The sequence below is a fragment of the Oncorhynchus mykiss genome, chromosome 23 (assembly GCF_057628025.1).
Source record: "Oncorhynchus mykiss isolate SJ-2025 chromosome 23, ASM5762802v1, whole genome shotgun sequence".
Taxonomy (NCBI): Eukaryota; Metazoa; Chordata; class Actinopteri; order Salmoniformes; family Salmonidae; genus Oncorhynchus; species Oncorhynchus mykiss.
The window spans coordinates 7,541,727-7,685,905 of record NC_143044.1 but is presented as its reverse complement, the minus strand read 5'-3'; the positions used below and the strand labels follow the sequence as shown (position 1 = coordinate 7,685,905).

The 144,179-nt window shown below is 43.9% G+C and overlaps 2 protein-coding genes, 1 non-coding gene and 2 pseudogenes across 11 annotated transcripts; 4 read left to right on the top strand and 1 right to left on the bottom strand.

Moving 5' to 3' along the window:
- The first annotated feature begins 10,219 nt into the window (after positions 1–10,219).
- On the top strand, positions 10,220–10,274 carry LOC149972490 (U7 small nuclear RNA). Its single transcript, XR_016491243.1, has one exon. It is a non-coding gene; the product is annotated as a U7 small nuclear RNA (small nuclear RNA).
- Positions 10,275–44,350: 34,076 nt separating this feature from the next.
- On the top strand, positions 44,351–54,989 carry LOC110503085 (transient receptor potential cation channel subfamily V member 5-like; annotated as a pseudogene).
- A 330-nt stretch (positions 54,990–55,319) lies between these two features.
- On the top strand, positions 55,320–97,864 carry LOC110502348 (E3 ubiquitin-protein ligase UBR2). Of its 8 annotated transcripts, none has more exons than XM_036959853.2 (46): positions 55,320–55,498; positions 70,029–70,288; positions 70,726–70,804; positions 71,418–71,528; positions 74,802–74,932; positions 75,075–75,213; positions 75,298–75,360; positions 75,496–75,616; positions 75,806–75,913; positions 76,090–76,178; positions 77,313–77,411; positions 78,812–78,975; positions 79,074–79,173; positions 80,378–80,506; positions 80,647–80,830; positions 80,935–80,996; positions 83,214–83,324; positions 83,467–83,532; positions 83,646–83,768; positions 83,857–83,920; positions 84,112–84,236; positions 84,705–84,757; positions 84,955–85,106; positions 85,826–85,980; positions 86,084–86,186; positions 86,413–86,522; positions 87,170–87,253; positions 87,353–87,534; positions 87,643–87,842; positions 88,071–88,164; positions 88,711–88,869; positions 91,276–91,367; positions 91,585–91,654; positions 91,759–91,907; positions 92,415–92,470; positions 92,567–92,663; positions 92,811–92,878; positions 93,095–93,230; positions 93,455–93,551; positions 93,735–93,865; positions 93,997–94,105; positions 94,442–94,498; positions 94,743–94,820; positions 95,176–95,346; positions 95,425–95,526; positions 95,749–97,864. In XM_036959853.2, exons 1-46 carry the CDS (start codon positions 55,415–55,417, stop codon positions 95,888–95,890), a joined length of 5,259 nt encoding a protein of 1,752 aa, XP_036815748.2. In that variant the 5' UTR covers positions 55,320–55,414; the 3' UTR covers positions 95,891–97,864. The 8 variants fall into 8 exon arrangements, with proteins under 8 accessions (XP_036815748.2, XP_036815747.2, XP_090072806.1 ...); XM_036959852.2 differs by having other exon boundaries at positions 87,353–87,537; positions 95,749–96,488; XM_090216680.1 differs by having other exon boundaries at positions 83,440–83,532; positions 95,749–96,488.
- A 3,011-nt stretch (positions 97,865–100,875) lies between these two features.
- LOC110502347 (peripherin-2) lies at positions 100,876–106,863 on the bottom strand. The gene is made up of 3 exons (XM_021580296.3): positions 105,518–106,863; positions 103,614–103,860; positions 100,876–102,305 (listed from the first exon to the last, which is right to left on the bottom strand). The coding sequence occupies exons 1-3, from the start codon at positions 106,096–106,098 to the stop codon at positions 102,099–102,101; spliced, it is 1,035 nt and encodes a 344-aa protein (XP_021435971.3). The 5' UTR covers positions 106,099–106,863; the 3' UTR covers positions 100,876–102,098.
- A 3,908-nt stretch (positions 106,864–110,771) lies between these two features.
- LOC149972489 (uncharacterized) lies at positions 110,772–129,470 on the top strand (annotated as a pseudogene). The gene is made up of 3 exons (XR_016491239.1): positions 110,772–110,896; positions 127,960–128,241; positions 128,550–129,470. The product of XR_016491239.1 is annotated as an uncharacterized LOC149972489 (transcript).
- The last annotated feature ends 14,709 nt before the right edge of the window (positions 129,471–144,179 follow it).

Sequence of the window (144,179 nt, the reverse complement as noted above, 5' to 3'; positions counted from 1 at the left end):
TAAACAAGTTGAGGAGTAAACCTATGCTTAACAAATAACATAAGTTGCATGGGCTCACTCTGTGTGCAATACTAGTGTTTAACATGATTTTTGAATGACTATCTCATCTCTGTACCCCACACATACAATTATCTGTAAGGTCCCTCAGTCGAGCAGTGAATTTCAAACACAGATTCAACCACAAAGACCAAAGAGATTTTCCAATGACTCGCAAAGAAGTGCACATATTGGTAGATGGGTACAGTGGCTTGCGAAAGTATTCACCCCCCTTGGCATTTTTTTCTATTTTGTTGCCTTACAACCTGGAATTAAAATAGCTTTAAAAAAATTTAAAAAATGAGTTACACAACATGCAGATGCTAAATATTTTTTGTGAAACAATCAATAAATTAGACAAAAAAACAGAACTTGAACATGCATAACTATTCACCCCCCCAAAGTCAGTACTTTGTAGGGCCACCTTTTGCAGCAGTTACAGCTGCAAGTCTCTTGGGGTATGTCTCTATAAGCTTGGTACATCTAGCCACTGGGGTTTTTGCCCATTCTTCAAGGCAAAACTGCTCCAGCTCCTTCAAGTTGGATGGGTTCCGCTGGTGTACAGCAATCTTTATGTCATACCACAGATTCTCAATTGGATTGAGGTCTGGGCTTTGCCATTTAAATGTTTCCTCTTAAACCACTCAAGTGTTGCTTTAGCAGTATGCTTAGGGTCATTGTCCTGCTGGAAGGTGAACCTCCATCCCAGTCTCAAATCTCTGGAAGACTGAAACAGGTTTCCCTCAAGAATTTCCCTGTATTTAGCGCCTCCATCATTCCTTCAATTTTGACCAGTTTCCCAGTCCCTGCCGATGAAAAACATCCCCATAACATGATGCTGTCACCACCATGCATCACTGTGGGGATGTTTTTCTCGGGGTGATGGGAGGTGTTGGGTTTGCGTCAGTGTTTTGCTTAATGGTCAAAAAGCTCTATTTTTGTCTCATCTGACCAGAGTACCTCCTGTTTGGGGAGTCTCCCACATGCCTTTTGCCAAACACCAAATGTGTTTTTTTTCTTTTTTTTCTTTAAGCAATGGCTTTTTTTCTGGCCACTCTTCCATAAAAAGCCCAACTCTATGGAGTGTAAGGCTTTAAGTGGCCCTTTGGACAGAAACTCCAATCTCCGCTGTGGAGCTTTGCAGCTCCTTCGGGGTTATCTTTGGTCTCTTTGTTGCCTCTCTGATTAATGCCCTCCTTGCCTGGTCTGTGAGTTTTGGTGGGCGGCCCTCTCTTGGCAGGTTTGTTGTGGTTCCATATTCTGTCCTTTTTTTTATAATGGATTTAATAGAGCTCTGTGAGATGTTCAAAGTTTCTGATATTTTTTTATAACTCAACACCACACATTTGTCCCTGACCTTTTTGGAGAGCTCCTTGGTCTTTATGGTGCCGCTTGCTTAGTGGTGTTGCAAGTAATTTTTTCAAATTTTACTTCACAAATTTGGACTATTTGTGTATGTTCATTACATGAAATCCAAATAAAAATCCATTTAAATTACAAGTTGTAATGCAACAAAATAGGAAAAACACCAAAGGGGATTAATATTTTTGCAAGGCTCTGTAAAAAACAAACAGATATTGAATATTCCTTTGAGCATGGTGAAGTTATTAATTACACTTTGGTTGGTGTATCAATACACCTAGTCACCACAAAGTTTTGTCTTTTAGTGAGCATTTCTGCATTGCCAAGATAATCCATCCACCTGGCAGGTGTGACATATCAAGAAGCTGGTTAAACAGCATGATCATTACACAGGTGCACCTTGCTCTGGGGACAATAAAAGGTCACTCTAAAATGTGCAATGTTGTCACACTACACAATGCCCAAGATGTCTCAAGTTTTGAAGGACTGTGCAATTGGCATGCTGACTGAAGGAATGCCCAACAGAGCTGTTGCCAGAGAATGGAATGTTCATTTCTATACCATACGCCACCTCCAACATCCTTTTAGAGAATTTGGAAGTACATTCAACCGGCCTCACAACCGCAGACCACATGTAACCACGCCAGCCCAGGACCTCCACATCTGGTTTCTTTACCTGCGGGATCATCTGCATACAGCCTCTCTCTGCGCTACAGGTGATGTTCCCCCCAAACTCTGTATGCCAACCCTGTTCCTGCAGCTACCCAGAAACCAAGTAAAACCTGTTCAGGAACATCAATAGCAACATGTTTTCACAAACAAAACATATTTCAATAAACGTTGACAGCCCCTCTCTCTACGAGCTCGAGAATGGGATGGAGAGAGAGGAGAGAGATGGAAACATTCAGTGGTGAGATATTCTGTAGCTAAGGTAATGTGTCAGCCTATTAATTACGAAAATATTTAAAAAATCCCTATTAGTAGGCTATTCAAAATCAAATACAAATTCGCTGTAATTGTAGGCTAACTCTGTAAGCCGCCCTGCGCAATCAATGAACCAACAGTATCGCCTAGGCCTATATGTTTTCTCCCAGACTCATGGATAGAAAGTTTGGAGCGTAGCATAAGGTAACTAGTCCATCCAGTATGGATAATAATACAGTCCACACTCAAAGGCAATTACTATAATTTAGTATAGGCTAGACCAGGGGTGGGCAACTCCAGTCCTCGAGGGTCTGACTCCAATAATCCCCTAATCATGATCTTCAGTTTAGAATGCAATTTGATTAATCAGCTCTGTTTGCTAGGGATTGTGAAAAAGTGACACCAATCAGGCCCCGAGGACTGGAGTTTCCCACCCCTGAGCTAGACCAATTATGTACCAAAGACATCTTAAATCAGTTTATTTCTGCCGTGCGTAATATGCGGCAATCATTATTTTAATTCTGGGTTTATTTTCTGGCTTGGGCTCATATAAACTGTGTACAAAATGTCTTTCCATGACATAGACTGAATCTAGGTGAAAGCTATGATCCCTTATTTATGTCACTTGTTAAATCCACTTCAATCAGTGTAGATGAAGGGGATGAGACAGGTTAAAGAAGGATTTGTATGCCTTGAGACATGGCTTGAGTATGTGTGCCATTCAGAGGGGGAATGGGCAAGTCAAAATATCTAAGTGCCTTTGAACGGGGTATAGTAGTAGGTGGTTTCCCATGTGTGTCAAGAAGGGTCCACCACCTAAAGGACATCCAGTCAACTTGACACAACTGTGGGAAGCATTGGAGTCAACATTGGCCAGCATCCCTGTGGAACGCTTTCAATACCTTTTAAAGTCCATGCCTGACAAATTGAGGATGTTCTGAGAGCAAAAATGGGGGTGTAACTCAATATTAGGAAGGTGTTAATGTTTTGTACACTCTGTACATGTCTATGCATAAGCGTTATGCATCCAACGCTGAAACAGCGTAAAAAGCATATGGGTGATTTGAATCATTCATCATAGAACGCGCTGTCCATTTTGTTGCGTCAGGCTTCGAAACATCCACCACAACCATGTTTTCCACTCAGTTTCAACCTGTTGTTGAACTTCTTTCTTCAAAATTGATCAATCACAGTGAGGTGAGTTTTAAAAAAAAAGGACAATACTGTTTTGATGAGTGTTGGACATGATTTTCAATTGCATTGATGTCAGAGTGGTTAAAGCGACAACAGAGCCCTGAGTACCAGGCCATTAGCAATCTGATGGTCATTGCGAGTTGGGTACTACCAATGCATGTCCAGAGTGCATAAGAGGAGATTACCATGATCAATGGTCACATACATATTGTGACGGATCAGCTGGTCCTAAACGCCCTAACACAGGCAGGAGGCATGAAATGAGCAGACCGGAGGCAGTGGTTGTGGTTCCTTTTCTTTTGTAATGTCACTAAACAGGTTCTTTCGCCCGGCAAAATAATTCCAGTAAAAGGTAGCGTCCAAACTATACAAACTAAGCAGCTGACCAAAAGGCCGTGGCCAAAAAGGGAACACAAAACAACAAACAGCTCCCATTGTCTTTAGACTATCGTCTACACATCATATTCCCAGGGGGAACGCTTCCCTCTAGCTATAGCCTGCCTTGTTTAACATAGAGCCAAGGTGCATCAGCTGACGCCGCTTTCACTTGGGTAAGAACGTCCCCACGTCTGCTCCCATTCCACATCGAGCTCATCTCCTGGCACACCTATATAGAGGGAGACACCAAGCCAATCAGTGGGCCCAGGTGTGTACTAATTGGTTTTACACTGAGTAACCTATCTCCTGAGGAGGGTGCTGTAGTGTCGTCTTCCTCCCGCTGGTCACAATCTTGAACCCTCACAGTATGTATAGAATAGGGCTGTCACCAACTAAAGAAAAATCTTGGTCGACCAAGAGTCGTCTGTTCTCTTGACCAATCGATTGGTCAACATTTTTAAATGTGTACTTTTCCATATATAGACACATCCTATGTGTTTTAATCAAATCAACTATAATCACTGAGCATGTCTGATGCTTTAAGCACACTGTTTGATTAAATCATTAAGACACACAAATGATTAGAGGGAGTCCTATTAGCAATTGATTTGATTGTGCCGCTGTGTTAAAAAAAAGACAGTGAGTGACTGTGTGACATTGCACCCGTTGCCTCTCTCTCCTCCCAGCTGCAGCAACCACCACAGAACATCAAAGTGATTATTGTGCTGTCCGTGTTGCTGAAGCTTCAACATAATTACAGCCATTTCTGATAAAAAAAAGTTCTGTTACTGAAGTCTCTCATTTGTTTAGGAAAAACATTCCCTATGCATCGCATGCACGTGACCAATAGGGCCTGACCTATAACAAAACGCAATAAATTGGTTATTGAAATATAGGCCTAAGTACGTTACAGTATTAAGACTAAACAGGATGTGCTCTTAGGCCTACAGCTCAATGGTGGTTATATAAGGCTATAAGCCTACTAATGGTAATGACATTTCTTATTATTATACTAATAATAATAACAATAAGAAGGAGATCAAGAAAAAGGAGCCTTATTATTATAAATATATTCATTCTGACCATTTGGAACAGTGTAAACAACGCTAAATCAATAATAAATCATATCAGAGACACTATTCTAACGGGAAATAATTGTGAAGCCTTTATTACAGCAAAATTTAAAACAGACATTTGTGAAATTGTTTGCTGAGGCATGGCGTGGGAGCCTGCCGAGCCAACCGACGCAAGGAAACCTCTCGAGCCAGCTAAGGCGCGGAAGCCCGACGATCCAGCTAAGGCGCGGAAGCCCGACGATCCAGCTGAGGCGCGGAAGCCCGACGATCCAGCTGAGGCGCGGAAGCCCGACGATCCAGCTGAGGCGTGGAAGCCCGACGATCCAGCTAAGGCACCCCTGGTTACATCGGCAACGGCACACGACATCACCAACAAAAACAAAAACTCCCAATTGCTTCAAATTGTGGTGTCAGCATTCTGTAAGGACAGACGCTTGGAGATGAGAAGCAAGTACAGGGACTGAACATTTAATTATTAAGCAGACATGAAACAAGACAGGTCAGCATCTGCACATGATAAACATAATGACATTAATGCTGACACGGGGAACAAACTGAGGAACAAACAGATATAGAGGGGGAAACCAACAACGTGAAGGAGTCCAGGTGAGTCCAATGGAGCGCTGATGCGCGTAATGGTGACAGGTGTGTGTAATGATGGGTGGCCTGGTGCCCTCAAGCACCAGAGAGGGGGAGTGGGAGCAGGCGTGTTGGAGATATCCGTGAATGGATATCCGTGAATTTTAAAAACAAGAAAATGGTGCTGTCTGGTTTGCTTAATATAAAGAATTTGAAATGATTTATACTTTTGATACTTAAGTGTATTTTTGCATTTATATTTACTTTTAATATTTAAGTATATTTAAAACCAAATACTTTTAGACTTTTACTCAAGTAGTATTTTACTGGGCAACTTTCACTTTTACTTGAGTATTTTTCTGTCACACCCTGATCTGTTTCACCTGTCTTTATGCTTGTCTTCACCCCCCTCCAGGTGTCGCCCATCTTCCCCATCATCCCCAGTGTATTATTACCTGTGTTCTCTGTTTGTCTGTTGCCAGTTCGTTTTATTCGTCAAGCCTACCAGTGATTTTCCCCTTGCTCTTCTCTGAGTTTAGTTTCTGTTTTCTAATTTTGACGGTTTTGACCATTCTGCCTGACCTGAGCCTACCTTGTCACACCACTCTGGATTATTGACCACTGGCTGCCCTGACCCCGAGACTGCCTGCCATTCTCTACCTTTTGGACTCTGATCTGGATTACTGACCTCTGCCTGCCCTTGACCTGTCGTTTTGCCTACCCCCTGTTCTAGTAATAAACTTTTGTTACTTCTAGATTGTCTGCATCTGGTTCTTCCTTTATTATTTTTCCGTAACCCTACTACCCCTCCCCTAACTGGAGTAAACTAATGGACAACAACAATTAGGCTTCTACTTTCAGCTTATGCATATAATATACATTTTACGTTAGTTATCTTTTGTTTGTTCTTAGTCCCATCCTTCAACTACCCTCAATCCAATTTTGATTTTCCACATATTTTCAACTGTGCTGTGATGTTTCATTAACATTTCTGAACCTATATACATTTTATGGATCCAGTATATCTTCCATTGTTTATCTTTGTTTTTCTCACCTTTCAGCTCCCTTCAACCCCTCCCATCTATCGCTGAACGCCATCCAGTTTTGATTTAAATTTGTCATATATTTTTCAACTGTGCTGTGATGTTTTACAAAAGTTCTGAACCTTTCTGTTATCATAGTTTCTACAGATTGTAAATTAAAGAAACATTTTTGCTGAGAGTATTATAAATGTATTTATCGATTGACAGACTTTTCAAATCACCCAGCAGTGCAATTAGCAGAGTTTGTGGCAGGTAAATGATGAAATTCTTCAGCCATTCCTGAGCCTGTGACCAAAAACAAGATGCATATGGACAGTACCAAAACAAATGATCTAATGATTGTCTCTTTGCATCAAAATCTGCAGAGCTGGGACGGTTGTATCCCCCATATACAGTTGAAGTCTGAAGTTTACATACATACTTGTTTTTCAACCACTCCACAAATGTCTTGTTAACAAACTATAGTTTTGGCAAGTCGGTTAGGACATGTACCTTGTGCATGACACAGGTCATTTTTCCAACAATTGTTTACAGGCAGATTATTTCACTTATAATTCACTGTATCACAATTCCAGTGGGTCAGAAGTTTACATACACTGTACCTTTAAACAGCTTGGAAAATTCCAGAAAATGATGTCATGGCTTTAGAAGCTTCTGACAGGCTAATTGACATAATTTGAGTCAATTGGAGGTGTACCTGTGGATTTATTTCAAGGCCCACCTTCAAACTCAGTGCCCTTTTGCTTGACATCATGGGAAACTCAAAAGAAATCAGTCAGGAAGTTAAAGCTTGGTCGCAAATGGGTCTTCCAAATGGACAATGACCCCAAACATACTTCCAAAGTTGTGGAAAATGGCTTAAGGACAACAAAGTCAAGGTATTGGAGTGGCCATCACAAAGCCCTGACCTCAATCCTATAGAAAATATGTTGGCAGAACTGATAAAGTGTGTGCGAGCATGGAGGCCTACAAACCTGACTCAGTTACACCAGCTCTGTCAGGAGGAATGGCCCGAAATTCTCCCAAGTTATTGTGGGAAGCTTGTGGAAGGCTACCCAAAACGTTTGACCTAATTTAAAGGCAATGCTACCAAATACTAATTGAGTGTATGTAAACATCTGACCCACTGGGAATGTGATGAAAGAAATAAAAGCTTCTGACATTTCACATTCTTAAAATAAAGTGGTGATGCTAACTGACATAAGACAGGGATTTTTTACTAGGATTAAATGTCAGGAATTGTGAAAAACTGAGTTGAAACGTATTTGGCTAAGGTGTATGTCACCTCTTCCCCTCTCCGGGGATCGACGTTTCCTGTCTACTAACCACCTGTCCTGGCAACCCATCTATTCGCAAACCTGTGTCTCATCATCAGTCACACCTGGACTTCATTACTCCCTGATTACGTTCCATTTGTCGAATCGCTGACTGATTAAATGAGATGACAGGCAATTTTGTCAAATTGATTACCTAACGCTTCATTGATTACGTGATTGAATTAAACATGCAACAATTAACTCATCAATAACCTGGGACACCACAGAACAGTGTTTATAGAGCTGCTGTCTTCCAAATAAATTCTTAAAGATCTGAAGATCTTTTATATCAATAGCAGTCAATTATTAATCATCACCTTATTCAGTCTCATTCTGATTGTCGTAAAGTACTTGGTTATCTGCACGAACCCTGGCTAACAAGTTGAATCAGCAATACACAAATTGGCTTAATTATTTATTTACTAAATACCCAAATAATCACACAGAATTACATATATATACCCAACAGGATAAATTATACATTGATTTCTAATCATGCCATAAAAAGTCCCTAGTGGACTAACCCAACACCATAGCTGGTTACACAAAGGGTGGGGGAAGAAAGAGCGGGAGGTGGAGAGACAAAGGAATGGGTCTCTATCGGACCTTGAGAAACTATGCTCACGTAAATACAAAATTGTATGCGCTCTAATAACCGCCCATTCGGAAAAGGAAAATGCAAGATATATATTTACTCTGAGCTACGCTTCTATAGATAGGTTGAAGTTGGAAGACTGGTTTGCCCAGCAGAGATTGCCATTGTCCTTTAAGAATGTTTCTGGTTGTAGTGTTGTAGACAGATACATTGAGGTGCCTTGTCGTTCTTAGGAGATTGTCTGTCATTTCCTAGGCCACGTAAGTTTACAGCTACAGCTGATAAGTCGACGTCTAGGATGTATCACTTCTTCTTTAGTGAATAATAGTTCAAAGTTCATACCAAGTTGCCATAATTAGCTTGTGCTGTATTCTGGCCGGTCTAGTCGAAATTCACCATTCCAGCGTGGTGATCGTCACCTCCACGTTGAAATTCACAACTAAATGTTAATGATCGTTACAGGGGCTTTTGTACTGGGAAGGAGAACCTTCTAACCAATGTCTGTGCTCCCGTGGGTGGGGTTACTGATTGAGCATAATTTTACTCATTTAGAAGCTAAAATCACATTTTATCTTCTCACAAATAGTTTCATGTTTAATCACATACGTTTTGCATCATTTTGATGTAAATCTGATCATTAGATTGTGTAGACTTTCAAAGATACAATTCTGTCGTCCTATCATCAGTAACAATCTACCAAAACAATGACTGATCTGACATCATATTCTTTAAGTACCAACGGACCCTTCCCTTACTGAAATATTGTCTGATGTTACCATCCTGTAGTCTTTCTCTGTGGTAACAAAAGGGCTTTCCAAAAGTCCATTCTGTAGAGTGGAGAGAGTTTAGGTCATAAAGCAGTGGTTGTTGGGGGGGGGGGGGGGTCTATGACCCTCACCCAACAGGGCAAAGTCATGACACCTTTATATAGCACTCTTTTGTTATCAGTTATCAGGTAGTGTTGGCTGTGGATGAGGTCCTCTGCGTTCTTCAACGTATTGACATTACCCGAGGGGTGTCACCTTCAACAAGCGGAGGATTCTCTACCACAAGTTGACCCAGCACCTCAGCCCATCCAACAGACCGCCCAAGTAAGCAATGCCCCTTTGTCCCTCCCGGACAATGTTGACGGGTCTCCATCCAAATACCCTGGCTTCCTACTCTGGTGCTCACTCTATTTCACTCCATCAGATGGGAGCCCCCACCACAAGAGGTCCAAGGTTCGACCATCGACCAGAGGGCAGAGAGGGGGGAGAGAGCCTACTACGGATGGCCAGACCACGGTGGAGTATACTCACCTTTTGGACAGTGGCAGCATCCAGAGGATTGAATGAGCCAGTGCTCTGCACCCTATTCAGAAGAGTATTGTGCGAAGAGGTCCAGATGGTTGGCGTGCCGAGATGACAAAGTCATTGCGATGGCCATCCGTTTGGATAATCTTCTTCGTGAGCGTCGGCACCCCCATCGCCTCTCTCCCTCCTTCATTGACCGCTCTGAGAGCCTGAACCCATGGAGGTAGGGGCCACACGCCTCATCTGTCCATTGATTTCACCCCCATTTTGGTGGTTGTGGACAGATTCCCTCTCCGGCGCTCGACGTCGCCCGGTCTACTTACCACCGGTCCTGGCAACCCATCTTTACTCCCACCTGTGTCTCATCATCAGTCCCCTGCTTCCTGACTCCCTGCGTCAACATTACACTTACTTACAGGTTATGGACAATTTGCTCTTTTAGTATTTGTTCAGTAGGTTTCCTCAAGGACAAAGCCCTAACAATATAATTAAAAAAAAGAGATTTAAACAAAAGATAATAAAACAAAAACGCTATTAGTAAATACAGTATACAGTATTACAGTAATGTCTATAAAAACACTACAATAAATACTACAGTATACTAGTCGTACTGCAAAAATACTACATTAAATACTACAGTATTCACTAGTATTTATGCGCAAAAACAATGGATAAAATGCATCTCATAACATTTGAACAAGAAAATAGCTGTTCAATCATTCAGCCTACATTGCAGCCAATGTGTGGTGTTCAATGTAGGCCTACATTCTATGAGACTTTTATTACATGTCCTAGTGTGGAAATGCTGGTTTAGTTCCACCCTTCCGAACACTGACGTATGGCTCCTTATGAATATTGATTAATCGGACGTGCACAGCTCCACCTTCCTCCGGGTGCACGGCCCATACGGTCTCTGGCACAGCCCACACCTCACGAATTGTACAGACCAAAAAGCCAGGGTCACGTTGCTAAATCGCTAACTTACGTAGCACAGCTAGCTAAGACAAGGCAGAGGACCGTCCACTCTCTTCTGCAACAGAATTTAATTATCTAGGATGAATACAGAGTTTAGCATTAAGACCACACTTCTCCACGCATACACAGACATTTTCAACCTCTCCTTGTCCTAGTCTATAATCTCAAACTGACCACCATCACTCCTGTCCCCAATTTTTTAAATTTAATCTTCATTTTACCAGGAAAGTTGACTGAGAACACATTCTCATTTACAGCAACAACCTAGGGAATAGTTACAAGGGAGAGGAAGGAATGAGCCAATTGGAAGCTAGTGATGATTAGGTGTCCAGATTTAGCTAGGACACCAGGATTAACAACCCTAATAAGTGCCATGGCATCTTTAGTGACCACAGAGAGTCAGGTCACCCGTTTAACATCCCAGCCGAAAGACAGCACCCTATATTGGGATATTGGGATATTTTCTTCAGACCAGAGGAAAGAGTGCCTTCTACTGGCCCTCTAACACCCCTTCCAGTATCTGGTCCCCCAACCAGGGACCAACCAGGACCAACCTTGCTTAACTTCAGAGGTAAGCCAGAAGAGGGATGCAGGGTGATATGCTGCTGGTGTAACTCTAACACGGAACCCAAACCGCCTGCGCCATCATGCGCTATCGTGCATACATTTATTTTGTCCCCCTACACCAAAAGCGATCACGACACGCAGGTTAAAATATCAAAACAAACTCTGAACCAATGACATTTAATTTGGCGACAGGTCGAAAAGCATTAAACATGTATGGCAATTTAGCTAGTTAGCTTGCACTTGCTAGCTAATTTGTCCTATTTAGCTAGCTTGCTGTAGCTAACTAATTTGTCCTGGAATATAAACATTGAGTTGTTATTTTACCTGAAATGCACAAGGACCTCTACTCCCACAATTAATCCACACATAAAATGGCCAAACGAATCGTTTCTAGTCATCTCTCCTCCTTCCAGGCTTTTCCCAGGCTTTTTTCTTTGAACTTACATGGTGATCGGCATCTAAACTTTCATAGTATTACCACGACAACCAGCAACAAAGTTCGTCTTTCAATCACCCACATGGGTATAACCAATGAGGAGATAGCACGTGGGTACCTGCTTCTATAAACCAATGAGGAGATGGGAGAGGCAGGACTTTCAGCGCGATCTGCGTCAGAAATAGGAATGACTTCTATTTTAGCCCTTGGCATCGCAGACGCTTGCGCATGCAACGTGTCCAGTCTGGTCATCATGTCAGGCTACCTGCCACAATGATTAACATCTCTAATCATGAAGTGCTTTGAAAAGCACACATCCCTCCATCGTCCCAGACACCCTGGACCCACTCCAGTTTGCAAACCGACACAACAGATCTATAGACGATGCAATCTCAATTGAACTCCACACTGCCCTCTCCCACCTGGACAAGAGGAATGCGTATGTGAGAATGCTGTTCATCGACTACAGCTCAGCGTTAAACACCATAGTGCCCTCCAAGCTTGTCACCATGCTCGGGACTGAACACCTTCCTTTGCAACTGGATCCTTTACTTCCTGACAGGCCAACCCCAGGTGATGAGAGTAGGCAACAACACGTCCGCCACGCTGACCCTCAACACGGGGGCCCCCAGGGATGTGTGCTCATCTACCTCCTGAAGTTGGGCTAATGTATTAGTCTTTTCAATTTTTTAAACGTTTATTTGCCAAATTTGTGCACAACATTTGAGAGAAATAAGCTTTTTGTGCCTATAGAACATTTCTGGGATTTTTTATTTCAGCTCATGAAACATGGGAACAACACTTTACATGTTGCATTTATATTTTTGTTCAGTATATTTCATCCACAATATTGTTGCTTTCTCAGCCGCTGTCCTTGGTCTGCATCACACAGCCCGGGAGTCCTCAGTCCTGTAAGACACTTGAAACCCATAAGTAGGTTGTTGAATAGTCATTATGTCGGTCATGGATCCATTCCATACAATACCATTTTGCTGTTTTTAGTTTAGCTCAGAGAACTAAGACTCAGGGAGGGATTCTCTCTCTGTATATAGTCAAGACAGTGCTGTCGGATCCTACCCACTTTGTACCTCTACACCCGGGCCAAGCCACCCAAGATTATCCAGCCTTGTTGTGTCCTGAATCTCCGCTCTACTTCACCTAGGTGGTTTAGGGATTTTAGCAGGGCTGGACAATCATGGATGGTGATCTGATTTGCATTTTTTGGGGAGAGAGAGAATCCTCTCTCAGTTTTCTGGGCGTGTGTGAGTTATGATATTATTCACAGTGACATAGGCCTACCTTCACAATAAGCTACTCAAATGAATGTGTACACAGCATTTTTCTGGACAAACTTCAGTGAGGCTGAATTGTTGTTGTCTGTTGACTCCTGAAACAAGACACAATGCTGGAGTTAGTGAATAGTCACATTGTCTGTCTCTCATGGATCAATGTATAGCCTACATTCTATGAACTTGACAATGAAATACAATTACATACTCAAGCGTTCTCTATGGAGAGGAAGGTGTCTGCCTGGCCATGGTTTCACTTCTGTGGCCAGAGGGGGGCTGTGATGGGTAGGCAACTACAATATTAGTTCTCACATTTGTTACCTGTTGTATAGGACAGAATGTCACTGCTAAACACAGAAGTGAACATTTTAGGGAAGAACTAATTTCACTAGCTATAGACACCCAATTTCTCATCTTTGAAAGCATGCTAGCTAGCTAGCTAATTAAAACATTATGCTTTGTCCTTTGAACTTTACCTGAACTATAGTTTGCACGTTTTGATATTACTTTGCAGCATTTTGTATCACACTGACAAGCAAGCACACACTCGCTTTGACAGCTAAGTTTATTACTGTAGAGACACCTTGCAATTTTGGAGACAGCTTCGTGTTTGGTAACATAAAAGGTGGTACCGTAGCGTTAGCTAGGACTGGGAAAGCAGGGATTTACTCATTGACCTATATATTAACTTACCTACTTCATATGGATGTACTTCAGTGCACAGTTACCTATACTATAGATAGCTAGCCAGCCAGCCAAACTTGTATATCTGTATATGCCCAACAAGTCTACAGGAACGACGATGTATCTAGCTGTGTTGACATTTCACCTATCCAAGCCTTTATCAACTTTTGATGTCACTAGCTAGCTATCCAGCGAATGTTAGCTAGGTGATGTTAGCCATGAAGCTAGCCCCTGATATGTGTGCCTTAACAGGCTGCCAAGTGAATGACAGTAGCTAATCAGAATAATATTCGCTCTTTTCCTACTCGCCGTTTCAATTTCACCCCACCCAACAGCTCCAGATTGAACTAAGTGCATTACAGATAGCAGTAAGCCATAGCACCAGGTTGTAAATGGGAAGTAATGAGCCCGCACATGTACATGTTCAGTAGGTGGTTCCAAATAAAACAAAACGATCCAACGCAAGACACGTATAGTCAGATATAAATGTACGCCATTTTTTATCATAAAACACACGGTATAGACGCGGACCCGGTTCAAGCCCAAATATATTGACTCAAACAATGACTTATTGACTTAAAAAGTGCAACATCACAGGTCATTGTCTTTCAGCTGAAAAAAAGATGTTCATTGGTGTATGTGTTTAACCTTGTTATCCACTTGTTCTTCAGACAAGGAGGTGACTGAAAATGTTGTTGTAATGTGTTTGATGCAAGAAACCCCTTTAAAATATTACTAGTATTATTACAGAGAATCAGACAAAAATGTATGCTTTTTGGAGCCTTTCTCAAAACACAGAACTGCTCCTTTAAGCCACAAAAAAAGCTATTTAGGTGACTCGTTTTTCAAAGATGTCTAAAAATGTTCACATTTTGTGCTCTTGTAGGAAGCAATCCCTCCCCCATTGCTGACCAGAAATGAGCTATAACTGAACTAATAACGCAATAACTAGCAACGAATATGTACAAATGTGCACACGTGACTACATACAGCTCTCGTTTTGATCTCAAAACAAACGCATCTACTCGCAACCGCTAGTGCCTGTCGGTAGCGATAGAATCCTACTCCGATGCGCTGTGCAAAACCTCTCGCATATTTAGTTATGTTTCAGTATGTAGCATTGAAAGTGGCTAGTATTAAGTCTATCACAATTCCCACAATTCCCACGGTAGAGGGAAATGTTGGTAGCGTTAATTAACGGGGAAAACTTGAGTGAAGTCTCATGCTGGTATTTATTCTGCACAGCAGTCCCTGGGAGCTGCACGTGTGCTTAGAGGGAACATTGCTGTGCTGTACTAAAAATCATTTTAGAGTTCAGAATGTCTCAAGAGAAATTGATTGGTATTACTCTCTCCTGATTTTAGAGTGAAGAACTGATGACAGATCAATAGACTTATATTCACAAAAACATCCACATTGCACTGCATCAGTATTGATACAGTTATAATATGTTACAACACAAAGAGAATCCCCAGTGCATCAGTAGATGATAGAACAACCACAACCCAGTAGGGCTGATGCCACTGCAAACCCATCATTGCCTAAAAAAAAACGTTATGAAACATGATATGTACTGTAACAGACCAGGAACAAGGAAACTAACATTCTTCCCTGAAGCTCTTTTATATCAAATCAAATCAAATCAAATCAAATTTTATTTGTCACATACACATGGTTAGCAGATGTTAATGCGAGTGTAGCGAAATGCTTGTGCTTCTAGTTCCGACAATGCAGTAATAACAAGTAATCTAACTAACAATTCCAAAACTACTGTCTTGTACACAGTGTAAGGGGATAAAGAATATGTACATAAGGATATATGAATGAGTGATGGTACAGAGCAGCATAGGCAAGGTACAGTAGATGGTATCGGGTACAGTATGTACAAATGAGATGAGTATGTAAACAAAGTGGCATAGTATAGTATAAAGTGGCTAGTGATACATGTATTACATAAGGATACCGTCGATGATATAGAGTACAGTATATACGTATGCATATGAGATGAATAATGTAGGGTAAGTAACATTTATATAAGGTAGCATTGTTTAAAGTGGCTAGTGATATATTTACATCATTTCCCATCAATTCCCATTATTAAAGTGGCTGGAGTTGAGTCAGTGTCAGTGTGTTGGCAGCAGCCACTCAATGTTAGTGGTGGCTGTTTAACAGTCTGATGGCCTTGAGATAGAAGCTGTTTTTCAGTCTCTCGGTCCCAGCTTTGATGCACCTGTACTGACCTCGCCTTCTGGATGATAGCGGGGTGAACAGGCAGTGGCTCGGGTGGTTGATGTCCTTGATGATCTTTATGGCCTTCCTGTGACATCGGGTGGTGTAGGTGTCCTGGAGGGCAGGTAGTTTGCCCCCGGTGATGCGTTGTGCAGACCTCACTACCCTCTGGAGAGCCTTACGGTTGAGGGCGGTGCAGTTGCCATACCAGGCGGTGATACAGCCCGCCAGGATGCTCTCGATTGTGCATCTGTAGAAGTTTGTGAGTGCTTTTGGTGACAAGCCGAATTTCTTCAGCCTCCTGAGGTTGAAGAGGCGCTGCTGCGCCTTCTTCACGATGCTGTCTGTGTGAGTGGACCAATTCAGTTTGTCTGTGATGTGTATGCCGAGGAACTTAAAACTTGCTACCCTCTCCACTACTGTTCCATCGATGTGGATAGGGGGGTGTTCCCTCTGCTGTTTCCTGAAGTCCACAATCATCTCCTTAGTTTTGTTGACGTTGAGTGTGAGGTTGTTTTCCTGACACCACACTCCGAGGGCCCTCACCTCCTCCCTGTAGGCCGTCTCATCGTTGTTGGTAATCAAGCCTACCACTGTTGTGTCGTCCGCAAACTTGATGATTGAGTTGGAGGCGTGCGTGGCCACGCAGTCGTGGGTGAACAGGGAGTACAGGAGAGGGCTCAGAACGCAACCTTGTGGGGCCCCAGTGTTGAGGATCAGCGGGGAGGAGATGTTGTTGCCTACCCTCACCACCTGGGGGCGGCCCGTCAGGAAGTCCAGTACCCAGTTGCACAGGGCGGGGTCGAGACCCAGGGTCTCGAGCTTGATGACGAGCTTGGAGGGTACTATGGTGTTGAATGCCGAGCTGTAGTCGATGAACAGCATTCTCACATAGGTATTCCTCTTGTCCAGATGGGTTAGGGCAGTGTGCAGTGTGGTTGAGATTGCATCGTCTGTGGACCTATTTGGGCGGTAAGCAAATTGGAGTGGGTCTAGGGTGTCAGGTAGGGTGGAGGTGATATGGTCCTTGACTAGTCTCTCAAAGCACTTCATGATGACGGATGTGAGTGCTACGGGGCGGTAGTCATTTAGCTCAGTTACCTTAGCTTTCTTGGGAACAGGAACAATGGTGGCCCTCTTGAAGCATGTGGGAACAGCAGACTGGTATAGGGATTGATTGAATATGTCCGTAAACACACCGGCCAGCTGGTCTGCGCATGCTCTGAGGGCGCGGCTGGGGATGCCATCTGGGCCTGCAGCCTTGCGAGGGTTAACACGTTTAAATGTCTTACTCACCTCGGCTGCAGTGAAGGAGAGACCGCATGTTTTCGTTGCAGGCCGTGTCAGTGGCACTGTATTGTCCTCAAAGCGGGCAAAAAAGTTATTTAGTCTGCCTGGGAGCAAGACATCCTGGTCCGTGACTGGGCTGGGTTTCTTCCTGTAGTCCGTGATTGACTGTAGACCCTGCCACATGCCTCTTGTGTCTGAGCCGTTGAATTGAGATTCTACTTTGTCTCTGTACTGGCGCTTAGCTTGTTTGATAGCCTTGCGGAGGGAATAGCTGCACTGTTTGTATTCGGTCATGTTACCAGACACCTTGCCCTGATTAAAAGCAGTGGTTCGCGCTTTCAGTTTCACACGAATGCTGCCATCAATCCACGGTTTCTGGTTAGGGAATGTTTTAATCGTTGCTATGGGAACGACATCTTCAACGCACGTTCTAATGAACTCGCACACCGAATCAGCGTATTCGTCAATGTTGTTATCTGACGCAATACGAAACATCTCCCAGTCCACGTGATGGAAGCAGTCTTGGAGTGTGGAGTCAGCTTGGTCGGACCAGCGTTGGACAGACCTCAGCGTGGGAGCCTCTTGTTTTAGTTTCTGTCTGTAGGCAGGGATCAACAAAATGGAGTCGTGGTCAGCTTTTCCGAAAGGGGGGCGGGGCAGGGCCTTATATGCGTCGCGGAAGTTAGAGTAACAATGGTCCAAGGTCTTTCCTCCCCTGGTTGCGCAATCGATATGCTGATAAAATTTGGGGAGTCTTGTTTTCAGATTAGCCTTGTTAAAATCCCCAGCTACAATGAATGCAGCCTCCGGATAAATTGTTTCCAGTTTGCAGAGAGTTAAATAAAGTTCGTTCAGAGCCATCGATGTGTCTGCTTGGGGGGGGATATATACGGCTGTGATTATAATCGAAGAGAATTCTCTTGGTAGATAATGCGGTCTACATTTGATTGTGAGGAATTCTAAATCAGGTGAACAGAAGGATTTGAGTTCCTGTATGTTTCTTTCATCGCACCATGTCACGTTAGTCATAAGGCATACGCCCCCGCCCCTCTTTTTACCAGAAAGATGTTTTTTCCTGTCTGCGCGATGCGTGGAGAAACCTGTTGGCTGCACCACTTCGGATAGCGTCTCTCCAGTAAGCCACGTTTCCGTGAAGCAAAGAACGTTACAGTCTCTGATGTCCCTCTGGAATGCTACCCTTGCTCGGATTTCATCAACCTTGTTGTCAAGAGACTGGACATTGGCAAGAAGAATGCTAGGGAGTGGTGCGCGCTGTGCCCGTCTCCGGAGTCTGACCAGAAGACCGCCTCGTTTCCCTCTCTTTCGGAGTCGTTTTTTTGGGTCACTGCATAGGATCCACTCCGTTGTCCTGTTTGTAAGGCAGAACACAGGATCCGCGTCGCGAAAAACATATTCTTGGTCGTACTGATGGTGAGTTGATGCTGATCTTATATTCAGTAGTTCTTCTCGACTGTATGTAATGAAACCTAAGATGACCTGGGGTACTAATGTAAGAAATAACACGTAAAAAAACAAAAAACTGCATAGTTTCCTAGGAACGCGAAGCGAGGCGGCGGCGCCGACAGTTAATGCAGCTTTAGTATTCTGATCATAGAGTTCTGATCATGGAATTCCAAACTCGTTATGCGTCGACACCTACATTTAAATGTGTTCCCGTGCTATATTCTAATGCCAGTATGCATTCTTGTCACGGGATACTAGGAGTGGTGGGTTGGAATCAGGCGCAGAGAGCAGGGTTCAGTATATCTTGATTTTATTCTCAGGCCAAAAAACGGTCACGCCAACATACAGGGCGCTTAGAACAGACCAGCCCAAAACCAGGACCAAACAGTCCGGAGAATACACACATGAAAACCACAATCCAACAGAGTAACAAAAAACAATCCCGCACAAAACAAGGGCGGGACAACCTACTACATATAGGGAAGCTAATTAAACTAAAATACACACAGGTGAAACTAATAAGACAAAACCAACAGACAAACGAAAAAGGGATCGGTAGCGGCTAGTAGGACGGTGACGATGACCGCAGAGCACCGCCCGAACAGGCAGGGGAGCCAACTTCGGCGGAAGTCGTGACAGTACCCTCTCCCCTGACGCGCAGCTCCTGTAGCGCGCCGCCACCGGCCTCGAGGACGACCCGGAGGACGAGGCGCCGGGCGATCCGGGTGGAGGCGGTGGAAATCTCTCAGGAGAGAAGGGTCCAAAATGTCCCCCACCGGAACCCAGCATCTCTCCTCCAGACCGTACCCCTCCCAGTCCACGAGGTACTGTAGGCCCCCCACCCTGCGTCTCAAATCCAGAATGCCACGAACAGTGTACGCCGGGGACCCCTCGATGTCCAGAGGGGGCGGAGGGACCTCAGGCACCTCACCTTCTTGCAGGGGACCAGCCACCACCGGCCTGAGGAGAGACACATGAAACGAGGGGTTAATACGGTAATACCTAGGAAGTTGTAACCTGTAACACACCTCGTTTATTCTCCTCAGGACTTTGAACGGCCCCACACACTGCGGCACCAGCTTCCGACAGGGCAGGCGGAGGGGCAGGTTTCGGGTCGAGAGCCAGACCCTGTCCCCCGGTGCAAACACGGGGGCCTCACTGCGGTGCTGGTCAGCGCTCCTCTTCTGCCGTTCTCCCGCTAACCTTAGCGAGTAGTGTCCTTGGAGCGCTGTACCCATTCCTCAACCGCAGGAGCCTCGGTCTGGCTCTGATGCCATGGGGCCAGGACCAGCTGGTAACATAACACACACTCAAAAGGGGACAAGTTAGTTGAGGAGTGGCGTAGGGAGTTCTGAGCGAGTTCAGCCCAAGGAACATACCGTGCCCACTCACCAGGCCGGTCCCGGCAATAGGACTGCAGAAACCTGCCCACATCCTGGTTTACGCGCTCCACCTGCCCATTACTCTCGGGGTGAAAACCTGAGGTTAAGCTGACCGAGACCCCCAGTCTCTCCATAAACGCCCTCCACACTCTGGACGTGAATTGGGGACCCCGATCAGAAACGATGTCCTCAGGCACCCCATAGTGCCGGAAGACATGGGTAAACAAGGCCTCCGCAGTCTGCAGGGCCGTAGGGAGACCGGGCAACGGGATGAAACGACAGGACTTAGAAAACCGATCCACAACGACCAGGATCGTAGTACTTCCCTGGGACGGGGGAAGGTCGGTAAGAAAGTCCACCGATAAGTGTGTCCACGGCCGTTGTGGAACGGGGAGGGGTTGTAACTTCCCTCTAGGCAGGTGCCGAGGAGCCTTGCTCTGAGCGCACACTGAGCAGGAGGAGACATAAAATCTCACGTCCTTAGCCAGCGTGGGCCACCAGTATCTCCCTCTAAGACTCCACACTGTCCTCTCGATGCCAGGATGACCCGAGGAGGGGAGAGTATGAGCCCACCGGATCAGTTTATCCCGGACCGTTAGGGGGGGCCGGCTCTAACCGTGAGGCCCTCTCTATCTTCGCGTCCACCTCCCATACCACCGGTGCCACGAGACATGAAGGTGGAATGATGGGAGTTGGCTCAACGGACCGCTCCTCGGTATCATAGAGGCGGAACAGCTCGTCGGCTTTGGTGTTTTGGGAGCCTGGCCGGTATGAGATGGTAAACCGAAACCTGGTGAAAAACATGGCCCATCTAGCCTGACGTGGATTTAGTCGCCTCGCTGCCCGGATATACTCGAGATTACGATGGTCAGTCCAGATGAGAAAAGGGTGTTTCGCCCCCTCAAGCCAATGTCTCAACACCTTCAGAGCCTTGACTACAGCTAACAACTCTCGGTCCCCCACGTCATAGTTTCGCTCCGCTGGACCGAGCTTGCTCGAAAAGAAGGCACAAGGGCGGAGCTTGGGTGGCACGCCCGAGCGCTGGGACAGCACGGCCCCGACCCCCGCCTCGGACGCGTCCACCTCCACTATGAACGCTAAAGAGGGGTCCGGATGCGCCAACACGGGCGCATTGGTGAACAGCTCCTTCAAACGACTGAAAGCTCTGCCCGCCTCTGCTGACCAATTCAAGCGCACCGGTCCTCCCTTCAGCAGTGAGGTGATGGGAGCAGCCACCTGACCAAAACCCCGGATAAACCTCCGGTAGTAATGGGCAAACCCTAAAAACCGCTGCACTTCTTTCATCGTGGTCGGAGTCTGCCAATTACGCACGCTGTAATGCGGTCATCCTCCATCACCACCCCGGAGGTGGAAATACGATAACCCAGGAAGGAAACGGACTGTTTGAAAAACTCACATTTCTCCGCCTTGCAATACAGGTCATGCTCCAGCAGTCGCCCAAGTACCTTAGGCACCAGAGACACATGTGCTGCGCGTGTGGCAGAATAGATCAAGATGTCATCGATGTACACTACCACTCCCTGCCCGAGCAGGTCTCGGAGAATCTCATCTACGAAGGATTGGAAGACGGCTGGAGCATTCTTCAACCCATATGGCATATGACACGGTACTCATAATGACCAGATGTAGTGCTAAATGCGGTTTTCCACGCATCTCCTCCCCGGATACGTACCAGATTATACGCACTCCTCAGGTCCAGTTTTGTGAAGAAGCACGCCCCGTGAAATGATTCCACCGCCGTAGCGATGAGAGGTAGTGGGTAACTAAACCCCACTGTGATGGAATTTAGACCTCTATAATCAATGCACGGACGCAGACCTCCATCCTTCTTCTTCACAAAAAAGAAGCTTGAGGAGACGGGTGATGCCGAGGGCCGAATGTACCCCTGTCCCAGCGATTCAGCAACATATGTTTCCATCGCTACTGTCTCCTCCTGGGACAATGGATACACGTGACTCCTAGGAAGTGCAGCGTTCTCCAGAAGGTTTATCGCGCAGTCCTCTCGACGATGGGGTGGTAATTGGGTCGCCCTCTTTTTACTGAAGGCGATAGCCAAATCGGCATATTCAGAGGGAATGCGCACGTTGGAAACCTGGTCTGGACTCTCCACCGTAATCGCACCAACGGCAACTCCTATACACCTGCCTGAACACTGCTCTGACCACACCTTAAGAGCCCCCTGTCGCCAGGAAATTACCGGGTTGTGTTGAGCTAGCCAGGGAATTCCCAACACCACTGGAAATGCAGGTGAATCTATAAGGAACAGACTAATCTGCTCCTTATGATCACCCTCCGTTACCATGTCCAGCGGCACCGTAACCTCCCTAACTACTCCTGACCCTAATGGTCAGCTATCTAAGGAGTGCACGGGGAAAGGTAGGTCTAACAACACCAGGGGAATCCCTAGCCTTAACGCGAGCCCACGATCCATGAAATTCCCAGCTGCGCCTGAATCGACTAGCGCCTTATGCTGTAGAGAGGGAAAAAACCCAGGGAAAGAAGTTAACACATACATATGACCGACAGGGGTGATCGAGTAGTGCTCCGCCTGCCCTCCCGACTCCCAGACGAGTTCCTCCAGCACCGGTCGGCCGTGTGCCCTCGCCGACCACAACTGGTGCAGGAGAACACTCCTCCTCCGGTCCCCCTCGAAGCCGCCCCTCCTAACTCCATCGGGATAGGGGCAGGAGGGCTGGGAAGTGGAAACGACAGGACCTGATCCGAACGCCCGCGGGCAGCCAGCAGGTTGTCGAGACGGATAGCCAAGTCAATGAGTTCATCCAGTGTGAGGGTGGTGTCCCGACATGCTAGCTGCCTGCGGACGTCCTCCCTGAGACTGCATCGGAAATGATCTATCAGGGCCCTGTCGTTCCACCCTGCGGCCAAGGTCCTAAACTCCAGGGCAAAGTCCTGCACGCTCCTCGTCTCCTGACGCAGGTGGAACAGCCATTCACCCACCGCCCGACCCTCTGGTGGATGGTCAAACACAGCTCGGAATCAGCGGGTGAACTCTGTTGGCCCACTCGAGGGCTCGCCCAGTCAAACAGGAGACGAGGGCGCTCACACTCTCCTCTCCGGAGGGAGCAGGACGCACGGTAGCCAGGTACAGTTCCAGTTGGAGAAGGAAACCCTGGCACCCAGCCGCCGTTCCATCATACTCCCGTGGGAGCGTCAGCCGAAGAGCCCCGGAGCCAGATGTGGTAGCAGGAACAGGAGGTGCTGAAGGAGGGGGTGCTGGAGATGAGGTGGGAAGGCCACTCCTCTCCCATCAATCCATCCTCTCCATCATTTGGTCCATGGCCGAACCAATCCTATGAAGAACGCTGGTATGATGGAAACCCTCTCCTCCATCGATGGGAGAGGAGATGCGGCTGCTCCTGCTGATTCCATGTATTTTTTTGGTGCGGGATTCTGTCACGGGATATTAGGAGTGGTGGGTTGGAATCAGGCGCAGAGAGCAGGGTTCAGTATATCGTGATTTTATTCTCCGGCCAAAAAACGGTCATGCCAACATACAGGGCGCATAGAACAGAACAGACCAGCCCAAAACCAGGACCAAACAGTCCGGAGAATACACACATGAAAACCACAATCCAACAGAGTAACAAAAAACAATCCCGCACAAAACAAGGGCGGGACAACCTACTACATATAGGGAAGCTAATTAAACTAAAATACACACAGGTGAAAATAATAAGACAAAACCAACAGACAAACGAAAAAGGGATCGGTAGCGGCTAGTAGGACGGTGACGATGTCCGCCGACCACCGCCCGAACAGGCAGGGGAGCCAACTTCGGCGGAAGTCGTGACAATTCTACAAAAGGTGGAATAGGCCAAATATGATAGTAATACAACATCAAATGTTGGCAGTAGCTAAATACTGTAGCTAACTAGCCAGCTAACCTCTGTAGCTAACCAGCAAGCTAGCAAGCAACGCTAAAGGGATTGCAAATGGATTAGCATAATTCTAGCCCAAGAAATGTATTTTGTTTTCTAAATATTAGCTAGATGGCTAGCATTTATGAGGCCAGCAAACACGTTTCTCACATGCTAGAAATGTATTCCTCCAACGTTTTAATGGAAAGGTGCCTCTCGGTCCCAAAACACAAGTTTTCTGGAGACTTGTGGGAGGAGTGCTGATGAAGTCGCCCACTGTATGCGCTTTTGTTAGCCTGATTAAGTCCAGACTGAGGAGCATTCTGCACTCAGTGCATCCCTGACCACCTCCTGAAGTTGTCAACCAGACCTGAACACAATCCGACCACAAAGCAACTTTTGTGTGTCCCATCTTTTCAATGCAATCTTTGTTCTTTGTATTCTGATTGTAGATACAATGGCGCCCGAGGGTATGGCTGCCTTTATACAGGCTCCTAACCAACTGTGCTATTTTGTTATATAAAAAAAAGTAACTTATTTTGTCCATAAAGTTGCTTCTACCGTCTCTTATGACCGAAACGAGCTTCTGGGCATCAGAACAGTGATTACTCACCTCGAACTGGACAAAGATGTTTTCTTTAATGAGTCCTATGCGAAGGATATACTGCTTTCCTGAGACCAGACCCAAATCCCTGTTATTCACGTGAAGAAAAGGCGGAGAAACAGAGGGAGAATTTCTGGGTGCCTTGTGAAGATTTGGAGGCGAGTGAGTAAATCACCACATCTATCAGTTCTTATTGGTCAACATGCAATCACTGGAAAACAAACTCGATCTACGGTGGAGACTATCCTCCCAATGGAACATTAGAAAACGTAATATCTTAGGTTTAACAGAGTCGTGGCTGAACGACACGGATAATATAGAGCTGGGTTGGGTTTTCTGTGCATCGGCAGGACAGAGGTCTTGAGGTATTGCTCACCTGTGGTAGAGTACCTCATGGTAAGCTGTAGCCCACACTATCTTCCAAGAGAGTTTTCATCTATTTTAATGGTAGCCGTCTATTTACCACCACAAACAGATGCTGGCACTGAGACCGCACTCAACGAGCTGTATAAGGCCATAAGCAAACAAGAAAATGCTCTTTAATGCAGGTTAACTTAAATCCGTTTTACCTCATTTTTACCAGCATGTCACATGTGCAACCAGAGGGAAAAAAAACTCTAGACCACCTTTACTCCACACACAGAGACACATACAAAGCTCTCCCTCGCCCTCCATTTGGCAAACCTGACCATAATTCTATCCTCCTGATTCTCGCTTACAAGCAAAAACTAAAGCAGGAAGTATTAGTGACTCGCTCAATACGGAAGTGGTCAGATGACGCGGATGATACTCTACAGAGCTGTTTTGCTAGCACAGACTGGAATATGTTCTGTGGTTCATCCAATGGCATTGAGGTGTATACCACCTCAGTCCCCACAGTGACCGTACGTTCACATCCCAACCATATAGCCATAGATTACAGGCAACATCCCCACCAAGCTAAAGGCTAGAGCTGCTGCTTTCAAGGAACGGGACACTAATCCGGACGTTTATAAGAAATCCCCCTATGCCCTCAGACGAACCATCAAAAAGGCGAAGGGTCAATACAGGGCTAAAATTTTATCCTACTACACAGGCTCGTCGGTTGTGGCAGGGCTTGAAAATTATTACGGACTACAAAAGGAAACCCAGCCACGAGCTGCTCGGTGATGCTAGCTGACCAGAGGAGCTAAATGCCTTTTATGTTTTCTTCGAGGCAAGCAACACTGAAGCATGCATGAGAGCACCTGCTGCTCCGGATGACTGTGTGATCACGTTCTCCGTATCTGATGTGAGCAAGACCTTTAAACAGGTCAACGTACACAAGGCCGTGGGGACAGACGGATTACAAGGCCGTGTACTCAGAGCATGTGCGGACCAACTGGCAAGTGTCTTCACTGACATTTTCAACCTCTCCCTGACCGAGTCTGTAATACCTACATGTTTCAAGCAGACCACCGTAGTCCCTGTGCCCAAGAATGTGAAGGTAACCTGCCTAAATGACTACCGCCCTGTCGCACTCTTGTCGGTAGCCATGAAGTGCTTTGAAAGGCTGGTCATGGCTCACATCAACACCATCATCCCGGAAACCCTAGACCAACTCCAATTCGCACACTGCCCCAACAGATCCACAGATGAATCAATCTCAATCGCACTCCACACTGCCCTTTCCCACCTGGACAAAAGGAACACCTATGTGAGAATGCTGTTCATTGACCACAGCTCAGCGTTCAACATCATTGTGCCCATAAAGCTCATCACTAAGCTAAGGACCCTGGGACGAAACACCTCCCTCTGCAACTGGATCCTGATCTTCCTGACGGCCGCCCCCAAGTGGTAAGGGTAGGTAACACATCTGCCACTCTTATCCTCAACACCGGGGCCCCTCAGGGGTGCGTGTTAAGTCCCCTCCTGTACTCCCTGTTCACCCACGACTACGTGGCCAAGCACAACTCCAACACCATCATTAAGTTTGCTGATGACACAACAGTGGTAGACCTGATCACCGACAATGATGAGACAGCCTATAGGGAGGAGGTCAGAGACCTGGCAGTGTGGTGCCAGGACAACAACCTCTCCCTCAATGTGAGCAAGAAAAGGAGGGACGAACAGGCCCCCATTAACATCGACCGGGTCTGTAGTGGAGCAGGTCGAGAGTTTCAAGTTCCTTAGTGTCCACATCACCATCAAACTATCATGGTCCAAACACACCAAGATAGTCGTGAAGAGGGCACGACAACAAGATTTTGCATGAGTCAGATCCCAGATCCTCAAAAAGTTCTACAGCTGCACCATCGAGAGCATCTTGACCGGTTGCATCACTGCCTCGTATGGCAACTGCTTGGCATCCGACTGTAAGGCGCTACAGAGGGTAGTGCATGTGGCCCAATACCTCACTGGGGCCAAACTTCCTGCCATCCAGGACCTATATATTAGGCGGTGTCAGCAGAAGGCCTCACATTTTTTTCAAAAACTCCAGTCACCCAAGTCATAGACTGTTCTCTCTGTGGTACCTGAGTGCCAGGTTTAGGTCCAAAAGGCTCCTTAACAGCTTCTACCCCCAAGCTATAAGATTGCTGAACTATTAAATAATCAAATGGCCACCCAGACTATTTACATTGAACCCCCCCCCCCCCCCCCCCCCCCTTTGTTTTTACACTGCTGCTACTTGCTGTTTATCTATGCATAGTAACTTTACCCCTTCCTGCATGTACAAATTACCTCGACTAACCTGGGGGTAACGTTACCGAGTCAATGTGCGGGGGGGCACATTGACTCGGTAACGTTACCCCCTGTATACAGCGTCGTTATTGTTATGTAATTTTATTGTGTTACTTTTTCGTTTATTATTTACTTTTGTTTATTTAATAAATATTTGATCAATTCTATTTCCTGAACTGCGTTGTTGGTTTAGGGCTTGTAAGTAAGCATTTACACCGGTTGCCTTCGGCGCATGTGACAAATAAAATTGGATTTGATTTTAGAAGTCGCATATAAGTGTCAAGTGTAGACATGACCTCGGTTAGACGGAATGTGTGGGCAGGGTTTTTTACTTTGAGATTATACAATGCATTGCAACTGGTTACAATGGCTTTATTCAGAACTACATCAGAGCCAAGTGATACTCTTGCTCTTATCAAAGTGTCATTCTTTTATATTACAAATGACAATTTATGCTTTACTGGTTATCATCATGTACAGATGATAACCAACCATTCCAGCCCCTCCACATCCTCTGACCCCGTCTTTTCCTTTTAGCCGTACAAACTCAATACGGACGTCTTAAGGCCATTTTTCACACTGTTATGAAGGGATCAATGAACTATTGAGCACAACGGTTAAACAACAGTCATTAAGGAAGCGCTGAGTGAATTGATTTGACACTGAGAGAAACGGATCTCCTTCTTAACTGGTTGTCCTTTCGGTTGAACAGCAGAGTGGACTCCACAGAGAGGTGGACCACCTTGCGAAACGGCAAAACACACATCCAGGTGTAGAATCCTCATTTGACCTGTGACCTCATGATCTTTAGTTACTCTTGTGTCTTTTGTTCTGAGCGAAGCTACATGAGAGAATCCCTCGCCATTTCTCTGTGTCTGTCTACCCCAACTCTATTTATTTTCCTTTCTCTCTGTCTTCCCCTCTTCCTCCTATTATCTGTCTGACTTTGTCTGTCAATCTCTTTCTCTCTACCCCCCTCTGTCACTCGATTGATACCTCTGCAAGTTTACCAAGGGATGCGCCTCTGTTGACACATCACCATGACAACATCATGTCACTCTGTTGCTGTCTCCATCTGTATCTTTAATTACATTTAGACAAAAGTCAGTGTCTGTTTTTTTTTCTTCTTCCTCCTTTTCATATTCCCCCGTCGGAACCTTCCCTCCCAGCTCGGGCTAGACGTGATTAGCGTTCGTCGGATGGATTTGCATAAGCACAGTGAGACAGTGGCGGCAGAGATGTGGTGTAGGAGACCCCAGGAGAGATTAGCGACATTAGCATGCTGGAGCCTACAGGGCCCTTCCTACAACTAACTGTGTCTGTGCAGGAGGCTCCACTGATCAGCTTCTTAGAGAGAAACATGGACAGTTGAAGGTTGGACAGATACAATTTACATGCCATATTATGACTAATAGGATCTCTGTAATTGTACACATGTTTCCTATGGGCCTAGTACATACTCTGTCCTAGGGTCCCCAGACCTGGGCTAGGGTAAGTCTAATTAAATCCAATTTTAAAAGTCCTTTTAGTGCAGCATCTTGGTTAGTGTGGATCTGGCCTGGAATCTGAGCTTACAAGAGCTGCTTGTTTGCCAAGGGGCTTTTCTTGTCTATGATGTTGTTGGCTGGGGGGTTTTCTATGCTTTTGACAGGACAAGGAAGCCAAGGCATTCATCTCACTGTCCGTACCATTCTATACATCTCATCACAGATATGAGAGTCCCAGAGAATCAACTACTGCAGAACTGATATCAGCTACTGCAGCACTGATATCAACTACTGCAGCACTGATATCAACTACTGAAGCACTGATATCAACTACTGCAGCACTGATATCAACTACTGCAGCACTGATATAAACTACTGCACCACTGATATCAACTACTGCAGCACTGATATCAACTACTGCAGCACTGATATCAACTCCTGAAGCACTGATATCAACTACTGAAGCACTGATATCAACTACTGCAGCACTGATATCAACTACTGCAGCACTGATATCAACTACTGCAGCGCTGATATCAACTACTGTAGCACTGATATCAACTACTGCAGCGCTGATATCAACTACTGCAGCACTGATATCAACTACTGCAGCACTGATATCAACTACTGCAGCACTGATATCAACTACTGCAGCACTGATATCAACTACTGCAGCACTGATATCAACTACTGCAGCACTGATATCAACTACTGTAGCACTGATATCAACTACTGCAGAACTGATATCAACTACTGCAGCACTGATATCAACTACTGCAGCGCTGATATCCACTACTGTAGCACTGATATCAACTACTGTAGCACTGATATCAACTACTGAAGCACTGATATCAACTACTGCAGAACTGATATCAACTACTGCAGAACTGATATCAACTACTGCAGCACTGATATCAACTACTGCAGCGCTGATATCAACTACTGCAGAACTGATATCAACTACTGAAGCACTGATATCAACTACTGCAGCACTGATATCAACTACTGCAGCACTGATATCAACTACTGCAGAGCTGATATCAACTACTGCAGCACTGATATCAACTACTGCAGAACTGATATCAACTACTGCAGCACTGATATCAACTACTGCAGCACTGATATCAACTACTGCAGCGCTGATATCAACTACTGCAGCACTGATATCAACTACTGCAGAGCTGATATCAACTACTGCAGAGCTGATTTCAACTACTGAAGCACTGATATCAACTACTGCAGCACTGATATCAACTACTGCAGCACTGATATCAACTACTGAAGCACTGATATCAACTACTGCAGAGCTGATATCAACTACTGCAGAACTGATATCAACTACTGCAGAACTTATATCAACTACTGTAGCACTGATATCAACTACTGTAGCATTGATATCAACTACTGTAGCACTGATATCAACTATTGCAACACTGATATCAACTACTGCAGCACTGATGTCAACTACTGCAGAACTTATATCAACTACTGCAGAGCTGATATCAACTACTGCAGAACTTATATCAACTACTGCAGCACTGATATCAACTACTGTAGCACTGATATCAACTACTGCAGAGCTGATACTCATTCCTGGGGTCAGGAATGAAATGAGTTCACTGTGCTGAAGGAAATCAACATTGAGAGAATGGAGTAGCCATCACAGCTACACACACACAAACACACACAAACATAGACACTCTCACACACATAGACACACACATTTGGTCTCATGATACAGAAATGCCTTCTCTCTCTCTCTCTCTCTCTCTCTCTCTCACACACACACACGACGACTCTGTGTCACAGTCCATCAGCAGCAATGCCCAGCCTTGGCTGAGATGAAACGTAATTGCCCTGGCCTGCTTTGAGACTTTGAGACCACCACACAGCTGGAAAGGGCCTTCGCCATAAATAGGCAGCAGTATTTTGCTGACAGTGTGCAGATACATCACAGAGAGAGGAGCAGGACAGACTACCGCTATCATCAGGGGATATGTGCAGGAGTCTGGCTCAGAAACAACACAGGGCTGAAAGTTTGGCCCAGAGCTTGCTTCGTTTACACCTGTGGCAATGGACACCTTTCTGTCACCTTTTTCCCATTTACTGAATCCAGAGATGCTGTCTATAACCATCTCTCTGTCCCTCCGCAGCATTACTGTTTTTCTCCATGAACAGTCTTTCTGCCAGTGTAACAGCACTCTGTCCCACCGCATAGCGCTCCCTCTGTGTTTGTATAGGGTTGCTGTGCAGTTTGTGTGTGTAGAGGTGGGCTGTGTATGGGGGGGGGGGGGGGGGGTGGAACAAGGATGATGATAGGAGGAGTGTGTGAACAGACGCAAATGAGAGTAATCATCATTTCCACTGGGATAATTGCTGTCTGCAGGGGCGGAGCTTAGCTTTCACTCCCATGGGTGGGAGGCATAGCCAGGGGCCCCCTTTTGTGCGTAAAATTGTGCCCAGTATGGGCAATCTCTACTTGATTTTCCAAGTTGAACATGTACAGAGAATATTGTTTTTAATATAATTTTCCAATGATTTAAGCAAGTTTTCTCTACCATTCATGTCTTAAAGTAATGATGTACTGTCGTTTCTCTTTGCTTATTTGAGTTGTTCTTGCCATAATATGGACATGGTCTTTTACCAAATAGGGCTATCTTCTGTATACCACCCCTACCTTGTCACAACACAGCTGATTGGCTCAAACGCATGAAGAAGGAAAGAAATTATACAAATGAACCTTTAACAAGGCACAGCTGTTAATTTAAATCTGTTCCAGGTGACTACCTCATGAAGCTGGTTGAGAGAATGCCAAGAGTGTGCAAAGCTGTCGTCAAGGCAGCTGCTTTGAAGAATCTCAAATATAAAATATATTTTGATTTGTTAACACTTTTTTACTACATGATTCCATATGTGTTATTTCATAGTTTTGATGCCTTTGTTATTCTTCTATTATGTAGAAAATATTCAAAATAAAGAAAAACCCTTGAATGAGTAGGTGTGTCCAAATTTTTGACTGGTACTGTGTATATATGTATGTATGTGAGATGGGATGTATAGACATTATGGACAGTATGTGGATAGAATATATAGTATATCTGAAGAATACGTGGATAGAATAGTATGTGTACAGCAATAGTTGAATAGGGCTCCCTTAGAGTTGATTAAGTATTCAGATTTAGAATTCAAAGCCATGCCAATGACTCATGCAATAGAAGCATTGTTTCATTGCTTCATTAGTTCATTATGGAAAACGTGCTAATGCTATGTTGGAGTTAATTGAAATAATGTTGAAGAAAGTGTGTTTGCCTGCAACATTAGGCTATAAAGGTACAAATTGAACAGGATTCATCTAGGATTCATGAAAAGGATTTTCTAAAAATATTTCAGCACTGTCTCCCTCTGGACAGCTCCCAAGACATGGGCAAATCAGAATGCCACTTTCCTAACCTTCATGTGGGCACCGTTTCCTGTCCTCCGTAATTTCTTATTCAACAAAAAGAAGAGCATGGCAAAAGAGGCGCTTCAAGTTTTAATCAACTTCAGACAGCTGAAAGACTGCTCTGTCTGCGCGCTGCTGATGTTTAGGCTAATAGTAGAGTTAGCCTAAAGACAAAATTAAATTGACAGTAGTCTAATGGTTGAGAAAATGAATTGATTGTTAAATTGCAGGCCTATATGAAGAAAATGATGAACAGCGCAGGTAGGAATTGACACAGAGGCAAGGAAGCGACGCCAAAAAGAATCACACGTTTCTCTTCCATAGAAAGAAATATTTTGATATCTTTATAGTATCAGAAAAAGCTGATTCTGTGTTTTCCAATTATAATTTATATATTTTTTTAACTAGGCAAGTCAGTATTTACAATCACAGTCTACCGGAGAACAGTGGGTTAACTGCCTTGTTCAGGGGCAGAACGACAGATTTTTACCTTGTCAGCTCAGGGATTCAATCCAGCAACCTTTCGGTTACTGGCCCAACGCTCTAACCACTAGGCTTACCTGCTGCTCCAAATCACCTATCCTTGACAAACAGCTCTTAAAAATGACCCCTTGAGCTCTATAATTTAGCCTAATATAACCTAGAACTTTTTGCCAGAATTATCACAAGTCCTTGCGTTCCCTGCACCTGCACTCTCAACACTCAAAGCACAGTAATACTGTATATTTAAACAAAAGAATATGCCATTCTGTTCTTTTGAAATGCATTTTCTTAAATTCATAATTCTTTAAGACCTACCTTTAAAACTCCTTTATAATGAATTATCTTTGTAATGGTGTTTGTTTAATGGATTTGAACACTTCAATTGTGGTGTTTTAGTGGTTTTTCATTTGTTCATATAGCCTACAGTTCCATAAACGAATGAAATCGTGTTCTTTAACATACATTTTCCTTTTTTTTATTCTAATGTTACTTAACACCTTCATCAACACAACTGAATTATTATTTTGGGGTTTGCATAATGAAATGTATTTATTAGACTGTTTGAATGTTGACATCCAAAAGACTCATCATTGGCTCTGTCGACGCCAGGCTTTTCTAGTGTTAAATTAATGCAGATATAAATGACTTATCAATGCCAAAATACCTATTTTCAAAACTAAATATAGCAATCAACAACAACAAATTCATAATATCATTTATTCTGCTTGTGACTATTTTTTTGCAATATGACAAACGTTCTTGGGGGCCCCTCTCATTGGCAGCCATGGTGAAGCTCCACCCCTGGCTGTGTGGTTCCCAGGAGAATATTTTGGTCCAAATCACACAATTTATCTGTGAAGGGGACCACATAATTATACCCAGCTTGTTAAAAGAGGACAGAGGACCCCACACACCTGGTTGGTCACACAGACATACACACACCTCTGTCACAGTCCATTTGCTGCGTGTGATTATCCTTTGTAGATTTCAAGGTGATCCAGTCAGATAAAATGGAGGACCTTTATGACACAGTATCCCATTGATGTTCCATAATACTGCTTCTCGTGGGAATTTCTGGGCTGTGATGAGGGTCCTTTTCTCTCACAGTTGGAGTTATACACTGCGCCTTTTCCCAATGAGTGTGTGGGTGTCTGCGTTGTGTGTGGCACAAATGACAGTATTTGTTTTGCTCATTGACGATGATCAATCTCTCTCTCTCCCCCTTTTTTTCTACCGCTCAATACACTTTATTCACCCCCAATACCAGGGGCGTTCAAATCTTACCCAAATCTTACCGTACGAGGTCCATAGCTGATGTTTCTTTCTGTTCTACTTGATAGACCTGGTGTCCCAGGTCTAAATCAGTCCTTGATTAGAGGGGAAGGATGGGGGGAAAAAAGGAGTGGAACTGGCTTCGAGGTCCAGATTTGAAATCAGCCTTGTTTGCATAGCGATGATGAAAAGAATATCTCACCAATAAAAATGACCATAAAAATGACTGTTTTTCTATTTTCTGCCATTCACTCCTGACACTCTTCAGGCAAACACACTTTCTTCAACATTATTTCAATTAACTCCAACATAGCATTAGCACGTTTTCCATAATGAACTAATGAAGCAATGCTTCTATTGCATGAGTCATTGGCATGGCTTTGAATTCTAAATCTGAATTCTTAATCAACTCTAAGGGTGCCCTGTGGCTCCATCACTCAGTAAAATGCTACATTTTGTAAGCTTAAAGGGATACTTCTGGATTTTTGCAATGAAGCTCTTTATACTTCCCGAGAGACAAATTAACACATGGATAGCATTTTTATGTCTCTGCATCCAGTATGGAGGAATTTAGAGGTAGGTTCACGAGACCTACCGAAATGACTCTCAGTCTATGACATCTACTAGCATGCTAGCAGTTACCATAGAATTCCAGTCATTGTGCTTACACTAGTTAGCAATTGTGCTAACACTAGTTGCACTTTTCTTCAAAATGCATGCAGACATACAAATGGTATCCACAGGTTAATTTGTCTCTTGGGAAGTAGATAAAGGGCTTCATTTAAAAATTCTTGAATTATCCCTTTAAGTTGTGTGAACTGGATGGTTAAAAGCCCCTCCCAGAGCTGGCCGTTTATGCAGATATGTGATTGAGGCATGCATTAATGAAGGCAATTAGCCTTTGTCACAGAAATAATTAGCATGAATATGTGTCTGGTCATAATGCTGTGTGTGTGTCTGTGGTTGTGTGTCTGAACTGTATAATGTGTATGTGCTTGTGCATGAATGCACCTCTCTTTTGCTCTTTCTTTCTTCCTTCCTCTCATTCTCGCTCTCTCTCTCTCTCTCTCTCTCTCTTTCTCTCTCTCTCTCTTCTTATATCTTTCTCTCATTTAAATACTTAATAAAGACATGAAATGCCATATTGCCAAAGCGGAAATCCATAAATAACTAATGAAGTAACTACGGAATCTCTCTCTGTGTCAGCAGAAGCGGTACCAGCGGTATGCAGCGGAGGAGTGCCTACTCCAGATGGGAGGAGGGTTGTGTCCAGATGGGAGGAGTGATGTGTCTAGATGGGAGGAGTGTTGTGTCCAGATGGGAGGAGTGTTGTGTCTAGATGGGAGGAGTGTTGTGTCCAGATGGGAGGAGTGTTGTGTCCAGATGGGAGGAGTGTTGTGTCTAGATGGGAGGAGTGTTGTGTCTAGATGGGAGGAGTGTTGTGTCCAGCCCTCTGTGGAGCAGGCCTGCTGCCTGAGGACGACAGAAGGATGATCCAGTGTCTGATCAGCAACGGTTTGGGATGCAGGGAGCGGCACACACACGCGCAAGCACACAACACATGAAAAGACACTGGATCTATTGTTCACTGCCCTTCATTTAGATTGGATACCTTGACCCTTGGCCCCTCCTCATCTCTTCTCGGATTGGTGTTTCCATCAGCAACGCCCTCCCTGCCCTCCATCACGCAAATGCAATCATAGTACAATTAAGATGTAATTATGACACAATTTGCATGATGTTCTGTAATTAGCCAGTCGATTAAAGATTAGGATGTAGTTCACCATTCATTAGGGCTGGCTGATTGCATGTTTGCAAACATCAACATCATCATTACATTTCTCTCACACACTTTTTCCTTTCTCTGTCTCTCTCTGGCTTCACTAATGGAAACAAGGTTATTTTATTGGAGCCACAGGAGTCTCCTTGCCTTCAAAGAGATATACGTCACTCAAGACTGCTGTTTTAAAAAGAGAGAAAGAGATAGAAAGAAGGAGTTTGTGCCTGTGTGTGTGTGTGTGTGTGTGTGTGTGTGTGTGTGTGTGTGTGTGTGTGTGTGTGTGTGTGTGTGTGTTTGTGATGGCACAGTCCATCCAGAAGTCTGGGGGAAGCAGATAAACCCTTTATAGGTAGGTGGCAGGCTGCTACTATAAGAGGGGAGTCCTGTCACTTTAACACTCCCAGTGATGCAGTCCTCTTTCGGGGAGGGGGGGGGGGGGGGGGGGGTTGATGTGCTCAAGACAGTAGGATATTGGTGAGCTGGCTTCTCTCACAGACTCCACATACATCAATCAATTTCGCCCCCCTCCCTGTCCATTTTATGTCCTCCCTGCTAGTGTTTGTGAGCTGGCTTTAGGAGCCCCCTGCTGCAGCTCTGGCAGGAAGTACAACTCAGATAGGCTCTGGCAGAAAGTACAACTCAGATAGGCTCTGGCAAGAAGTACAACTCAGATAGGCTCTGGCAGGAAGTACAGATCAGATAGGCTCTGGCAGGAAGTACAACTCAGATAGGCTCTGGCAGGAAGTACAACTCAGATAGGCTCTGGCAGGAAGTACAACTCAGATAGGCTCTGGCAGGAAGTACAACTCAGATAGGCTCTGGCAGGAAGTACAGCTCAGATAGGCTCTGGCAGGAAGTACAGCTCAGATAGGCTCTGGCAGGAAGTACAACTCAGATAGGCTCTGGCGGACCAGGCTGCATCCGTAAGCGCCAATAGAAACTGTGGTCAGGGGAGGTGACCTGTAAACATGGAATAGGACTGGTTGTCTCTCTGGTCGTGCAGGTCCTCGTCTCGTCCACCAGCCGGCTCTCGGTTGCAATTAGCCGGGGGACAGGCCCTAGCACAGAATCTGAACTCAGTCAGGGGAGGTCTTTAGGGTTGGATAGGGTGAACTGCAGGGTGTGTGTGGGTGATCATGTACTGTGTGTTTGTATGTGTGTGTGTGTGTGTGTCTGTTTCTGTTCGAGAGATAACCATGCAATATTCCCTTGAGTCTTTTGTGTGTCGGTGTCATTTTCGTTAGCAGATGTACAGCAAGAGAGCGTCTTTATGTCTTGTGTCTGAAGTGACATGACTGTCTGAGAGTCAGAGGCTTTCTTCTTATGAGAGAGAGAGGGGGATGAAGAGGGAGATGTAGAGAGAGGAAGGGTGTCAGGGAGGGCAGAAGGGGGACGTCTTTGGCACTTCATCAGTAAGCTCTCTCACAGAGCTCTTCTTTTAGCTTCACTAGAATGCACTCATTTAGATGAGTTCGCGCTGCTGCTGTCACACTTAGTTCAAACCTTCATGCTTCTGTACTGAGACAGACTCTGCAGTGTACTGAACCTATAAAACTATGTCTGTCTGTCTGTCTGTCTGTCTGTCTGTCTGTCTGTCTGTCTGGACAGGTGGGTGGGTGTTCCAATCACCAAAGGCTAAACACCCAGCTGGCCAATGGTCGGGTGCGTGAGGGCCTGTTAGTGTTTCTATGTGTTAATGTGACCATGTATTTTTTTGTGTCAGTGTATGTGTGTATGTTTGCCCTCTGAGGGTGCTGTCTGGGGTACTGTGATCCGTTGTGTTGCTCGGTGGAGGGAGGCGAGGGGAAATGGGTTTATCAGCCACCGGAGCCCTTCTGTATCCCTTGCTACACCCACTCATGTGTCTTCCACACTCCATTGGGCAGCTCTGTCTCTGTACCAGCCGTGCAACCCACCCATTGGCCAGCCCTCAACCCCTCAACGCAACCCTCAAACCTCACCCCCACCCCCACCCTCACCCTCCACCCAACCAAACTTAGCTAGAAAAATACTTTTTTTTTTTTTTTTGCTGACCAAGTGACCTGATCAGGAAAAACGGAACCCTGGTCATAGGCTTTTGTAGATAGGCTCTAGCCGTCAAACAGTTTTCAATTTGAGTTTGTTATAGTGATATGACGCTTCTGCTGAAGTGAGACTTAAGACGGCAGGGTAGCCTAGTGGTGGCAGGGTAGCCTAGTGGTTAGAGCGTTGGGCTAGTAACCGAAAGGTTGCAAGTTTGAATCCCCAAGCTGACAAGTTAACCCACTGTTCCTAGGCCGTCATTGAAAATAAGAATTTGTTCTTAACTGACTTGCCTAGTTAAATAAAGGTAAAAAGACAAGCTACTGTGAATGTTGCAGTAGGGCATTAAAAAGTACTTCACAGACAATCAGGTCAATGTGCTACAGTTCAGTATAGTGTTGAGTCCTGAGAGTCCCACATTTGGGCAGAGCTGCACATCGCTGTCTGTCTTTGACAAGCTTGGGGGTTTGATGAAGTGACTGTTCAGAGTTTTCTGCCGAAGACGGTGATGGAGGCTCATCTGAGGGAAGACTGGGAAAGAAAGGGGGAGGGGGAGGAAGAAAGAGCCTGTCAGAAGCGCCCCTCGTCTCATCACAGGCGGCGCCATGCAGGAGTTTGGAAACGAAGTGGCTTTTGTCACCCAGACCCTGAGAGGAGAGCTGCTATCTGTCACACTTAAAAACAGCTGATAATATAAGGAAAAAACAACAACAAAAGCAAAATCACTGTTGCGCTCCAAAAGATGCAGTCGAGCTAAAAATACAAAGCATCTTCTAGACTTTCACATGCAGGTTGGGTTGCTGCTAGTGGGGGAGGATAGAGAGATAGCACCACCCAGTGTCTATCTTAGGAACTTGTATACAACCTGTGGGAGAAGATTCAGCCGGTCATTATGCCTTGAAACCAGGGGTGCATCTCAATAGGCAAAGATGGCTTCCTCTCCACGACTCATTTCCCTCATCTGCAGTGAAGTGATGGAACTTGACTGATGAATGCAAATGAATGGCTGACATCCATTGGAAAGGAAAGGGAGCCACTATAGACTTTTAAGATGGATCCCAGTTCAGGTTTTCAGTGCGAATAAATTGATAATATTATTCAGGCAAGGTGTTGTGTGTCTCCTTGCAGTTTGTGTTCTGCTGTGACTGTAAGGAGTGGTTCCATGAGGGGGAATGTGGTGTGAGGTCAGCACCTGTCACAGGAGGAGCTCTGCAGGTAACTGAGCCAATCAGCTATGTGCTGCTCACTGATGCACTGCTGTCTCTGCTGCCCCCCTACTGTGACATAACCAGCATTAGTATCTCAACACTGATGAGGGAACACTCTGAAACACACTCGTCATGGCTTGTATTACAAGTGTGGCCCTGGGTCTGAACTCCGCCCTGTGCAACTGTATCCTGGACTTCCACTCCGCACACCTCCACTCCGCTGATCCTCAACACTAGGGCCCCACAGGGGTGTGTGCTCAGCCCCCTCCTGTACTCCCTGTTCACCCAGAACTGCGTGGCCAAGCACGCCTCCAACTCAATCATCAAGTTTGCAGACGACACAACAGTAGTGGGCTTGATTACCAACAATGACGAGACAGCCTACAGGGAGGAGTTGAGGGCTCTGGGAGTGTAGTGCCAGGAAAATAACAGCTTTTCAGGCTCAGTGGGAGCATGCCTCCCAGGAGACTATAGATGAGACTATAGAAGCCCATGTCCACATTGCAAGGTCCCTGTGGAGAAGAGTGGTAAAGGCACTTTGTTTCTCCATCACTCCATCTCTCTCCATCCATTCTCTGATCCTTGTTCCAATACATACACATTAGGTTATATATCTACATTTTTTTCTCATTCTCACTATATAATAGATTTCTCTTTCTTGCCTGTCTGTAATGTTGTGTTTCTATACTGTGGTCCCAGGGGTCTGTATGCACATGGTGTGCCCCCCTGCCCAGTGTAAGTTTGAGTGGTGCTGGATCTGTCTTGTGGAGTGGAACATGGAGTGTATGGGCAACCGCTGGTTTGGTTGACTCTATGACCTCAGGAAGGCATGCTGCCACTCAGGAATCCGTACCAAGGATTAGAATGCAAAATCAATCATGTGTTTTTTAAAGACTCAGTAAGGTTTTTCCCTGACCTATCACAAACTCTCAAGCAGTGACCTCATTGCCTTCAGTCACATTGTCGGAAGACAGAACTTTTATCCAACTTTAACTGGACAACACGTTCTTTTTTTATTCTTGTCAAAGGGTGTCTCTGCGGTCATTGCACTGTACATCACAACCTTGTTATAAGAACGCAATTATTTCTGTGTTTATATAATAGATGCCATTTAGCAAACGCTTTTATCCAAATTGACATACAGTCATGTGTGCATACATTTCACGTACCAGTGGTCCCGGGATTTGAACCCACTATCCTGGTGTTGCAAATACCATGCTCTATCATCTGAGTTACAGATGACCGCTCTTTCAGTCTTATTGTTACTCAATGGCCTGTAGTCATTGAGGCACCTGTCAATCACATTGTTATGGCGACCACGTCCTGTCAATCAATGACAGCTCTGAGCTGTCGCTGCATGTGGCCAAGTCATGGTGTTGTCATTTTGGAGGCTTTTTCTGAGATAAAAATAGATATGAAAACACCATTGGAATCCTACAGTGCCTTGCGAAAGTATTCGGCCCCCTTGAACTTTGCGACCTTTTGCCACATTTCAGGCTTCAAACATAAAGATATAAAACTGTATTTTTTTGTGAAGAATCAACAACAAGTGGGACACAATCATGAAGTGGAACGACATTTATTGGATATTTCAAACTTTTTTAACAAATCAAAAACAGAAAAATTGGGCGTGCAAAATTATTCAGCCCCTTTACTTTCAGTGCAGCAAACTCTCTCCAGAAGTTCAGTGAGGATCTCTGAATGATCCAATGTTGACCTAAATGACTAATGATGATAAATACAATCCACCTGTGTGTAATCAAGTCTCCGTATAAATGCACCTTCACTGTGATAGTCTCAGAGGTCCGTTAAAAGCGCAGAGAGCATCATGAAGAACAAGGAACACACCAGGCAGGTCCGAGATACTGTTGTGAAGAAGTTTAAAGCCGGATTTGGATACAAAAAGATTTCCCAAGCTTTAAAGATCCCAAGGAGCACTGTGCAAGCGATAATATTGAAGTGGAAGGAGTATCAGACCATTGCAAATCTACCAAGACCTGGCCGTCCCTCTAAACTTTCAGCTCATACAAGGAGAAGACTGATCAGAGATGCAGCCAAGAGGCCCATGATCACTCTGGATGAACTGCAGAGATCTACAGCTGAGGTGGGAGACTCTGTCCATAGGACAACAATCAGTCGTATATTGCACAAATCTGGCCTTTATGGAAGAGTGGCAAGAAGAAAGCCATTTCTTAAAGATATCCATAAAAAGTGTTGTTTAAAGTTTGCCACAAGCCACCTGGGAGACACACCAAACATGTGGAAGAAGGTGCTCTGGTCAGATGAAACCAAAATTGAACTTTTTGGCAACAATGCAAAACGTTATGTTTGGCGTAAAAGCAACACAGCTGAACACACCATCCCCACTGTCAAACATGGTGGTGGCAGCATCATGGTTTGGGCCTGCTTTTCTTCAGCAGGGACAGGGAAGATGGTTAAAATTGATGGGAAGATGGATGGAGCCAAATACAGGACCATTCTGGAAGAAAACCTGATGGAGTCTGCAAAAGACCTGAGACTGGGGCGGAGATTTATCTTCCAACAAGACAATGATCCAAAACATAAAGCAAAATCTACAATGGAATGGTTCAAAAATAAACATATCCAGGTGTTAGAATGGCCAAGTCAAAGTCCAGACCTGAATCCAATCGAGAATCTGTGGAAAGAACTGAAAACTGCTGTTCACAAATGCTCTCCATCCAACCTCACTGAGCTCGAGCTGTTTTGCAAGGAGGAATGGGAAAAAATGTCAGTCTCTCGATGTGCAAAACTGATAGAGACATACCCCAAGTGACTTACAGCTGTAATCGCAGCAAAAGGTGGTGCTACAAAGTATTAACTTAAGGGGGCTGAATAATTTAGCACGCCCAATTTGTCAGTTTTTGATTTGTTAAAAAAGTTTGAAATATCCAATAAATGTCGTTCCACTTCATGATTGTGTCCCACTTGTTGTTGATTCTTCACAAAAAAATACAGTTTTATATCTTTATGTTTGAAGACTGAAATGTGGCAAAAGGTCGCAAAGTTCAAGGGGGCCGAATACTTTCGCAAGGCACTGTATGTCTAGGCATGAAACTGGTTGTTTGTCAACAGCGGGGCCACATGTGTGTCAAATCAAATCAAAGTTTATTTGTCACGTGCCCAGAATACAACATTTGATTTGACACATATGTGGGCCCCGCTCTTGACAAACAACCAGTTTCATGCCGGTACAGAGTCAATGTGCGGGGGCGGCGGTGTCAAGGTAATTGAGGTAATATGTACATGTAGGTATAGTTAAAGTGACTATGCATAGATGATTACTTGCATACTTGGTGATTATATGTACCTTAACAAGCCAAAATGCATCTGCACTGAGCACACATCAGCTGATAAGAAGCCATAAACATGCACACAGTTTCTTCAACACCTTAAAAAACATCTTATGGCTGCAGGGGAAGTATTGAGTGGCTTGGATGAAAGGTGCCCAGAGGAGCCCAGAGTAAACGGCCTGCTCCTCAGTCCTAGTTGCTAATATATGCATAGTATTATTAATATTGGATAGAAAACAATCTGAAGTTTCTAAAACTGTTTGAATGATGTCTGTGAGTATAACAGAACTCACATGGCAGGCAAAAACCTGAGAAGAAATCCAAACAGGAAGTGAGAAATCTGAGGTTGGTTGATTTTCAACCCAGCCCCTATTGAATTCATAGTGGGATATGGATGAAGTTGCACTTCCTAGGGCTTCCACTAGATGTCAACCGTAGTTAGAAACTTGAATGAGTCTTCTACTGTGTTGTGGGGCTGAATGGGAGCTAAATGAGCCAGGTGTCTGGCAGAGAGCTAAGGGCTGGTCACGCGCAATTCACATGATAGCGACCTGCGTTCCATGGCTTCTCTACAGACAAAGGAATTCTCAGGTTGGAAGTTTATTGAAGATTTATGGTAACAACACCCTAAAGATTGATTCTATACTTAGTTTGACAAGTTTCTTCGACTTGTAATATAACTTTTTGAAGTTTTCGTCTGACGTTCAGATGGACCTGCATGAGCGTTTGGATTTGTATACCTAAGCCCTAACAAAAGTAGTTGGACATAACTAATGGACATTATCGAACAAATCAAGCATTTATTGTGGAACTAGGATTCCTGGGAGTGCATTCTGATGAAGATCATCAAAGGTAAGGGAATATTTATAATGTGATTTCTGATTTCTGTTGACTCCAACATGGCGGATAATTTTATTTATTTTCTGAGCACCGTCTCAGATTATTGCATGGTTTGCTTTTTCCGTAAAGTTTTTTTAAAATCTGACACGGTGGTTGCATTTAGGAGAGGCATATCTATAATTCCATGTGTATAACTTGTATTTTCATCTACAGTTATGATGAGTATTTCTGTTGAATTGATGTGGCTATGCAAAATCACTGGATGTTTTTGGAACTAGTGAACGTACCTCGCCAATGTAAACTTAGATTTTTTAAATATAAATATGAACTTTATCAAACAAAACATACATGTATTGTGTAACATGAAGTCCTATGAGTGTCATCTGATGAAGATCATCAAAGGTTAGCGATTAACTTTATCTCTATTTGTGCTTTTTGTGACTCCTCTCTTTGGCTGGAAAAATGGTTGGGGTTTTCTGTGAGTTGGTGGTCACCTAACATAATCGTTTGTGGTGCTATCGCTGTAAAGCCTATTTGAAATCGGACACTGTGGTGGGATTAACAACAAGATTACCTTTAAAATGGTATAAAATACATGTTTGTTTGAGGAATTTTAATTATGAGATTATGTTGTTTTGAATTTGGCGCCATGCACTTTCACTGGCTGTTGTCATAACATCCCGTTAACGGGATTGCAGCCCTGAGAAGTTTTTAACAGTTAATACAAACTCCAATGCTGTTAAACACTAGAAGACAAGACCATTGCTTTGTCAGTGTAATTGCCTGTCAACTTTATGACATAAAGGCTGTTTAGGCTGTTGCAAAACATGCACGTGGGTCAGACATGGGTCAGAATGTACCATATTGTTCAAGTACAGTACTACAGACAGGGAACACTTCTCACTAGTAAACAAACAGCTTGAATGAGAAACAGTGAATAGGCCTGTAGAAGACTTTCCTTTGACCTAACAACAAACAATCCACTCCTTTTCCCTGTGGATCACAAGGCTTTAGCAGGTTCAGAATCTATCGGAATCTACCAACTGCCTGTGTTTTGAGTGAAAGCCTTTGTTTGGAAATAGTCGCTCATTGCAGAGGTACTGTACCTACGCTGGCAGGCTGGTCGTTGTCATATTAATGCTGTGTGGTTCGTTGTTTGCAGAGAGGCCTTGAGGCCTGGAACACAGCAGAATGAGGAAGATGAACCAGGTTAGTGCCCCTGGCCATGACAACCCGGCCATGGAAATGAAGATGACTGATGGAATGGTCAACCAGGTGAGGAGAAAATAGCACTTTGAAGTTCAATCAATCAGCCTCTCAATGTTGTTATTTGCAGTGGTGTAAAGTGCTTAAGTAAAAATAGGTTAAAGTACTACATTTTTGGGGTATCTGTACTTTACTATTTATATTTTTGGCAACTTTTACTTTTACTTCACTACATTCCTAAAGAAATGAATGTACTTTTTACTCCATACATTTTCCCTGACACCCAAAAGTACTCATTACATTTTGAATGCTTAGCAGGAAAGGAAAATGGTCCAATTCACACACTTATCAAAATATCATCCCTGCTCATTCCTACTGCCTCTGATCTGGCGGGCTCACTAAACATACCTCCTTGGTGTTGTCTGAAAAATGGTGGTGATTTGCTTAATATAAGGAATGTTTAATTATGTATACTTTTACTTTTGATACTTAAGTATATTTTAGCAATTACATTTACTTTTGATAGTTATATAAGTATATTTCAGACCAAATACTTTTACTCAAGTCGTATGATACTGGATGACGTTCACATTTTCTTTCAAGGTATCTTTACTTTTAGTCAAGTATGACAATTGGGTACTTTTTCCACAACTGGTTATTTGTTGATATTTTTTATTTCTTTCTAGAGTAATCCAAAGCCCTCTTCTCAACACATTTTCAATCGCTACTCAGTTCCAAACTGTATATGATTATAAAGTGGTGTGTTACTATACTTGCTTTTATTGGGTGATACATGTAGGATTGGTCATTTGAGTATGCTATGATGCAGTTCTATGTACCGCAGTTCTATGTACCGCAGTGTGATGTACTGCAGTGTGATGTACTGTATGTGTGTCACTGCATTCTGAACGGCAGCCTGTTGTTGGAATTCAGATCTCTAAGACATCGGTGTCGAGTGCTGTCAGGGCAAATGCCGAGCATCTTATACCTGCAGCCGCCGGAAACGAGCCTGCCTTCAGTGTGTGAGGAGAAAACCCACAGGTACCATTGCAGACGACACACCAAACTCAGATAGGACTTCAAATACTCAACACTCTTTCAGTGGACACTCGACACCGCTGACACACAGAATAACTTAAAATTCAGTTAAACTACTCTAACCCTCATAACCCCTGCACCCAAAATCAAGTCATTTAACCATTCAACTTCCTGAACTGCAGTTCATTCCACTGTATCTCAGCCCTTTACTTCAAAGACGTTTCACTCACTCTCTGGTCTCAGAATGATATCAGACAGTATGATAACCTTTTTGTTTAGAAGGGAATTATTTGAGAGCATGTACAAAGGCCTGGTCTGGGATGAGGACGTCATAAATGGAGGAGAAAGAAGCTTCAACCTCAATAAAAGTCTGCTGAACAATTTCAGAGATCTTGCTTCTAGCAATCAGGGCACTGACGAGGTGAGGGGTGGATGGCATTCCGCCTTTATATTGTAAATTGGGGCTAAAGGTATAGATTAAGATTAGATATGGTCTGATTCGTACAGTCACTCATCCTGTTTGTTCATAGGTGGACCTTCAGTACCTGAATGATGTGATCGTAGATGGAGCCGACCCCAACCCAACAGACAGGTTCGGACAAACTGTCTTGCTTAAGTCTTTACCAGTGATCAAATTACTCAAATACCTTCTGTTGTGTCAGATCGTTCTCAGGGAAGGCCTCCAGACAGTGTGTGTTCAACAGGGCTCTTTCTACCTAGTTGTAGATCTCGAGGTTGTCGAATGTGGGGCTGATGTCCTGCGTCCTGACTCCTACGGGGTCACGCCCCTGCACATTGCTGCAGCTCTTGACTATGTGGAGATGATCCACTTCCCGTTGGAGAGGAAAGGTCAGAGGTCAAACGTGTGTTTGCCACTTGTTTGTGTATGTGCGTGAGTACTTTTAATGTGTATTGTACGGAAGTTCACATATGCATGTCCCGTCCCTTCAGCTGACATTGGTGCTAAGACCAACATGGACCATCAGACGCCTCTCCATTACGCAGCTAAGAGTGGGGGCACTCAGGGTACTGCTGCAGAATGAGGCAGACATCTCCGCACAAGACTACAAAAAGAGAACCCCTCTACAATTGGCTGCCAACCTAGGTACTGCTACCCTTACAGACGAAGGATCTTAATTTGAGCCAGTTTCCTACAGCAGAAAAATAATCGTGCAGCAACAGGAAATGGGAATAACTATGTGGATTATAATGAAGGGACATTTCTGTAGGGGTTGATACGTTTTTCATTTGAAAGTGGAAATGACAACAACAACAAAAATACACTACAAGTTTTCATTTCCTGCCATGTAGAAAAAAGCTCAGCAACAAAAGAGTGATCAAATGAAGATCCTACATCTGTACTTGCCTCTGTGTGCACTGTTGATTCTGTTAATTTCACATTCAAATACATTGTTTTAGAATAGAATAAAACACAACTTTATTGTCCATCCGTAGATGGAAACGTGCCCACGACCTCACATTGCAAATAACTACATTGCACATTACACAGTTATACTGTACCTGATCATACTGCTTTTGTGATGCTCCTGTGTATTCAGACCGGACTGAGGCTGCACGGACGCTAATGGTCCCGGGGTCAGATGCTGGGGTGATGGACTCTGATGGTCATCTCTGCATCACCGCCATGATTGACAAGATGACCTCAGTGGTAAATAAGGGTTGGATGGTCACGGACCCAATAAGTCACAGTATACACCTCCAATTGTATAGTTAAGCCTGACAATGTGCTAGTTGTTGTGAATTAGTAGGTTCTGTAGGTGGTCATCCTACAGCTTTGTTTAGCTCTCTTTGGTCTTGTCAGGCTCATTTGGTGATGAACCAGTTCCATGTGACTGAACGGATGACCAGGCAGCAGTGAGCACAGGGCTCACAAGGTAACCTGTTCAAACAGTAAAAAATAAAAACATCTCATCTTGACTTTGGGGATCTTTTTAATTTATTTAATTTTTTAAACTTTTTGTCATCTCTAATTTCTCTTTTCTTGTCTTCCAGAGAGAGTGGCCAGTGAGCCTAGATCACCAGTATGTCCTCTTTAAGGCTAAACAGACTAATGCAGTGATAATGGATGAAAACTCAAATGGAAGACTACGTGTGCGGCAAATTTGTCAAGTGAGTCAACTAATTTGATGATAATTGCTGTATGAATTTTCTCTGAGACGTTGTTCTCTCTCTCTCTCTCGCCACAGTTGCCGTTCATAGTGCACCAGGGAAAGATGGATCTCATCATGCACCCTGTGGTTCTAAAGCTCATCACTGTCAAGTGGAAACTATAAGGCAGGTCAGTTAATCAGTGAGAGAGAAAGAGAGAGAGAGACAGCGAGAGACAGAGAGAGAGAGAGAGAGAGAGAGAGAGAGAGGGAGAGAGAGAGAGAGGTAGAGACTTTTAGAGAGAGAGAGAGAGAGAGAGAGAGAGAGAAGAGAGAGAGAGAGAGAGAGAGAGAGAGAGAGAGAGAGAGAGAGAGAGAGAGAGAGAGAGAGAGAGAGAGAGAGAGAGAGAGACTTTTGCCAGAAGGGAGTGGCAGGTGTGTCGCTCGTGCCAAATGGGTCTCCCCTCTTGCCCCCCTCCAGTCTCCTGCTCTCACATAAATAAAATACACTAGCGGCCCTGACCATTCATGCAGTTAGACACATAGCTGAAGGGATCTGTTAATCCAGTACTGAATGGTGGCTCAGTATTTCACTCTGAATAGTAAACGAGTGACTCTGTAGATTGGGGGCTTGGATACTCCTACTCCTCAACCTCCTGTTTATCGTCTCCTGGACAACCGTGGCCATCTCTGTGTCTGTCATCCGAGACAAGGAGCCGTATGTTTTCCCTGAGGTGAGAAAGTAAAGGAGAGAGGGAACTTTACTCTTTTTTATAATTTTTTTAAGATTCACTCAATCCTTAGATAAAAAATGGTGAATACAAAGGTCCCAACTATTTTACAGGTCATACAGATGCTAGGACATGCTAGGACATGCTTGGATTGCTCATAAGTCACTGATAAGGTCATTGTGGACTCCATTGTAAAAGCCAATGAGGATCCAAATAAACAAATCGAAATACAAAAAGATATATCTTCCTGCATGATTGGTGGCGTTTGTTTGGGGTGGTGGTGACTCTGGGGCTGACAGTGGTGGAGGTGGGCCGGGAGGTGGCGGAGACGATAGGCTCCAGGAGGAAGCTGAGGAGCTGGTAGCGGTGGTGTGAACGCCGGATCAACGATGACCTGTGCTGCACACACCTCATGTGGCCCAAGGTACAGCATCTTTTATTTTGTTAATTTATTTGATTCTTTTTTTTACACCTTTTCTCCCCAATTTCGTGGTATCCAATTGATAGTTACAGTCTCGTCTCATTGCTGCAACCGCCGTACGGACTCGGAAGAGGCGAAGGTCGAGAGCCGTACGTCCTCCGAAACACAACCCAACCAAGCCGCACTGTTTCTTGACACAATGCACACTTTACCCGTAAGCCAGCCGCACCAATGTGTCGGAGGAAACACCGTACACCTGGCAACCGTGTCAGCGTGCACTGCGCCTGGCCCGCCACAGGAGTCAATAGTGCGCGATGGGACAAGGACATCCCTGCCGGCCAAACCCTCCCCTAACCCGGACAACACTGGGCCAATTGTGCTCCGCCCCATGGATCTCTCAGTCGCGGCCGGCTGCGACAGAGCCTGGACTCGAACGCAGATTCTCTAGTGGCACAGCTAGCACTTCGATGCAGCGCCTTAGACTACTGTTTCACTTGGGAGGCGCACAGCACCTTTTCTCACCCAGTAGACACACACAGACACACCGTCTTACTGAAGTCTCTAGACCTGATCTAGGCTGACACAGTTACCCAAATGAAACTTACTTAAGATCTAAGGAGAGTCCTCCTATTGGTAGTATGCCCTTTGTCAGGCTATAATCCCATTGAGAATGTAATGTGCAACGTTACATATTCTTGCCATTTTTTTGTCTTCCTGCTCCAAAGGAAAAACATTTATTGGAAGAGCAAATCAAGATCATCCGCTGCATGAAGGGAAACTACTTACCAGACCCCTGGTGAACGTGTTTGTCTTATACACAATACATGTCATATGGATATGATTTAACTCTGGCCTAGCTGGCAAGCAGGCGATGATATCGATTTTGGCTGTGTCACAGGAACATCTTTGATTGGCCGGTGTACATTCTGCTGATGGCAGTGTTTGGGATCCATGTGGCAGATATCTTCTTGCTGGCAGGCTGCGAGACAAGAGCCTGCGCCTCTTTGCTGTGGTCATCATTTCCCTCTGGCTCCGGGGGATGAAACGCGTCCACACAGCAACCACTAAATAGATTCCTCTTTTTGGCCCCATTTTTTTTACATGATCTCACGGCCCCTTCGTTTTAGAGCACCAATCTGCTGGTGGAGATGAATGAGTCTTTACTGCCGAACTTCACCATTCGAGACCGTTCCCTGGTCCCCAATGGATCATGGGAAGGGAACAAAACAATGGAAAAACATAGCTAAACAGATCACATGGACCGGGTGTTAGGTTCTCATAGCAATGGGTATTGTTCATGGGGTAGCTCAGGTATAATCGTGACACCTGGTCAGTGTCCTCATGGGTACACCTGATGTTCTCAGGTTCCACGACAACAACACATGAATGGGGCGCCACATTGTCCCCACTGTAGCCATGACAAGAAAGGAACTTGAGCTCAAAGGCCCCAACATGGTCATGGCCCTCCTGTCCAAAATAGAATACTTTTTTGAAACAGCATGTCTGGATATTTTCAAGTATAAAGTAACCAAATATAATACTATAATATAATACACATAATACTGATCTTTGAATCATCCACAACATTACCTTTCATCCTCATTTTATACAGGGTTATGATTCCTTTCATTGTCATGCTGGGGAAGATTGTGGGGGATGTCCTAGCTTTCCTCTTCCTATATGCAGCGATCTTTGTCCCTTATGCACGTGACTTCTGGATTGTATTTCAGAGGTTAACCCAATTTGATCAAACAGATACCCACAAAATTGCATAGCATACGCTACTGTAGCTGTGCTAGTATGATTTAAAAAAATACACATAAAGAAATATATTTACAGTATCTGAGTGTCTGAGTCTGTGTGAACTGTCCTCCCCAGGTCAGGCGACAATACCCAGTATGCAGACTGTGCCACAGCTGCTCTACAGCCTGTACCGCATCACTCTGGTGGATGAGCACGAGTTTAATTCCATGGTGGAAGTGGACTCTATCGTGGCCCACTTCCTCTGTGGCACCTTCCTGGCTCTGTCCTCCATTCTGTGTGTCAACCTGATGATCGCCCTCCTCTCGGATACCTTTCAAAGGTAAGGCCCGCTAAAAGTATATATATTTTCAAAAATTTACCCAGGCAAGTCAGTTAAGAAGAAATTCTTATTTACAATGACGGCCTAGGAACAGTGGGTTAACTGCCTTGTATCATGGGCAGAACGACAGATTCGATCTAGCAACCTTTCGGTTACTGGCCCAACGCTCTAACCACTAGGCTACCTGCCGCCCCAATTTGAAGAGATAGGGCAGTTATTCCCAAACTGGGGTACGCGCAATGCCGTCGTGGGTACGCCAAATAAAAATGTGATTCACATTTTTTTATTTTATTATAATTATAAATTCACATTTTCGAACAGTACATTTATATTTTACAACGTGGCTATACATTTGGGTGAGGTTGGTTTCTCGCCTGAGTAGCCTTGTTTCACTGCCCAAAAGAAAATGAAACCCTCTAGTGTTCAGCAAAATAACAACACAATGTCAAATACAGGTAGCCTAGTCAAATAATTAACATCCAATCACATTAACCGTTACTCTCTCGCGGGAAACCTTCACTCTAGCGCAGACATTTAGAAACGATACATGACAATTAGAAAAATAAGCCACAGGAGTTTTTTGAGCGAGAATAAAGACGACTTTTCGAGTAGTAAGACATGTATAAAAGCAACAGTACCAATTAATAAGAAGGTGCTAGGAGCGTATTATATGGTGAGCTAACGAGTGGCTAGGACAGGCAAGCCCCATACTATTGTGGAGGACTTAACTCTTCCTGCTTCCGCGGATATGGCGACGGACAGTGCTGGGGGAAGAAGCCAAAAAAACGACACAGACAATGCCTTCATCAAACAACACTGTTTCACGACGCATCAGTGACATGACAGGAGATGCTTTGAAACAATTACTGTGTTTTATACAAACCAGTGAATTATATGCGTTACAGCTGGATGAGTCAACAGACGTAGCGGGCCTGGCACAGCTCCTGGTATATGTCCGTTACGTTTATGGGGGGTCAATTAATGAAGGCATCCTCTTCTGCAAACCACTGGAAACCAGGACAATATAAGAGGATATTTTTAAAGTACTGGACAGCTCTGTGACATCAAATGGACTTTGGTGGTCAAGATGTGTTGGTATCTGTACTGATGGAGCAAAAGCCATGACAAGGAGACATAGTGGAGTGGTAACGCGCGTGCAAGCAGTTGTTCCCAACGTCACTTGGGTACACTGCAGCATCCACTGAGAGGCTCTTGCTGCTAAGGGAATGCCTGACAACTTGAAAGACGTTTTGGACACTACAGTGAAAATGGTTACTTTGTTAAAGCAAGGCCCCTGAACTCTCATGTATTTTCTGCATTATGCAATGATATGGGCAGTGACCATGTCACGTTTTAACAGCATACAGAAGTCCGCTGGTTATCAAGGGGCAAAGAATTGACACATTCTTTTAAATTGAGAGATGAGCTTAAAGTTTTCTTCACTGACCATAATTTTCACTTGTCTGACCTCTTGTATGATGACGAGTTGGCCTATCTGGGTGATGTTTTTTCTCACCTGAATGATCTGAATCCATGATTACAAGGACTCTCCTCAACTATATTCAATGTGCGGGACAAAAATTGAGGCTATGATAAAGAAGTTGGAGCTCTTCTTTGTCTGCGTTAACGAGGACAACACACAGGTCTTTCCATTATTGTATGATTTTTGTGTGTGCAAATTAACTCATGCTTACGGACAATGTCAAATGTGATATAGCGAAGCACCTGAGTGAGCTGGGTGCGCAATCACTCAGGGACTTTCCCGAAATGGACGACACAAACAACTGGATTCATATCCCTTTCATGCCCTGCCTCCAGTCCACTTACCGATATCTGAACAAGAGAGCCTCATCGAAATTGCAACAAGCGATTCTGTGAAAATCGAATTTAATCATAAGTCACTGCCAGATTTATGGATAGGGCTGCGTTCAGAGTTTCTTGCCTTGGCAAATCGCGCTGTTAAGACACTGATGCCCTTTGCAACCACGTACCTATGTGAGAGTGGATTCTCGGCCCTCACTAGCATGAAAACTAAATACAGGCACAGACTGTGTGTGGAAAATGATTTAAGACTGAGACTCTCTCTAATACAACCCAACATTGCTATGTTATGTGCATCCTTTCAAGCACACCCTTCTCATTAACCTGTGGTGAGTTATTCACCATTTTTGATGGAAAACAAGGTTTTATGTAATAAGGTTTTTTGTAAGATGGCTAAATTTTGTATGTAAGATGGCTAAATAAAGAGCAAAATGATTGATTATTATTTATTATTATTTGTGCCCTGGTCCTATAAGAGCTCTTTGTCACTTCCCACGAGCCAGGTTGTGACAAAAACTCACACTCATTCTTATGTTTACTAAATGTATTGCATAGTGTGTGTGTGTGTGGCAGGCTTACAATGATGACAAAAAAACAACATTTGAGAGTGCGCTGACCCTGGTGCTAGAGGGGGTACGCAGCTGCAGGTTGAATGTTTGAAGGGGTACGGGACTATAACACGTTTGGGAACCACTGAGCTAGGGGGATCTGTGTGCATATCAGTGTGGGTATAAGCCTTTACAGCTTACACTCGTGTACTCACTCAAGTACTATATATTGTTTGTCTTCATCAGGTATCAGTGTTTGTCCCATTCTCAACAAACCAACATATCACTCAGTATGCATCTGTCACTCTCAGCATCATTATGAGTGAGTGTATCACACTCACTGTGTGCATTAATCTCTTCTGTCAGGGTGTATGACAATGCACTGGCCAATGCAGTGATGCAGCAAGCAGCCATTATCCTGCAGGTGGAGGAATCCATGCCCCGTCTCTGCCGTTTCTATGACGACCACCACATCCACCGCTTCTGTGCCCCGCTTGGGGAGCTTCACGACGATGACATCAGAACTGACCCAAAGCGGCACGCAGGGATGAAGACGATCACCGCTCTGATCAAGGTGACGGAATGGGAAATTCATCTTTAACACCAGCATTTTGAACTGCACTTCTGTATACAGTACAGGGGCTCAGGGTAGGCGCAGCACTGCCTCTCTTTTACCTGAATTTAGGAGTACGACACAACTTTGCTGTATTGTAGAATATTTCCAGGCGTGTGTCAAGATCTCTCTCTTCATGTCTCTCCTAGGGGGAGGCGCTTCTCATCTCCTGTGCAGGGGGAACACCTGCAGACTCTTCAGAGGCTCCAGATGGATGAGACCCAGCAGAGCCAGGACCTCAGTGCCCTGAGGGCAGACATGAAGATCCTGCAGGCCCTGATCCACCAACAGATCCAGTCCCAGACCAGCTCATGTCAGTACTAGGTTGACACTAAGACAGACCAAATAACTAATCTGGTGTAGTCTGACCTGGTCAAAGACTTAACAAAGAGTGAAGTCCATTCAAAACCTGAGAGAGTGCATATATAGATTGAGAGCTAAAATCGGAGTCTTTTCACATGATGATGTAATTCGTACTGACGTTTGTTTAAATAAGAGAAGGCCTACCATATAAATATAAACTATGGAGTTTACTCTTTGACCCAGTCAATCTACACTACATTAGTTATATGTAGGCCTACTATGATAACCTGTCTCTGTACCTGTTTCTTCTGTGTATCTCTGTGCTAGAGTATATGTTTCACAGTCTCCTGTCTTTCCGTAGCTGATAGATTACATTATTGTGTCTCTGTGCAGGCGTGGGCTGTGGTGTGAAGGCAGCAGAAAGCACTGGGTCAGAGACTGTCGAAGCTCCACCATATAGGTGAGGCATCAGTGGTTCATGCATCTTGATTTTCTGTAATGTCTCTTTGTCGTAAGCCTGTAATTACATAGTGCACTCTGCAGATGGCCACAGTGTGTCTAAGAAGTCTGTCTAATTTGACCTGTTTACTTTGAACTCACAAGCGTTGTACTCTCCAGTCCTCCAGGGCCTCAACAGGCTGACTCTTGATGCTGAAGATGACTGTAACCATAGAGACTCTACCAGCACCAGCAACCAGAGATACATGACCAGAAAATAAGGATGAAGCCTTCTAACTAACATCTACATGACTATAACACATGCATTATTTTTTGCTAATGCTATTTAGCCTATTTATTTGACTTAGTTGTCCTAGATCCTTATAACCTGCATTCTCATCTAAATATAAGGCGTTGTGTTTTCAAGAGTGAATCAAGAGCCACCCATTTAGTTGTAATTTTACTGATCTGCTTGGAATATGATGCTGGCTTTAAATGTGAATTAGCAATGACCCACTAATGCCTGGCAGTCTGTCTATACAATCTCAACATTATTACTGTACAGTGTAAATACATCTATTGCACATATGCCCTTTTGCAATGACTTTATGGAGTGTGTCACTACAATTGTTATCAGCCTAATCATTATCATCATCATCAACAACAACAACATCATCACCAACAGCATCATCATCCTCAACATCATCATCATTATTAATATGTTGAATAATTCTGATTTTACAACTACAGCGTGTCTAATGTCCCCAGTGCATCTTTGAAACAAGTAACCTAGGTTGGCTTTCCCCTGACCCTGTTGTGTAAGCGTTGATCCTGCACAGCCTCTCATTTCCCATTAGTCAGCTTAAAAGTTTCCCCACTCTCTCGCTCGCACTACGAAGTAACGGCTGATATCCGTTTCCTTCCGCACTGGGAGAGGGAGTGAAGATGGCGGCGGCCGAATCTGATCGTGAAGTACCTTCTGCTCTGTGTACTGAATTCCTGAATTTCTCTGTCAAAGACACAGCTTCGGTAAGCGACAGTTGTTATATGTGTATATATTTGATGTGATTGTTCTTGTCGAAGGGATTAGAGCGCACCCATTTCATCGCTGATATTTATTTCTGTATTTTTTTTTTCCATCTCGACTTGTTTTTCTCTGATGCGATGATGGCAGTACGGGAACTTGGCTAACGCTTACTAGCTAGCTAACGTTAACTATCCTTCTAGAAAATTGTATTTGAGCTAATATATGGCACTGCATTAACGTAAGCAGGATTGGATGTGATACTATTCCAGATATTTTATATTGAGAGATGTGTCCAGGATTATTTAAAAACATATGTACTTTAGCTATCTACCGGTAACTAGACAGTGTTTTATTTCTTAGATGGCTAACCGCTAACGTTAGCTGTTCACTTGGCAGACACAACAATATTAATTTGCCCGTCTCTGCGTACGAGCTGCTGTTGCTGCTTCTGTTGCTTCTGCTGTTGTTTCTGTTGCCGCTGTTGTTTCTGTTGCTGCTGCTGTTGTTGTTGTTGTTGTTGCTGCTGTTGCTATCAACGCCATAGCGAGCACAGCAGTAGCTATCCTGGCAAACTTGCTAATCAAAACCCCCATAACATGGTTGGGCGATACATTTATATATGGAGGTGACCCCCCCGCTGCTATAACAGCCTCCACTCTTCTGGGATGTAGTTTGACTAGATGTTGGAACATTGCTGCATGGACTTGCTTCCATTCAGCCACGAGCAGTAGTGAGGACGGGCACTGCTTTTTTGTTGACACTATACTCAAAAAAGCAAGTTCTGCAGCCTCTAGTTTTGTCTTATCTTGATTATTGATCAGTCCTGTGGTCAGGAGCTGCGAGGAAAGACTGCAGCTGGCCCAGAACAGAGCGGAACGTCTTGCTCATCATTGTAATCAGAGGGCTGAAATAAATTCTATATGCATGCCAGTCTCTCTTGGCTAAGATTTGAGGAGAGACTGACTGCATCGCTTCTTATTATTTTATAAGAAACATTGTGTTGAACCATTGCATTTCTGTTCAAAATGTTGTATCAAGACTGCCCAAATGTGCCTCATTTGGTTTATTAATACATTTTCAAGTTCATAACTGTGCACTCTCCTCAAACAATAGCATGAAATTCTTTCACTGTAATAGCTACTGTAAATTGGACAGTGTAGTTAGATTAACAAGAATTCAAGCTTTCTGCCCATATCAGATATGTCTATGTCCTGGGAAATGTTCTTGTTACTTACAACTTCGTGCTAATCACAGACTACGTTAGCGCAACTGTCGCGCGGGTGGGACACTGATCCAGTAAAGGTTACATTTTTTTAAATATTTTTTTAATGTAGTTCTTTCCTTGAGCTGTTCTTGTCTTGTCTATTAATGTTCTGTATTATGTCCTGTTTTGTGTGGATCCCAGGAAGAGTAGCTGCTGCTTTTGCAACAGCTAATGGGGCTCCTAATCAAATGCCAAAGATGTTGGGTGATTAGGCCTGGCTTGCAGTCGGCGTCCCAATTAATCCGAAAGGAGTTCAATGGGGTTGAGGTCAGGGCTCTGTGCAGGCCAGTCAAGTTCTTCCACACCGATCTTGACAAACCATGTCTGTATGGACCTTGCTTTGTTCACGGGGGCATTGTCATGGGGCGGAAATAACATGTTACAGTTTTAAAGCTGGTTTCCAGCAATTCTACCCATTTTTTCTAACGCAAATTTGCTGCAATTCTACACATTTTGCCATAGCAGAAGAAACACGGCATATGCATTTGAGTGACTCGAACATTATAACAAAATCAATTGGGACCCCGTGACATTTTGTTTTTAAATATGAGCTTCTCCCTGACACTAGTTTATATTCTGATCTTATTTAAAACGAAATATAGCTTCATTTATCTTTTCTACATAAATTATCTGGTTTTAGTAATTAAGTTCACACTGAAAGTGTTTTTACTATCCTGAAAATTATATAAAGAAATAGTTAAACATAAAAAAATAAATACAAAAAAAAGAGAAATTGTAGTGACTGCCTGCTGCTGATAAATTAATATAGGATAAACACTGCAGTGAGAGAAAGGGAGAATTAATAATGTTTTTGGTGACAATCATCTTTGAAATCAGCATATTTGGGTTATTGTTTGCGAACAAAGTACTAGTGTTGCACGGTATACTGGCACCATAGCAATATCATGGTACGGAAATAGCATGATAATTATGATGCCAACATTTGAATACCAAAGTACCATTTCAAATGATACTACCAAATGTTTCAGCCCTACCGATCTAAAGAACCAGTCAGTTTTGTTTATAAATTCAGTTTAATTTTCCCAGCAACTAGTCTCTTGTATGCGCCAGACCAATGTCCACTTTCATGGCATCTCAAGTGTGGCAGCTGTCACTTCCAGCCATCACTCACCTGCTTCTCTCCGTTCGCTCCTCCTGCACATCTATTCCTCCATCAGTTTAAAAATATATATATATAATTTAGCTTTGATGGCAATTGGGGATACAGACCCTAATAAGTCTTCTGTTTTATAAATTGGAGCAGAGCGAGCAAAGTTGATACTATGTATAATTTCATTGCCTGGTATAACCAAGAGCACAGGCCAGTCGGAGTAGGCTTTGCGGTTGCATGTTTGCTGTCAAATCAAATTGTATTTTTCACATGGTCTGAATACAACAGGTGAATTTCACCTTACAGTGAAGCCCTTAACCAACAACGCAGTTTTAAGAAAAATAATTAAAGAGCAGCAGGAAAATAACAGCAGTGAGGCTATATACAGGGGGTACCGGTACAGAATCAATGTGCAGGGGCACAATTTAGTTGAGGTAACATTGTATCTCTCATGCAGCTTTTGAGTGACAGAGGAAAATGGAGCGCAGCTCCATGACAGGCATGCTTGTAGCTTTAAAGCAAAGAATGGCGGTTCTCTAGCCCAAACGGTTTTAAAAATCTGACCTTATTACCGGAGCTACCTTTTTTGTTCCGGAGCGATTTCGCACACATTTTTCACACATGATTTTGCACACATTACACAAACCATGCCGCGGGCTGTTTTTTTAAAACAAATTCCAGGTCGCTAATTATTGGTTTCTTAACAAACGTTGTTCAGTCATGTTACCTAATTAGCTAACAACCTGCTAACGTGACAGTAGGTCTAGGCAAATTTGATTGGCACAGGAAGAAAGGAAAGCGGCCTGTTACTCATGAGATGTGCTTCAAAGGTAGGATTCAAATAGGCCAAAAGTAAGCCACAACTCTTTCTGGTACTCCTTAAATTATGTTTGGTATGTAATGCTTTTAAAGTTGGGAGCAGTGTTTGTGTGAGAGAGGGAGACCGTGCGTGTGTTAACAGAGAGTGAAGAAGGTTTCATGCAGTATTTTCCCCTTACTGCCCCCAATGAAATGCCATCATTATGCATGTTTATTCCTCCAGACAAGTCACAGTTAGGCCTTTGCAAATAAACTCAGAAAAAAAAAATTGTCCTCTCACTGTCAGCTGTGTTTATTTTCAGCAAACTTAACATGTGTAAATATTTGTATATAATAAGATTCAACAACTGACACACAAACTGAAAAAGTTCCACAGACATGTGACTAACATAAATTGAATAATGTGTCCATGAACAAAGGGGGGCATAATCAAAAGTAACAGTCGGTATCCGGTGTGGCCACCAGCTGCATTAAGTACTGCACCAGATTTGCCAGTTCTTGCTGTGAGATGTTACCCCACTTCCACCAAGGCCTGCAAGTTCCTGGACATTTATGCAGGGAATGGCCCTAGCCCTTACCCTCCAATCCAACAGGTCCCAGACGTGCTCAATGTGATTGAGATCCGGACTCTTTCTCTGTCTTGCAGAGCACTATGGCAGGTGGCATTGTCATGCTGGAGTGTCATGTCAGGATGAGCCTGCAGGAAGGTTACCACATGAGGGAGGAGGATGTCTTCCCTGTAATGCACAGCGTTGAGATTGCCTGCAATGACAACAAGCTCAGTCCGATGATGCTGTGACACACCGCCCCAGACCATGACGAACCTCCACCTCAAAATCCATCCCGCTCCAGAATACAGGCCTCGGTGTAACGCTCATTGCTTCGACGATATGAGCGAATCCGACCATCACCCCTGGTGAGACAAAACCGCAACTCGTCAGGGAGAGCACTCTATGCCAGTCCTGTCTGGTCCAGCGACGGTCGGTTTGTGCCCATAGGCGACGTTGTTGCCGGTGATGTCTGGTGAGGACCTGTCTTACTACAACAGGCCTACAAGCCCTCCAGTCCAGCCTCTCTAAGCCTATTGCGGACAGTCTGAGCACTGATGGAGGGATTGTGCGTTCCTGGTGTAACTCGGGCAGTTGTTGTTGCCATCCTGTACCTGTCCCGCATGTGTGATGTTTGGATATACCAATCCTGTGCAGGTCATGTTTGTTACTGTAATTTAATTATGCCAATGTGCTTTCATCAATTATAAACCCTTAATCTATTTTATGAGAATTTATAAGATTCTTGTTTGCATAAAATAGACGCAGACCAGTCTTTCAATAATAGGTAACAGAATTTATTCTCGGAGCGCGCTGACACTTAACCACGAGCAACAGTTTATATACACGTCATTTCATGGCTTTAACAGAATCCCCTCCTCTTGACCGGGACAAAGTGAGGTGAAAAGTTCATTCTAACTTACTAACACACTCCCAGGTCACTTTTGACCCCTCAACATTATCGATCACCACTGAGCTGACCGTTCTAATTAACAGAACCTAGGAATGCACTCACTGTCTTATCTAAAATCCCCAGAGCTAAGTTTCTGTAGGTTCAACGCTAGGTTAACGACCCATTAGTTTCTTCCTAGTTGGAATGGTGTTCATTAACTTCAATTATTCCTTGTCCGTGTCACACAATCCCTTCTTATGAACTCATATTGTTAATCAGATATAATAAAGCAGATTATAAGTTTTACTTAGTTACAGTTCCATTTAAAATGATTTGTTCAGTCATTTAATCATCATTTTACCAGCACTGTTACACGTGGTCTGCCACTGCGAGGACGATCAGCTGTCCATCCTGTCTCCCTGTAGCGCTGTCTTAGGCGTCTCACAGTACGGGCATTTCAATTTATTGCCCTGGTCACATCTGCAGTCCTCATGCCTCCTTGCAGCATGCCTAAGGCATGTTCACGCAGATAAGTAGGGACCCTGGGCATCTTTTTTTTATTTGTTATTTATTTATTTATTTATTTTACCTTTATTTAACCAGGTAGGCAAGTTGAGAACAAGTTCTCATTTACAATTGCGACCTGGCCAAGATAAAGCAAAGCAGTTCGACAGATACAACAACACAGAGTTACACATGGAGTAAAACAAACATACAGTCAATAATAAAGTATAAACAAGTCTATATACAATGTGAGCAAATGAGGTGAGAAGGGAGGTAAAGGCAAAAAAGGCCTTGGTGGCAAGGTAAATACAATATAGCAAGTAAAACACTGGAATGGTAGTTTTGCAATGGAAGAATGTGCAAAGTATAAATAAAAATAATGGGGTGCAAAGGAGCAAAATAAATAAATAAATTAAATACAGTTGGGAAAGAGGTAGTTGATAGGGCTAAATTATAGGTGGGCTATGTACAGGTGCAGTAATCTGTGAGCTGCTCTGACAGTTGGTGCTTAAAGCTAGTGAGGGAGATAAGTGTTTCCAGTTTCAGAGATTTTTGTAGTTCGTTCCAGTCATTGGCAGCAGAGAACTGGAAAGAGAGGCGGCCAAAGAAAGAATTGGTTTTGGGGGTGACTAGAGAGATATACCTGCTGGAGCGTGTGCTACAGGTGGGAGATGCTATGGTGACCAGCGAGCTGAGATAAGGGGGAACTTTACCTAGCAGGGTCTTGTAGATGACATGGAGCCAGTGGGTTTGGCGACGATTATGAAGCGAGGGCCAGCCAACGAGAGCGTACAGGTCGCAATGGTGGGTAGTATATGGGGCTTTGGTGACAAAACGGATTGCACTGTGATAGACTGCATCCAATTTGTTGAGTAGGGTATTGGAGGCTATTTTGTAAATTACATCGCCAAAGTCGAGGATTGGTAGGATGGTCAGTTTTACAAGGGTATGTTTGGCAGCATGAGTGAAGGATGCTTTGTTGCGAAATAGGAAGCCAATTCTAGATTTAACTTTGGATTGGAGATGTTTGATATGGGTCTGGAAGGAGAGTTTACAGTCTAACCAGACACCTAAGTATTTGTAGTTGTCCACATATTCTAAGTCAGAGCCGTCCAGTAGTGATGTTGGACAGGCGGGTAGGTGCAGGTAGCGATCGGTTGAAGAGCATGCATTTAGTTTTACTTGTATTTAAGAGCAATTGGAGGCCACGGAAGGAGAGTTGTATGGCATTGAAGCTTGCCTGGAGGGTTGTTAACACAGTGTCCAAAGAAGGGCCGGAAGTATACAGAATGGTGTCGTCTGCGTAGAGGTGGATCAGAGACTTACCAGCAGCAAGAGCGACCTCATTGATGTATACAGAGAAGAGAGTCGGTCCAATAATTGAACCCTGTGGCACCCCCATAGAGACTGCCAGAGGTCCGGACAACAGACCCTCCGATTTGACACACTGAACTCTATCAGAGAAGTAGTTGGTGAACCAGGCGAGGCAATCATTTGAGAAACCAAGGCTGTTGAGTCTGCCGATGAGGATGTGGTGATTGACAGAGTCGAAAGCCTTGGCCAGATCAATGAATACGGCTGCACAGTAATGTTTCTTATCGATGGCGGTTAAGATATCGTTTAGGACCTTGAGCGTGGCTGAGGTGCACCCATGACCAGCTCTGAAACCAGATTGCATAGCAGAGAAGGTATGGTGAGATTCAAAATGGTCGGTAATCTGTTTGTTGACTTGGCTTTCGAAGACCTTAGAAAGGCATGGTAGGATAGATATAGGTCTGTAGCAGTTTGGGTCAAGAGTGTCCCCCCCTTTGAAGAGGGGGATGACCGCAGCTGCTTTCCAATCTTTGGGAATCTCAGACGACACGAAAGAGAGGTTGAACAGGCTAGTAATAGGGGTGGCAACAATTTCGGCAGATAATTTTAGAAAGAAAGGGTCCAGATTGTCTAGCCCGGCTGATTTGTAGGGGTCCAGATTTTGCAGCTCTTTCAGAACATCAGTTGAATGGATTTGGGAGAAGGAGAAATGGGGAAGGCTTGGGCGAGTTGCTGTTGGGGGTGCAGTGCTGTTGACAGGGGTAGGAGTAGCCAGGTGGAAAGCATGGCCAGCAGTAGAAAAATGCTTATTGAAATTTTCAATTATGGTGGATTTATCAGTGGTGGCAGTGTTTCCTATCTTCAGTGCAGTGGGCAGCTGGGAGGAGGTGTTCTTATTCTCCATGGACTTTACAGTGTCCCAGAACTTTTTTGAGTTAGTGTTGCAAGAAGCAAATTTCTGCTTGAAAAAGCTAGCCTTGGCTTTTCTAACTGCCTGTGTATAATGGTTTCTAGCTTCCCTGAACAGCTTTTCAGAGTCAGTAGAAAGGCCTCTTTAGTGTCCTAAGTTTTCATAACTGTGACCTTAATTGCCTACCATCTGTAAGTGTCTTAATGACCATTCCACAGGTGCATGTTCATTAATTGTTTATGGTTCATTGAACAAGCATGGGAAACAGTGTTTAAACCCTTTACAATGAAGATCTGTGAAGTTATTTGGATTTTTATGAATTATCTTTGAAAGACAGGGTCCTGAAAAAGGGACGTTTCTTTTTTTTGGTGAGTTTGAGCAAATCAGCCATTATATAGCAGTTTTCTATTACACGGTGTGAAGTTAATTCGGTAAGTGTTGTGAATATCAGTGATAGTGTTTTGCGTAGGACATGCGCATAACGTTTAGAAAACGGGAACAAGCGTCCATGGGACAGGGTGAACAGGATGCAAGGCTACTGAATTGTACCACCCCCCCCCCCTCGGTTACCTTGATACTTGGCCTGGTGTCGTTACTAAAATGTTGGTATCGTGACAACACTACAAAGTACTAAATAAAATAAATGTTTATTTCTCACATGCGCCGACTACAACCTTACAGTGACATGCTTACTTACAGGCCCTTAATATGTGTTAAGTTATTTTTTACTTATTTTACTGCTGTTCTTTAATTAACAGTAGCGAGGCTATATACAGGGGGTACCGGTACAGAGTCAATGTGCGGGGTCACCAGTTAGTCAAGGTTATATATACAGTTGAAGTCGGAAGTCTAAATGTATTTGGCTAAGGTGTACGTAAACTAAATTCATTTTCTAATTGTAATGTCAGAATAATAGTAGAGAATTATTTATTTCAGCCTTTTTATTTCATCATATTCCCAGTGGGTCAGAAATTTACATACACTCAATTAGTATTTGGTAGCATTGCCTTTTAAATGGTTTAACTATGGTTAAACGTTTCAGGTAGCCTTCCACAAGCTTCTCACAATAAGTTGTGTGAATTTTGGCTCATTCCTCCTGACAGCTGGTGTAACTGAGTCAGGTTTTGTAGGTCTTCTTGCTCACACACGCCTTTTCAGTTCTGCCCACAAATTTTCTATAGGATTGAGGTCAGGGCTTTGTGATGGCCACTCCATTACCTTGACTATATTGTCCTTGAGCCATTTTGCCACAACTTTGGATGTATGCTTGGGGTCATTGTTAATTTTTGGAAGACCCATTTACGACCAAGCTTTAACTTCCTCACTGATGTCTTGAGATGTTGCTTCAATATATCTACATAATTTTCCTTCTTCATGAAGCCATCTATTTTGTGAAGTACACCAGTCCCTCCTGCAGCAAAGCACCCTCGCAACATGATGCTGCCACCCCCATGCTTCACGGTTGGGATGCTGTTCTTCGGCTTGCAAGCCTCCCCCATTTTCCTCCAAACATAATGATGGTCATTATGGCCAAACAGTTCTATTTTTGATTCATCAGACCAGAGGACATTTCTCCAAGAAGTACGATCTTTGTCCCCATGTGCAGTTGCAAACCGTAGTCTGGCTTTTTTATGGCGGGTTTGGAGCAGTGGCTTCTTCCTTGCCGAGCGGCCTTTCAGGTGATGTTGCTATAGGACTCGTTTTTACTGTGGATATAGATACCTTTTGTACTGGTTTCCTCCAGCATCCTCTCAAGGTCCTTTGCTGTTGTTCTGGAATTGATTTGCACTTTTCACATCAAAGTATGATGGCTGCGTAGTCACATGGTGTTTATACTTGCGTACTATTGCTTGTACATACAGTGCCTTGCGAAAGTATTCGCCCCCCGTGAACTTTGCGACCTTTTGCCACATTTCAGGCTTCAAACATAAAGATATAAACCTGTATTTTTTTTTTTGTGAAGAATCAACAACAAGTGGGACACAATCATGAAGTGGAACGACATTTATTGGATATTTCAAACTTTTTTAACAAATCAAAAACTGAAAAATTGGGCGTGCAAAATTATTCAGCCCCTTTACTTTCAGTGCAGCAAACTCTCTCCAGAAGTTCAGTGAGGATCTCTGAATGATCCAATGTTGACCTAAATGACTAATGATGATAAATACAATCCACCTGTGTGTAATCAAGTCACCGTATAAATGCACCTGCACTGTGATAGTCTCAGAGGTCCGTTAAAAGCGCAGAGAGCATCATGAAGAACAAGGAACACACCAGGCAGGTCCGAGATACTGTTGTGAAGAAGTTTAAAGCTGGATTTGGATACAAAAAGATTTCCCAAGCTTTAAACATCCCAAGGAGCACTGTGCAAGCGATAATATTGAAATGGAAGGAGTATCAGACCACTGCAAATCTACCAAGACCTGGCCGTCCCTCTAAACTTTCAGCTCATACAAGGAGAAGACTGATCAGAGATGCAGCCAAGAGGCCCATGATCACTCTGGATGAACTGCAGAGATCTACAGCTGAGGTGGGAGACTCTGTCCATAGGACAACAATCAGTCATATATTGCACAAATCTGACCTTTATGGAAGAGTGGCAAGAAGAAAGCCATTTCTTAAAGATATCCATAAAAAGTGTCGTTTAAAGTTTGCCACAAGCCACCTGGGAGACACACCAAACATGTGGAAGAAGGTGCTCTGGTCAGATGAAACCAAAATTGAACTTCTTGGCAACAATGCAAAACGTTATGTTTGGCGTAAAAGCAACACAGCTGAACACACCATCCCCACTGTCAAACATGGTGGTGGCAGCATCATGGTTTGGGCCTGCTTTTCTTCAGCAGGGACAGGGAAGATGGTTAAAATTGATGGGAAGATTGATGGAGCCAAATACAGGACCATTCTGGAAGAAAACCTGATGGAGTCTGCAAAAGACCTGAGACTGGGACGGAGATTTGTCTTCCAACAAGACAATGATCCAAAACATAAAGCAAAATCTACAATGGAATGGTTCAAAAATAAACATATCCAGGTGTTAGAATGGCCAAGTCAAAGTCCAGACCTGAATCCAATCGAGAATCTGTGGAAAGAACTGAAAACTGCTGTTCACAAATGCTCTCCATCCAACCTCACTGAGCTCGAGCTGTTTTGCAAGGAGGAATGGGAAAAAATGTCAGTCTCTCAATGTGCAAAACTGATAGACATACCCCAAGCGACTTACAGCTGTAATCGCAGCAAAAGGTGGCGCTACAAAGTATTAACTTAAGGGGGCTGAATAATTTTGCACGCACAATTTTTCATTTTTTGATTTGTTAAAAAAGTTTGAAATATCCAATAAATGTCGTTCCACTTCATGATTGTGTCCCACTTGTTGTTGATTCTTCACAAAAAAATACAGTTTTATATCTTTATGTTTGAAGCCTGAAATGTGGCAAAAGGTCGCAAAGTTCAAGGGGGCCGAATACTTTCGCAAGGCACTGTATGAACATGGTATCTTCAGGCGTTTGGAAATGGCTCCCAAGGATGAACCAGACTTGTGGAGGTCTACAAAAAAAAAATTCTGGTGTCTTGGCTGATTTCTTTAGATTATCCCATGATGTCAAGCAAAGAGGCACTGAGTTTGAAGGTAACTTTTGAAATACATCCACAGGTACACCTCCAATTGACTCATTATTTCAATTAGCCTATCAGAAGCTTCTAAAACCATGACATCATTTTCGGGAATTTTCCACGCTGTTTAAAGGCACAGTTAACTTAGTCTATGTCAACTTCTGACCCACTGGAATTGTGACAGTGAAATAATCTGTCTGTAAACAATTGTTAGAAAAATTACTTGTGTCATACACAAAGTAGATGTCCTAACCGACTTGCCAAAACTATAGTTTGTTAACAAGAAATTTGTTGAGTGGTTGAAAAATGAGTTTTAATGACTCCAACCTAAGTGTATGTAAACTTCCAACTTCAACTGTACATGTAGGTAGAGTTAGTGACTATCCATAGATATAAAGAGTAGCAGCAGTGTAAAAGAGGGGGGGGGGGACAATGCAAATAGTCTGAGTAGCTGTTCAGAAGTCTTATGGCTTGGAGGTAGAAGCTGTTAAGAAGCATTTTTGAACCTAGACTCCGGTACCGCTTGCCCATGCGGTAGCAGAAAGAACAGTCTATGATTGGGGTGGCTGGAGTCTGACAATTTTTAGGGCCTTCCTCTGTCACTGCCTGGTATAGAGGTCCTGGATGGCAGGAAGCTTGGCACCAGTGATGTACTGGGCAGTACGCATTACCCTCTGTAGTGCCTTGCGGTCGGAGGCAGAGCAGTTGCCATACCAGGCAGTGATACAACCAGTCAATGGTGCAGCTGTAGAACCTTTTGAGGTTCTGAGGACCCATTCCCAGGGGGCATAGGCTTTGTCGTGCCCTCTTCACAACTGTCTTGATGTGTTTAGACCATGATAGTTTGTTGGTGATGTGTCCACCAAGGAACTTGAAGCTCTCAATCTGCTCCACTGCAGCCCCGCCGATGGGAATGGTGGTGTGCTCGGTCCTCCTTTTCCTGTTGTCCAAAATCATCACCTTTGTCTTGATCACGTTGAGGGAGAGGTTGTTGTCCTGGCACCACACGGCCAGGTCTCTGACCTCCCTATAGGCTGTCTCATCGTTGTCGGTGATCAGGCCTACCGCTGTTGTGTCATCGGCAAACTTAATGATGGTGTTGGAGTCGTGCCTGGCCATGCAGTCATGGGGGAACAGGGAGTACTGGAGGGGACTGAGCACACACCCCTGAAGGCCTCCGTGTTGAGGATCAGCGTGGCTGATGTGTTACCTACCCTTACCACCTGGGTTCGGCCTGTCAGGAAGTGCAGGATCCAGTTGCAGAGTGAGGTGTTTTAGTCCCAGGGTCCTTAGCTTAGTGATGAGCTTTAAGGGCACTATGGTGTTGAAATTGATGCAGCCCAATGAGTGCAATGGTTCTCCAGGACAGGCTAATTCTAGCAATGAGTAAGTGGAGCAGGCAAGGTGCTCTCGCGCTATGTAAGGGGACATCAGCTGTGCTGATAGACTTGGTCCTTTTTCAATCAGTAGATGCAAGACATATTTGACCGAAGTGCTGAAAATACCCACAACTTTAGTAATGACTCCAACCTAGTTACGTTCTAGTTTCGAAAAAGTACAGTGCCTTGCGAAAGTATTCGCCCCCCTTGAACTTTGCGACCTTTTGCCACATTTCATGCTTCAAACATAAATATATAAAACTGTATTTTTTTGTGAAGAATCAACAACAAGTGGGACACAATCATGAAGTGGAACGACATTTATTGGATATTTCAAACTTTTTTAACAAATCAAAAACTGAAAAATTGGGCGTGCAAAATTATTCAGCCCCTTTACTTTCAGTGCAGCAAACTCTCTCCAGAAGTTCAGTGAGGATCTCTGAATGATCCAATGTTGACCTAAATGACTAATGATGATAAATACAATCCACCTGTGTGTAATCAAGTCTCCGTATAAATGCACCTGCACTGTGATAGTCTCAGAGATCCGTCAAAAGCGCAGAGAGCATCATGAAGAACAAGGAACACACCAGGCAGGTCCACTTAGGTACCAAAGATGGTGGATAAATGTAAAGTTCACTCAGGCTGTTTTCCATAGAAAAAGGTCAGTTCCGGTCTGCTTAAGGGGATGGCTCTCCCATACAGCAGCTAGGTCTGGTCTACTTAGTTCATTGACTGTAATTGAGGTACTTTATATTATGACAAGATGGTGTCGGGTTGCATTTCACACAATAAAAAAAAGAAAAGATTACGCATTAGAAATGTCTTTAAACGCTGATCTAAAATGCTTCTTAGTTTAATTTCTGCTCGGCATCAGACTAATTTTGTGCTTCAGTTGCACTTCTCCACTCTGAGAATTCACAAACCGGCATCCCATCAGCTACGTTTCTCTGGTACTTTTTTCAGTCAAGCCTACTTTTCTCCAGTAAATGCAAGATTAATTATAAACAAAACATTAGGAAATGTAGCCGGCTACATTTTTCTATAATAAACATTACTGGACAGATTGACCGGAGTGGACCCTTTCACTTTGCGTCTTCCTCTCTGACTAAACAAATGTTACCAGCCCCCAAATTTTTTTTACTGCCATCCTAGTGACCAATTAATAATGAGTGTTGCACTGCCAAGTCTAAGGGTATTTTGGTCACTGTCTCGAAGTCTATAATACCCACTGCTGGTAGCCATGTGTTCTTCTAACTGTAAATTCAGTGTCCTAAAAACACATTGCAGTTTTACCCAATAAAGCCTATGCTCACTCACAATTACAGATTCACATTTTGGCACGCTCCTGTCTCATAGATTTTCAAGTAGATTTAAATAAATGATCTCGACCACTCAGGAACCTTTGTCTTCTTGGTAAGCAACTCCATTGTATATTTGGCCTTGTGTGTCAGGTTATTGTCCTTCTAAAAAGTTAATTCAACTCCCAGTGTCTGTTGGAAGGCAGACTGACCCAGCTTTTCCTATAGGATGTTGCCTGTGTTTAGCTCCATTCCATTTACTTTTTATCCTGAAGCTCCAGTCCTTAACAATTACAATCATAACATGCTGCAGCCACCACCACTTTGCTTGAAAATGTGGAGAGTGGTACTCCATAATGAGTTGTATTGGATTTGCCCCAAACATTTGTATTAGGGACAGAAAGTGAATTGCTTTGCACAGCTTACCATAACTAAGGTGTTGAATACTTGACTTAAGAAATTTAGAAAAACACAATTCTACTTTTGAGTTAAAACATTTTTTAAAATTCTATTTTAAATTCGGGCACGTAACTTTTTAAATTTTACCTTTATCTAACTAGGCAAGTCAGTTAAGAAAAAATTATTATTTTCAATGACGGCCTAGGAACAGTGGGTTAACTGCCTGTTCAGGGGCAGAACGACAGATTTGTACCTTGTCAGCTCAGGGATTTGAACTTGCAACCTTTCGGTTACTAGTCCAACGCTCTAACCACTAGGCTACCCTGTCGCCCCAACAAAAAGTGTGAATACTTTCTGAAGGCATTGTAACTTGGTCATATTCATACAAGTTGAACTTTGAGTGTGTTGCTACATGCCCACATGTCTAAACTGGTTTGTTATAATATTCATGGTCTCACTGTTGCCCCCCCTCTACACAGAAATGGCTCCAAGTGACTGATCTGTACAAGGAGGTGTACCATCACCTGGCCCGCTATGTCCCAAAGATCTACTGCCTGGGGCCCAACCTGAACCCCCAGAGTGAGGACTTGCTGGCCCAGATGCTGCTGCAGGCCCCTCTGGAGTGGTACCTGTGTGGGGAGGACCCCTCCACGGGCCTGGCCAAGCTGGAGCAGAACAACCAGCCCTCACAGCTCTGCGGACACGTCTTCAAAGTGGGAGAGCCCACCTACTCGTGCAGGTGGGGGTAGTTAAGGTGTCGTTCAAACAGACGGAGACACGCGTGCACATACTAGCTGTCCTTTCCTGTGAATTGGGTCAGGTTAGCCCTGTGTTAAGTCTGAGGTCAAACCGTAAGCTTCCTGGTAAGCGGTACTGTCTGGATAAAGTCATGGTCATTTCCGTTTACAGGAGCAGCTTGCTAATACTAGCCAATTCCATACACTCAGGTGTGTGTTCAATGGAAAACCATTGGGACTCATACCCATGCTTATTGTACTTGTATAGCCTAATTGTACATCCGTTTTATGATTATTGCTGTTTTAAATTTTTCTTGTGACATGTTCACTGGGTCATGTTAATATGGGATCTAGACATGACCTGGTTGAACATTGGAGGACGATGTTTGACACTGTTGGCTGTCCCTCCTGCCTCACTCACCGTCAATCTCTCCTGCAGGGAATGTGCTGCAGACCCCACCTGTGTGCTGTGTATGCAGTGTTTCCTGGGCAGTGTGCATAAAGAGCATCGCTACAGGGTAAGAACGACGACGACAACCTCTACCACGCACTCAATGGTTCAGTAGAGGCTGACCAGCAGCCTAAACAATGGCTAGGTTTCTGTAGAGGTGCTGTCGCAGAATGGTTAAGTGAGTGTGTGATTGGCATGAGACGGGTCACTCAGTTGCTGCTCTGAATCCAGGCTGAGGATCAGGAAGGCTAATCCCATTTGGGGCTGGCCACTGCTGCCATGTGGTCCTCAGGATGGGTGCACCTAGGCTCCTCAGCTCTGTTCATCCAGGAGTAGGTACAAGTTGCCCCTAAGCACTGATACAGGGTCAGATATGTAGTTGCAGTCCTATTAACGATTTAAGGTTAGGATTGGGGATAGCGTGAATGGATCCATGGCAAATTTGACCCGGAGTGCTGACTCATGCATTCTGGTCTTATCTTACTCCACTTGTGTTTGTTCTAGAGCATTGTAGAACATTCTAGTTCCGGGCAATCAGATGTACATATGTCTGTTACAGGTTATGTAGAAGATTCTAGTTGTTGTCGTCTTCCAAATGTAAATGATCCATCAGCTTCTCTGTCTACCGTGTGTGTGTACACAAGTGTTGTCTTGCCTCACATCTCTTGTCTGCCCTCCAGATGACGACCTCTGGGGGAGGGGGTTTCTGTGACTGTGGAGACACAGAGGCATGGAAGAAGGGCCCTTACTGTCAGAAACACGAGCCCAACATCAGTGACTCCTGTCAGGAGGTGAGCATCTCTTAGCTATATTGCGTCTCATTGACATCCAATAACTATACACAGTTCATTCACTGCTGTTGCTCTTACACATGTTATTACGTTACAAGTTGTTAGAGATTGCGAATTGGCACTCTAAAATTTCATTTGATTGAATCATTGTTTGAGTTCGACACTCCCATAGTTGCAGTGCATTTGGAAAGTATTTAGACCCCTTGACTTTTTCTACATGTTGTTATGTTACAGCCTTATTCTAAAATGGATTTTAGAATAAGGCTGTTTACACACAATACCCCGTGAGGACAATCTACAGTCGTGGCCAAAAGTTTTGAGAATGACACAAATATTAATTTTCACAAAGTCTGCTGCCTCAATTTGTTTGATGGCAATTTGCATATATTCCAGAATTGTCAAGAGTGATCAGATGAATTGCAATTAATTGCAAAGTCCCTCTTTGCCATGCAAAGGAGCTGAATCCCTAAAAAAACATTTCCACTGCATTTCAGCCCAGCCACAAAAGGACCAGCTGACATCATGTCAGTGATTCTCTCGTTAACACAGGTGTGAGTGTTGACGAGGACAAGGCTGGAGCTCACTCTGTCATGCTGATTGAGTTTGAATAACAGACTGGAAGCTTCAAAAGGAGGGTGGTGCTTGGAATCATTGTTCTTGCTCTGTCAACCATGGTTATCTGTACGGAAACACGTGCCGTCATCAATGCTTTGCACAAAAAGGGCTTCACAGGCAAGGATATTGCTGCCAGTAAGATTGCACCGAAATCAACCATTTTATCGGATCATCAATAACTCCAAGGAGAGCAGTTCAATTGTTGTGAAGAAGGCTTCAGGGCGCCCAAGAAGGTCCTGGCGCTTGCTGGACTGTCTCCTGAAGTTGATTCAGCTGTGGGATCGGGGCACCACCAGTACAGAGCTTGCTGAGGAATGGCAGCAGGCAGGTGTGAGTGCATCTGCACACACAGTGAGACAAAGACTTTGAGGATGGCCTGGTGTCAAGAAGTGCAGCAAAGAAGCCACTTCTCTCCAGGAAAAACATCAGGGACAGACTGATATTCTGCAAAAGGTACAGGGATTGAACTGCTGAGGACTGGGGTAAAGTCATTTTCTCTGATGAATCCCCTTTCCGATTGTTTGGGGCATCTGGAAAAAATCTTGTCCGGAGAAGACAAGGTGAGCGCTACCATCAGTCCTGTGTCATGCCAACAGTAAAGCATCCTGAGACCATTTCATGTGTGGGGTTGCTTCTCAGTCAAGGGAGTGGGCTCACTCACAATGTTGCCTAAGAACACAGCCATGAATAAAGAATGGTACCAACACATCCTCCGAGAGCAACTTCTCCCAACTATCCAGGAACAGTTTGGTGACGAACAGTGCCTTTTCCAGCATGATGGAGCACCTTGCCATAAGACAAAAGTGATAACCAAGTGGCTCGGGAACAAAACATTGATATTTTGGGTCCATGGCCAGGAAACTCCCCAGACCTTAATCCCAATGAGAACTTGTGGTCAATCCTCAAGAGGCGGGTGGACAAACAAAACCCACAAATTCTGACGAACTCCAAGCATTGATTATGCAAGAATGGGCTGCCATCAGTCAGGATGTGGCCCAGAAGTTAATTGACAGCATGCCAGGGCGGATTGCAGAGGTCTTGAAAAAGAAGGGTCAACACTGCAAATATTGACTCATTGCATCAACTTTATGTAATTGTCAATAACAGCTTTTGACACTTATGAAATGCTTGTAATTATATTTCTGTATTCCACAGTAACATCTGACAAAAATATCTAAAGACACTGAGGCTGCAAACTTTGTGGAAATTAATATTTGTGTCATTCTCAACTTTTTGCCACGACTGTACACACAATACCCCGTAATGGCAAAGCAAAAACGTTTTTTTAGACATTTTAGCAAATGTATTAGAAAAAAGAAAAAAAACAACATTTATTTACATAAGTATTCAGACCCTTTGCTGTGACACCTGAAATTGAGCTCTGGTGCATCCTGTTTCCATTGATCATACTTGATGTTTCTACAACTTGATTGGGGTCCACCTGTGGTAAATTAAATTGATTGGACATGATTTGGAAAGGCACACATCTGTCTATATAAGGTCCCACAGTTGACAGTGCACGTCAGAGCAAATACCAAGCCATGAGGTTGAGGGAAATGTCCCTAGAGCTCCGAGACAGGATTATGTCGACAGAGCCTACGAAACGGTACCAAAATTGTATTGAAGGTCCCCAAGAACACCGTGGCCTCCATCATTCTTAAATGAAGAAGTTTGGAATCACCAAGACTCCAATGGATGTTCTGACTGATCTCTAGAGTTCCTCTGTGGAGATGGGAGAACCTCCCAGAAGGACAACCATCTCTGCAGCACTCTACCAATCAGGCCTTTATGGTAGAGTGGCCAGATGGAAGCCACCGCTCAGTAAAAGGCACATGCCAGCCTGCTTGGAGGTTGCCAAAAGGCACCTAAAGAACCTCAGACCATGAGAAACAAGATTCTCTGGTCTGATGAAACCAAGATTGAAGTCTTTGGCCTGAATGCCAAGCATGACATCTGGAAGAAACCTGGTACCATCCCTACGGTGAAGCATGGAGGTGGCAGCATCATTCTGTGGGGATGTTTTTCAGCAGCAGGGACTGGGAGACTAGTCAGCATCGAGGAAAAGATAAACGGCGCAGAGTACAGAGGGAAACTTGACGAAAACCTGTTCCAGAGCGCTCAGGACCTCAGACTGGGAAAGAAGGTTCACCTTCCAACAGGACAATGACCATAAGCACACATCAAGACAATGCAGGAGTGGCTTCGAGACAAGTCTCTGAATGTCCTTCAGTGGCCCATTCAGAGCCAGACTGAAAATGGCTGTGCAGTAACACTCCCCTTCCAACCTGACAGAGCTTGAGAGGATCTGCAGAGAGGAATGGGAGAAACTCCACAAATACAGGTGTCTAGCTTGTAGCATCATACCCGAGGCTGTAATCAGTGCCGAATGTGGTTCAACAAAGTACTGTGTAAAAGGTCTGAGTACTTATGTACATTTGATATTTCTGTTTTTAAAAATTAGTAATACATTTGCAAACATTTCTAAACCTGTTTTTGCTTCATTATTGGGTATTGTGTGTAGATTGAGGGGGGGAAACAATTTAATATATTTTAGAATAAGGCTGTAACATACCAAAATGTGGAAAAAGTCAAGGGGTCTGAATACTTTCCGAATGTGCTGTGTATTTCGCTGATCATTATTTAATTGTCTATTTGCAGGATCCCCTGGCCCACCTCTCAACAGACATGATTGCCCGCTGCTATAATGTCTTCTCCGTTGTGCTGAAATACGCCGTGGACATGCTCACCTGGGACAAGGAGGATGAACTGCCCCCGGGCCTGGAGCCTCCGTATGTACACACACACACACACACACACACACCCAAAGTACTTTGTGATCAGTTTTAATGTTCTTGCTGGTCATCATGACAACCCAATAATTTCCATCTATATCCAGTTGATAGTCATGTTTGTCTGCTTCTGATTTCTCAGAGACCGAAGTGACACTTATTACTGCATGCTCTTCAATGATGAGGTGCACACCTACGAGCAAGTCATCTACACCCTTCAGAAGGCGGTCAACTGCACCCAGAAAGAAGCAGTCAGCTTCGCCACCACAGTGGACAGAGATGTGAGTCGTGTGTGTGTAGCCCGCAAACCAACGACATCATTGACTAATGGCTTGATATGTGTGTAATCATCTCCTGCTATACAGGGAAGGAAATCGGTGCGCTTTGGCGACTTCGCTTTCTGTGAGCTGGCCAAGTCGGTCATTGTGGTGAGTAGCCTGGTTTGGGGATCTGGATGCATCTCATTGAAATCTCATGACATCAAACCGCTGCCACCAATTAATCTGTTAAGTCATTTTCAATGAGTCTCTATATATTAATTGTGTGTGTGTGCACGTGTATAGAGGAACACGAGTCGTCAGTCCAAGCCCTTGCGGGTCCAGGTAATGCACTCCTCGGTGGTGGCTCATCAGTGCTTCGCTCTCAAAGCCCTCCACTGGCTGGGCCATGTCATAGGATACTCAGGTCAGTCTCCTTCCACTCTACATACTATTAACGTGAGTATTGTCTACCTGTCGTTGGATGGTGCACTCAGTGTCCTCTTGAAATATAAAGAACTTAAATATTGTGTTAAATGTTTATTGGGGGTGGGGGGGACCCGTGTGTTCACTGCGTGTGCCTGAGGGCCCATTGACACTGTGTGTGTGTGTGTAGATGCTCTGAGGAGGATCCTGTGTCAGGTGGGCCTAGAGAGGGGGCCAGAGGGTGAGAACTCCTCCCTGGTGGACACGCTCATGCTCTGTGACTCCAAGATGTGGAAAGGTGAGGAGGAACTGCATCTTTTTAGTTCTTGACAGCTTTGGGAAAAGTTTCACTCAATAAAAAAAATCCTCAGATTTTGGGATGGGTATTGACCAACCCCAACCCTATCTCCTGCAATGCGCATAAAACACAAACACTTCCATGAGTTCTCTCTTAACACCTAATTTCTACTCTAGGAGCCAGGAATGTCTACCACCAGCTCTTTATGAGCAGCCTTCTCATGGACCTCAAATACAAGAAGCTGTTTGCTATCCAGTTCGCAAAAGTAAGCTTCTTCTTTTGATCCATAATATGATAAGCCACTATGGCCGCCTAGCACCGCTATTTGGGAAGTCACCACCTTTTACAGGTGGTAGTCTATTCCGCTCCTCAAACTAGGCTCGGCATTGCTGAGCGAGCGTGATTTTAATTCCACAGAATTATGCAACTGAACCGATAGACCGATAAGCATGACCGGTCACCGGTCAAATGTATTTTGGCCAGCTAACCGGTTTAATAGTTACCCGTTAACATCCCTAAAAGATACTGTTAGCGTATAGCTCTGAAAGAGAATTTGATACTGTCTTGAATTGAAGATTGATATGTCAAACAAATGTATTGTATGAATATGAGTGTTTTCATAAAGATCATCCCATGAGTTCTCTGACAGAGACTGACACCATACCCATTTGGTCATTTAAACACACACCAAAGCGTGTATAGTCTTATCATAACAGCAGATTGAGAGTATTTGGCACGAGGCCTGGATGAGGCGTTAACTGCGCCCATCACATCCTTTTACTCTGTCCTCCTGGGTGGCATAGCTGAGAGGATGGAAAGACAGCCGGCTTTACAGCAGGCTTTTCTCTCAGCCTGCTTGACATGTAACACAGCCCCACACATGCCCAGTCCCTGTCGGACCCCTCAACCCAAAATCCTAGGCTGTCCGCTCTGCTCTCACACACCCAAACCCAAAGCTCTACAGGTGTCTTGAGCTGAACCTGAGAGCATAGATATGCACTCACTAGATCACATGAGCTAAGACTTAGACCGGATATTGGGTAAGATTGACTGCCCAAAGTCTTGCGTGGAGGAATATTGAATCCAATCTTTTAGATTAGACTCAATTGGTCTATTTTGTGATTCTGTATCTATGCTCTCTGAGACCTGGGTGGTCAAGGATCAGAGCGCTTTAGATGCTTAGTAGGGGGAGTAGGATGAAGTTGCACGAAAACACTCATCTGAGGTCAGTTTTGCTTTCCCTCTCCAAAAGGGTTAAGCTTACAATTTGGCAAGTAAGCTGATCCTAGATCTGTGTCTAGGGGTAACTGCTCACCAGAGCGTAGAAAGGTATTGGGGGAGTGGGGAAGGGGGGCCCACGGCCTTTGACCAGGAGGTGAATGTCCCCCTTGTCATTTAGAATTACCGGCGCCTCCAGACAGATTTTATGGAGGATGACCACGAGCGTGTAGTGTCAGTGACCTCTCTGTCAGTTCAGCTCTTCACCGTCCCCACCATGGTGAGTAACCCAAAACTCCATGCCTGACCGCACACATCTCAACACACACCTCTTCTCTTGTCTTCCCCCATTCCACTGCTGTTAGAATTATGAGCGCTTGCAGAGCGACTATGTGAAAGATGACCACGACAGGGAGTTCTCGGTCACTGACCTCTCGGTGCAAATGTTCACAGTGCCCTCCCTGGTGAGTACAGGCCGCACGGGTCGGGGTGACGTGAGTACCACCCGAGATGGGACGCATGCTGAGAACCACAAGGATTTTTAGACTGTTAATTGATGTCACGTCCATAGAGTGAAAGGATGGCCGTCTTAACCACGAGTGTGTCATCTTCATTATGTTCAGAATATCTCCGTTCTCGTCGTTGATTCCTTGAAAAGGGTGTTGCATGCCAAACTGATGTTTTAGATGTTTCTTAAGTAAAACAACATTATACTTCTAGGATCCCATTTCTTGTGGTTATCACAATAACTATTATAGAAATGAAACTGTTAAAGATTTGTGATCACCCTAGCAAAGTATGCTATTCCAGTTGTATGCTAATGCTGTAGTGTACTTTTAAAGGGATACTGCGAGATTCTACTTACCCAGAGTCGGATTAACTCGTGGATACCGTTTATTTTTTTTATTTTTTATAAATGTATACAGTGGGGCAAAAAAGTATTTAGTCAGCCACCAATTGTGCAAGTTCTCCCACTTAAAGATGAGAGAGGCCTGTAATGTTCATCATAGGTACACTTCAACTATGACAGACAAAATGAGAAATAAAATCCAGAAAATCACATTGTAGGATTTTTAATGAATTTATTTGCAAATTATGGTGGAAAATAAGTATTTACAGGTTGGTGAGAGCCAGAAATCTTGCTTGTTTGTAGGTGACCAAATACTTATTTTCCACCATAATTTGCAAATAAATTCATTAAAAATCCTACAATGTGATTTTCTGGATTTTTTTTTTTCTAATTTTGTCTGTCATAGTTGAAGTGTACCTATGATGAAAATTACAGGTCTCTCTCATCTTTTTAAGTGGGAGAACTTGCACAATTGGTGGCTGACTAAATACTTTTTTGCCCCACTGTATAAACCTCTGCGTGCGGTACAGTATGAAGGATGTTAGCGGTAGTTTTACGAGCCAATGTTAACTATTGTTAGCGCAATGACTGGAAGTCTACAGTTGTGGTAGCATAACCGGTAACTTCCTGCATACTGCACACGGAGACATAAAAACGGTATCCACGACTGGGTAAATTGGGCCGAAATGCCAGAATATCGAAATATCCCTTTTTAAGTCTGTAGTATATTTTTACATAGATTTGCCTGGATTGTATTTAGGGGTGATTTTGACTCCGGAATGTCCTTCTACTTGAGGCCTCTAACCCTCATCCTCTCCCCCCTGGCCCAGGCGCGGATGCTGATCACCGAGGAGAACCTGATGACCACCATAATCAGGACCTTTGTGGACCATCTGCGCCACCGTGACCTGCAGGGCCGCTTCCAGTTTGAGCGCTACACCGCCCAGCAGGCTTTCAAGTTCCGCCGCGTCCAGAGCCTCATCGGAGACCTCAAGTAAGATGACTGTGCTAACAGTGTGTGTAGATTAGTTAAGTAAGTGTTGTACAAAGCCAGTGTGTGTTGTAAACAATGTTGTTTGTGTGTGCGCGCAGGTATGTCCTCATCAGTCGGCCCACAGAGTGGAGTGACCAACTCAGGGAGAAGTTCCTGGAGGGCCTGGACACCTTCCTGGAGCTGCTCAAGTGCATGCAGGTTAGAACTAGTCACTGTTAGGGGTGGGGGACTGGGCATCCGTAACCCCTCTGAGCTTGATTGAGACTACACGGGTCTATGGAACAGAGTGACGATGTGTCTATGTGTATCTCTGTAGTCTAAAGGTGCTTCCTCTCAGTCTCCCCTCATTCACCTACACTGCCCTACAAAATAAGATTTGGTGAAAGAAATATGATGGTAGAACTTGCTTCCACCTGTCCAGTTCTTTCACATCAGATAAGAACGAGGCATTTAGGTCAGAGGAATGCATTTCTGACTCCTATGTAGAGGTCGACCGATTAATTGGAATGGCCGATTAATTAGGGCCGATTTCAAGTTTTCATAACAATCGGAAATCAGTGTTTTTGTGTGCCGATTTTTATTTTATTTTTTATTTATTATTATTTATCTTTTATTATTATTCTTATCTTTATTTAACTAGACAAGTCAGTTAAGAACACATTCTTATTTTCAATGACGGCCTAGGAACGGTGGGTTAACTGCCTCGTTCAGGGGCAGAAAGAGCCTTGTGGTGGTTGTTTCCCTTGCTCTGCATGGGTAACGCTGCTTCGATGTGCTGGCTGTTGTCGTTGTGTTGCTGGTTCGAGCCCAGGGAGGAGCGAGGAGAGGGACGGAAGCTATACTGTTACACTGGCAATACTAAAGTGCCTATAAGAACATCCAATAGTCAAAGGTTAATGAAATACAAATGGTATAGAGGGAAATGGTCCTAAAATAACTACAACTTAAAACTTCTTACCTGGGAATATTGAAGACTCATGTTAAAAGGAACCACCAGCTTTCATATGTTCTCAGCAAGGAACTGAAACGTTAGCTTTCTTACATAGCACATATTGCACTTTTACGTTCTTCTCCAACACTTTGTTTTTGCATTATTTAAATAAAATTGAACATGTTTCATTATCTACTTGAGTCTAAATAGATTTTATTAATGTATTATATTAAGTTAAAATAAGTGTTAATTCAGTATTGTTGTAATTGTCATTATTACAAATACATTTTTTATTTTATTTTTTTAATCGTGCCGATTTAATCGGTATCTGCTTTTTTGGTCCTCCAATAATCGGTATCGGTGTAGAAAAATCCATAATCGGTCGACCTCTACTCCTATGTTCCTCCCCATGTCTGGTTCATTTTGGGGGTGGTGTTTAGCCGCGTCTGTGCTTTCTGTCTCCCTCATCAGGGAATGGACCCGGTTGTGAGGCAGGTGGGCCAGCACATTGAGATGGAGCCTGAGTGGGAGGCAGCCTTCACCCTGCAGATGAAGCTCACACACATCATCTCCATGATACAGGAGTGGTGCGCTACAGATGTGAGTGACTTGACATGATACATGAACACGCACACACTTTTCTCTCACAAACTCTTTGTGGGTCACTCACAAACATGCACCTGCCTTTTCTGACCTGTGGTTCCTACTGTTTTTTTTATTTTCTTCCTGTGTGTGTACAGGAGCGTGTGCTGATTGAAGCCTATAAGAAGTGCCTGACAGCCCTTACACACTGCCACAGTGGCTTCGCCGATGGGGAGCAGCCCATCACACTGAGCATGTGTGGACATTCTGTGGACACCATCCGTTACTGTGTGTCTCAGGAGAAAGTCAGCATCCACCTGCCTGTGTCCCGCTTACTTGCAGGTCGGACACTAGCACACAGCTGAATGACAGACCGCTGATGCTTTGGCTATGATATTGACGGAGATTCTACCCTTTTGTTAATATGGTCACTTTTTTCTGTTTAGGTCTCCACGTTCTCCTCAGTAAGATGGAGGTGGCCTACAGATTCCCTGAACAGCTTCCGCTGGTAAGTAGGGCTGTCACGATCATGACCGCAGTCAAATTCCACGTGGCTTATTAGTCACGGTAATTAGGCTTCTCCAAGCTCTAATGCTGCTGATGGTCATTAGTAGCCTACCAATTGTGCTACTTGTCTGGTGCGTTGCATTGAACATTGAACATCTGAATCAAACAGTGTGTTACAGTTACAGTGATGTCCTCCATTTATAAAGAGGATCCCATCAGCTTTCTATGAGCTAGGCCTACTATAGTTATTTCTCAACGTTCTGAATATTAAGCACATTGCTTCTCATTACAACAGGAGTATTAGCCTACCTGGCTGGCGTGAAAATGCATGATAATGGTCCAAATCAAAATGAATTTCACGCATATACTAAATGATATATTAGTAATGTGTACTATTATTTAGTGTATGTATAGACCAGATTTAAATCAAGAATAGTCTGATTGGTGACAATATTACCATATCACTTTTTCATGCCTTTTTTTAATCATAGGCACACACGTCATGTAGCTTAGCCCATAGGCCTATATTTTCTAAACTAAAGTTGCCAATTATCTTCTTAAAATGAAACACATTAATTAACCGGTGTAGAGTCTAACTGGCATACATAGGCGGCGTGTGAGTTTCAAGTTTGGGGAAGAGAACTATTACCGTAAAAATGTACCTTTTTTTAATAAAGCATTACATGCATAATTGCATTTGCGGTCACTTTTGAGAATGGTGCCCCCCCCCGCTAATTGTTTGTTGGAACATTATAGCCATTTGCCGTGTGCACATTGCTGCTCTTATAATGGGAAGAAATAGTTTATCAACAGTTGAACCTAAACGTTCTGATCTGTTGCATCAGCCTCATTGCTTTTAAAAGTTAAATGTTTTATGTTAGTGGTTGTATTAATCTGTCGCATCCCACAACTGTCTCAGACTATGTTTTGAAGTATTTATTTCTCACACAGAAGGACAAGTTGACCAATCGAATAGGTCAACTTTTCTACTATGGGGTACAGTAGAATGTCATGGGTTTGTGCTTTTGCTGTTCGTTAGGCCTGCTCATCTTGTTGGCTGACAGTAAATGTGTACAGTTTTTTTCCAACATCTTCAATATAAGCGCCGGAATCTGATAAGGACACGCGCAGTTCCGTCCCCGACGTTTCTGTCTTCACTTGTAGCCTGTGAGAAGGACCTGTGATGTCTGCAGGACCCGATCACAGGCATTGGCTGATAAGAATTGAGATACAGTATCTGAGAGAGCCATGTGAGTGCGAGGCACTTCGGAGTGCACATTGGGCAGAAGGGAATTATAATTATTATATTCAGCCCAAGGGCACAATGGCCGCAAAAAGCATGGATTTTTTGGGGGGATCATTATTGCCACAAAGGGGATGCCGCCGGGAAATTCGAGGAATTATCAAGTGCATGTGAAAATGTGAATGAGGGACTGATTAAACGTGTGCTGCCTGCACAACAAAAAAAACGAAGCAGAGCTCGTGTCTTTTCATGCAATCCCTCCAAAATCATCATTAGTCTCGTCATGCAGTCTTAGAATGTATTAAAATCAAAACATATAGCACAACGTTTGTAGAACAACCTAAAGTTACATAAACACCTCTAAATTAAGCGTATAGGAGGACCTGTTTCTTTGTTAACCGCTCAACACAGAATGGCCGCATGCGCGCACTCCCCCAGAAATCACTTGGAGAGAATATCCTTTCTATTTTATTCAGCTATGTTCAGTTGTATTCTTCCTACTATAAAATAATGCCACTGAATTCTATGCAAATCTTGTCTGCTAAATGAACTAGTGTAGCCCACCGCCATATGGCATAGCCGGATCAGGGTCTAACATAAGGGCAACTCGGAGTATGTTCTTCTGAAATAGACTACATTTTCTTAATGTCATGCTTCCTTAGACCTGTCTAAAATAAATAATGGATCTATTGTGACGCTATATTACATTGATTTATTAGACTTTGGAACATCTACGTTTTAAAAAGGTCTGCGTCAGTGGCTTGTAGGCTATGCGTGGAATCCAGGAGATGCTAAATGTGTTTGTCAATTACCGTGAGACCGGCAGTTATTTGCTTGACAATCACCAGCTGACACATTTTCATCACTGCCACAGCCCTGCTGGTAAGCATGCAGGAGTTGTCTGTGTATTTCTGTAGCAGCTTGCCTTGGCAAAACGTGTGTCTTTTCTAATAAATGCATCTCATTTGTCTACAGAGTGAGCTAAGCCCCCCCATGCTAATAGAACACCCCCTTCGCTGCCTGGTCCTCTGTGCCCAAGTGCACGCTGGGATGTGGAGGAGAAACGGCTTCTCATTGGTCAATCAGGTAAAAATGTCCCCTTCCATCACTATAATACCTTTTTTTTCTCTTTTCCCTCTGCGCTGTGTATCAGAGCACTAACACGTGTTTCGTTGTTGTTCTTGTGGCATTTATAATGAAGGTAGTTCATAGTGTACTCTGGTTGCAGATCTACTACTACCACAATGTCAAGTGCAGAGTGGAGATGTTTGACAAGGACCTCATTATGCTGCAGGTCAGTTTTTCTTTTGTTTCAGCTGACAACTTAATGACGTTAACGTTAAACAGAGGCGCTTCGGGCTTTAACGAGAGCGTGCGCGCGTCTGTCGCCGTTATCGTTCTCTACAGGCCGGCGCTTCCATGATGGATCCCAACCACTTCCTGATGATAGTCCTGAGCCGCTTCGAGCTCTACCACATCTTCAGCTCCGCCGAATGCAGGAAGAGATACAACCGGGAGAATGCCAACAAGGTCTGCTCTCGCTGACAATGACAACTTAGATTAGGCTTTTATGCTCTTGCTCATCTCGGACTGACCTGACTCCCTGTGCCTCTGTCAGGACGTGGTCCAGCAGAACAACACCCTAACGGAGGAGATGCTGCACCTCATCATGATGGTTGTGGGTGAGTGCCACTCTACGCTACTTCTCACTAGGACTGGTTTTGTTTCAGCGTACATTGTATTCTGAGCCTCTGTTTGACTTGTTTCCTTATGTTATTGACATTTTTTTTTTTTGAAAGTGGGTAAATGGTTGGTTTGGCTGGTAAATGGTTGGGGTTTGGCTACAGTACCTGACGGGTGTGTGTGTATTCAGGTGAGCGTTTTGAATCTGGTATCGGCCAGGTGGAAGGCTGTGACGAGATCAAGCGGGAGATCCTTCACCAGCTTTGTATTAGACCCATGGCCCACAGCGAGCTGGTCAAAGCCCTGCCTGAAAACGTAAGGCTTTTCACTCGCGCTCTCTCTCTGCCTCTCCCTCCCTCCCTGTCTCACCACATCTAGATCAGGCTGACTTCCCGGCTGCAGTTTCCACTTGGAATATCTCAACAACGAGTTATAGCCAACAATATTTAACTAGTTACGTAAGCTGTCGTGGCATCTGCTTAGACGGCTCCTATTTCCCATGATCTACACGCCATCTGCACTTTTGGGTGTGACGTTTTCTCTGCAAGTGGATTAATAGTGTATCTATTTGACTAGCCTGACACCTAGTGGCGAATCTAGGCAGTGCAGGACAGGTGCAAGTCGAAGCTAGTAATCTCGGATGGTTAACCCAGAACTAAAATGTTTAGTGATTTGGTCAGATATATTTACGTAGTCCACATGAGATTAAGCTTGGCCAAATGACCGCTAGGAATGAGGCTGTACTAAAGCCAACCTGTATGTGTCTGACACTTTATCCTTTAGGAGAACAAGGAGACTGGTATGGAGAGAGTGATCGACTGTGTTGCTTCGTTTAAGTAAGTAGCTTTCTTCAGTTGTTTGATGTTACATTAAGTCTCAACTGACCACTTCCTGACCACCCAGGTTGTTAACGTAAAATAGTTTGTTCCTGTTTGCTCGGCTAAATGAAGATCTGACAATTGGATACGTATGACGCGCCCCGTTGTGTCCAGCTGTGTGACATGTTGATCACACATGCCCTCTGTGCCCACAGGAAGCCTGGCGTGACAGGCAGAGGGCTGTATGAGCTCAGGCCAGAGTGTGCCAAGCAGTTCAACCTCTACTTCCACCACTACTCCCGGGCTGACCAGTCCAAGGCAGAGGAAGCCCAGAGAAAGCTGAAGAGACAGAACGGAGAGGACACAGGTAGAGCGTCTCAACGAGAAACACTTGCTTCATCTCTGTGGTGATTGATCGTGGTACACAAGAACATCTTGGAAGTTAGTATTAACTGTAATTGATTATAAGCGATTGTTGCAGACATTGTGGTGATTGGTTGTGGTATTTCAGCTGTCTATCGAGTGCTGCTTTGCTCTGACTATATACACTGAGTGTACAAAACATTAGGAACACCTGCTCTTTCCATGAGACTGACAAGGTGAGTCCACATGAAAGCTTTGATCCCTTATTGATGTCACCTGTTAAATCCACTTCAGTCAGTGTAGATGACGGGGAGGAGACAGGTTAAGGAAGGATTTTCAAGCCTTGAGACATGAGTTGTGTACGTGGGCCGTTCAGATGGTGAACGGGCAAGACAAAATATTTAAGTGTCTTTGAACTGGGTATGGTAGTAGGTGCAAAGTGCACCTGTTTGTGCCAAGAACTGCAACGCTGTTCTTCATGCGCAACACTTTCCCGTGTGTGTCAAGAATGATCCATCACCAAAAAGGACATCCAGCCAACTTGACACACCTGTGGGAAGCATCGCAGTCAACATGGGCCAGCATCCCTGTGGAACGCTTTTGACACCTTGTAGAGTCCATGACCCGACTAATTGAGGCTGTTCCAAAGGCAAAATGATTGGGTGAAACTATTAGGAAGGTGTGCTTAATGTTTTGTTCACTCAGTTTAAGTCTGTGTTGTAGCCCTCCCTCCTCCGGTGCTGCCCCCGTTCTGCCCGCTGTTTGCCAGCCTGGTGAACATTCTGCAGTGTGACGTACTGCTGGGCATGCTGGGAGCCGTGCTCCAGTGGGCCGTGGAGCCCAGTGCAGGACACTGGTCTGAGTCCATGCTGCAGAGGGTGAGCGAGACCAGGACCACGCTCTGCGTGTGTTAGTGTCCTATGTTTATGCGTGGGACCAGTCGAGGTATCGCTGTACATAACCGTGTCTGTCCGTCTCCAGGTGCTCCACCTAATAGGCATGGCTTTACTGGAGGAACAGCAGCAGTTAGAGAACAGTAGTGAGGACAACGACGTCTACTTCAACTTCACCCTCAAAATGTCCCGTAAGTCTCTCTCTCTCTCTCTCTTAGCCTGGGTACCAGTCTGAGTTTATCATTCCCCTCCTTGTCATGCTGAACATGACGTGGATTACAAGGAGTGGATTGTTAGCCTGAAGTCCAGAACCTGTTTTGCTAACTTTCTCTCCTTAAATGGCAACATTTTTGTAATATTTCCACTATTTTTTAACTAGTGTATATACTGCTGTGTGTGTGTGTGTGTGTGTTCTAGGTCCAGGGGAAGCCCCCAGTAACACAGCCAGTGTCCTGGCCCTCCTGGAGAACCTACAGAATGCCCCTCATCTGGAGGTCCACGAGGACATGATCCGTTGGCTCCTCAAGGTAGGTCACCGTTATTACGACCTCCACTACCAATACAAATCTCACGGTTGGGGTGACCACATTTTAAATACCCAAATGCGGGACAACGGGCTGATTTTTCATCAAATCAAATTGTATTTGTCACATACACATGGATAGCAGATGTTAATGCGAGTGTAGCGAAATACTTGCGGGACCGTGTAGCCAAAACATTAATAATTATCGAATATCTTGTCGTAAGTGCATTGTGACTGCGAAAGAGACTGGTTGGAATGTCTATTCTCATCAAATGAATAGGGAGTCTCACTGAAATACAGTACTTTTTAAAATGTATTTTTTACTGTATTGATAAAATCAGAGACATGATTGTTTGGTTGTCACAAAGGGTCAAAATTCGGGACTGTCCCGCGCAATTGGGGATATGTGGTCACTCTGCTCACGGCAGACATCTCATCCAAGGGTGACATCTATTCGAGTTGGTACAATATTGTACATGCCAGGGCCACCAGGAGGCAGCATAGGACAGCATGCAACCAGTGGTCCTAATGACTAATCCATATCTACGATGACTTCCAATATCAGAATACAAAGATTTATTATTAGAATATATTTTTTACCTTTTTTTCCCCCCCTGTTTGCTGAGGTAACGTTATTGTGTCCCTGTGCAGACGGTGGCCGGCATCAAGACGTTGCGGGAGCGTAGCGCTTCTACTTCCACCGTGACCGCCAGCGGGAGCCGCTGTCAGGAAGAGGTGGGTCGAGCACATCCTATGAGGAGGCAATTTTTTATGGTTACTCCGTGAATTTGAATCAAAAAGTGTACGGACACATCTGCGTCTCCCCTCTTTCAGACAGCGTGCGACAAAGACAAGGCGGAGAGGAAGAGGAAGGCGGAGATGGCCCGCCTGCGAAGGGAGAAGGTCATGGCCCAGATGTCGGAGATGCAGAGGCACTTTATCAACGAGAACAAGGAGCTGTTCCAGCAGAGTCTAGAGGAGCTGGATGCTTCCACCTCGACCTCACTGGAGCACAGGTAGTGACACACAGTTTTTAAACTCTATCCTCCACCACACACACACTAATTTCACCACGCAAATCCCCACCGTAGGCGTATAAAGATTGTCTCTCACCGCTCCTGCAGCCCCGCGTCGCCAGACGCAGCCCTGGCGTGTGTGGGCCCCAGGCGGTCACGTCCCAGGGAGAAGAGGCAGGTTGTTACGTGTATCCTGTGCCAGGAGGAGCAGGAGATCCGGGCTGACGGCAAGGCCATGGTGCTGGCTGCCTTCGTCCAGCGCTCCACCGTCATGTCTAAGAACCGCACGAGACCACCGCACGACCCCAGTGAGTGGTAGAGAGAATGGAGGGCTTTAGGTCGCAGATGGGTCGAAGTTGCCCTTAGGTACAGATCTAGGATCAGCTTTCCCTCCTCCAAATTGTGACTTTAACAATTTTAAGATCAGTGTCAACGGGTGTCTTCAACCTACATCCCTTCCATGGTCTTGTCTATTTCTGCGTTTTTGTCTGTGAATGATATACTAGCATTGCATGACTTTTTGGTATGTTTTCCAGAGCGCTACGACCCTCTCTTCATGCACCCTGACCTGTCGTTCGGCACGCACACAGGCAGCTGTGGCCACATCATGCACTCTCACTGTTGGCAGAGGTGAGCCAGGCTCCGGGTTCTACAACACACTGGTAGTAGAGGCCTTCGCGGGTCCAAAATGGACATGGGCTTTGCCATCCGGACCCGATATGCATACGTAAAACATTTGGACCTGTTTCAAATGGACCCGAGGTTAACTAGACCCATTCCTGGGTCTGGATTCAGACCCGACATGAGTGAGAAAAGCAGCGGAAATGTCAAATGAAGCTAGTTTATTAACCAGAGCTGATAACGTGCGAGAGAGAGAGGTGGTAGAGAGAGGTGACACGCTAGTAGCAGCCTTCCTGTTGACTCTTGGTCTTTGTAGCCTATCCTTCTCCTTTAACTTTTAATTCTGTCATTTTCATTCCCTTTTCCATTGGCTAGAGACGTAACTTTCACCCCACATGGAGGCTCTATAACTGTAGCCTATTGCCGCTTTGATGACTTATGATTGGCGAACAGGCTACACACACACACCACTCTCTTGAAAAGCAAAGTGCGTAAGCATAAATGATACAATTTCTCTGGGAAAAACTTTGGCCAGTAGTTTCCATGTGTGTGCAGGTACTTTGAGGCGGTGCAGGCCAAGGAGCAGCGGCGTCAGCAGCGACTGCGTGTCCACACCAGCTACGATGTGGGGAACGGGGAGTTCCTGTGTCCGCTCTGCGAGTGCCTCAGTAACACCGTTATCCCCCTGCTCCCACGAACTATGGGCTCCAGCAGGTACCCAATCTGTCTCTCTCTCACGTACACACGTTACTTTGAGGTGCGTCTCTCAAGTCATGTTGTTTCCTCCCCTTTCCTCGATCTGTGCTGATCTGAAAGGGGATGGGTGAAAGCAGAAGGTCTATAGTAAATTCTCAATGGGAATTGTCTCTCCCCGTCCAATACCTTTTTAGATTAGCACCGATGAAGGAGACGACGAGAGGAAGACACTTCAGACTATTGAGATGCACCCTCGGTCAGGAAACCAAACATTTGACTGGTAGTGGGTACATGGCCACTGCAACCCCAGACTGTTTATTGGTTGTCACGAGTTGAACCCCCTCTGGTCACTCGCTTCGCCCCCCCAACCCCAGTTAAACCAGCATAATCCTCTGTGATGTCACTGGTACCACCCTCACCCGAGGTCAAGGCTCACTCTGCACTAAGGCTCGCTCAGTTGTTGGGCTCCCGAGTGGCGCAGCGGTCTAAGGCACTGCATCTTAGTGCTAGAGGCATCACTACAGACCCTGGTTCGATTCCAGGCTGTATCACAACCGGCCGTGATTGGGAGTCCCATAGGGCAGCGCAGAGTTGGCCCAGCATCGTCCGGGCCGGTGTAGGCCGTCATTGTAAATAAGAATTTGTTCTTAACTGATTTGCTTAGTAAAAACAATTATAAACTCTGCAACAAAAAAAAACATCCCTTTTTCAGAACCCTGTCTTTCAAAGATAATTTGTAAAAATCCAAATAACTTCACAGATCTTCATTGTAAAGGGTTTTAAGCACGGTTTTCCATGCTTGTTCAATGAACCATAAACAATTAATGAACATGCACCTGTGGAACGGTCATTAAGACACTAACAGCTTACAGACTGTAGGCCATTAAGGTTACAGTTATGAAAACGTAGGACACTAAAGAGGCCTTTCTACTGACTCTGAAAAGCACCAAAAGATAGATGCCCAGGGTCCCTGCTCATCTGCATGAACATGCCTTAGGCATGCTACATGGAGGCATGAGGACTGCAGATTTGGCCAGGGCAATAAATTGCAATGTCCGTACTGTGAGACGCCTAAGACAGGGAGACAGGAGGGCCAGCTGATCATCCTCGCTGTGGCAGACCACGTGTAACAACACCTGCACAGAATCGGTACATCCGAACATCACACCTGCGGTGTACAGGATGGCAACAACAACTGCCCGAGTTACACCAGGAACGCACAATCCCTCCATCAGTGCTCAGACTGTTCACAATAGGCTGAGAGAGGCTGGACTGAGGGCTTTTAGACCTGTTGTAAGGCAGGTCCTCACCAGACATCACCGGCAACAACGTCGCTTATGGGCACAAACCCACCGTCGCTGGACCAGACAAGACTGGAAAAAAGTTATCTTCACTGACGAGTCGCGGTTTTGTCTCACCAGGGGTGATGGTCGGAGGAATAAGCTTTACACCGAGGCCTGTACTCTGGAGCGGGATTGATTTGGAGGTGGGGGGTCCGTCACAGCATCGTTGGACTGAGCTTGTTGTCATTGCGGGCAATCTCAACGCTGTGGTTACAGGGAAGACATCCTCGTTCCTCATCCTCTTACCCTTCCTGCAGTCTCATCCTGACATGACCCTCCAGCATGACAATGCCACCAGCCATACTGCTCGTTCTGTGCGTGATTTCCTGCAAGACTGTAATGTCAGTGTTCTGCCATGGCCAGCGAAGAGCCTGGATCTCAATCCCATTGAGCACGTCTGGAACCTGTTGGATCGGAAGGTGAGGGCTAGGGCCACCCCCCCCCCCCCCCCCAGAAATGTTCGGGAACTTGCAGGTGCCTTGGTGGAAGAGTTGGGTAACATCATCTCACAGCAAGAATTGGTAAATCTGGTGCAGTCCATGAAGAGATGCACTGCAGTACTTAATGCAGCTGGTGGCCACACCAGATACTGTTACCCCCCCCCCACCCCCCTTGTTCAGGGACACATTATTCAATTTGTTAGTCACATGTCTGTGGAACTTGTTCAGTTTGTCTCAGTTGTTGAATCTTATGTTCATACAAATATTTACACATGTTAAGTTTGCTGAAAGTAATTGCAGTTGACAGTGAGAGGACATTTCTTTTTTTGCTGAGTCGAGAGAGAGAGCTATATCTCTCTATAGTTGTCACCTCTACAACCCCAGAGGTCCTTCAGGCATGTATGTGTTGGTTCTTTTTACACAATTCCGGTCAATATTGTAACAGAAAATGCGTTTACCTGCTTAAATGGATGGCTATCAATCAATCGGAAAGGCTTTGATTCATCTATACCAACAGCCTTGTTTATTTAGCATGTCAAATGAAAACGCAAGGGCCAGCCCGAATTCCTATGCTGTCCATAAGTGTATTAATGAGTAGGTCAATGCCTTGTCAGGTCCAATGACAGTCTCCTTCTCTCCAGTTGTGAGCAGCCTGGCCTGGGTCAGTGGCTGAAGACCAGCGGTCAGCAGATAAAGGCCATGCACTCTGCCCACAGGAAACTCCAGCCCGTCAGTGAGTATTGGAACGCAGAACATTGTGTTAAAGGCACCCACATGTTCCCGTCGTCCGACAAATGTCCGATGTCATTGTTACGCAGAGGCCCCATTTTACACCGGCGTAGAGAGGAAATTGTGATCGAAAACACTACTGTGTCTATGTGTTCAAGTTACGTCACTAAGGTGTGTGTGTGTGTGTGTGTGTGTGTGTGTGTGTGTGTGTGTGTGTGCAGGTACCGTTGAAGAGACAGTGGAAGAAGAGTGCCCTGCCCCTGAGGTTTTCACTGTGGACTACATTCCCACGTACGTGACCGCTGATCCCTGAGGGAACATGAAAGACAGGACATTTTGAAGTCTTGAGTTACCACGTTGACTTGCCCGTGCCTCTTTTGTTTTACCCTCTTCAGGAATCCCTACTCCAGCACCATAAAGGAGATGCTGACCACTTTTGGGTCAGCGACCTACAAAGTTGGCCTTAAGGTGCACCCCAACGAGCAAGACCCTCGCATCCCCATCATGTGCTGGAGCAGCTGTGCCTACACCATCCAGTCCATAGGTGAGAATCCCCCCCCCCCCCACACACACACACACACACACACACAAGTTTGTTTTACTATCCTTATGGGGACCAAACAATTGATTCCCATTCAAAAACCTATTTTCCCTAAACCTAATCCCTAAGCCTAAAATAGCAGATTTCCTTGTGGGGACCAGCGAAATGGCCCCACTTGTATGACTTTTTATTTGTTTTACTATCCTTGATGAATTCTGGTCCCCACACAGATGGAAAAACCCAAAAGCGCGCAGAGAGAACAAGATAATAATCGAATCAGAGCAACAGACAGTTTACAGTGACGATAAAACTCATATCAAAGGCATTCATGTGGGATTGAGTTATGTCTTCATTATTTAATGGGTAAATGAATCTTTCAACTGCTGCCAATGGTCCACAATGTTCAAACACCGCTAGAGCATAGACGCCCATTTTTAGAATAGATGTTTGTCTCAATGCCACGTTCAACTGACTTTTTTTCCCTTCTTTTTCTTCTCCTTCTTTTTGCAGAGCGACTGTTGGTGGACGAGAAGAAGCCTTTATTTGGAAGTTTACCTTGCAGACAGGTAACGCGTTCCTCCTTTAATTCCAACCCGTCTTTGAAACAGTTCCACGTGTAGAGATGGGTCCGACGCCAGTGTTGAGTGTGTTTCTGTGTACAGGACGACTGCCTGAGCTCCCTGGCCAGGTTCGGCTCAGCGTGTTGGACTGCGGCCTGTCAGCCCACCGTGCAAGGCCACTTCATCCGACTGTTAGCAGGTAGGACAGAGACTTAACAGGGACCTCCATTTAGGATGGCCTACTCAGTGCCTGAAGCCACGTTCACTTTTTATGTGTTGACATTGTTTGTGTTGTGAGGGTTTACAGTTTCATCGTTATAGTGATGGAGTGTGTATGTTTGTGTAGCTTTGATTCCAGACCCCCAGGTGGAGGCCTCTCCGTGTATCCTGGACGTAGACATGTTGCACCTGCTGGTGAGCCCCCCCCCCCCCCAACACACCACTAATACCATCAGCCACACAGGCATACATGACCAGTGGCATGACGTCTCTCTGAGTTGCCAGATCAGACACAAACCCATTGTTGACACTACCGTAAAACCTTTTTACATTGTGCATAAGTGTTATAGGTCAACACTAATCCCTGTGTCTCTCTCTCTCTCTCTCTCTCTCTCTCTCACCCACTCTCAGGTAAGTGTGGTTCTGTCCTACGGGTCGGTCCACTCCCAGGACTCGTCAGGGCTGAGCGTGGACGCTGTCCAGCTGCACCTCTTCCACCTCATCACTGTGGCTCACATGGTCCAAATACTACTCACTTCTGGCCCAGGTAAGGAGAGAGGGAACCCAATACCTGTGTGTGGGTGTGTGTGTGTGCGCGCGGGGTCTGCAAGAGTGTGAGTGTGTGTGCATGCTTACCAGACCGTTGGAAGGTTGTCTAAACACCGGTTAAGATATTACCTTCTGGATAGTTGGAAGAGAGGGTCATTGCCATTCAACCACTGTCGTATGGCGTAGAGAAGGAAACAAACATGACATTCCGTGTGTCAACAGAGGAGGTGACCATGGAGCAGGAGAGCGGCGAGGCGGAGCGGGGGGAGGAGGAAGGCGCCTGCCGTCTCTACAACACCCTCAGAACACACGTGGGCAGGTGAGGTAACGCTGACCCTGTAGCCATGGAGAACTCCCCTGAAATACGCACTCGCCTATCCTAATCCACCAAGCAGCTGGCTTTTCCCCGGTATTCACACGTTGTGAACCATGCTATGACTGTGATATTATTGTATTTTGTATGATTTTTTTAAAATAAACTTGTGTGTGTGTGTGATGACAGTTCCCTACCTGAGGTGGGCTCTGGTTGGCACCTGTGGCGGTGTGTGAAGACTGGCATCCTGCCCTACCTGAGAGGAGCGGCGCTGTTCTTCCACCACCTCCACGGAGTTCCTGCACCCCCAGAGCTGCATGGTCAATACAACGCACAAACACACTCGCTCTCTTTTACTCCCCTTTGAACACCTACGCGGTACCAAGCAGAGCCATGCGGGTGTTGATGTTCTCCCGGTGTGTGTGTGTGTGTGTGTGTGTGTGTCTCCTAGCTCTGTGTCCTGGTCAGTGGGAGGTGCTGTGCGGATACCTCAGTCTGCCCTCCAACCTGCTGCAGCTCTTCCACGGTCAACAGGAGCTACTGGAGCCCTTACTGCATGGGTAAGAGTCTCTCTCACACACTCACCAGTAACCTGTCTTTTCTCCTCTTGTATCTTCTGATTGGTTCAGCTACATGGCTGATTTTGATGTAGTGCTCAGGTTTATTTGACCCTATTGCTCTCCACCAATGATGTCGTACAATGTAAAAAGATGAGACCCAATTATATGGACAGTGCATCATCAATAAGTCATAAACAACAAATCGGCACACCGCTAAATCAATAAATATGCATATCAAGTGTCTTTAGTGGATCGTGTCATTGTCACGCGATGGGGAGGGGGAGTAATACCTTTTGGAGTGAAGTTTGTCTTGCATTTTGTCCTCCTGTCCTGTAGGTGGTGCACTCACCCAGGTATACAGCAGACCCTTCAGGGAGGTGGTGTTCTTGTGAGGTCAGTCCTGCTATTTTACTGTCTAATATGATGGGGGGGGGGGTGTATTTTTTTTGCGCCTCGACTCGCCTCTTCTTTCCATTCCTGATATGAGGGGGGGGGGGGGGGGGGGGGGCTCTGATTACTTAGGTTGGATATTGGTATAAATGATTGTGTGGTCCAGAGTGGTGTTAGAACTATACAATTCAAGTAGTTGTTGATACTGTTTAGCGCTCTAGGGCTGACCAATCCTCCCTTTGTCCAGTTTTCCTCGGGAGTCCAACAGCCTGATTGACCTACCAGATGACTACAGTGCCCTCATAAACCAAGCCTCCAGCTTCACGTGAGTACCCAAAGAACAACTGTCCATTGGTAATTCAAAAGATTTCACAACACAACACAGGCTTACAAAATGACAATCCGGAGCGATTGGATCACATTGCGCTCCTCACTGTCCTATAGAACAGTGTTTCCCAAACTGGACCCTCCGGTGCACGTGTTGGTGTTTGCCTTAGCACTACACAGCTGATTCAGATAACTAACTCATCAAGCTTTGATTATTTTAATCAGTTGTGTAGTGCTAGGGCAAAAACCAACACTTGCACCGGGGGAGGGAGGGGAAGAGTCCAGTTTGGGAAACCCTGCTATAGAAAATTTGAGTAAAAATGTGTTTATACCCTCCTCTCTCTCCCCCCCAGGTGCCCTAAGTCGGGTGGGGATAAGTCCCGTGCGCCCACCCTGTGCCTGGTGTGTGGCTCCATGCTGTGTTCTCAGAGCTACTGCTGCCAGACAGAGCTGGAGGGAGAGGACGTGGGAGCCTGCACTGCTCACACCTTTGCCTGCGGAGCCGGAGTAGGCATCTTCCTCAGGTACAGACCCGACCGTGGGCGTGTGTGTGTGCCTTCGTTCGTGAGTGTGCAAATCTAATTCTGTCCCTTCTGTTGCAGAGTGAGAGAGAGCCAGGTTCTGTTCCTGGCTGGTAAAACTAAGGGCTGTTTCTACGCTCCTCCTTACCTGGATGACTATGGAGAGACAGACCAGGGCCTAAGGTGAACGACCCTGCACATTCACTCCTTACAGTCCAGTAGTGGTTCTCAAAATGGCTTCTCGAAAGGTCGGAACAAACACATGCGCGCACTAATCTCCCAGAACCAACTTTGAGACCCATTGCTGTACATGTTATTGGTCTGTGCTGAAAGATGCCTTGTAGTGTCATTGCGGGTATTTTTTAAAACATTTTTTTAAAGCAGTTTGTCTCTGTGTTTATCCAGGCGGGGGAACCCATTGCACCTGTGCCACGAGCGCTACCGCAAGATCCAGAAGCTGTGGCGCCAGCACAGCATCACCGAGGAGATAGGCCATGCCCAGGAAGCCAACCAAACCCTGGTTGGCATCGACTGGCAGCACCTGTGATGTCTTAGGGCACATCTACCGGAGTCGGACACACCCCTTCTCCATATGAATGGGGGGGGGGGGGGGGGGGCACGGCACATGGGGGTGTGGAATGGTTGTCAAGGCAACACAGCCCCACCTCTTTCGCTCCTCCCCCCCTATTGGAGAAGGGGTACGTGTCGCCCCCCCCTCTGTCTGAGAGTGGATGAATGCATGTAGGTTTTTCTCCTTTTCTTTTTGCTGTTTCTCCCTTGAAGGAATGTTCCTCTATTTTCTTTGTAATTTAATATAAAAGAGAGTGTGTGTGTGTGTGTGTATGTATGTATGTATGTATGTATGTATGTATGTATGTATGTATGTATGTATGTATGTATGTATATATATATATATATATATATATATATATATACATACATACATACATACATACATACATACATACATACATACATACATACATACATACACATACACACACACCGCTCTCAAGCATATAGCCGACGCATCGGGCACCCATGGACTGGCTCGGGTGTAACATGAATACTCAGAGTATAACTTCTTTATAGGAATGCTATTTAATTTCTGCCTATTCAAATACCATTAAATTATTTCTAAGGTAGATGGCTGACGTATTGCTTTATTTACAGTTGGATTTGCTTTGATGCTAAACATTTTTGACTAAGCACCAGGTTTTCCTTCTTGCTCTTGTCAGCCAGTGACAGCTCATTTCAGAGTTTGGGACACAATCTCATCAGATAGGTGAGGTCAGATTGTGCCCCTTACCAGTATTGGGATCCATTCTATTTAAATTTCAACCAAAGAGCTGAAAAATCCTTATTGAAAATAAATGGTGCTTTTCAGCTTTCGATTTGAAATTTCAAATAAAGTCCTGAAATGTATTGACCCCCCCCCCCCCCCACCCCCCATTTAGTTACTTTCTCCAGTCTGATGGACACCCCCCCCCCCCCCCCCCCCACCCCCCATTTAGTTACTTTCTCCAGTCTGATGGACACCCAAATACACAGTACTCAGAGAATACAAGCCAATGTAAGGAAGTTCGGTAACACACTGGTGTGAATGTTTGTGTTTTTGTGTTTTACTCCTGAGTGCCTGTGTTCTGGTTTTTAAATTTGTCAGGGTGTATGTTGGAGTGTGTGGAGTTTTTTTGCAGGTTGAGTATGTGCGTTTTGTCGGTGCTTTGTATTTTAACACTATTTAAATGAACCCCTTAGCCCACAGATATGAGCCCTTTTAAGGCAAGGCTGTCCCTTCCTTTTTTGCTAATGTGTGTGATTGGTTGATGTGCATTGATGGGGTTTGTTTGTTTTGGTAATTGTTTTTGTATTGTACATTTTTTTTATGTTCAGCAGAAACATTTTTTTTCTGTATGAGAAGAGAATGCAGAAACATATCCCTCTACCTGTTTTTTAAAATAAACCCACTGGTATATATGTCTATATATATATATATATATATATATATATATATATATATATATATGTATATATATATATATATGGACCTGTGGGTTTGCCTGACCCGACCTGGAATAAAATTCCATCTTAGTTAATTTTTTGGTCAGATAAAAGTCTTAGCCCTCTTAAGGTTGCCTCTGGACTGTACCATTTTTCCACAGCTACGGCTGGGTGGACTGACACATTGGGGCAAATATCGTCCTTAAGGCTCGGAAACAGAATAGATTAGTCAGGCTCGCAAGGCACTTTAGAGGAACGAGCACACGCACACTGCTCTTTGATGCATGTTCTCTCTGATGCTGGGACCTGAAGCTCCATATTCTTCATCCCATCACTCCGTTGGCATGTTTTCCTGGTAACCACCCCCACCCCATTCTTTGACACGCTCCCAATATCGAGGCTGTATTATTATTATTATTATTATTATTATTATTATCGTGTCAGACTTGTTAATATGTGAATTACTGTATAAATGAGTACATTGTACTATATTGTAAAAGAATACCAAAATAAATCAAAAGGAAAAGGAAGGCCTGAGTGTTGTCTATTTGAGCTGGTGGGCTTTTGATTAGATACTAGCTATTATGATAATTGTTTTTGCAATAGTGAATCGATTCAATGGCTTACGAATCTTGGAATTGTGATATTTGGTTGTGTTCATTTAACAGTTAAATTACATGCAACAACAAATACATTCTGACAGGAAATGCATTAATCAGGCAAAAAGTGTTCTTCCTGGCCCTAGTCTCTTGTGGGCTCTAAGTGAAATTCTGTTGGGAGGGGGCCCCCCTACGAGGAAAACGTTTTAATGCCCCCCCCCCCTCTTGACTGCTGCAGTTCTGTAGTTTTTGCCATGGTGCATCGAGAACATTTAGCCGTTTTACAGACAATTTCCTGCCATGACTTATGCCATGTTACTATATCTGAGTGAGAGTGACTAACAAAATCCATTCGCAATACATGTGACATGTATCGGGATATGATTTGTGTCATGAGGCCAATACCCAGCCTTATTACGAAGACCCTACTGGGTTTAGTGTGTGATAGACACCTATGTAATATCAATATCCCTATTGCTGTGAGAAGCGCTTGTCCCAGATCGGTCAGGGCCTCCCAGCATGACCACCATGGAGACAGGCCAGGAGAATACGGTGGATTGTGCCGCGTTCAAGTGCTAGTCGGAACTAGGAAACATGGATATTTCCCGACTTGCTTACTGGTCGTAGGTATACACGTGCCACGTTCAACGAATCAGAAAGTCGAAGTGAGTTTCCTAGTTCCGACTAGCATCTGAATGCGGCATTAGGCTCCCAAGGCCCAGCTGGAGAAAAAGCTGATGTTGTAATGAGAACACTTAACCAGGTATACAATGAAGCTGAGGCTAAAGAAGTGTGCTCTTCACGGATGAATCCCGGTTTCAACTGTACGGGGCAGACAGCTTGATATTTAACACCTGTCAGCTAGATGGCTCATCTTGGCAAAGGAGAAATGCCCACTAACAGGAATGTAAATAAATTTGTGCACAAAATTGGAGAGAAGCTTTTTGTATGTATAGAACATTTCTGTGGTCTTCTATTTCTGCTCATGAAGCCTGGGACCAACACTGTACATGTGTTATTTTTTTTCAGTATACATTCCTATTCTTATAAAAAGGTCATTCATATGGTTTCCTTGGTTAATTTACATAGTGTATATATAAGATCTATGAAATGAACCCAATCTCGTTCATAGCCACTAGTCTGGGGATGAGATTAAAGAGTGACTGCACTTCCTGATTTAGCCTTGTTTTAGATTTGGTTCATTAAGAAATGCTAGTAGCCATGACTGTATTCAGGCGTGAGTTGGTTTTGGGTGTGGTTTGATGTGGGTGTCTCTTGTTTGCAGGTTAGAAAGAGTTATTAGCCAATTAGCTTCAGCCAGCTGTGAATGTTGGTTTGACTTTGGGTAGTCTATCAATATTTTCATGTTGCACATTTTTTATTTAAATGCTCTGAATTGATGATTACATAGATGAGGGCAGGATTAAAATAAACACAACGCACAGAGAATGATACCCTTCATTCCGTGACGTACCATTTTTTTTTTCATTCTGACTTGGACCAAAATGGTCCTATTTACACTTTGTAGTCCATTTTGACACTATACTAAGTGTTTCTAACTGACATCGATGCCACATGGGACATTTTCAAAAGGAGAAGTAGCTTTTTCTTTAAAACTAACCAAAACATCTTCACACTTACCCCCCCCCCACCCACCCCCACCCCAATCGTCCTTACCTAAAACATGTAAATATTGGACAATAAATTGTGCCTTCCTGTATTATACTTATGCTAAAATGTTTAATCTATTCTATTGAGCCATTTACTTCGTTTGTATTCTTATCATTTTATTATTTCTCATTGTTGCTGCATTGTCGAGAAAGAACCTGCAAGTAAGCGTTTCATTGGACGGTGTATCCCAGGCATCCTGTTCTAACAAAACTCCTGTGATAAATGTGCATCACTAAGTTTCACATCCAGGCATCCTGAGGATTTGAGAACATAATTGGGTTGCATCCTGCAGGGGGGAGGTGGGGTTGCCCCGTCCCATCCGGCCCAAGATGCTTTGGGCACCTCCCTGCATTAGAGGCACCTGTCCTTGCCGTCACCTGACGGGGCTAAACTGCACATCAAAGCCTCTTACTGCTCTTATCGCCTCATCTGCTGTCTATGTGCTTTAGGGTTATTATTCCAGATGACAGATGTCCCCCCCCCCCCCCCCCCCCCACTACCACTCACATATACCAATGTCTTTACTGTACCTGCTCATCTGAACCCACCTCTCAGGTAAGGATACCTCCGATCATAGCTTAGTTGGACACATTGAGGTATAGGTGATGTATATGTATCCTTTCAATTGTCTTGCCAAAATGTACCTCAACCTTTCAATATGAATTATCCAACACTTAAACTTATTTAAGCTTTATTTAACCGGGAAGTGCCTTTGAAGTCAGAAGGCCTCTTTCATAATTGAGACCTGATAACTACAGATTAATTATCAGATAACGTATGTTTGTTTTCTAGCATAGATTTCCTATCTTCTGAGGGTGGCCCAGTTAAAGTGACGCCAGTCACCTGTTTGTCCTGGAACAGAACTGAGGACTGGATCCCTGCTGAGTGGAATCCACACATTCCTGCTGATCTCATCAGGTAAAGCTGGCCTCCTCCTGGGTTCTTTACATGTACTGTACCCTCATCTCACTCGAACCTCCGGCTCTCCTTAACTCCTTATTCACCAGGTCCATGCAGCCTACAATTAGCATTCCTCTCCTCATTCTTTCACTCATTCTCTGCTAGCTTCATGATTAGTTGAAATAAGGCTGAGGACCTCAACAAGAGAGGTTGTGTAGGGTAATACCTTGTGTATTAGGAAAAATACTGTATGAATGTACATACAATCTTCCTGTCATAGGCATATTCTGTAAGTGTGGAATACCATTTTAAAAATGACCCATGTCAGTCAAAACCCTGTGGACAAAACGGACAATCATACTCTTGTTCTCATTATATATCTTTATCTTACACAGTGGAGGTGCTAAGTTCTCCAGCCAACCCACAAGACTGACAGTTTTGCTGATCAAAATCCACATTTACAGAAAATGTTAACTCTCAATATTACAAAGGAAGAAAAATGGTCACACAGAAAGTAAAAATATTACAACTGATAAGACTTTTTGTATCCACGGAAAACTGACCCGTATCTCTATGTACTCACACAAGGAACGCTGATTTTAAACTGCCAATCTGATCATATTTTGCTCTCCAAAAAGTACAGAACATTCTCCTTCTAAGTTCCCTCAGCACTTCATCTGGCCACTCAGCCCACTGTATCCCCTCAAAGGAGTACAAAACCAGAGTTAAAACCGCCTCGTACACGAAGCAGACATATAACCCGATAGCAACACTGATACGTAACGAATGAATGTAAAAGTGTGTGTTGTATAGGTGTGAATGCATATGGCCCTGCACTGCCAGGACCTGAGTGACAGGGACAGGGGGCTGGGACAGCCAGGACCCCAGTTCCGCAGCTACCCAATTTAAGCTGCCATAAGGGGACATTTGACCGGGTTGCATTGGGCACACTGGTAAAGTTGAGTTTTGGAGTCGGTTGAATTGAGCAGACTAAATTACTTCACAGAACTACTTATATATTTGTGTGCCTGTCAGGTTACATGTCCACGCAACACGAGTTGTGGAGTGTAACAAGGACATAGGAGTAAAACTATTAGATATGAGCATAGAGAAACTGTATTAGGCTTGATGGTCTCAGGGTCTGCCCATCGTTTTTCATGGAGAGGATTGCCAGGCAGGGGAGGAGATAATTATTCATTCAGGACATTTTCTTCATATTCACAAGCCCAAATTAATGTATACTGTACAGATGTTTTGACAACCCAAATATATTTTTCATTATTAAAAAAAAAAGAAAAGAAAAAAAAGAATGATTAACATATATACATAATTATTATGGACAGGATATACATTCACATTTTTGAGTTTGGTTCTTACTTCATCTGAGCAGTTCACTTTTCAAAGGGTGTGTGCATGTGTGTCAATGTTTGTGTCTGTGTGTGTATGTTTGTTTACGCATTTGTTTTTCATGTGTTTACATTTGTTTGAGCGTGTGTGCGTCGTTTCACTGAGAAGATCTCTCTCCTCTTTCTCTTTGAGCTCCCATCGATAGGACAAGCCTCAGTCCCTTTGGGTGGGACCCTCTCAACTCACAGTGGCCACCGCCTCCTCACCCTCCCCCACCTGGTTCCCTGCACCGGCCAGACCCTTGATCGTTGCTATGACGTCTGCCACCGTCTCCTTCACACTCTTCTCCAGGAGCCAGCCCTCGCTCTCACTCTCCGGGTTCTCTGGGTCTGCCATGGTCTCCAGAGAAGTGGTCAGGTACTGTAAGCCCACCATCACTCCTGCCTGAGGACCACACAAACAAGATATGTACATCACTGAGTCTCTATACAGACACACTGCAATTAAACAATCTGTACGGCCTCTGAAACACCATAGATCTCTGCTATCCATTCTTTTTTGGGATTTAGAAAACAGTGATTCTAAATCTATTCAATCACTGATCCAAATCAAATGGATTTATAGTCACTAAGGCTTGGCTTTTAGATCAAATCTCCCATTGAAATCTTCCAATCAATTGACACAGATCTCCAATTTGGTCCAAACGGACAATTTAGTGTTGTTGTTTTGACCCAGACAGCAACCCAGTTAGTGTTCAGTCTGTAAGTTGGCACAGTGAGATCCTGCTTCCAGGAAGGATACCTGTTGCACTTTGCTCTGCCCAGATTAACCCCTCTAAGAAACCCTGATCCTCCCTCACCGCCTATACCACCCCCACATATTACGCAATCCCTCACCCTTTCAGTCCCAAGACTCCTTTAGCTGTCGTTATGGGCTATAATCTGCCTAGGGTAGTTTCCCCCACGGTCAGTTTATAACTCAGTGAATATAGGGAGGTTTGAACAACAACAAAAAAAGAGTCACTCACATAGTCACTCTTTCAATGGAAAAATAGTTTATAATCAGATTCCATTTCAAACAGAGAAATATGATAAGGAAGGTAAGGTAGACCTAGTTATTGGTGGGTGGGTGGGTGGATGCGTGGCATTCATGCTCATTCATCTGTGTACCATAGATCAGACACTGGAGCTCTACACCTCAGCCTTTTGGAAAGTCAGTTAGATGGAAGTCAAGTTGAGTCAAGTGAGTGCTAAGACCAACCAAGGAAATGGCATGTTTTAGTGCCTGCTTGGCAGAAGGGCAAAGGTATAGTGATAGTTGGCTTGTTGTGTGCCACGTGTTCTCTCAAAGTCAAGGGCAAGAGGGTTGGCATGTGTGCCCAATGAACTGGTCAGCTGTGGCCAATTTGGAACAGCTGGACCTTTCCTAATAATACTCACTGAGCTAGATACTTAGAAATGGCTGTCGTCTTCCACAATGGGAAACCTATGGGAAAGCCTTCTTTTCAAATCCTCTTCTCCTCAGCACTGGGCCTAGCCCTGCCCTGCTACTTACCTACACATGCCTTTTAAGACGGTAATTTAATCAAATCCTCAGCTAATCAATTACTTTTCAGTCTGGCGTGTGAGGTCACATCAATTTGATCTTTAGCGTTTGTAGCCAGCTACCCTTTGAAGTGAAGGACATTGACAGAACCTCCCGAAAGTACCACCAGCCATTTCCCTTTCAGTTCCGTATTCTTCTCTTTCTCACCTCCAGTATGATGTACAGTAGCATCAGGCTCCCGATGCTGTTCATCATGCCTCCGTAGTAGGCGACCAGGGACTCGCGGCAGCCCCGGGTCCAGATGTTGAGCTCCTCGGTGTGGTGGTCGTAGTCATAGTGGGCTGAGTTGTTGGTCAGCTGGTGCTGGATGCAGGGTCTGGGGGAGCCGGGGTTGCAGCAGCTGAACGGTACACTCTCCATCAGGAACTTCCCCTCCACGTTGCTCAGGACACGGCTGTGGGAAAGGCCCAGAGAGACACGTCAGATCCGTCACAAGTCATGTCAGCCATGTGACACAAAGTATGGCATTCGAGTAACGGGTGTATGTCCGTTGCCGTAACACAGACCTACGAGGCGCGGATGTTTAAACGATGTAAAGGGCCAGTGATTATGAAAACGGTGAACCCATGAGCCTCTGGTAGGAAGAGTTGAACGGCTCACATGGTAAAGTATGTGATCGTAGCTGGCCACCTGTCGAGTGTCAGTTTAGACTAACTGTATGAGTAAATCATCAATCAGTGTTTGGCAGGGGTATCCTGTCGAGGCCTTGGCTGAATTTCTGTTGACAGGAGAAAAGTGGGTGGGTCTCCTGGCTAATATTGACAGGTGTTGAGTTTAAACCCGGGTTCACGAGGATCCTCTTGATGTGATCGTGAGTGAGTGAGAGAGACGGCCGATATCCCTTGAGTAAAGTAACAGAAACATGGACGCATAAAGCACACACGTATACACACCTCAATGAACTTACTCCCATGCATTTAAACATGCACGCTGTTACACATGTACTATCCACACATTGCCGCACACTTCCAATTATATTCTCTCAATGTCCAAATGATCCTAGAGAATCTCAAATAGTTGTTGTAGCTCAACGAAGCGCAAAAAAATCTAATAGGTACCATTGACTTGCATTGGATTTATGCCATAAATGCTAAAAAGTTAGCACTTAAAAGAGTGGCCAGGTAAACAAAACCTAAGCTTGGATTGCTGTCATCCTTTATGCTGAGACTGCTTACAGAGTAAGGAAACCAATGTGACATGATGTAATCTGGGTGAACTATCCTTTTAATCAATGCCTTAAAATCTGAATCTAAATTGACTAAATATAAGTATCAGTTGCCACCAGGGCACAATATTAGGGAGAGAGGGGGGTAGTGTGTATTAGTAGTGTGTCTATTAGTGACAGTTAACGGCTGTTTTATTATGATTTAGGGGGACAGTAAGCTGTAAAGGACGTGAAATTTAGATCCATGGAGATTATCTACTTATCAGAACCTGGCACATGAACCTGACTTCACTTACACTGGTATCCTGTCCTGACACCTTGAAAAATGTTAAGGGACAACCCTCCGCTCCCCCAAAAAACTCCACCCATTTAAAAAATATAGCATTTTGTCCCAATAAAAGTGTTGATTTCTAAATGTAGCAAATAACTGAAAGTAGGCGACTAACTAAACTACTTGTTTTGTATGTATGTTTTACATTAACTAAGTTGTCACTACCATACACAAGCAAAAGCATATGCTACCGTGGCCCATTTTCTATCTCAAGCTTCCTGCACCAGATCACAAGAGATCAAATGGGTAAAGATGGAGACTATGGGCAGGAGTGAGGAAAGCTCTTATGTAGTAGCCATGTCAAATATGTTTCATAAGACTTAAAATGGATTAAACAAACAGTTTCTTTCCTTAAAATAGCCTTTTTTGTCTCTCAATTGAAAGACTAAAGGCAGCTTAGGAGGCCAAGGAGATTTGGTGGAAAGGTAGAGTCATCTGTTCTGGCTGACACCCAGAGAGACTGTCAACTTTTACTGTACATGGTACTTTTTGGCTTTCTGGGTACCCTAATCAACCCAACATTGCTCTCACTCAGCTACGGATTCTAGTACTCACTCTTTGACTTCATCGTTGCTGAAGTCCAGATAGCGGTTGCTGATCCACTGGACCTCAAACCAATCCCTATAGTTGTTGTTGCCACAGCAGCGGAACTCGATCTGGGTCATGTCCAGCGTCCTCTTCATGAAGCAGCGTCCAGGTGTATCCGTATCCTTGTAGAATTTTATCCCATTCTTCAGACCCTCGGCCAGGGCGAAGTACAGCTGGAACTGCATGCAGAAGCACAGCAGAGCTGTGAAGAACAGGAGGATGTTGAAAGCGAAGCAGCCCATCAGGTAGCCCTTGACCATGGGCTTCCACTTGGCGAACTTTATAGCATCCAGAGAGTCGTGGCACACTTTGCCGCCAAAAACATTGAGCCCGCAAGCAGCTAGGCCTACTAGGATCAACAGGTTGGGCACAAAATGGCTTTCGTTGTTGTTCATCATCTCACTCCTCTTCCGGAGCTCGATCTTAAAGAACAGCCCCAGGCTGAAGACCAGGATGCCGGTCATCACTGCCAGCCAGTACATGAGCCATAGGCCCTGGGCAAGCTTCACCCGCTTGGGCAAGTCAAACTTTACCTTCATCAACGCCATGCTTACCTCAGAGTGTATGCTATTCCCAAATCAAAATTGGATTTTTAAAAAAATAAACCAATTTGAATTTACAAAAGATTCTAAGCTATTTTTTCAATGTTTTTTTTTTATTATGTAACAGGTAAGGATTTCAGTTGACCTTAGGCAACTATGTTCCTGTGGAGAGTTTCAGTTGGAAAATTGTAATCCATTCCAGAAAGGAGCTGCAGAATGTGTTTTGGCAAGCGTTTCCCTCTTCATATCCATTCTGACCACCCTCAAATCAGGAAAGTCCATAGTGCTGGGTGGGCAGAGGAGTCTGCCACCCAAAATTCCACCCCAAAATATTCACATAAAATCTCTCAAAATGACAGGATGGTGGGCTACACAGCTTTTCCGGGTGGATCTTTTTCCTGCAAAAGGAGGTAGCCAAGCGAGTAGCCGAGTGATCGAGCCACAAAGTTGCAGTACGTCACCCTAAACTCCGCTAATCAGCCCTGATCCAATTTGCAGCAGATGAGCCCTGGGCTCTAATCTCTTGTCTTACCATATAATTGATTTGTTGCTTAAGAGTCAACTTCCTCCATTACCTGCCCGTGCTGGGAAGGGGAGACCGGAGACAGTCTTGCGGCCGCAGGAACTACTAACTTGTCAAGTGTGAACCATTTCGTTGACAGCCTGGGTGGTGTTTGAAGAGTAAGACTGTACTGCCTAATGTGTTTGCCAAAATAGCTCCCTAATAATGTCACAGCACAACATCATTTTGCCTCTTCACCAAGCAGAATCTCTCATGTATTCCTTGCAAACAAGAACAAAGGATCCTCATTATCTCCTTGTGTTGTCAGGGTTTGGATTAAGGTTAAGTCCATGTATTATTACTTCCTTCCTTTGAGGCTCTAAATTCTAAGTCTTAGTGCAGGTCAGAATGTAGCACAAAATGATCACCTAAAACACCTTTTTGTATTGTTGTAGCTTTACCATCTTTATTGCGGAGATTAATACAAATACACGTGCCTTTTCTCTGTTGGCTCCACATATCACTCTGAGGCACACCCTGTTCCAATTCTATAGTTGCTAATGTTTATAAGGGTCAATAAATAGAACTGTTTAGAACATTAACTTTCATAGGACTTTCCATAAAATTGACAAATTAATGGTGGCTTCCTTTTCCCGTGCAAAAAACAAAAGTATAAATTATACGTTTGGCTCAGAGACTTGGCGAAGTCTAAAGCTTTATTTAGCCCAACCTTAATCCAATTTGTGGCCCACGTTTGTTTTAGTATTTACTCTAGGCCTATCATTGTCTTAGAAGTATGAATAGGCCTAGGCATTTACAAAAGGCTTTGTTCCCCACCCCAACTACATCAACCTGGACTCAGGGGTAGACGTAACATAGTAAATGTAATTCCGGGACACTCCAATTAGTGTGAGATGTCACGTTTCGTATGGTATGTATTTTATTTGTATTTTATTTGTGGATGTTCATCATAGTATGATATGTAACAAATTCAAATGAGTATGATGTGTTACAAATTCAAATGAGTATGATGTGTTACAAATTCAAATGAGTATGATGTGTTACAAATTCAAATGAGTATGATGTGTTACAAATTCAAATGAGTATGATGTGTTACAAATTCAAATGAGTATGATGTGTTACAAATTCAAATGAGTATGATGTGTTACAAATTGCAAAAGCCCTCTTACTAACAACAAGGGGGCTTTGTCAAGAGGGCTAAAATCAAATGTGATTTTAGAATACAGAGACAAAGTCAGAAGGTCAATGGCATGGAGGAGGATTGCAGAGATGTTGGTGGGTAAAGAGAGATTTGCACAATGTTTGCTAGTCAAAGCCACAATTTCCTTTACCCAAAGTACCCATTCATGTCCATGTAGGCCTACTGTATGTATTTTACAGGAAGTGAGCAAAATCATCAATGTCATGACACAAGTATAATGAAAGAGCCATAAGCTATAATATATGAGAATCATAATGTTAAGATACCATAATCTAATTGGTAGCATGTTACATGAGAAATTCATGCTTAGTGTATCATTTACAATGTTATAATGAGTGTTACTGGTGATTTCTGTCCTTTGGTGGGCAAATTCCACAATTTAATTTGCTCAACACATTCACAAATGGTGGCTATGATCACAGTTTTGAGATTTAGGTTGCTTGAAGGTCATAGCTAGCAGGCAGCACAAGCAAACATTGTTGTGCAAATCTCTCTTCACCCACCATCAACACCAACTCTGCAATCCTCTATGCCATTGACCTTATGACCGTCTCTGTAGCAAAACCAGACACTGCAATGATTGGCATTCCTCCATAATTTTTGGTTGTGCTTGCCCGGAACTACGTTTCACGAAGGGAAAATGGAAGTGGTGAAAACCCTACGTAAAAGGTTAATTGGCGGGAAAATCTATTTGACTGGAAATGATGGACAAGTAGGAGTTTAAGGAGTAAACATTTTTTTTAAAGGATTACATGGTGAAAATCGGACCTCTCTGAAATGAATATGGATGGCACTCCCTTCAGCAAAATATATTTAACCGAAACTCTCCGGCATGAAAAGATCTCCTTTATAGTAAAAGCATTGAATGAATCTATCGTTGTGTTTGTAGCTCCGATAAAAAAAAATGCCATTTATAAAAAAAATATCAAATTCTACATAATTGTAAGTATTGGCTGAATCTTTTTTTAATAGCCTACAACGCAAATGACCGAAAATACAGGCTAAGAATGGACAGAGAGATAGGTTTGTGCTTTTAGCCATTTTCTTTAATAAAAGTTAGACCTCTCATACCACCTCAATTTGAGTCTTGGTTTTAACTTAACAGTCCTTTACTGACACGGACGTAGGCTATTTAAAGAGTACATGGTAGGTGATGGAGTTGACGACAAATCTATGGATATAGCAGCCTATAGCCTAATTATTTAACTAGGCACGTCAGTTAGATAGGCCTACCTCTTATTTCTTCAATAGGAAGAAATTAGTCTCCAACACAAAGCCCTCTTGTTGTTAGTAAAGTCCAATTAAAATGAAGACGGTTGAAATTAATTATGCCTACCGGCACTCTAATTTGCCTACTTTCAGCACCATGAGCTGTCCATTTCCGAGGGATCGTGCCGCAGGTGCTTTCAAGTTTCAGCACCACCATAAATTGCTAGAATCTGGTTGATTGTGAGTTTATTTTGAGGTCAATAGTGCAGTTTTGGGACTAGGCCTAATCAAATATATTTTCAGAAGAAATCTTTGACTCTCCTCCTGAACTGCCATTGTAGCCCTACACAGCACAGCCATTGGTTAAGCAGCATACACAAACGTTTTTGATCAGCAAGAGCAGAGCAGGCCGGGGCTCAGGGTTGGAATATCCATTGCAGTGTGTAATGCAGCCTAGTTTAATTTAAACCATCCCAGCACCAATCTTAGAAATAGATATAGAACTTTGCTCTGTGCTCCTCTGAGCATGCACTTCGTAGCCTGTAGGGGATGGATCATTTGATTGAGACCACACTAAATAGCCTATAGGCGCAATTGACATTGCTTGCCCAGCGGAGAATCAGAGATGAGGAGCAGCATTGGGCACACATCAATATATAGCCTAATAAGCAACTCATTCTAAAACATTGAGAAATATTGTCATTTTATCAATTACAACCCAGGACTAGATTTTTTTTTTTTAACTCCCCTTGACTGAAAGCATTGTCCCTCCCCCTATTTTCCCCCAGGTAACCATTCTGTAATTGTCGATCTCCCCCTTAGTAATAGGTGACATATAAATAGTTGGATGTAAAACATTTCCAATATAAAAAATAGTTAGATTCTTTTGTGAATAGTCCTGTAAAGTATGGTGACACTTGGTGTTAATCTCCTTTCTTATCCAGCTATAGCCTGTCCTGAACCTACTCAATGGTCAAGACAGCAGCTGGCATCACAGTTAGGAAATAATGGATCAGTCCTTTTAGATATCAGACAGAACTAACCCAGGTGTTTATGCTCTCCAAGCACATAACACACATTTCTGCCTCTCCTTTTTTGTTGTTGCCTTTCTCCATAGTGACCAAGGACTATAACAATACCCCCACCCTGCATCTCTCCAATTCAGTCACTATGGATTATGATCGGTTGCCTACAATGCATCCCCTGGATCAGTGATTCCAAAAAGGTTGGTCACCAAGGGGACAACTTTCAGGCAATGTTCTGAAGCAGGGCTTTCTTCACCGGGTTCAGTTAACCAACCCACAGCCTCTTCAAAATGATTAAATCCAGCATTCAGTCATGTACAATGGGCCTTTGCCTGAGTGGAAGAGAGCAGGTCTGTTGCAGGGACAGGGGGTGGGTCTCAGTGCAGGGTTCACCCCCTCTTTCGTTGTGGACACAAATGTCCATAACAGTAGAATCCAGCCTGGGCCTAGCATATCCCAGGGGCTGTTCAGGGCCTGCCCCAACTCAACACTGAGTACACAGTCACCAGTATGGGCCTACAGTGTCTCTCCTCCACTGATACCAGACACAGCCCCCAGGAGGTCACAGTCAACCACACTGGCCAGAAGAGACCCACCAGCAGCCCCCAGATGGTCCACCACATTATAGTTCAAACCACTCCAGGCCCAGGGCAGGACCTGAATAGACCAGTGCATCAGACTCAACTGACTGGATCCACAGAGACCATCACCCCCATTATCAATGTACCATCCTTTCCCGGGCATATACTGGCCAATCACAGAGCTGAGGCTGAGCCAGTTACTGGGCAGAACTCTGGGTTCCCGGAAAACCATGCCCATGTCCATTCGACTGGAGCAAGTTTCCAGGTAAGAACATCATGAGAACCTATACAGATCTCTCTGGCAGTACACATTTACTCAGTCATGTCATGTTTGTCATTCATATTTGTTCATATTTCACTGTTTTTTCTTCACTACTTCCCCTTTCTTCTCACAGTTGTTCTAATTAAATGTCAAACACTATCAGTGACAGAGATTACATGCATAATGTATCCTCTTCTCCCTGTAACATGATGGACTTAACAGACCTGCCACTCAGCAGTTCCCTAAAGGAGACCTGTAAGTACTTTTATCTGCCTGTGAAGCGCAGCTCAACTGGGAAATCCAGTTCCAACAGTAACTGGCCACCGTATACAGTTTATATAAATATCTGACATACCTACTTGTCCTTATAGCTACTGCCTTACCTCTCCCTGAACTGTATAGCCAAAACAGTTGACTCCACACCTCTCTATGACTGTGAAACTGGGGTAGTTATTGAGTGTGTGTGTGTGTGTGTTTTAGGATCCTCCAGCAGATAGAGCAGGACCATGCCAGGGTCCTGGAACCAGACCTGTCCCCCTTCACTTCTCTGGAGGATGCTGCCCACCACCTTCTACCATGGCTTCCAGATCAAGCTACCCACACAGGAGGATCTATGGTGAGGTAGAGTAGTCAACAGCCCACACTACAGGGCAAGCTTGTAATTCTTTCAAATCTCTGTTATCTCCCTCTGCAGTGGATGAGGAGTTTGAAGCAGAGGCCACTGAGGTCATGATGCAAAATTAAGCTATGATGAAGTACCAGTGTCTCATGCTGGAGGAGTTTGAGATCTATCTATCTATCTATCTATCTATCTATCTATCTATCTATCTATCTATCTATCTATCTATCTATCTATCATCTAATTTCTCCATTGCCAAGATAATCCATCCACCTGACAGGTGTGGCATGTCAAAAAGATGATTAAACAGCATGATCATTACACAGGTGCACCTTGTGCTGGGGACAATAAAAGGCCACTTTAAAATGTGCAGTTTTGTCACACAACACAATGCCACAGATGTCTCAAGTTCTAAGGGAGAGTGCAATTGGCATGCTGACTGAAGGAATGTCCAACAGAGCTGTTGCCAGAGAAATGAATGTTAATTTCTCTACCATAAGCCACCTCCAATTTTGTTTTAGAGAATTTGACAGTACATCCAACTGGCCTCACAACTGCAGACCACATCAGCCCAGGACCTCCACACACAGCCACTTCACCTTTGGGATCGTCGTGGGGGGGGCTGAGGAGTATTTCTGTATTTAAGAAAGCCAGTGGGAGGACCTAGTACTAAAGTGGCTGGGCCTATACCCTCCCAGGCCCACCCATGGCTGGTCATCTGCCCAGTAATGTGAAATCCTTAGATTAGGGCCTAATAAATGTATTTCAATTGACTGATTTCCTTCTATGAACTGTAAAATCTTTGGAATTGTTGCATGTTGCGTTTATATTTTTTTCAGTATTGCTTGACAGCAGGGTTGATTGATGGACAGATTTCAGGGGTGAGGTATTAACACCTCGAGAGGAAGGAAAGTGTGTGAGTTCTGAATAGGCAAGAGGTACCCCTATTATTAGCATGCTGTGGACAAGATTAGAGTCAGCCTTGGGATTGCAGTGAATTACTGCCCGATCCGTTTACAGGGGCACAGAGTCACACGCAGATCCGCACGCAATGAAACTGCGCCAGCAAAACTCACGCCCATCCATGATAGAACAGTATTATTATACCCAGCGTGCGGTGGTTGGGTACATCAGGGCCTGAAAGTATGGGCACACGCCCACCCACCCTTGCTGTAAATGTCATTTTGACATTGGTCTATCTCCAAAAGTAACAGGATACCAAGTTAGATTATTATTGTCAGAGAGGTGTTTTTTTGTTGTCATTTTACCCTTATTTAACTAGGCAAGTCAGTTAAGAACAAATTCTTATTTTCAATGACGGCCTAGGAACAGTGGGTGAACTGCCTGTTCGGGGGCAGAACAACAGATTTGTACCTTGTCAGCTCGGGGATATGAACTTGCAACCTTTCGGTTACTAGTCTAATGCTCTAACCACTAGGCTACTGCCATTGACTTATTTTCAATTTATAGAGTAAGATTCCATATAAGTATTAATCACATGGAGACACAAACAATGCTACCAAAAGCAAGAGGAGGGTATTTTTGAGTGTGGTCTAGCCCCCAAAGACACTCTGAATGGCTCTGTTATAGAGCTGTTTCCAATGTGGGAAGACACCACTGACATCTTGTGGTACAATGCCAAAACTTAATTCACTCACTGCCATCTCATGGATGAGAATGAGTTCACACGTGCTTCCCATTAAATTGTACCCTCACACGCAACTCATTGTATTTGCTTTTGCCAAACAGTCATTACCCTCACACGGAATTCAATGTGTTTGCTTTTGCCGAGCAGTCATTGTCAAAGAGTAAGTAGGATCCACCTGCTCTACTCTCGTCAACCTGAGAAGCTATTCCAGAGTTGGCATGCTACTGAGAGCTCCTCTGACTCAGTTGTGGGACAGGGATGGTTTGAGCTCATCATCATGGAAGCCAAATTTGGTTCCACATGGCCACTCCTAGATAGAGACAGAGCATGTAGCCTGTCTCCAGCCCTACCTTATGGCACACAGGCCTCAGCCGCCTCACTCTCACAAATAAACTGTGGATTAGCATTGTCTGTGGCTAATTAAGGACCTGCCGAGGGATTCACGTACGCTTCAAAGGGCCGTGGCTGCCCTCCCCTTCTCTCCTGTCCTCTGTTTTCCGCCTGGGTTTGATGGTTCTCTAAACGGTGCCACGTGTGAGAGAGAGCCGTTTCAGGCCCCTGGTGAGGAAGAGGTGGGGGAGAGAGGGGGAGAAGAGGACACTGGAATGTGTTTGTTCATAATCCTCCTTTTATCTATAATCATCTGTTTTCACATCCTGGGACGGGTTATGGGCAGAGAGCTCGGCTCAGCTCTCCCCTCTCTATCGTTGCCTTTTGTTGTCTTTATCTGCCTCCCTCTCTATTCTCTATGTTCTCTATGTTCCCAGCTGTCCCTTTGGTAAGGAATACATAGTGGTTGCTGCTGAACTTACACACCCACTGGCCTGGGTATCTCAACAGGCATGAGAGAGAGAAAGGGGGGCTAAAGATAGTGACCTTTCATGTGTACTTATATGTAGGCGAGTAGGATGGAGCTTGTTTTGATGTGATAGAGAGCGATGAACAGATAGTAGAATCCCCAGGGGGATGATGGGTGTATACACACTCCCCTGAATGGAGGGAGAGGGGGGAGAACGTTACAAGAATTTCATAACAAGCATAAAACCATTAATGTGTCACGGCTTCATTGGAAGCAGATGTCTGATTTATTTTTATAGGCTGGTAGTTGAGGTCGCCGCAACAGGCTGTGGAATGCCTCCTCCTCTTCCACTTCCTCCTCCTACGCCTCTTCCTTCACCCTAATCCTCCACCCTCTTCCTTCATCGTACTCCTTCTCCATCCTCCTCCTCCATCATACCCCTCCTCCTCCTCCTCCCTACACCTCTTCATCCTCCTTCTCCTCTTTCTCATCTGCTACCATCCCAGCCTCAAGTCCCTCACCCTTGTCTCCCTTTTGTCTTTTTTTTTGTCAAGCAATTATGCTTCTTCATCTTTATCTTTCAGCATCCATGTTTTTCACACTAGATGCCTAATGGCCTACACAGATCAAACTTCATGAACTAGGAGAAAAGTGATAAAGCTTGGTTGAGATGCAGGACCAAGCTTCTCTTGGCTGCCGTTGGATGCTGGGGAGCCGTGTGCTGGTGTGATAGACAGCTTATCCATCTCCTCAAGCTCTACCACGCGCACACGCACACACACACACACACAGAGTGATGTCAAGTCCTCAGACTGACAGCCTGATCGCAGGAAGTGGTCCATTATTCAATCAATGGAATTGCGACAATTTGGGAAAATTTGTCAGAAGGAAAAACAAACGAGCAGCCAGTGTGCTCATAATTCAGACATCAGTTTAAACCAGATAGGAATGTAAAAATGTGTGCATGTTCTGTGTGTGGGAGTCCGGTCAGTTAATGGTGTGGGTGGACTGTACTGAAGCAGTTCTAGAAATGACTAACAGGTCCGGAGATTGAATATCGGCGTGTCTGATTTTTTTGTTGAAGAGAAACAAAACCTTCCTATCCATCATGCAAATGTATAGTGGGGTCCGAAATGATTGACACCTTAAATAAAGATGAGCAAAAATTTGGGAAACTATATTGTTTTACACTAATACAATTGCTCCGAGAAAGAGATTTTGTTGAACAAGTCATATTTTTTTCTCCCAACAAGGTAGGGGTCCAAATGATTGACACCCCTGTTTTCAATACCTCACCTTGCAAGGGTAACGTCACTGAGCCTTTTTCTAGAATATTTGATCAATTGGAGAACACATTGGGAGGGATCTTAGACCATACAGAATCCTTCCAGCTCCTCGATGATGATTATTTTTATTCATAACGATTGTTCACTTGAAAGCACTATAGTGGAAAAGGAAATGTGAGTAACGTCTGCAACAGAATGTTCTACTGTGGTGAAAATCAACTGTCCCTCGCTTCGGCCCTTACACTTTTTCTTTGATGACGCTAACCGAATTGGAAAATGGCACACTCTGTGGAATAAGCCCGAGCCAAGAAAGGGGTTAGCCAATAAAAAAAGAGAAAAAGTCACCACCGAAAACGAGCACATTTCTTCTGTCAGTGACAATGGCGTTCACACAAACCCCTTCTAGCCAAAATGCCTCTCCGTGAGCGGCCTGACATGCCGTTTTTTACGTGAGGCTAAAGGTGAGTAAATGAAGTCGTTAACAGGGACTGCTCCGGGTTATTTTACTGTCTGAGCAACTCGACAGCTTTTGGTAAGCTGCCACATAAAACATTCTCCACAGAGCGACGTACTGTACAGTGCACAGACAGATAGAGGAGGAATAGAAGAGAGTGAGAAAAGAGACGCAGGAGAGAAGAGAAGGGAGGGATATGTGGAGGAAGAACAGAACTACAGTCCTGTCTGCACTCGTCTCGCACGAGGCCATTAAACGTGAACACATGCAAACAACTGGTAATACACATTTGATTCCCATTAGCCTTTGCTGCAAACATCCCCCGATTTATCAAGATGTTGGAAACTCGGCCCAGACCTGAAACAAGGACCAGTCATATTTACACAAAGCAGAGTTATCATACTTTGTGTGTTGTCCGTGTTAACTGTCTCACAGGAAATAAAATAAGCGATGCTATTGACCTAGGGGATGCTGCAGGATGTCAAGACCCAGCATGGGGTCTCCGCACCACACCCTGCCCAGACACACTGAACATAGCATGGGTCCTGGGAGAAAGAAACCATTCTCTTCCTTCCTCACTACCCATTATCTCACGAAGACACACACGGTTGGGTGCTGTCGCAAAATGTTCTACAAGCTCTCACAGTTTCACGTCATCCATGTTTCAAAGTAAAATTTAGAAGTGTTTAAGGTTATATTTAGGTGCTAACTCAGAATTCTAAAGGTTAGGCATTAACTCCAAATGGTTAAGGTAAGGATTACGGTTTGGGATAGGCTTATAACAAAAATGTTTTAAAAAACGATCACTGGATTTGCACTCACAACTTTTCAGATGCTTACACCCATCCGCCATCCCCGTCCACAATGCCCTGGCAAAACCCAGACCTACTTGAAGGTAACAGCGATCACTGTTGCCCCAGTGGCCTGGCTTCCACATCATATCCCAATGTCCTCCGACGTGGCTGGACGACGTGGCTGGACGTTGAATACAGACTTGTGGCTGGACGTTGAATACAGACTTGTATCAAGGGTGACCTGTAGCTGTAAAATCGGACAGCAATAAATCACACGGAGACACACTCAGTAGAAAAACACTGGTTATGAGGCCAAGGAGAGAGAGGAAATATAAAATACAAATATAGTATAGTCCTCACAGTGTTAGCGTGATAGGAGCCAGCGAAGGCTTGAGTGTGATGAAATGTGTGTGTGTGTGTGTGTGTGTACTGCGTGTGTGTGTTGCGTGAGCTAAAGGCTGGGCCGTTACTCCAGCTTTTCCTCTCCAATTACAGCCCTGTTGATCTGAGGGTCTCCGCTTCACTGCTGTCTCCTGCTATTCTCATCCAGCTGCAATAACATCTCTATAGAACACTCCACACTTCCTACAGACACACGCGCACATACGGTATACGGACACTCGCGAGCACGTAGACACAGAGTGCAAACACACACAGTAAGCATGCAGGCACACACAGATCAACCCTAACACATTTTACACAGAACAGACAAAAAACATCCCAAATAATATGCCATTTAACAGATTATTTTATCCAAAGCGACTTCCTGTTATGCATACATATATTTTACATTCCTGGGTGGTGCCAGGAATCAAACCCACTACCCTGCTATTACAAGCACCATGCTCTACCAACTGAGCTAAAAAAGGACCACACCAACACAAACACAAAAGCAACATCATCCGCATGAAACACAAATCGCTCGCATGCAGGCTCACACGTGCTCGCGCACACAGACAGACAGACAGACAGACAGACAGACAGACAGACAGACAGACAGACAGACAGGCAGGCAGACAGTTAGTTAGTTAGTTAGTTAGTTAGTTAGTTAGTTAGTTAGTTAGTTAGTTAGTTAGTTAGTTAGTTAGTTAGTTAGTTAGTTGTCTGCCTGATCTCAGAAGTACTAGGTTCAGACTCTGTCTGTCCTGTCCCATTTGGCTGAGTGCACTTCAAAGTGCCCTGCTGGAGTCCACAGAAACCTCCCCTCCTGCCTTTTCCCCTCCAGACTTGGCCCAGAGAAAGTGAAAACCAGAGGGCTTTTAGGAAACACTCCCTAGGGGACCCTTAGACGATACATTCCCGCCTCATTGTAAGAGAGATCTGTCACTTTGAGTTTCCCTTGCGCCAGAGCCAGAGTAGGGCCCGTACAGGGCTGATAGATGGCCAGGCGAGGGGCCTAGAGCTGGGGGAGACTGGTGCGATGCAGGTCCGGTGCCCCCTGGAGGTCATCAAAGAGATAGAACACAGGAAGAATAAGTCATAAAATACAATGACAGTCTTGACGGCTGCAGCATGGATCCTATCCTCCGCTTGTCTGAAATGGAAAAGACGTTGCTGCACTTGAGCTGTCTCCCGGACATTTGTTACATCAACACTGTTGTTTCTGTTGGGCTAAAAGAAAGAAAAAAGAGCCCCTCTCTGATTCCGAACGTGGTGCTCTGCCAAAAAAGGCCGGGGAAACTGATCCACCTTTGGGTCCTGGATTATATTCTTTGTCTGAATTCCAAGATTCCACAAGCGGCCAGAAGAGATTTGAGGTTTCTCCTGAACCCACGGTCGACGGCGGCAACAGCTAGCAGCAAACAGCAATCAATGTGTATTAGCCCTGATGTCTGCAGCTACCAACTTTGCCTGAACTTTATCCGATGCATTCTCCGTTGAGAGTTATCCAACACGTGTGTAAGTGTGTCAATAGACCTTCCATTCGGCCAGGAGTTTCCCCCCGCTCAGGCCAGGGAAAACTCCAGGCCCTACTAAAGGTATGTCGTCCCTTACACACACACCCCCACCCCAATCCCTCAAACACCTACATAGCACAGGTCAGGGTGATGTTGTTATTGCTCTGCAGTAAACGCAAGGCCCTGGGTCATAGAGTATGTACCAGAGGTGTCAGGTCATAGCAGCTGTGTGTTTGTGGAGTTGCAGTTACATTGTAGTTACTCCACAATACGAACCTGAGTGACAGAGTGAAAAGAAGGATGCCTGTGCACAATAAAAATTATTCCAAAACATGCTTCCTGTTTGCAACAAGGCACTAAAGAAAAACTGCACAAAAATGTGGCAAAGCAATTAACTTTTTGTCCGGAATACAAAGAGTTACGTTTGGGGAAAATCCAACCACTCTCCATATTTCCAAGCATAGTGGCGGCTGCATCATGTCATGGGTAATCGTTAAGTACCGGGGAGTTTTTAAGGTAAAAAAATCAACCGAATGGACCTAAGCACAAGCAAAATCCTAGAAGAAAACCTGGACACTGGGAGATTAATTCACCTTTCAGCAGGGCAATCAACTACAACACAAAGCCAAATCTACACTGGGGTTTGCTTACCAAGACGACAGTGAATCTTCCTGAGTGGCGAGTTGCCGTTTTGACTACTTGAAAAATCTATGGCAAGACCAGAAAATGGTTGTCTAGCAACGATCAACAACACATTTTGCAGCGCTTGAAGAGTTTCGAAGGGCAAATGTTGCACAATTCAGGTGTGGAAACTCTTAGAGACTTCCTCAGAAAGATTCCCAGCTGTAACCGCTGCCCAAGGTGCATCTACAAAGTATTGACTCAGGGGTGTGAATACTAAATGAGATATTTCTGTATTTTATTTTCAATAAATTTGCCAAAATGACTAAAAACACGTTTTCAATCTGTCATTATGGGGTATTATATGTAGACGGGTGATTTAAAAAAAAAAATTTAATCCATTTTTAATTCAAGCTGTAACACAACAAAATGTGGAATAACTCCAGGGGTATGAATACTTTCTGAAGGAACTGTATCTTGTTTGTTCTATCAAGACAGGTGCGTTCAGGACCAGGGCAGCTGGAGCGCACCTGATTGGTAGGTTAAAAGACAATCCCATTAAAGTGAGATTATGTGATCCATTTTAGTCTATATAATATTGTAAGGCAAAATATTGTGGTTGTGTAACATTGCAACGTTGACGCATGGGTTCATTTTCATCCATTTCAAACTTAACTGCCATTAATTATACAAATCAACACAAACATGAAATTATGGCTGATAGTACATTTGTCGGAAGTAACAAGCATTAAAAACTAGAGGCATGGATATAAGACAGATATTGTCCACTTCTCGCCAGCTATTACTTCCCTCCCCGCCGGCAGGTACAAAAGTAACATTGCGGTAGTTCTATTCTCTGTCTATTTCATTTCATTCATTACCCTTACATTTCATTACCCTAGAAATGAAATGACTGTTGCTAATGATCGAGGACGTATGTGACCGACCGGCTCAAATCACTCTTATGTATCAACATTTTAAATTGTGTTTTTTATGTTGGATAAAAGTAGAGACTCCGAGCTACAAAACGGTATATCATACATTGCTTTTTGAGTAACAATGGGAAAGTAATTCTGCTTTGAAAGTTGATAAACTTGGAAACTCACTTTTGAGAAAATGGCCTTTGAATGTTTTGGTATCTACAGGAGAGCTCTCCACTGCCTAAACCCATTCAGAATTGTTCACAGCCTCTTAAGCCCCAGCCATCTCTTTAATGATTCACATGTGAGGTCATGTGCTAAACAGTGAGTAGTGTAGTAAATATTACTACACTACAGAAAGTGGAAAAAGTCGTAGCCTACAATAAGGAAAAATTCCAGTTAAACATAAAGTGTCCAGATACATTTTAGATGACGGGCTCCCGAGTGGCGCAGCGGTCTAAGGCACTGCATCGTAGGTGTCACTGCAGTCCCTGGTTCATATCCAGGCTGCATCCGGCTGTGATTGGGAGTCCCATAGGGGGGTGCACAATTTGCCCAGCGTTGTCCGGGTTTGGCCGGGGTAGACTGTCATTGTAAATAGAAATTAGTTATTAACTGACTTTCCTAGTTAAATAAAAATGTAATTAAATTATGCTTACCCAGACACACTTGCTTAAATTGATGGGTCACGTGAAAGAAATGCTATAACCCCCAGCCACATCTTGCCAAGTGGATGGGTCTCTATGGTTACTTTTATAGTAGCAATATCCCAAATAGATTGTGTCAATATGAATATGGTATGAACAATATCAATAACAATATCAGTGATAGATGAGGTAGTTATATGCATACAATCAGGGGTAAAGTGGTTGAGCAGCAGGATTTAAAACAATTGTAGCAGCAAATGTACATGTGTGTTAGGAGAGAGTCATTTAAATAGAGGCACTGCAGATAGTGCTGATGACTGGTCTGTCCAAACCATGCATGAACAAGGGAATCTGTATTCGGAGAGCCTGTTTCTGTCCTGCCCTTGACTTTGGTGCAGGGCATGTGATGTCCATAGCCTTTTCGTCGCAAAACTCCCCGATCTTCTCAAAAACGAAGTTTGTCGAGGTGTGTCCAGTCCAGGTGGTGCTTGTACAGGCAGGAAGGATGTCAGATTGCGCAGATTCCGAACACTCCTTGGCGACAACAACACCAGGCTCTAGAGCATCGAAACTGTAAAACAGGAAATAACAAGACATATTGAGACGACATTACAACCTTAGACAACATCAATTCACCTCCCAAGTTTAGATAAGAAGAAAAACCTCATAAAATGCTATAAAAAAGCCATGCCAGCCATAGCTTTCCACCGGCACTGTACCATCCTCCAGTCCAACCAGCTGTGGGATGTTAACCGCTGTCACACTGCTGTCCTTCACAACACCAGCAATCTCAGACAAAGTGTTCACGCTGGTCTTTCTGAAGCGCTGCTTGATGAGGCCGAAGTACTAGTCGGTGGCTAACTTGGTGTGGCCTGTGATCAGGAAGGTCCAGACTGTGGTCCAGCTTGTGCATGGTCTGCCAGGCACAATACCAGAGCACAAACTTGTTCTTGTTTTGGCCACTGCAGCTGGGAGGAGATGAAAAGTAGATGGGACCTGGCTGCATAGATTCAGAAGGATAGTGCACCTGCAAACAACACAAAAACGAAGATAAGTTAATAACAAGAAAATGTTACGTAAGACGTAATAAAAAAAATTTATGCGTCATTATCAGGCAAGTTTCACTTACAGCAGGAGCCCTGCATACAGAAACATAATATTGGAAACTGGAAGTTAAGATTATAACACAAATCCCAACTACACGTACCTCTGGAAAATACTGAAATAATGTGAGATCAATAAAAGTAGGTCAATTAAATAATCCAAATGTGTTTATGGTTTACACACCAAATGTTATCGATTCCTTGTAGAGACTTTGTTTATACATGGAGCTAGCTAGGTAGCTAAACAAGGAACCATAATCCCAATCCATGTAGTACTAGCAATACAATTCTTTTTTATCGGCTCTCCTAGGAAGTAGTGACCCTCGACCTACGCCTAGTTTCCTGAAACGGGTCAAATATATAAATGGTTTGTCATAAAATATGGTGTCTCTAGCTCTTTCGATCTCTGAGTAATTAGGAAAAAAAACTAAAAGTGTTACTTTTGGCCCGGTTCTCACCTATAGCGTGTCAGTAGAAATGTTGGACCTTATATTGACTCGTTTCGTTACAGGAAGAAAATACTCTTGCAAGTTTTTTAATATCTGAAGAAATATTTAGAATCGCCGCCAGGTGTCATAATCAGCCATAAAATAACGCAATATGCAGTATGTTACAACAGGTGTAAATATATGGGGAATGACAGTGTTATGACCATATTATGACAGGTTATGACAAGTTATGTCAGCTGTTAAGACACATTATGTCATAATGTGTTATGGCGCTGGGTGTCAAGTAAATATTTCCTTATTTCCCACGGAAGGAAATGTTTACTTGTTATATTTCCCACGGCAAATCTACTGTAGCAATTTACCCACCATTTTGTATGAATGGAAACTAATGTTGGTGTAGCCTACTGTTATTATTTTATTCATTTCCCATTTATGTTATCCGAGAGTGTCTGGTACGATCATTTCTTATCAAGATCGGGGGTAAAATATCCCTGGACTGTTGATATTTGATTCTGGCATGGGCCAGAATCAAACCCACGCCGATACGGTAGGCCTATATGTGAGACCTGAAGGCAGTAATCGCTACACCATCCCAGGCCAAAGTTTTATCTAGGTTTGACAGTTCATTCGTAACGTTAGGATACACTTGACACTTATTTCTTGTATCCTATTGTAGACCAATATCTATATAAAACGACAGTTGTTGATGTGTATGGCTGCATTTCAGATACATTTCTGTACATTTGAATGTTGCAGCAATAGGATCTAGGCCTAGCGTTTGAGCCCTGATCCCAATTAATCGACTTCCCCCGCACGGAGAGGAGGAGATCTGCTCATTTTCAGGGACTCACAAGGCTCATTTGAATTTCCTAAAGCAGTAGGATAATTCTCTGCAACAAAAGTGTGATCAAGTTAAGATCTGACGTCTGTACATTATGTCAAATATATTCATGTGTATTTATATGAATGTACGTCTAAGTGTGCATGTTCATTCTTTGTATCTGATCGGAGTGTGTGTGTGTGTGTGTGTGTGTGTGTGTGTGTGTGTGTGTGTGTGTGTGCGTATCTCCCTCTCTCTGTCTTTAATCAGTGCAAGCTCTGAGTTCCACTGTGCCAAGTTCCATTCAGCTGTGTGTAGTCAAAGAATGATTTCCACCGACCGTCGTTCCACACTGCTTTTCCTGGCTGATCCTCATGGTACTGTGTCAGCTCAGGGACCTCTAATAGACACACATACACACACATACACACATATTTGCGCACACACACACACTATGAATTATATATGCTGTGCATCAATACCTTCTTATAAGCCCCTCATCCTCCATCAGTATGATGCCATTATGACCAGCCTATATTCATTAAAGGCCTGTCAGAGTGAGGATTCTGATCACAGATCAGTCCATGTTTATTAAAGTCCTGTCATACAGAGAGGCTACGCTGAACAGAGATCAGTGTGTCTTTATTACAATCCGTGTCACGGTGGAGGCATTCTGAGCAGCACAAAGCCTCCATTGGCCTAATCCCTCGTCAGGGGCAACGGCATTAAGTTGTCAGTCAAAGCGGGGGACAGGTTATTATACACCATAGGGTTGCTCAATAATCACCTCACCTGCCACAGATTAAAGGACCTGTTGGAGGGGGCCATGCTGATGCCTGTTGTAACTCCAGTCCTTCCAATGAGTATTACCTCCTCTAGAAAGAGTTTTGTGGTCAGAGCTTTGTCCAGCAGGATAAATAACAGGCAGATATAACACATGGCTGCTACAACAGGCCTGTTTTATATTTAAGTTGTACCTAGGGCACAGAACCACACAGAAACAGAGAGACAGACAGAGAGACTGGGCAGATTAGCAGAGAGTGTGAGAGAGAGATCAGGAAAGACAGAAAAAGACAAGGAGTAGGTTAGGACTGGTGAGAGGTGCCTCTGTGTCTCTTCTAGGGCTGGTCTCCCCCCAAAAGCGCACACAAACCCGCACAAACAAACCTCAACCCCCCCCCCCCCCCATCGCCCTATGCTCTGCACTGTCCTCATGCGCTCCCACCGGTCTGCGTTTAATAAGGCATAATGCTGCGGCTCGGCGGGCACCGTTTCCAACAGGCAGGCTTAAAAGCTATTTTCTCCTTATTACATGCATGATTTTAACTGATCCCAGAAAAGCAAACACATGGATTCCCCATGGACCACTCGGATTCAGGCTCAACTGCTGAGCTGACAGAATGTGGTGGGAATAGAAGGTGCAGGGTGGCGGGTCGACAGAGAGGAGGGGTTTGGGGGGGGGGGCCCTCTCACACCTTCGTTCAGCATGGCTATACAACGCCCCTCTTGTTGGAGGAGGGGGAGGAGGTGGGCTATACAACGTCCTGGACCTCTGACCTACTATCGATACAGAGACACACCCGTGATACACGCACGCACGTATTCTGTCCATTCACACCATCTCTCGATCCTCTTATGGCGTGGTTCCTAAGAACTAGTGGTCAGCCAGTGGTCTCACCGGTAGACAGGAAGCAGTTAACAGAGCAGATCGAATCAACGTTTATTGGTCGCATACACAGATTTGCAGATGTTATCGCAGGTGCAGTGAAATGCTTATGTCTCTAGAGCCAACAGTGCAGTAATACCAAACAATACAAAAAAATACACACATAAAATCCACAAAGTAAAATATTAAGAAATATCAGAACGAGCAATGTCAGAGTCCAGAATATATATCGATATATGTACACAGATATAATGTAAACTTCCTAGTCGGAAGTTTACATTCACTTAGGTTGGAATCATTCAAACTCATTGTTCAACCACTCCACAAAATTCTTATTAACAAACAATAGTTTTGGCAAGTCGGTTAGGACATCTACTTTGTGCATGACACAAGTCATTTTTCCAACAATTGTTTACAGACAGATTATTTCACTTATAATTCACTGTATCACAATTCCAGTGGGTCAGAAGTTTACAAACACTAAATTGACTGCATCGTTAAACTGCTTGGAAAATTGCCGAAAATTATGTCATGGCTTTAGATGACTCAAATTATGTCAATTAGCCTAATTGGAGGTGTACCTGTGGATGTATTTCAAGGCCTACCTTCAAACTTAGTGCCTCTTTGATTGACATCATGGGAAAATCAAAAGAAATCAGCCAAGACTTCAGAAAAAAAATGTAGACCTTCACAAGTCTGGTTCATTTTTGGGAGCAATTTCCAAATGCCTGAAGGTACCACGTTCATCTGTACAACCAATAGTAAAGTATAGTATAAGTATAAACACCATGGGACCACGCAGCCGTCATACCGCTCAGGAAGGAGACGCGTTCTGTCTCCTAGAGATTAACGTACTTTGGTGCGAAAAGTGCAAATCAATCCCAGGACAACAGAACAACAGTACAAAAGTATCTATATCTACAGTAAAACGAGTCCTATATCGACATAACCTGAAAGGCCGCTCAGCAAGGAAGAAGCCACTGCTCCACAACCGCCATAAAAAAGTCAGACTACAGTTTGCAACTGCACATGGGGACAAAGATCGTACTTTCTGGAGAAATGTCCTCTGGTCTGATGAAACAAAAATAGAACTGTTTGGCCATAATGACCATCGTTATGTTTGGAGGAAAAAGGGGGAGGCTTGCAAGCCGAAGAACACCATCCCAACCGTTAAGCACAGGGGTGGCTAAGTGTTTGGCTAAGGTGTATGTAATCTTCCGACTTCAACTGTATATATATATATATATATATATATATATATATATATATATATATATATATATATATATATATATATATATATATATATATATTTATATATATATATATATAAGATGTTTGTCTTTCTGTGTTTGTCTTGGATCAACAGCAACTGAGTCCTCAGCCAAACCTCTGCCTCGAAATGGAGAGCAGCACTCCAAACACAGTGGGGTTTATTAAAGTATAATTAAAGTGATTAACAGAAAGTTTCGAGAGGGAGGTCCTTTCTGGTTTCAAGATTAAATAAAGAGTGAAATATAAAGTAAATAGACGTTTTGTTCTTTGATTCTTTTGGTCTTGGCCACAGCAAGCGGGATTAGATCATCAGCAGATGTCATAGCCTTCTGTCATCTGCCAAGGAAAATAAGAGAGGGAGAGGAGATGAGAAGGCAGAGAGAGAGAGAGGGGGGAGGAATTAGAGACAGAGGGAGAGGGAGAGAGAGGAGTTAGAGGCAGGAAAAGAGGGAGAGAGGAGGGAGAGGCTAAAGGAATAAGGGTCAGAGAGAAAGTAAGAAAGTGCATGTGAGAGAAAGAGAGCCAGAGAAAGTGAAAGAGAAAAGTAAAGGATGAAGTATGTCGAGACAAAGAAGGAAATTAGTTTGAAAAAGAAGGAGAAGATACAAGCTATGGTTTGAGTTGGAGTGGGGAAAAGATAACTGAGAATTCCAGCAAATTGGAGACATGGTTAAGATATCTGGATAGCTTCTAGGTGGAGAAATGTTGTTGAGCATTGGGTTGGTGTGACTGAGCTGAATATGAAAGAAGAAGTGCACCACACACACACACACACACACACACACACACACACACACACACACACACACACACACACACACACACACACACACACACACACACACACACACACACACACACACACACACACACACACACACACACACACACCACTAGACCAAGTCAAACTGCTGCAATAAAAGAGGCTGACTGGTTGCTGAGTTAGGAGAATGATGGACTCAAACTAGGGCGGTCGCTTAGTCACTGGGTGTGCCCCTGACAGTTGTACTGGGGAAATAACCAACACACCAGCCTCTGGTGCTGGTACATACATCTAATAGGGAGGAACCATCATCAACCCTGTATAAAGACTGGACCTAAACTCTGAGCTATAGAGCAGCACAGGCTGCTGGTCAGTTTGTTTGAATCATGAACAAAGACACAGGACACGAGTAGAACATTATCTGTAGTGTGGAGAGATTTACTTTGACATTTTTTTTACCGATTGCTTACACACTGAAAGGGAATGCTTAGACAAAAGCATCAAAACCTTAACTTTTGCAACCATGCCTTAAACAAAGGCACCAAAAGTACAAACACATGTTCTGCTTTGCACTTGGTTTGCAATTCTGCAACACACTTGCAAAACACTACCCACCGTTTCTTACATTAGACACTTCGTTCAAGAATGAAATCTCTTGCAATCATTGGGAAAACACATATTCAAAATGCAAAACATACCTGAAATGTGCAACACCCACACACACACACACACACATGTAAATGAACACCAATTAGTCTGAGCCTCACCACTACAAATAGACCTCAGGTAAGCTCACCTCTTTTGTGAGAACTTTGCAAACATGGAGGCAGTGAGAGCGAGAGGAAGGGGAAGAGGAAGAGGAAGAGAGAGAGAGGAGAAGGAGGAGGACAAGGACAAGAATAAAGAAGGAGACTAGGCAATAGACGGAGACATAGTTCCGGTGACATTAGGGCCATTTTGGTGGACCATGTCATAAATCATGGCCAAACGATGAGGGAGGCTGGGCAGAGAGTCCAGCCCAACCTGAGTCGCTACACAGTAGCATCCATAATACAGACTAGAGAACAGGTACACCTTCAACTTTCTATGCTAGACTGTACCTATGTAATTGTTGCACATCATTCTGCATCACAGTACAATACAATGTAGTCCTACAATATTAGGTCTATGCACCTCAGTGAACCAAACAAATAGGTATAGCGCTGTGAAGTACATGTAATACAGGTTGATGTTACTGTGTACAGTATGACAGTACAGGATGTACAAAAAAAAACAGTGACATAATATTCTTGCATTTTCTACAGAACTGCCAGACGACCTCTTGAGAGTGGAAGGAAATGTCTGTTCACCATGAACAGGAACTGGCCATTGTCACTCTAGTGTTGGCAAACAACACCATCCGCCTACATCAACTACGAGAGCAAACCATCGCAGACCACACAACATTCCATATTATCAACCGTGTCAGTATGTCGACACTCAGCCGCATCTTGCGTCAACACCAACTTACGATGAAGCAGCTGTCCAGGGTTCTATTTGAGAGGAACAGTGTTAGAGTCAAAGACCTTCGCTGTGACTGTGTGCAAGTAAGTGTCACTGTACTATACTGTAAGAGAGTAATGGCAGCACATTGTGTCCTATTGGCACTGCATAGCTACATTCAGACAAAGCACTATGTGACCTAGGTTGTCTGTGGGGGCACCTGCCTTGCCTGTAGCTTGTAGTTTTGACTGAATGTGTCTGACCCCACCCAACCCGCCCCAACCCCCATCCTTGTGTGAAAATGTAGACATTGTAGTCCTGTGTTTTGAGTTACACCATAGTCCTGTGTTTGTAGTCCTGTGTTTTGAGTTATACCATATTCACAGTACAGTGTTTGCATTTTCTGGTACAGAGAGTCCTGGACTTTGATGTAGCTGCACAGCCTCATGAGATCTTTTTCACTGATGAAGCTGGATTCAATCTAGCTAAAACCAGGCATCGGGGTCAAAATGTTAAAGGACAAAGAGCCGTTGTGAATGTCCCTGGGCAGCGCAGGGGGGAATATCACCTTGTGTGCCGCCATTAGTCTGCAAGGAGTTCTCCATCACCATGCCACCCTCGGTCCCTACAATACTGCACACAGAATCCTATTTCTGGATGCACAACATAATGCAGTTGTACAGGACGAACCAGAGCAGCCCAGGTTTGTTGTCATCTGGGATAATGTTAGTTCCCACCGGGCTGCTCTGGTCAGGGACTGGTTCACCAACCACAATAACTTCACAGTTGTATATTTGCCCCCTTACTCCCCATTTCTCACTCCGATTGAGGAGTTATTTTCGGCTTGGCATTGGAAAGTGTATGACCGCCAACCACATGACCGCCTGCCTCTTCTGCAAGCAATGGAAGAGGCATGCGGAGACCTTGAGGTGGGGTCAGTCCAGGGTCGGATACGTTATTTTCCCCGTTGCCTAGCCAGGGATGACATTGCTTGTGATGTGGCCAGACCCTAACAGAAGGCGGGACCATCCACCCCATCCCTTCCAATATGATTATTTTGTTTACCATTGCACTGTAACGTTACTGTAATTATTTTAGCTTCCGTGAGTTTACAGTAACATATTGTGTTGATCACCGTACTATAATTCTACTTTTCTTTGTGTTTTTTGTTGTTGTAAAAACCTGCAATGGCAAAAAATAAGCTGTATGTTTTTTTTTTCTGAAGCCTTTCTATTTTTTTGTGTTCATTGGAATGTGAGTTGATGTACTATACTGGAACAATCTTTCACAGAAGCCTGAATGAGAAAATTAAAAAGCTATATGAAGTACTAAAGACAGCAGTGTGTCTGCAAATGAGAAGCAGGTGCTGGCGTTTTCCTGATGAAAACATGACATCAGAGTCATGTGTGTCACACATGTGCACGGGCTCTGGACTCACACTTCATAAATGAAACGGATGCACAGGACTGCCGACTGTGGAGGGGGCCAGGAGGCTTAGAGGCTGGGGAGGCAGGGAGCCTGGGAGCCATGGGCTGAGGCTGTGAGCGGTTGGAAGCGGCACAGATATCGTTTCATGTCCTACAGTAGCTCCTCACTTTCTGTACCGATTTTTAAAAAGTGTCCTCACATCCCGAATAGAGACCAGCGTCTCCATAATTTTGCCCGTGTTTCATTCAAATCAAACCATTCACGGCAGGTATGAAAGGTGCAGCAAGGTGCTTATGTGCTAGCTACGTCCACAATGAATTGCATTAGTGAATAATTAGTCAAGCACACACCATGGACGTAGCTCAAATCAAATCAAATAAAATGTATTTATATAGCCCTTCATACATCAGCTGATATCTCAAAGTGCTGTACAGAAACCCAGCCTAAAACCCCAAACAGCAAGCAATGCAGGTGTAGAAGCACGGTGGCTAGGAAAAACTCCCTAGAAAGGCCAAAACCTAGGAAGAAACCTAGAGAGGAATATGGCTATGTGGGGTGGCCAGTCCTCTTCTGGCTGTGCCAGGTGGAGATTATAACAGAACATGGCCAAGATGTTCAAATGTTCATAAATGACCAGCATGGTCGAATAATAATAAGGCAGAACAGTTGAAACTGGAGCAGCCGCACGGCCAGGTGGACTGGGGACAGCAAGGAGTCATCATGTCAGGTAGTCCTGAGGCATGGTCCTAGGGCTCAGGTCCTCCGAGAGAGAGAAAGAGAGAATTAGAGAGAGCACACTTAAATTCACAGAGGACACCGAATAGGACAGGAGAAGTACTCCAGATATAACAAACTGACCCTAGCCCCCCGACACATAAACTACTGCAGCTTAAATACTGTAGGCTGAGACAGGAGGGGTCAGGAGACACTGTGGCCCCATCCGAGGACACCCCCGGACAGGGCCAAACAGGAAGGATATAACCCCACCCACTTTGCCAAAGCACAGCCCCCACACCACTGAGGGAGTTATTGTGAAGCTGTAGGTACAGTTCTTTGGACAACTGTAAAATTGTTCATAGTAGGACTCTGTTGGAAGTTCTGCAAGTCACAGGGCTGGCGTGTGTTGAGACAAATGTTTGTGCGTGGCTCAGGCAACTTGTATGCGTGTCAGTGGAGGTGTGTGTGTGTGTTTGTGTGTCAGGGACTGCTCTGGTCCCAGTGAGAGGCCAAGCCGTAGCATTAGGGGAGCACAGTGAGTCTGGGAGGGATGAAGGCTGTGGGCTGTGGGGTGAACATTGGTTCCTCTGGAATCTTAATTCTTCCCCAACAACACAAATAGGACATAAATCCTCGCCCAGTCCCACAGTGCACAAGACAGTATGGAATTCTTCTCTTTCATGTGGCTGCGCTGGATAATCACCCTCTCTTTCTTTCCCTTCCTCAGACTTTTCCACTTTGCAGGACGCTTTCTCTCTCTGCCTCTCTCTTTCTCCCTCTCCCTCTCTTTCTCTCTCTCTCCCTCTCTTACTCTCTCTCTCCTTATCTTTCTCTCTCCTTCTCTTTTCCTCCCTCTCTTTAACTCTAGCTTTCCTTGCCTTACTCTCTGTGTCTCTCACTCTCTGTCTCTCTCTTGCTCTGCCTTTCTCTTTATCAGATTCAACGTTATTAGCTTTAATGACAACGCCACTGTTGCTAAAGCAAAACGGGATAATGACAGTAAAAATAAATAATGCTAATGGTGATTAGAGAAAGGGGAATATATAAAATGTAGTACCAGTCAAATGTTTGGACACACCTACTCATTCAAGGATTTTTCTTTATTTGTACTATTTTCTACATTGTAGAATAATAGTGAAGACATCAAAACTATGAAACAACACACATGGAATCATGTAGTAACCAAACAAGTGTTAAACAAATCAAAATATATGTTATATTTGAGATTCTTCAAAGTAGCCACCCTTAGCCTTGATGACAGCTTTGCACACTCTTGGCATTCTCTCAACCAGCTTCAGGAGGTAGTCACCTGGAATGCATTTCGATTAACAGGTGTGCCTTGTTAAAAAGTTAATTGTGGAATGTCTTTCCTTCTTAATGCGTTTGGGCCAATAAGTTGTGTTGTGACAAGGTAGGGGTGGTATACAGAAGACCAAATAGGTCAGTCAGTCCGGAACATTTCAAGAACTTTGAAAGTTTCTTAAAGTGCAGTCGAAAAAAACATAAAGCACTATGATGAAACTAGCTCTCATGAGGACCGACACAGGAAAGGAAGTTCCAGAGTTACCTCTGATGCAGAGGATAAGTTCATTAGAGTTAACTCAGATTGAAGCCCAAATAAATGCTTCACATAGTTCAAGTAATAGACACATCTCAACATCAACTGTTCAGAGGAGACTGCATGAATCAGGCCTTCGTGGTTGAATTGCTGCAAAGAAACCACTACTAAAGGACACCAATAATAAGAAAAGACTTGCTTGGACCAAGAATCACGAGCAATGGACTTTAGACCAGTGGAAGTATGGAAATTTGTATGGAATGTGTTCCATTTTTAGATTTTTGCTTCCAACCGCAATCTCTTTGAGAGACGCAGAGTAGGTAAATGGATGATCTCTGCGTAAGTGGTTCCCACCATGAAGCATGGAGGAGGAGGTGTGATGGTGTGGGGGTGCTTTGCTGGTGACACTGTCTGTGATTTATTTAGAATTCTTAACAAATACTTTTTTCTCTCACTGTATATATAGTTCAAGTCGGAAGTTTACATACACTTAGGTTGGACTCATTAAAACTTGTTTTTCAACCACTCCACAAATGTCTTGTTAACAAACTATAGTTTTGGAAAGTCAGTTTGGACATCTACTGTGTGCATGACACAAGTAATTATTCCAACAGATTATTTCACTTATAATTCACTGTATCACATTTCCAGTGGGTCAGAAGTTAACATACACTAAGTTGACTGTTCCTTTAAACAGCTTGGACAATTCCAGAAAAGGATGTCATGGCTTTAGAAGCTTCTGAAAGGCTAATTGACACCATTTGAGTCAATTGGAGGTGTACCTTTGGATGTATTTCACTCAGTGCCTCTCTGCTTGACATCATGGGAAAATCAAAAGAAATCAGCCAAGACTTCAGAAAAAAAATGTAGACCTCCACAAGTCTGGTTCATCCTTGGGAGCAATTTCCAAATGCCTGAAGGTACCACATTAATCTGTACACACAATAGTATGCAAGTATAAACACCATGGGACCACGCAGCCGTCATACTGCTCAGGAAGCAGACCTGTTCTGTCTCCTAGAGATCAACAGACTTTGGTGTGAAAAGTGCAAATCAATCCCAGAAAAACAGCAAAGGACCTTGTGAGGATGCTGGAGGAAAAGATACAAAAGTATCTATATGCACAGTAAAACGAGTCCTATATCGACATAACCTAAAAGGCCGCTCAGCAAGGAAGAAGCCATTGCTTCAAAACCGCCATAAAAAAAAAGCCAGACTACGGTTTGAAACTGCACACGGGGACAAAGATTGTACTTTTTGGAGAAATATCCTCTGGTCTGATGAAACAAAAATAGAACTGTTTGACCATAATGACCATCGTTATGTTTGGACGGAAAAGGGGGAGGCTTGCAAGCCAAAGAATACCATCCCAACGTGAAGCACGGGGGTGGCAGCATCGTGTTGTGGGGGTGCTTTTCTGCAGGAAGGACTGGTGCACTTCACAAAAAAAGATGGCATCATGAGGCATGAAAATTATGTGGATATATTGAAGCAACATCAGTCCTGACATCAGTCAGGAAGTTAAAGCTTGGTCGCAAATGGGTCTTCCCAATGAACAATGATCCAAAGCATACTTCCAAAGTTGTAGCAAAATGTCTAATGGACAACAAAGTCAAGGTATTGGAGTGGCCATCACAAAGCCCTGACCTCAATCATATAGAATATTTGTGGGCAGAACCGAAAAAGCGTGTTCGAGCATGGAGGCCTACAAACCTGACTCAGTTACACCAGCTCTGTCAGGAGGAATGGGCCAACATTCACCCAAGTTATTGTGAGTAGGTTTTGGAAGGCAACCCGAAACGTTTGACCCAAATTAAACAATTTAAAGGCAATGCTACCAAACACTAATTGAGTGCCTGTAAACTTCTGACCCAATGGGAATGTACTATTATTCTGACATTTCACATTTTTTAAATAAAGTGGTGATCTTAATTGACCTATAACAGGGCATTTTTACTTGGATTAAATGTCAGGAATTGTGAAAAACTGAGTTTAAATGTATTTGGCTAAGGTGTATGTAAACTACCGACTTCAACTGTATATAGTTATATTTTTTAGAAATAAAATAAATACAAATGTTAATAGTAATGTGATAATTTAAAAGGCATTTTTTTATACAAGTAAACAAAAAAAGACAAAAGAAGATGATAGACATTGCTTTCAGAAAGTATTCACACCCCTTGACTTTTTCCACATTTTGTTGTGTTACAAATTAGGATTGAAATTATTTTAATTTTATTTTTTGGACAATGAGCAAGACAAAATACTCTGTAATGTCACAGTGGAAGAAACATCTTTACATTTGTAAAAAATGTAAGAAAAATAAAACACTTGAATCAATACATGTTAGAAATACCTTTGGCAGCGATTACAGATGTGAGTCTTTCTCGGTAAGTCTCTAACAATTTACAGATCTGGATTGTGCAACATTTGCCGTTTCTGTACTTTGTCACACCAGCCTGGATTATTGACCTCTGCCTGCCCTGACCCAGAGACTTCCTGCCGCTCTGTACCTTGTCACACCAGCCTGGATTATTGACCTCTGCCTGCCATGACCCAGTGACTTCCTGCCGCTCTGTGCCTTTTGCACTCTGATCTGGATGTATTGACCTCTGCCTGCCCTGACCCAGTGACTTCCTGCCGCTCTGTGCCTTTTGCACTCTGATCTGGATTACTGACCTCTGCCTGCCCTGACCGAGAGACTTCCTGCCGCTCTGTGCCTTTTGCACTCTGATCTGGATTACTGACCTCTGCCTACCCTTGACCTATTGTTTTTCCTGTCCGCTAGTAATAAACTTTTGTTACTTCGACATTGTTTGCAGCTGGGTCTTCCCTGAAACATGATAGATAATCTCATGCTCATACTTACTTAATGGCAAATAAACCTAGTAAATATCTCACAGCTCTCACGAAAACGAATACATGCTAAACCAGAGATAATCTTAAAAGATAATGATACAAATGTGGTAATTAGAAATAACAATGTAGTTAATGACATTTATATAAATGTGAATGAAACAATAGCCTTTTTAGACTCAACAACCCTGAAGCAATTATCAGCTGACAAAAAATAATCACTAAAACAGATATCACTCAAAAAGAAATATTAGATACAGTCAAAACAGTTACTGCAGGTAACTGCAGGTATATTAAAACTATGAAAATCTGGAGGGTTCCCTGATTATAGACCCATAAATGTAATAAACTGTGACTATAAAATAACAACAAAGATTATAAGCAAAAGTCTTACCAGACATGATACATATCAATCAAACAGTTTTCTTTTAAACATTTGGACAGCAGATCTAATTAAATTGAACAACCTTCCCATAAAACATACAGTTTATGGCATGGCTCCCAAAGTTTTTGTATTTATTTTCGGTAATACCAATTACCCCATCAAAGACATTTTAAAAAATATATATTCTTTCAGAACTGACTTTATAAAATTCATAGAATAAAAAGGAAAGTATATCTTCCTAAGTCTGAGGGTGGTTTTAACCTTAATTGTGTCAACTCGCTAACGGAGGCTTGTACTTGTGACACATAGTTCAATGGACTAAAGAGGACAAAATGGGTACATACTAAAGATGTGCAGGAGGAGCCTCTTAAAGAAGAAGTTACAGGTCTGTGAGAGCCAGAAATATTGCTTGTTTGTAGGTGACCACATTCTTATTTTCCACCATAATTTGCAAATAAATTCATTAAAAGTCCTACAATGTGATTTTCTGGATTTTTGTTTCTCATTTTGTCTGTCATAGTTGAAGTGTACCTATGATGAAAATTACAGGCCTTTCTCATCTTTTTAAGTGGGAGAACTTGCACAATTGGTGGCTGACTAAATACTTTTTTGCCCCACTGTATGTAAAAGTCGGCTAGCTAGCTAAGCGTACAATGAGGGGCCTTACAATTATCTGTATGTGTGGGGTACAGAGATGAGGTAGTCATTAAAACCTCATGTTAAAGATAATTCCATACAACTTATTATTTCACTTGTTAAGCCCATTTTTACTCCTGAAATAATTTAGGCTTGCTATAACAAAGGGGTTGAATTCTTTTTGACTCAAGACGTTTCAGATTTTCGTTTTTTATTAAATTGTAAAAATTACCAAAATCATAATTATGCTTGGACATTATGGGGTATTGTGTGTAGGCCAGTGACAAAAAAAATACATTTAATTAATTTTAAATTCAGGTTGTACCACAACAAAATGTGGGAAAGGCAAGTGGTGTGAATACTTTCTGAAGGCACTGTATATCAGTACAATGAGATCATGTGTAACAATAAAATCATCTATGGACGTAGATGTGCCAGTAGTGCAAGCCGAAATGATGTTCTCAAATTGTCCCCAGAACGTTAAGAAACAACGTTCTTCTGTGGGAATGTTTTCAGAACATTAAGAAAACTTTTCATAAAAATCACAGGAGAATGTTCTAAGAATGTTTTTTTTTAAAAACATATTAATTCTGTTCTCAGCATCAACAAAACTCTCTCTAGCCACGATCTTCTTAAGTGTGTTCACTTGTGTCTAATTGGCTACACTTGATCTTAACGAGTACTTGTTCCCTTTTGAAATGGGAATAGACTAAAATGAACAGCTTTGAATGCTTTGTATGGTGGCGCAGTGGACTAATTCCATGGATAGAGAACAGACAATCATAGATTTGAATCTCCCTGAAGCTGTGTCACAATAAAATGTTCACATGATTCACTTTTTTATTTTATTGTCACATACAGTAATGCCTAAGGAAATTCATTTCCATGTGTCCCATCTGTGCTTGGAGTTCAAAAAAGTTAACCCAAATAAAGCTAGCAGTGTTATTAAAAGTCATTGAAACATTCAGTGAAAGTTTTAAAGAAGTCATTAAAAAACATCCAAATAACCTACAACTTCCATTCTCAAGTGTTAATAAAACAGCAGCTCTGGGGGGTGTGATGGTAAGAGTGTGTTTGTGTTGGCTGCAGCTCATCTGTGTGTGAGTGTCCGTGTGTGTGTCTAGGGTCTGGGCCGGGACTGGGTCCTATCAGTGCTTCTAGTTTATTTAATCTGTCCTCTCCGGGCCGGTCCGGATCCTGGGAACAGAGCTTAGGTCACGAACAATCCAGCCTCCTCAAAGACACAAAGTCTAAACACACACACACACACACACACACACACACACACACACACACCAAACAATCCGTACATATATTGTGGGGAGTCGAAGCCCTGAAACTGTCTCTCCATTTGACCCAGTCATTCCCTGTATCTCTCCATCGTTGTCTGAACTCTCTTCAAGGTTTCAGCCAGACCTGCTTTTGTCTGATGTGGTTCTGTGTATGTTTTCTCAGGTTTGGGTTTTATAGTTCTATCGTGTGTAGTATGCCGTGGTCTCCATCGTTCCTGAACTCTGTTGTTTGAAGTGTTTCCCTCTGCATCCTCACTAGGGGACTGATCTCTAGTGCATTGCCCTACATTCAGGAAAAGCTATCTGATTCTTAAAGATTGTTTAGGCCACTTGTGTTGACTTGTTTACAGTCTATGTGCTCCAATTTCACATATTCTATTGTGTGTTTGTTTGCGTGGCCCTGTGCGTGAACTCTTTTCCTTCTCCTTCCGAGCGCCATTGTTAGGAACTCTGTGACTCTTGGTTGACTCCACTGTGAGAGCTGTGTCCACTTGCTCATCATTAGCTTGGTATGATAAACTGATGGGATCCAGGGCTTGTCTGTGTGAAATATAGAGTACATCAAAGTTATATTTGAGCAATTCCATAGTGCACCACTGTAACCCGTCTATATTGAAAACAGGAGTCTTGTTATGATTGTCAAATAGAAACTCAAACTCTCATTAAGTAGGTCACTCCCCTCGTCGCCACGACAACACAATTCATAGCCCCAGTATTATAATTTAGCCCATTTATATGGGAAGCAAGGATTCAATTTCAAAGTGTTCCGTGAGATTTGCCATTAACACGGTCTCATAAATACAGAGATATTTATTACATCTACTCTTAACCCCTTCTAAATCAGAGTCTCATATCAATAAATAGAAACATATTGTAGGAAACGCTCAGGCCCTTACCAGTAGGTTTCAAGGGGAGTGGTGTATTGGCTGCATGCCTGAAGCTATGAGCCTAATTATACCAACACATCTGAGCAATATTTTCTTCTTCTTTGCACCCGTCTTCTTCAGTAAACATTCTACATTTTAATAAGATTGTTTTTACTACTCTGCAGTGTGTAAATCATAGAGCTGGGCCTGCCTGCTGAACTTTGAGAGTGTTCAGGCCGGAAGGCAGGGAAGAACGAGTCCTGACACAGGGTATAGGCTTCTACAGACCCAATACCAACAACACTGCTGAACCCCACTCAGTCTGATGAGTAGCTAACCTGTAAGTGTGTTGTGACAGCCCTAAATGAATTGTAAACCGTCTCCGTCCATCCCCTGCTGACGCTGTGCTTCCCCTTTAATTCCCATGAAATAGCCGGCATCAGATGCAAAACATGGGGACTGTTGCGTGAATGAGAAAGTTCAAACACTTAGTTCCTAAGCTCTTTCATCCCGTTTGTTGTGTTTTATACAGTGGTGGAAAAAGTACTAAATCGTCATACTTGAGTAAAAGGAAAAAGTAAAGGGAAATGTTATACATCAAATTCCTTATATTGATAGGTGCGTGAATTGAACCATATTGCTGTCCTGCCTGAGCATTTGAAATGTAGCGAATAATTTTGGGAATAAAAAGTATATGTTTTCTTTAGGATTGTAGTGGAGTAAAAGTAAAAGTTGTCAACAAAATATAAACAGTAAAGTAAAGAACAGTTATCCAAAATAAGTAGTACTTCAAAGTATTTTTCATTAAGTACTTCACACCACTGGTTACAAAGTGTGCATTGTAGCCGTGTCTAAAATGTAACAAGTGATCAGATCAGACCCACTAATTTAAAATGTTGGATTACAAATAACAGCCAAGTTATTTGTTGAGCTCTGCTGTTCTCTGCTGGAGTTCCATGGACAGATTGAATTGCCTAACTGACTTGGTAACTTCTTAACTTACGGTATTTCATTCGTGTTCATTGGGATCTACTCCGTATTTGTTTGCTTTATATACTGAGTTATTGGTACTGAGTACTGTGAATCCTCCTGGGCTCATTATTATTGTGTGGAACCGATGTTCATATTCGGAGTTTGTGAATGAGACTGGTTTGACACACTCATACATTTTTGAATGAACATTGTGAGACTAGGGTCAAACAGGTTCACTTTACTGGGCTTGACTAGTTTTTATGCCTGAGGAACAGGACTATTCCTAAGTGAACCTATATTATTATTTCAATGTGACGTAATTTGTGCTGTGACACAATTATGTACAATTTTGGTAAATCAACCTTTGTAACCCTTAGAAAACACCCTTTGACCTCCAATTAAGTCCCTTTGCATTACAGGAAGATGAAATGCAATGTACGGCCTAAAGGGAACACTTTAACAAAGCCCTGAGTTTCACTTCTTTATGTTAACAATTGACCCTTCAACCCGTTCCACAGGGTTGAATACAGTCTAACTGCAGGGAGAAAATGAAGGACCATGATGAGACTGAATTCATCCATTGAACCTGAAGAATGGTTGGCTAGCTCAATCACAGTCCTTAGGGGGGTCCTTGTTGTCTTTGGGATGACATTTTCACTGTGAAGAGGTCATTTCACATGGTCACGTTGTAGGCTTCCTGCTGAACAACACCACACACTAGTTGTGTTTCTAGCCTCAACCGCTCTTCCAATGTCACTCAACAGCACCTTATCTAGGGCATGTTTAAAGTGAGCCTATCTTTCTGCCATGTAGTGGGGAAGAGGAGCAGATTAATTACTTCATAATTTGATTCGGGTTGGGATTATGTGTAGGGAAGATAATTAAACTCATTTTTCTAAAGTAATCCAATCATTTAGTTCGATTTTTGTGTGTGTCTTTCCGTTCTTTAACCCATGTTAATGTTGCAAGATACATACAATTACAAGAGAGAATAGTGTACAACAGTAGGGTGTACACCTGTCTATTGCCTGCACTAACCATGGAACTTTGTGATGGCACAGCCAATTATTGAGCCATGTGTCCTGTTCCAACTGTCACGGCTTGGTCTGCTCTCCGCTCCATAGCGAATGAATCAGCCCACATGTCTTTTTTTTGTCAATTGGATCGTCCCTTTCCATTCATCTTGTAAACTCACAACTCACATTGCTTTCTCTTACTCATCAGCATAGCATGTATTTATTTATACGGTAGTGTTTATAATGTTACCACATCAGTATAGCCCGTGTTTATAATGTTGGCTCATTAGCATAGCAGGTATCTATAATGTTACTTCGTCAGCATAGGAGGTATTTACTGTATAGGTTAGTGTCATAATGCCACCTCCTCCTTCACTATTAACAAGCATGTGGGATGCCTTCACCTATTAACTTCAGCCTATGAGCATGGCAATTCCATCATGGTTGCTGATTAACCTATGCGCTCACTCATGCAATAATCAATGTATTTATATAGCCCTTCGTACATCAGCTGATATCTCAAAGTGCTGTACAGAAACCCAGCCTAAAATCCCAAACAGCAAGCAATACAGGTGTTGAAGCACATTGGCTAGGAAAAACTCCCTAGAAAGGCCAAAACTTAGGAAGAAGCCGAGAGAGGAACCAGGCTATGAGGGGTGGCCAGTCCTCTTCTGGCTGTGCCGGGTGGAGATTATAACAGAACATGGCCAAGATGTTCAAATGTTCATAAATGACCAGCATGGTCAAATAATAGGTCTGGGACAGGTAGCACGTCCGGTGAACAGGTCAGGATTCCATAGCCGCAGGCAGAACAGTTGAAACTGGAGCAGCAGCACGGCCAGGTGGACTGGGGACAGCAAGGAGTCATCATGCCAGGTAGTCCTGAGGCATGGTCCTAGGGCTCAGGTCCTCCGAGAGAGAGGAAGAAAGAGAGAACGAGAGAATTAGAGAGAGCATACTTAAATTCACACTAATCACAATAATCACTTTCCTTTCAACTCAAACCTCTCCCAGTTGCTGGTTTACAGCAACAGTCTTACATTTAACAGACACTCTTATCCAGAGTGACTTAAAGTAGTGAATGCATATTTTAAAAAAAAATCATACTCGTCCCTGTGGGAATCAAACCCAAAACACTGCCGTTGGAAGCAACATGTGCTACCAACTGAGACACACAGACAGCTGGTAAAGCAGTACACTTCTGTGTTGTTTAAAACTTCTTCGGAATCGGTGTCCCTTCCACGGGGCGGTTGAGCTAACGTAGGCTAATGCGGTTAGAATGAGGTTGTAAGTAACAAGAAAATCTCCCAGGACATAGACATATCTGATATTGGCAGAAAGCTTAAATTCTTGTTAATCTAACTGCACTGTTCAATTTACAGTAGGTATTACAGTGAAAGAATACCATGCTATTGTTTGAGGAGAGTGCACAATTTTGAACATAAACAGTTATTAATAAACAAATTAGGCATATTTGGGCAGTCTTGATACAACATTTTGAACAGAAATACAATGGTTCATTGGATCAGTCTAAAACTTTAAGCATACAGTGCTGCCATCTATTGGCCAAAATGTATATGGCACCTGGGCTGGAATAATACATTATGGCCTTTCTCTTGCATTTCAAAGATGATGGTAGAAAATAAATACAAAAGAACGGTTGGCTTTTTCTTTGTATTATCTTTTACCAGATCTATTGTGTTATATTCTCCTACATTCTACATGGGCGGCAGGTAGCCTAGTGGTTAGTGCATTGGACTAGTCACCGAAAGGTTGCAAGCTCAAATTCCAGAGCTGACAAAGTAAAAATCTGTCATTCTGCCCCTGAACAAGGAAATTAACCCACTGTTCCTGGGCTGTCATTGAAAAAAAGGCATTTGTTCTTAACTGACTGCCTAGTTAAATAAAAATTCCTTTCACATTTCCACAAATGTCAAAGTGGCACCTTTCAAATGGTCCCAAGAATATGCATTTCCTTGCTACAGGCAGTTACATTTGAGTATGTCATTTCAGGCGAAAATAAAAAAAAGGGGGTGGTGCCCTATGAGGTTTTAAGTCATGTCAGACTGGATAAGCTATGTCTATCATTCCAGCGATTGATCTACAAACACTCTCAGACAATGGTATTCCTTCCTCGGGATAAGAGGTTGGTTGTCCCAGAGGAAAGGCTTCTGAATCAGCTTTTGCCTGCAAAGGGGGAATATTCCAAGACGTGAGGCTATGGGTGCCTCTGACCAGGCTGGTCTTTCTTCCTCCGCTCTCTAAGACGCGTGCGCATGGCCCCAGGACCCGGCCCTGGCGGCTATTCAGCCATCTGTAATACCTCTGATCCCAGGCTACAGGATATACATTTCATCGCAGTTTTTCGTAGCATACAGCATTTACCGCTATGTTTTTCTCCACGTTTAGGACGGATAAATTAGCCATCATTCCACATTGATATTAACCTTACCATTAATTTCAGTTATCAGATCTGGTTGGATTTAAATGCTAATTTCACGGATGGTCTCGAGGCTATTCGCACGGTACTCTGGAGGTGAAAGAAACACCTGTTTAGGCGAGGTGCTGGCTAGCGGAGTAGAACGCTTGAAAATGTAAAGGAGAGGCGGACACTCTGGAAGCTCAGATGCAATCATTGAGTAACCTAATAACCAACGTTTCGACAGACAAGCTGTCTTCATCAGGGTATGATGACAAACACTGCCGGTCACTAATTGATGTAGTTTCAGGAAAACTACATAAACTAAACTACATCAATTAGTGACCCGCAGTGTATGTCATTATATCCTGATGAATACAGCTTGTCTATCAAAATGTTGGTTATTAAACTATTGCATCTGAGCTCCTAGAGTGTGTGGCTCTCCTTTTCTTTTTCTAGTGTTCATGGGGTACACCTACCATATGGGATTTCTGTACATCCGGGGTTTCATATTCACCGTCATGAATGTAATATTTAGTGGGTGAAATAATCATTATGGACTATTACTCAGAACTTCATTGTTAAAACTTTAGGTTTCAGGTCATACTTCCCATCAGCGTCTCGTCAACAACACTAAACAAGTCACTTTACTTACTGAATAATTGTCCAAACATGAACAATGATTCATGTTTGTCAATATTTAAGCGCTTCAACCACTCACGCCAGTATAACTACTTCAATCAATCACATGTAATTATGAAGCCCTTCTTACATCAGCTGATGTCACAAAGTGCTGTACAGAAACCCAGCTTAAAACCCCGAACAGCAAGCAATGCAGGCGTAGAAGCACGGTGGCTCGGAAAAACTCCCTAGAAAGCCCAGAACCTAGGAAGAAAAGGTGCTACCTTTCTCCTTTACGCTACACTAGTCTTTCTTTCAGAACTGGAGCGGTAACCACCGCAGCTACATTGGGTAGAATTCCACCATCGCTCTCCAGCAACGAGGTCACTGGTTGTGCTCTGCAACACGTCACACGCTAGGCCAAATCTATTTGACACCTTCTCAGCAACGGCTACTTACCACGCGTGCATGTGGCGGTCATTCATAAAACACTCAGCTTTTGGGTCAGACACTCTTTGGGGTGTGTCCCCCCATCGCTCGTTTACCGTATGTACGGCTGGGTTTAAAGCAGAAAACATCTCGTGTCTTACAAATAGCAGTGCGCCATGTGTGGTTGGGTACTAACTACCATCATACGTAGCATCTCTTCTAAACAAATCAGCGTAACAATGGGAGGCACTCAGGTTCGGCATTGGACCTTAACTTGGGCATGTGCACATATCTTCCCACATTACGGCATGCACTGTTGTGTTTAACGCTCGGTTGGCGTTTCATGTTAATCATGCATATCTCTTACAGCATGCATGGTTGGGTAGACGTACACGCAGACGTCTCATTTCAATCAAACACATTGCACTATTTTCTTTCTGTGCTCAGCGCACTTGAATGAGTGAACATTCCATGTGGTACTTTTAATGCCAAGCATTTAACCAAAGTTCCCATTTTTAATTATTATTATTTGTGCCCTGGTCCTATAATAGCTCTTTGTCGCTTCCCATGAGCCGGGTTGTGACAAACTCACACTCATTCTTATGTTTAATAAATTGTATCGTATAGCGTGTGTGTGTGGCAGGCTTACAATGATGGCAAAAAAACAAACAGAGAGTGAGTGCGCTGACCGTGGTGCTAGAGGGGGTACGCAGCTGCAGGTTGAATGTTTGAAGGGGTACGGGACTATAACACGTTTGGGAACCACTGCTTTAAGGAATGAAAAATGAAAAAGTAATCAAGTGAAAACTAAGTATAGTAATATATACTACTGACAATGGAATCGTTT

What these genes read in the sequence shown, in the direction of transcription:
- LOC110502348 (XM_036959848.2), top strand. Translation starts at nt 55,415, where the DNA reads ATGGCGGCGGCCGAATCTGATCGTGAAGTACCTTCTGCTCTGTGTACT. An exon ending in AGGACCTCATTATGCTGCAG is followed by an intron (nt 83,533 to 83,645) that starts GTCAGTTTTTCT and finishes CGTTCTCTACAG; the next exon opens with GCCGGCGCTTCCATGATGGA. An exon ending in CTACACCATCCAGTCCATAG is followed by an intron (nt 91,908 to 92,414) that starts GTGAGAATCCCC and finishes TTCTTTTTGCAG; the next exon opens with AGCGACTGTTGGTGGACGAG.
- LOC110502347 (XM_021580296.3), bottom strand. Translation starts at nt 106,098, where the DNA reads ATGGCGTTGATGAAGGTAAAGTTTGACTTGCCCAAGCGGGTGAAGCTT. An exon ending in AGCAACGATGAAGTCAAAGA is followed by an intron (nt 103,861 to 105,517) that starts GTGAGTACTAGA and finishes CCTTTCCCACAG; the next exon opens with CCGTGTCCTGAGCAACGTGG. An exon ending in TACTGTACATCATACTGGAG is followed by an intron (nt 102,306 to 103,613) that starts GTGAGAAAGAGA and finishes TGTGGTCCTCAG; the next exon opens with GCAGGAGTGATGGTGGGCTT.